This window comes from Salmo salar, chromosome 06 (assembly GCF_965601325.2).
Source record: "Salmo salar chromosome 06, fSalSal1, whole genome shotgun sequence".
Taxonomy (NCBI): domain Eukaryota; kingdom Metazoa; phylum Chordata; class Actinopteri; order Salmoniformes; family Salmonidae; genus Salmo; species Salmo salar.
Genome location: NC_138296.1, coordinates 70672161 through 70808661, shown reverse-complemented (window position 1 = coordinate 70808661; position 136501 = coordinate 70672161). Strand labels below are relative to the sequence as shown.

Here is a 136501-nt window from a genome sequence, read left to right as displayed (position 1 = left end):
CCCTTGTTTGACCTTTTCCTCCAGTTTGCAACAATAGGGAAAATATGCCAAATGTGCATTTTAACTGCGAATCCTGTACGCTACTGACCACAGTCACACATACTCGAAGATGAAATAGTACAATTGCATAGTTTAAAAAAAATTACTCTAAAACAGGTTAAAAACCATGTTTGTGTTGATCTTCCATCGTAGAGGATGGAGGCCCACCACGCGTGACGTCAGCAGCGGCAGAGTCAGAGAGCTTCCACCTACTGTTTTAGTCTCCCGGTTCATCATTGCCATATCGCGGAGGATAGAATACCATCCAGGGTTTGCGCAGCCGAACCGAGTCCCTGCACCAGTCATGGCGGCGCCGTTAGCCCACTTCGACGAAGACTGGCAGGATTTCAATGAATTCAAGGCGGCCTCCGGGTCGCCGAACCGACTGGACCAGCTGAACTCGAACATGGCTGATACGGGACTGGTGGATGATTTCTCAGACCTCGACAGCTTCTCGGGGGATATATGCAGCTTCACATCAATGGAGGACCTTGTCCACGACTTCGATGAGAAGCTGACAGTTTGCTTTCGAAATTACAACACCAAGACTGAAAACATAGCCCCTATTAAACCCATCACAGAAGATAATTTCCTCAAAGACGACGAGTGAGTGTGACTTTTGTAGCTACTACTTTATCAGTTAAGCATTTATAGTTTAACGTCTACAATCTCAAGCTAGTTAGTTAGCATACCATTGCTAATGTGAACCTGCTGCTAGCTAGCCATTTTACAAAAGGGTTGTTAATGTTAGGTAGCTAGCCAATGTTATTTGGAATGCATGTAAACCCGTAAAGATAACTTAGAAAACCAGGACTTCAAGAGAAGAGCCTTCAAGATAAGCTTAAGTGTTTTGTTGTTTCTTAGCAGGTAACGTTAGTTTAAATACATTAGCTGAGCAGTGTTTTCAAAGTAGCAAGCTAAGTTAGCTAGCACCTAGCTACCCAATTTAAGTTAGTAAATAACTTGATAGTTAGTTTCACATGTCACATGCACAAGTACAGTGACATTACTTTCTTGCAAACTCAAAACCCAACAATACAATCATTAATAACAATGTAATACTAGAAAAAACACACGAGAAATATGAAGAACTCAATAAGTAAGTAAGTAAAGCATACTAACGTTATATACATACCCCAGTTCCAATACCATATTTACAATGTTAGCGATACTAGAGTGATGGAGGTGGATATGTTATAGGTGTAAAGTGACTGGAAAACAGGATATAAAATAAACAGAGTAGCAGCAGCTTCTATGTGCGTGTGTTTAGACTAATGTGCATATTGTGTGTGAGTGAGTGTGTAGGGCCCTGGTGAGTGTGCATAGAGACAGTGCAAAATTAAAACATCAATAAAGATATAAAGTTAACTCCGATTGTTTGTGTAGCTATTTTGTTAGCTATTTAGCAGTCTTGTTGATTGGGGATGAAAGCTGTTCAAGAGCCATACCACCTGATATAGATGTCCTGGATTAGAGGTTGACCGATTATGATTTTTCACCCGATACCGATTATTGGAGGACCAAAAAAAGACGATACCAAATTATCGTCCGATTTTTATTAACTTTATTTAACTTAATATAATACATAAATAAAATCTATTTAGTCTCAAATCAATAATGAAACGTGCTCAATTTGGTTTAAATAATGCAAAAACACAGTGTTGGAGAAGAAAGTAAAAGTGCAATATGTGCCTTGTAAAAAAGCTAACGTTTAAGTTCCTTGCTCAGAAAATATGAAAGCTGGTGGTTCAGTATTCCCAGTTCTTCAATGTTCACAGTTAAGAAGTTTTAGGTTGTAGTTTATTATAGGAATTATGACGCGTCAACTATTTCTCTATACTATTTGTATTTCATATACCTTTGACTATTGGATGTTCTAGTAGGCACTTTAGTATTGCCAGCCTAATCTCAGGAGTTGATAGGCTTGAAGTCATAAACAGCAATGCTTGAAGCACAGCACTAAGAGCTGCTGGCAAACGCAGTAAAGTTTGAATGAATGCTTACGAGCCTGCTGCTGCCTACCACCGCTGTCAGACTGCTCTATCAAATATCAAATCATAGACTTAATTATAATATAATAAACACAGAAATACGAGCCTTTGGTCATTAATATGGTCAAATCCGGAAACTATCATTTCAAAAACAAAACTTTTTTTTTTTCAGTGAAATACGGAACCGTTCCGTATTTTATCGAACGGGTGGAAAACCCTAAGTCTAAATATTGCTGTTACATTGCACAACCTTCAATGTTATGTCATAATTACGTAAAATTCTTGCAAATTGTTCGCAACGAGCCAGGTGGCCCAAGCTGTTGCATTATACCCTGACTCTGCGTGCAATGAACGCAAGAGAAGTGACACAATTTCCCAAGTTAATATTGCCTGCTAACATGAATTTCTTTTAACTAAAATATACTTCTGTGTATTGATTTTAAGAAAGGCATTGATGTTTATGGTTTGGTACATTCGTGCAATGTTTGTGCTTTTGTTAAATCATCACCTGTTTGGCGAAGTATGCTTTGATTTTGATGATAAATTAACGGGCACCGCATTGATTATATGCAACGCAGGACAAGCTAGTTAACTACACATGGTTTATGATATTACTAGGTTAACTAGTGATTGTGAAGATTGATTGTTTTTTATAAGATAAGTTTAATGCTTGCTAGCAACTTACCTTGGCTCCTTGCTGCACTCGCGTAACAGGTGGTCAGCCTGCCACGCAGTTCCTCGTGGAATGCAATGTAATCGGCCATAATCGGCGTCCAAAAATGCCGATTACCGATTGTTATGAAAACTTGAAATTGACCCTAATTGGCCAATTAATCAGTCGACCTCTATCCTGGATGGCAGGGAGCTCGGCCCCAGTGATCTACTGTCCACGCCTTGCGATCGAGGGCGGTACTATTACCATACCAGGCAGTGATGCAGCCAGTCAAGATGTGCTCAATGGTACAGCTGCATAGCTTTTTGAGGATTTGAGGACCCATGGCTAACTTTTTCAACCTCCTGAGGGGGAAGAGGCGCTTTCACGCCTCCTTCACAACTGTGTGTGTGTGTGTTTGGACCATTTTAAGTCTTTAGTGATTTGGACATAGAAGAACTTGAAGCTCTCGACCTGCTCCACTGCAGTCCCGTTGGCGTGCTCGCCCCCTTGTTTCCTGTAGTTCACGATCAGATCCTTGGTCTTGCTGACGTTGAAGGAGAGGTTGTTGGCACCACACTGTCAAGTCACTGACCTCCCTGTAGGCTGACTCATCGTCGCCGGTGATCAAGCCTACCACCGTTGTGTCGTCAGCAAACTTGATGGTGTTTTGAGTCATGCGTGGCCACGCAGTCGTGGGTGAACAGAGAGTACAGGAAGGGACTAAGCACAAACCCCTGTGGGACCCCGGTGTTGAGGGTCAGCGTGGCGGAGGTGATGTTGCCTACCCTCACCACCTGGGGTCGGCTAGTCAGGAAGTCCAGTTGCAGAGGGAGGTGTTCAGACCCAGAGTCCTAAGCTTGGTGACGAGCTTGGAGGGGATGGTGGTGTTGAACGCTGAGCTGTAGTCAATGAACAGCATTCTCACATGGGTATTCCTCTTATCTAGGTGGGTGAGGGCAATGTGGAGAACAATTGAGATTGTGTCATTTATGGATCTGTTGGAGCAGTATGCAAATTAGAGTGGGCCTAGGGTGGCTGGGATGGTGGAGTTAAGGTGTGCCATAACCAGCCTCTCGAAGCATAACCGGTCTCTCTTGATTACAGAAGTGAGTGCTACAGGGCGGTAGTTATTGTGGTATGAAACCTTCAAGTTCTTAGAGACAGTAATGATGGTGGTCATTGGGACAAGGAGAGGTTGAAAATTACTGTGATATCTGCATTGCATGATTTTGTAAACAGTCCCTCCTTTCACATTAGTGACTTCAAAATATTAGCTAGGCTACCATTTTCTCATGCATTAGCTATGCACAGCAATTCAATTTCCCAATTCTGGCACTGTAGCTAGTTATTGTATTGATTACTGACTTTGATCTGCATAAATTGACAGTACAGAACAGATAAGGAGTCTGGGCAGTTGTCCATTGACTCACTGTTGATGAACCAGATCTTCATTTATTTACTGTGACATTTAAACAAATTCACACACACACACACACAGGGTTTCATACACAGAGGTAAATCTTCGTAATTGTTTTTGAAAGGGCACGCTTCAGCTTAGTCTGATTTAATCTGGCAGTAATACACAATTAATGGGTATATACAGCCTGAAACGAATCCCTGCAAAATCGTGTAAATGTACCTTACAAGCCAGAATTTTGAATAGAATTACATTTAAACTTTACTGGTTGAGACAGAAAATCTCCAGGAAAGTATTGTTTACCTGACTGTTTAGATCGATGCTGGGTATATGGTGCTTCAATCTGGTCTCAGAGCATTTCTTATTATTCTGTATGTAAATCTGAGACACTCCATTTAGTTGGTGGATGTCCATCATCCATTTCGTATAATATGTTACGAATTACAATTCTTATGTTACGAATTTGCAAAACCTACAATCTGTTACAAATGTGCAAAACTTATATTTTACAAATTACAATTTGTTGTTACTAATGTTAGTTAGGTGGCTAAGTGGGTAATGCTAACGTTAGCTAGATGGCTAATGTTAGCGGGCTTAGGGGAAGGGTTAGCGAAAAGGGTTAAGGTTAGGGAAAGGTTAGCTAACATGCTAAAGAAAATGCTAAAGTGGTCCGTGATGATATTTGAAAAACGCAACCGTTGGGTTGCTAGACATTCGTGTTATACGTCCACCCATCCACCTCGACCAATCGTCCTCCTTTCCTTTTTGCCTTAAATAACCTTCTATCTTATATAACCAAACATAACATATACTAAATTAAGTGTCCCGGATTTACGTGTACTATGTTACATCTAACCTATGAGACCAAGCTTGGTGGTTCGGCAGCAAGGTAAAATTTGTTTTATATTGGATATTCAGTTTTCTCTAGTTAATAGCTATTGAACCAAGCATGCCATCACAATGAACATTTAATATTCTGAATCCAAATAAAATACTTTTTTTTCCGTTGTCATGGCATGCTTGGTTCAATAGCTATTGAAGAGACAGAACTGAATATCTAATATAAAACTAACATTAACATATACAGTGCCTTCAGAAATGATTCATACCCCTTGACCATAGATTCCACATTTTGTTACTATAGCCTGAATTCAAAATGGATTAAAAAAAAATTAAAAATCTTACCAATCTACACACAATACTCCATAATAACAAATTGAAACCCATGTTTTTAGAAATTGTAGCACGTTTATTGAAAATGAAATACAGAAATCTCATTTACACAAGTATTCACACCCCTGAGTCAGTACTTTGTAGAAGCACCTTTGGCAGCAATTACAGCTAAACGTCTTTCTGGGTAAGTCTTTAAAAGCTTTTCACACCATAATTCTTCAAGCTCTTTCAAATTGGTTGTTGATCATTGCTTGTCAACCATTTACAAGTGTTGCCGTAGATTTTCAAGTAGATTGAAGTCAAAGCTGTAAATTGGCCACTTGGGAACATTCACTGTCTTCTTGGTAAGCAACCCCAGTGTAGTTTTGGCCTTGTTTTAGGTTATTGTCCTGCTGAAAGGTGAATTAATCTCCCACTGTCTGATGGAAAGCAGACTGAACCAGGTTTCCCTCTAGGATTTTGCCTGTACTTAGCTCTATTGCATTAATTTTTTTATCCTGAAAAACTCCCCAGTCCTTAATGATTACAAGCGTACGCATAGCATGATGCACCCACCACTATGCTTGAAAATATGGAGAGTGGTACTCTGTATTGTGTTGTATTGGATTTGCCTCAAACATAACACTTTGTATTAAGGGCAAAGGTAATTGCTTTGCCACATTTTTTTCAGGAAGGTTAAAATCTCACTTTTCTGGTAAAAAATAGTTATAAATGGCTGAGGTGTACTGACTTTTGAGGACACAAGCTCAAGTACACAGTACAAATATGATACAAATAAGAAAATGACATTTTATATTATGTATTTCCTATTCAACAAAACTATATCGATAAGGCTTGAAATTACTTATATGCTTTCTAAATATAGTATATTCAAATTATAAACACGACTAACTATAAGATTTCACCTTCCTTAAAATACATAAATGTGCATATTTTCTGAAGGTCTCGCTTGATCAAAACGTCTGCCCCCATCGCTGTGAACGTCTGAGCTCTATCTTGGCTTCCTGAACTTGTTAGGAACTCTCCTTTCATCTCATATTAATCTTGTCCGTCTATGACAGTGTTTTTTAAATTTAGAATCTATTAATTATTTTAGATGAATTGCTGTGAATCGACCTCAATGTGCTACCGTGATGAAACCACTCTCCTGCTGTGCTACGATGTAACAACTACAGGCATGTGCTTTGTCAGTGGCTGTGATGTAGGGTTCCGCCAGGAGTTGGACAGTCGGAAGAGCGAATGAAACGGTAGGAGGAACATCCCAGCTTCAAGTGGCAAACAATACATTCCTGTGGATATTTTCTCTCACATTTCGAGCAGCTGAAGAACAAACCGCACAAACAACTTAAAAAATGTGAAGCGTTGCTTAATCGCTCAGCGCTAACACACACACACACACACACACACACACCACACACACACACACACACACACACAGTCAGATGCACACACAAAGATTGTGTCAGTTGAACTGGACAGTCTTCGATGTTGCTTCAGTTGCTCTTGAGTCACATACAAATAATCTTGGGGAAACACTGCACTCTTTTACAGTAAGATGAGCTCCTATATGTAAGCCTTAACTGAACAATCCCTGTTATCTTAGAATGGGGTTCTTTTTTTATAATAGTAACACATGTTATAACAAGGGTAGCTAGGCTATCAATATCCTTTTGACTCATCAACAGCATGGTCTGACTTCAGCATAGTCAGTGTCACCTTCCTAAAATGGCCTCCTAGGCTGTCACACTCAATAAAGATACAGCAGTGACATTGTCAGCTCCGTTTTGGTCAAAAATATACATTTCCTTGAAAGAAGAGTTAAATTCCCACACAGACACGCACACGTACACACAGAGGGCTCATATACACACAGCGACTAGGGTGAGGAGGATGTGTTGGTGAGGGAAACAGAGGATGGTGAGAGGAAGGTGGAGGGGTAGTTTGGATAGAAGCCTTTGCAGGGCTGAAAGAGCAGTGCACCGAGGGCAGCGGAGTCCTTTCATGAGTGACTGCCCTTTTTGGAGGACGTGCCTTGCCTACTAACAAGCTCTACTGTAGCTGGCTAATGACCTAGCTCCAAGCAGAGATGCACAGTGAGGATGACATGGAGACAGGAAGGACTGTGCGTGTGTGTTCATATATCGATGTGCTTTAGGGAAAAGTTTCATGATCAACTTTCCTTGGCGTAGGACTACCCATGGAGATACACAGAGAGCCACTGGCCACATAGAGGCTTTTGTGTGCTTGTCCTCGTTTATGCAGGGCTTGCATGTGTGCGTACGTGTGTGTTGTTGACGGCCTAAAAATATAGAATGCCAGAATCACAGGGTGACAGCCTCAGGGCCAAAGCATTTCCTGCCACCATTGCCCCATTTAGAGAACCTATCCTTGAACTGTGTGTTGTTGATGATAATGATGCTTTGTTAGTAAGAGAGGGATGGAGAGACTGGGGTTATATGAAGAACACGTGAGTGTGTGTGTGTGTGTGTGTGTGTGTGTGTGTGTGTGTGTGTGTGTGTGTGTGTGTGGGCAAACTCTGATGCAAAACCTTTCTGACACATGGGTTCACAGTGCCCATCCTCGCATCGCTCGCAGCAGTCCTGGTCAGACACACACACTCATCCTCACATTACACATGTTCACTCCCATTGTGTAGCGGGATCTATGTACAAAATGTATTCTGTATTTCCTGTAGTATAGCACAAAGCAAAGCCCTTTTGAGAAAAGACTTGGACAATACATTTGGCATAAAAAAATGAGAAATGCTCGATTCCTGCTCTCTTATCAGGCAGAGACGAGCTGTGTGTGTGTGTGTGTGGGTGGTGAGGAAAGAGGATGACACGCTACTGCCAACTAATGCTGTGTCACTGGGGAAATGTTTCATGTGCAGTGTAACATTATCTGTCTTCCTCGTTTTTCTCTCCTTCCTCTCATCCCCTTTCTCTTCATTCCCCTCACCATTTCTCTTCCACGTACTTTTCTCGCTCTCCCCCTCAGGGTGTGGAATGCTCTGACCGATAACTATGGCAACGTGATGCCAGTGGACTGGAAGACATCTCACATTCGCTCCCTGCATCTCCCCACACTCAACCTCTGCAAGCAGGGGGTAAGACACACACACCCACAGGCTAACGCCCACACCCATAGGCAAACACTTACACACATGGTCTGCACCTCCCCACTCTCTGTACACATTCCCCCGCTCAGCACACCTGTTCGTTAGCTCAGCCAAGCTGACTCTCATCTCCATTTTTGCTCTGACTCTCCCTATTTATCCATCTTCTTGCCCTCTTCTCTCTCTCTTCCTCTGATGGACAGAAGCTGGACAACATGCCTCTGGACCTGTCTGATGATGAGGAGCTGAGGGAACAGATGGACATGCACTCCATCATTGTGTCCTGCATCAACGATGAACCGCTCTTCACTGCCGAACAGGTACACACACACACAAACACACTTGACAGACAACATACACACTCATTCTCTTTCTATCACATCTCAAATTCACCACACTCTACTACTTACAAAGCCACACTCTTAACACAAGCTATGCGTGTGTGTGTTGCAGGTGATCGAGGAGATTGAGGAGATGATGCAGGAGTCTCCAGACCCAGAGGATGATGAGAGCCCGTCCCAGTCAGACCTGTCCATGCTCTCGCAAGACCTCAGCAACCTCAAACGCTCCAGCTCCAACACCAGCTATGAGGACCGTGAGTTACTCCTAACTCTCATCAAATCACTAACAGCTCAAGTATAAACAGCTCCCTGCAGCTGTATGACACAACCCCATACATATATACTGAGTATACCAAACGTTAAGTTCCAAAAGGGATGCTTTCCCATGTTGACTCCAATGCTTCCCACAGTTGTCAAGTTGGCTGGATGTCTTTTGGGTGGTGGGCCGTTATTGATACACACAGGAAACTGTTGAGCATGAAAAACCCAGCAGCGTTGCAGTTCTTGACACAAACCGGTGTGACTGGCACATACCACCATACCCCGTTCAAAGGCACTTAAGTCTTTTGTCTTACCCATTCACCCTATGAAAGGCACACATACACAATCCATGTCTCAATTGTCTCAAGGCTTAAATATCCTTCTTTAACCAGTCTCCTCCCATTAATTTACACTGATTGAAGTGGATTTAACAGGTGACATCAATAAGGGATCATAGCTTCTCCTGGATTCACCTGGTCAGTCTGTCAGGGAAAGAGCAGGTGTTCTTAATGTTTTGTATATTTAGTGTATATACAACTGGACTGCAGATACAGGCTCACAGTGCCATTGTTACATAATAGACACTAGATACAACTGGACAGCAATTACTGCATACTTGTTATGTAACTTTAAATGCAAAACATATCAAGATGTAATGCAAACGTTTGGGACTGACCATGTTAGTATGTGATGTGTTATCCTGCCATGTGTTAATGGGATTTGTCAAGCCCTATATAAGTATGTGTTATCCTGCCATGTGTTAATGGGGTTTGTCAAGCCCTATATAAGTATGTGTTAGGATCAAATCAAATCAAATTTATTTTTATATAGCCCTTCGTACATCAGCTGATATTCTCAAAGTGCTGTACAGAAACCCAGCCTAAAACCCCAAACAGCAAGCAAAGCATGTGAAAGAAGCACGGTGGCTAGGAAAAACTCCCTAGGAAAAACTCCCTAGAAAGGCCAAAAACCTAGGAAGAAACCTAGAGAGGAACCAGGCTATGAGGGGTGGCCAGTCCTCTTCTGGCTGTGCAGGGTGGATATTATAACAGAACATGGTCAAAATGTTAAAATGTTCATAAATGACCAGCATGGTCAAATAATAATAATCATAGTAGTTGTCGAGGGTGCAACAAGCACGTCCGGTGAACAGGTCAGGGTTCCATAGCCGCAGGCAGAACAGTTGAAACTGGAGCAGCAGCACGGCCAGGTGGACTGGGGACAGCAAGGAGTCATCATACCAGGTAGTCCTGAGGCATGGTCCTAGGGCTCAGGTCCTCCGAGAGAAAGACAGAAAGAGAGAAAGAGAGAATTAGAGAGAGCATATTTAAATACACACAGGACACCGGATAAGACAAGAGAAATACTCCAGATGTAACAGACTGACCCTAGCCCCCCGACACATAAACTACTGCAGCATAAATACTGGAGGCTGAGACAGGAGGGATCAGAAGACACTGTGGCCCCATCCGATGATACCCCCGGACAGGGCCAAACAGGCAGGATATAACCCCACCCACTTTGCCAAAGCACAGCCCCCACACCACTAGAGGGATGTCTCCAACCACCAACTTACCGTCCTAAGACAAGGCCGAGTATAGCCCACAACGATCTCCGCCATGGCACAACCCAAGGGGGGGGGGGCAACCCAGACAGGAAGACCACGTCAGTGACTCAACCCACTCAAGTGACGCACCCCTCCCATGGACGGCATGGAAGAACACCAGTAGGCCAGTGACTCAGCCTCTGTAAAAGGGTTAGAGGCAGAGAATCCCAGTGGAAAGAGGGGAACCGGCAAGGCAGAGACAGCAAGGGCGGTTCGTTGCTCCAGCCTTTCCGTTCACCTTCACACTCCTGGGCCAGACTATACTTAATCATAGGACCTACTGAAGAGATAAGTCTTCAGTAAAGACTTAAAGGTTGAGACTGAGTCTGCGTCTCTCACATTGGTAGGCAGACCATTCCATAAAAATGGAGCTCTATAGGAGAAAGCCCTACCTCCAGCCGTTTGCTTAGAAATTCTAGGGACAATTAGGAGGCCTGCGTCTTGTGACCGTAGCGTACGTGTAGGTATGTACGGCAGGACCAAATCGGAAAGATAGGTAGGAGCAAGCCCATGTAATGCTTTGTATGTTAGCAGTAAAACCTTGAAATCAGCCCTTGCCTTAACAGGAAGCCAGTGTAGGGAGGCTAACACTGGAGTAATATGATCAAATTTTTTGGTTCTAGTCAGGATTCTAGCAGCCGTATTTAGCACTAACTGAAGTTTATTTAGTGCTTTATCCGGGTAGCCGGAAAGTAGAGCATTGCAGTAGTCCAGCCTAGAAGTAACAAAAGCATGGATTAATTTTTCTGCGTCATTTTTGGACAGAAAATTTCTGATTTTTGCAATGTTACGTAGATGGAAAAAAGCTGTCCTTGAAACAGTCTTGATATGTTCTTCAAAAGAGAGATCAGGGTCCAGAGTAACGCCGAGGTCCTTCACAGTTTTATTTGAGACGACTGTACAACCATCCAGATTAATTGTCAGATTCAACAGAAGATCTCTTTGTTTCTTGGGACCTAGAACAAGCATCTCTGTTTTGTCCGAGTTTAAAAGTAGAAAGTTTGCAGCCATCCACTTCTTTATGTCTGAAACACAGGCTTCTAGCGAGGGCAATTTTGGGGCTTCACCATGTTTCATTGAAATGTACAGCTGTGTGTTGTCTGCATAGCAGTGAAATTTAACATTATGTTTTCGAATGACATCCCCAAGAGGTAAAATATATAGTGAAAACAATAGTGGTCCTAAAACGGAACCTTGAGGAACACCGAAATTTACAATTGATTTGTCAGAGGACAAACCATTCACAGAGACAAACTGATATCTTTCCGACAGATAAGATCTAAACCAGGCCAGAACTTGTCCATGTAGACCAATTTGGGTTTCCAATCTCTCCAAAAGAATGTGGTGATCGATGGTATCAAAAGCGGCACTAAGATCTAGGAGCACGAGGACAGATGCAGAGCCTCGGTCTGACGTCATTAAAAGGTCATTTACCACCTTCACAAGTGCAGTCTCAGTGCTATGATGGGGTCTAAAACCAGACTGAAGCGTTTCGTATACATTGTTTGTCTTCAGGAAGGCAGTCAGTTGCTGTGCAACAGCTTTTTCTAAAATTTTGGAGAGGAATGGAAGATTCGATATAGGCCGATAGTTTTTTATAATTTCTGGATCAAGATTCGGCTTTTTCAAGAGAGGCTTTATTACTGCCACTTTTAGTGAGCTTGGTACACATCCGGTGGATAGAGAGCCGTTTATTATGTTCAACATAGGAGGGCCAAGCACAGGAAGCAGCTCTTTCAGTAGTTTAGTTGGAATAGGGTCCAGTATGCAGCTTGAGGGTTTGGAGGCCATGATTATTTTCATCATTGCGTCAAGAGATATAGTACTAAAACACTTTAGTATCTCCCTTGATCCTAGGTCCTGGCAGAGTTGTGCAGACTCAGGACAATGGAGCTTTGGAGGAATACCCAGATTTAAAGAGGAGTCTGTAATTTGCTTTCTAATGATCATGATCTTTTCCTCAAAGAAGTTCATAAATTTATTACTGCTGAAGTGAAAGCCATCCTCCATTTGCGAAGGCTGCTTTTTAGTTAGCTTTGCGACAGTATCAAAAAGAAATTTCGGATTGTTCTTATTTTCCTCAATTAAGTTGGAAAAATAGGATGATCGAGCAGCAGTAAGGGCTCTTCGATACTGCACGGTACTGTCTTTCCAAGCTAGTCGGAAGACTTCCAGTTTGGTGTGGCGCCATTTCCGTTCCAATTTTCTGGAAGCTTGCTTCAGAGCTCGTGTATTTTCTGTATACCAGGGAGCTAGTTTCTTATGACAGATGTTTTTAGTTTTTAGGGGTGCAACTGCATCTAGGGTATTGCGCAAGGTTAAATTGAGTTCCTCGGTTAGGTGGTTAACTGATTTTTGTCCTCTGACGTCCTTGGGTAGGCAGAGGCAGTCTGGAAGGGCATCAAGGAATCTTTGGGTTGTCTGAGAATTTATAGCACAACTTTTAATGCTCCTTGGTTGGGGTCTGAGCAGATTATTTGTTGCAATTGCAAACGTAATAAAATGGTGGTCCGATAGTCCAGGATTATGAGGAAAAACATTTAGATCCACAACATTTATTCCATGGGACAAAACTAGGTCCAGAGTATGACTGTGGCAGTGAGTAGGTCCAGAGACATGTTGGACAAAACCCACTGAGTCGATGATGGCTCCGAAAGCCTTTTGGAGTGGGTCTGTGGACTTTTCCATGTGAATGTTAAAGTCACCAAAAATTAGAATATTATCTGCTATGACTACAAGATCCGATAGGAATTCAGGGAACTCAGTGAGGAACACTGCATATGGCCCAGGAGGCCTATAAACAGTAGCTATAAAAAGTGAGTGAGTAGGCTGCATAGATTTCATGACTAGAAGCTCAAAAGACGAAAACGTCATTGTTGTTTGTTTTTTTGTAAATTGAAATTTGCTATCGTAAATGTTAGCAACACCTCCGCCTTTGCCGGATGCACGGGGGGTATGGTCACTAATGTAACCTGGGGGTGAGGCCTCATTTAACACAGTAAATTCATCAGGCTTAAGCCATGTTTCAGTCAGGCCAATCATATCAAGATTATTATCAGTGATTAGTTCATTGACTATAACTGCCTTGGAAGTGAGGGATCTAACATTAAGTAACCCAATTTTGAGATGTGAGGTATCACAATCTCTTTCAATAATGGCAGGAATGGAGGAGGTCTTTATACTAGTGAGATTGCTAAAGCGAACACCGCCATTTTTAATTTTGCCCAACCTAGATCGAGGCACAGACACGGTCTCAATGGGGAAAGCTGAGCTGACTACACTGACTGTGCTAGTGGCAGACTCCACTAAGCTGGCAGGCTGGCTAACAGCCTGCTGCCTGGCCTGCACCCTATTTCATTGTGGAGCTAGAGGAGTTAGAGCCCTGTCTATGTTCGTAGATAAGATGAGAGCACCCCTCCAGCTAGGATGGAGTCCGTCACTCCTCAACAGGCCAGGCTTGGTCCTGTTTGTGGGTGAGTCCCAGAAAGAGGGCCAATTATCTACAAATTCTATCTTTTGGGAGGGGCAGAAAACAGTTTTCAACCAGCGATTGAGTTGTGAGACTCTGCTGTAGAGCTCATCACTCCCCCTAACTGGGAGGGGGCCAGAGACAATTAATCGATGCCGACACATCTTTCTAGCTGATTTACACGCTGAAGCTATGTTGCGCTTGGTGACCTCTGACTGTTTCATCCTAACATCGTTGGTGCCGACGTGGATAACAATATCTCTATACTCTCTACACTCGCCAGTTTTAGCTTTAGCCAGCACCGTCTTTAGATTAGCCTTAACGTCGGTAGCCCTGCCCCCTGGTAAACAGTGTATGATCGCTGGATGATTAGTTTTAAGTCTAATACTGCGGGTAATGGAGTCGCCAATGACTAGGGTTTTCAATTTGTCAGAGCTAATGGTGGGAGCCGTCGGCGTCTCAGACCCCACAACGGGAGGAGTAGAGACCAGAGAAGTCTCGGCCTCCGACTCCGACTCCGACTCGCTTAATGGGGAGAACCGGTTGAAAGTTTCTGTCGGCTGAATAAGCGACACCGGTTGAGCATTCCTACAGCGTTTCCCTCCAGAAGCCATGAGAAAGATGTCCGGCTGCGGGGACCGTGCGAGGGGGTTTATACTAACGTTACTATCTGTACTTACTGGTGGCACAGACGCTGTTTCATCCTTTCCTACACTGAAATTACCCTTGCCTAACGATCGCGTCTGAAGCTGGGCTTGCAGCACAGCTATCCTTGCCGTAAGGCGATCGTTCTCCTGTATATTATAAGTACAACGACTGCAATTAGAAGGCATCATGTTAATGTTACTTAGCTTCGGCTGTTTGAAGTCCTGACGAACCATGTCCAGATAAAACCTCCGGGGTGAAAAAGTTGAATGAAAAAAGTTGAGTGAGGGAAAAAGTAAAAATATACGGTAATGAAAAAGTAAAAAACCGTCAGGTATCAAAGTAAGATCGGCAACAAAAACGCACAGCAGCGTAAACAAGTCAGCAAGTTGTGACCGGAAACCGGATGGGATGTGTTATCCTGCCATGTGTTAATGGGGTTTGTCAAGCCCTATATAAGTATGTGTTAGGATGGGATGTGTTATCCTGCCATGTGTTAATGGGGTTTGTCAAGCCCTATATAAGTATGTGTTAGTATATTTATGTTCTAATCCCTACCTCCTCCCAGGCTTGCGTCGTCTTTCGGTCTCAGAGCTGAGCGAGGCCTTGGAGGAGGTGGAGACTGCCATCAGGCGCTACAGTGAGGAGCTGATCCAGGCCCTGGCCCTGAGGGACGAGCTGGACTTTGAGAAGGAGGTGAAGAACAGCTTCATCTCGCTGCTCATCGACGTGCAGAATCGGCAGAAGGAGCACCGCGAGCTGCTCCGCAAGAAGAAGAAGATCAGGCCCACAGGCAGCGCTCAGAGGGCAGACAGGACACATGTCCCTGGGACGGTGAGCGAGATGGGCACCGATAGACACAGATTCGTACACATAGCATTGTATGAATTGAAATGCATATAATACACGTTGTGATGCACATATGTGCATAGATACAGTGGGGTCTGAAGTTATTGACACCCTTAATAAAGATGAGCAGTACTGACTGTATAAAGTAAATAATGCAACTACTGAGCTATATTGTATGCCCAAATAATTTCCCAATTTATTATTTTATACTAATACAATTGCTCAGAGAAATAGATTTTGTTAAACAAGTCATAGTTTAACTCAAATGTAGTGGTCAAAATGATTGACCCCCCCAAAGACTAAATTAAGTAGTCACAAGTTTAGTATTTGGTCCCATATTTCTATCACACAATGACTACATCAATATTTGTATTTTTTTGTTGTGCCCAATATATTTTTCTTTTATTTAACTAAGCAAGTCAGTTAAGAACAAATTCTTATTTTCAATGACGGCCTAGGAACAGTGCCCTGTTCAGGGGCAGAACGACAGATTTTTACCTTGTCAGCTCGGGGATTCGATCTTGCAACCTTTCGGTTAGTAGTCCAACGCTCTAACCACCTGCCACCCCTAAATGAATGGTAAATAATGTATTGTGTCATTTTGGAGTCAATTGTATTGTAAATAAGAATAGTATATGTTTCTACATTAATGTGGATGCTACCATGATTACGCATAATCCTGAATGAATCGTGAATAATGATGAGGGGGAGGTTGGCATGTCTATTTACCATTCATTTCTATTGGGCACAAAATAATCAGAAAAAAATAAACCCAAAAACAAACTGCAAATGCATCCAACAAGTTTGTAGAGTCACAAGCTTGATGTAGTCATTGTTTGCTAGGAATATGGAACCAAATACTAAACTTTTGACTACTTTATCAGAATCTTTGGGTGGTCAATCATTTTAACCCCTACCTTTTTCAAGAAAAAAAATGTACTTGCTAAACAAAATCTCTTTCTCTGGGCAATTGTATTAGTATAAAATAACATAATTTCCCACATTTTTTTTGAGCATACAATATAGTTCAGTACTTGAATTATTTATTTTATGTGGTCATTAATGCTCATCTTTATCAAGGGTGTCAATCATTTTGTACCCCACTGTTAGTGTATTGTGCACACGCCCTCATTCATACAGGCACACACCAAGGGAAGATGCATGCACTGGAAACAGAAGAAATGCATGAGAGACATGCATGGAAGTGCAAAACAACACCCTGCAGTAGTTCTTTACTAACTTCTGCCACTCACCCTACAGACCCTGTTGGGTCTCTCTTTCTGTCTCTCTCCTTCTGCTTTGTTCTACAGTCAGCTTTTAGCCTACTATTTACTGTTTACATGGTGAAAATGTATTTATTTACATCATTACATTGTCATTATTGGGCTTTGTTATATGCCATTTTGACATGTCTTTGTAAATACCAGCTGAAAACAGGACAGTAAAATAAAGCACCTTGTAGGTCTGAATTCACCTTGCCATTGTTTTTGTCCAATCTGAACTGTTGGACTTCCGTGTGGATAATTTGTCCTTTTCGGAATCAGAAACGATGGCAGGTTGAATCCAGTTCTATACCCCTCTTCTTATTCTCCTGCTCTCTAGAGGTCTCATGTCTTTTTGGAGGGTTTCTCATTCTTTCTCTGGTAGTTTTATCTCTCTTGCATTCTCTCCCTCCTCTCCCTTCCTCTAGCTCTTCACTATGGAAGGGCTGTCCACTGTCATTCAGAACGGCCTCCGTCAAACTTTCGGCATCACAGGAGGGGACAAACAGGTGCCCCTCTCTCTCTCTCTAGCTATCCTCTCATCTTTTTTGACGTTTTTCTTGACAGTTCTTTTCTCTACAGCTTTTGCCGCTGCTGTGTTCTCCACATGTCCTCTTTATTTTACATTTCATTTTCAGTTTAACTCAAGCCCTCCTTTCTGCTCTCTCATCCTCTGGCTCATTCTCTCTGTCCATCAAACACAAATTAAGCAGCTCTCCTTCTCAGCTTTCATATCCTTCTCTTTTTATGACTTGTTTTTTTTCTTCCCTTATCCTTTTCCTGTCTTGTTGACTGAGCATTTAGCCTTGAGATTGGCTGTAACTGGATGCTGAATCATCCAGTAGTGTGCACTCCTTATTTCCTGCAAACAAGCATCCTCCTATTACTAATGCTCAGTTGTCTCCCACCAAGCTAAAACCAACCAATGGCCTTAACCCAATCGCTCACCTACAGCCACACGCCAACCAATCACAACTTACTTTCACTCATTATTGGCTCAGAGTCGACCAATGACTCTCTCACTCTCAAATAATCAGTTTCTTGACTTCAACAATTCATACAAATGGTGATGGTAAGGTTTTGGGTTGTGACAGTCATGGAATTTTGGATGACTATAAATGGCCAGCGAAATGACGAGGTCTCTTTTAATAACCGTTTGAATAGCACATTTTCTCCCCCCCTTTGCGCCTGATTGCATGTGCTGCCATGTAAATAGAATGAATAGAACGGGCCTCCGCATTCATGTCAATGATGGCATAATGGGTGGACTGGCGGCCATTGCAAGTGTACCCATAGGAGCAAAGCAGGAAGTTTACCCATCAATATGTGCTGTCATTTTTTGATTCAACTCAACTGACATTACTTGAGCACTTCATTAAAAGGGGATCAATGGCAAATTTAGGGAATTTGTCTAACTGCCTAAACTTCTATGAATTAGTGTTGGACTATATCAAAGTGCCCCTCCCCTGAGGAATACAGCAAATCTACTGACAGAAATTACATTCCGTCAGCGAACATACACTGAACAGAGATATACATGTAAAGTGCTGAGATGCTACAGTTGACATATTTTCATTAACTTTTTATTTTGATGAATTTATTCATACTATTTCATCCTTCCACAAGATATAGTCCCGACACAAATCTAGGGTTGCTACACAAGCCGGCAGGTTGTTCGTTCTATCGGTTCGGTTTCCAGAGACGCGACCCAGTCGTTAAGTCTTTTTGTTCTGTATATATGGACGCGTGCGACCCAGTCGTTGCTTCTAAATGTTATCCCTTGCTTGCTAGCTAGCTAGCTAGCCAACTACGAGTAACTTCCAGTCACGTCAAACATTGCATCCAAAATAACAACAGTAGCTGCATTTGTTTGAGGTGCTTTCCAGTGACATTTATTTGGATACATCCATAACATTGAGCTAATGAGGCGTGATTTCGCCTGGCATAGAAAATGTACTCTCTCATCAGGAAACTGTTGTTCAGAGGAGCTAGCCAACAACACAGCTAACACAGTCACTTCAAACTGAAGCTGGAAAGACTGCAAACTAGCTGCACTTCGTTTCGTTTGACCTTTTTTCAATTTACATTTCTTTGTATATATCCATACAAATTATGCCAGCTGATTCATGATTCCGACTGGCTGAGAAAAGCTGCCTGTCTGTCTCGTCCCTGCACGTTCATTACTATATTGAGTAATTTAAACTGAAACAGCGCATCCCGAATGGCTGGAGGCAATAAACAATGTCCCAGGCCAGCTGTGACTTACAACATGAGAGCAATTGTACTACCAAGAAAAATATTGGTGAATTATATTATTCATGTATTGATATGCATCCATCTATTCTGCATCCATATACATTGCCTTACTCTGTCATAGAATTCTGAGTCAAATATAACCTATTTTTTAAAATCTCTTAATTTAGTTTTGTTTCGTAAACTGGGAATTGTATATTTTTTATGGATATTATGATTGTCTGCAAAGTAGTTAAAATGCTGTTTGTTCCAATTGAAAGTTAAGATTCACCCATTTTGAATGTTATATAATTTTTGTGCATCACTGAGTGACGTTCTATTGATTCCCGGGGTCGTTTCATGTTTTGATGTGCATCTGAGCTATTTGTCGTTCAAGCAGGCAGAACTACAGATGAGTTTTGAATCATATACAAAATTCTTAACTTTCTCTTTTATCATGGTGCAGTTTTTCTTTTTCTTTCTGTTCAACCTTTTTGTCATTTTTTTTATCCCCCCTCCATCCTTTGCCTTCCCTCTCTCCTGTGTCTTGTTCTCTCTCCTCTCATTCTGTGGTTGTGACGTGTGTTTCTCGCTCTCAGTATCTAACCACAGTTATCCCCTATGAGAAGAACGCTGGCTCCCCCTCTGTGGAAGACCTTCAGATCCTCACCAAGAGTGAGTACTGACATGTTCCTGTTTATTACAACGTTGTATTATTTATTTTACAAACCACACTTTGTCTGTCAACTTTTTAAATCACCGTAGGCCAACTTATGAAAGCTGTAATGTGAAGACCGAAATGTCCTATTATGACCATGAAAGTAACTCATCCCAAATCTGTGTTTGTTTTTTTTGCTCTTCCCTCCATGCAGTTCTGCATGCCATGCGGGAGGACAGTGAGAAGGTACCCAGCCTCCTAACAGACTACATTCTCAAAGGTACTCCCTCCGTACCAGTTACAAAACTCTTACTCCCGTTCAACACACCACACATTACCGCACATTCTCCAAGGTACTCAATTAATTTGAGAAAACATTGCTCCCATTCAAAACAGAGCTTTTGTCTAGATTGACAGTCTCACTATGACCTTGTGCCTGAGAAAGATGCTGTAGGACACAAGGGTTCAGTTAGGGCACATGTTATTAGGAGGGTCTACTTCCAATGTGTTCTTTGTTCACTGAAGGCCTGCAGGGTTTTTCGGAGCCTTTCATCTTGACCTTTACCCTCCTTGTCTCTCGCCTCTGCTGCGCTCCTCTGTCGCTAGTTCTAGTATGAGAGCAGTGGACGTGGAGGTTTGTGAGCCACACACACAATCACATGCATACAAGAAACGTGCGCACACACACAATGTGTGGAGAGCCCACTGTCACACACCTCTGAGACAGCCCCCTTCACTGGCTCTGTGCTGTATTGTACCTGTGCTGTGATTGTGATTATGGTGTACACTTACTTTACTTACCCTCTATCTTACACACACTCCCTCCTCCTACTCACACACACACTCCCCCCCCCATCCGTTCTTAATTGCTCTCCTCCATGTGGTAGATCATTTTAGGTTGACAGCTGTTTTCTGGGTGTTCTTCTTGTCCCTACAGTGCTGTGTCCCACATAGACCCAGTGGAGGAGCCACCTGTTCTACAACACTCTGAACACTCAAGGCATAAGCACTTTTCAAAAGTTTTTAGGAACTCAACTTACTGTCCCTGACCTCCAGGGGGCCCTCATTGATTCTGTTAGTCACTCTCACTCAGATATCAATAACATGGCATAAGTCATGGTAAAATGTCTTGAATTGTAGGAAATGATTCACCCCATGGTAAAATGGGTAGAAATGCAATAATGCCTCTCTGCCCCATGGCAAAAGTAGAATTGCATGAATTTTTCTTTGAAAATTGGTAAATGTTCTCTCTGCCCCATGGCAAAATGTGTAGAACTGCAGGAAATTATCTTTAAAACATGCATTTTTCTGACCGTCGTCAAGAGGGGTCCTATGAAACAAATTTGCCGCTCTTAGAGCCCCCAAAAGGCTAAAGCTGGCCCTGCACTCAGGAGCTGCAGAGTTATTGAACATACCAATGGAAGGAGAGTCACCCACCCCCCTAATAAGGTGGACTCTTCCTGATGGAGTATTTATTTTCTCCACGACAACTTTTCCCGCAGCCTTTTGAGATTCACATTTTAATGCCTGTTTTACCTTATAATTTTCTCACCTTTTACGTGTAATCTTAAATGTTCTTTAATGTTGTAATCTCACAATAGTTTTAATGTCTTCTCTGCATGTTAGCGGTATTACTCTCCATTGTCTAAAGTGACTTGCTGTATTCATCTCCTATCCTCCGTTTGCACTGATGTGAAGGAACTGGAGATGGAAAACAAATTCCTCTACATTCACCTGCCTGCCTTTTCACATCAGTAAAGATTAGGGTGAGGAGACAAGGAGAAGAAGTCACTTGACCATTGGGATGCAGCTTTTCTCTGTTAAACTGGCCAATGCCCTCTGTGTGTATATATAGGAGGGATGGGGAAATAAGGCTTCTTGAACCAGTCTAACTACGGCGGGATCAGTCCAATGGGAGCTCGCCACTTTATCAGAGAGCTATTGGTTCAGAGCAATTAATGTTTGACAGACCATGGGATTAGTGGGGTTCAGAAGCCTTGTTTTCACCATCTCTTAGGTTTTATGTTTCATAAACCCCCTGAAGGGTTGTGTTCGTCTTTGCATGCTGCTACATAGGATTAGGGAGCTACATCGGTCAAATGTTATAAAGCATTGTTTGAATACTACAATGTGAAATTGCACAGATGGAAAACATTTTTTTTAAGTGATAACTTCTCGAAAAAGGGAAAAATAATGAGAAGTTAGTAAGAAGGTAACAAAGAACAAACTTGTACAGCTTTTTATTTTTCTGTAGTTGTAGAGAGATGAGGGACTTTTTACTGCCAGCAGTGTGTGGCCACTTAATATGTCATCACCATTGTTATGTAAACACTAGCCGCCAACCTCTGACCCCTCCTAGGGATGTCACATCATGACATCACCCTGTATACTTGCCTCATACCTCCTCTATAACGTACAGTAAGTTAAGGGTTACAGCAATAATATTAGAATGTAAAATAATGGTTAAATTGCTGTGAGTTTATCCTGCCATGTTGTGTTTAGAACTAATAACTCTTTGATGTTGTGTAAAGGTTGGGGATCTAGTGATGACATGTTATGTTATCTTGTCTTGTCTAGTGGACGTAGCAACAGTAGTAGATCACCAAATCGTTGCATGTACTTATGTAGACAATTTAAAGGATGTAGGGAGGTTTCTGTACGAAAGCAGGAGAGATTCTTCAAACATAAATATTTCAAAAACCCATTGTCTACATCCACAACCACTAACCTTCAGCACTGTCTATAATATCACCTCTGTACAATCCTGTCAAATCATCAGCAGTAACTAAGCTCAGTGCACAATAAGTACAATAACACACAAGCCCATCAGGTCTGGTCTATCACTACTCTCAGGTACACCCAGAGCATCGGTTCTACAGCAGCCAGCCTGTCCACAGAAGTACAGCATTATGGATCGTGTTAGGAAGTACCTAGCTAGTACCTAGCTAAGTGGTCGTGTGTAGCATCAGCTTGCAATAGCTCTGTACCAAGGGCAGCCTGACACCTATAGACAGCAACTAGATATCCCAGGTGGGCTGCTGTAAGTCAATGGTAGTGCCAGTCCTCACTAGTAGAAGTCCGGTGTAGTTGGCGAGAATCATCGAGTCTAACGGAAGCTCTCTTTTCCCTGTATCAAAGTGTATGTTATGAAGAGATGTTGGGTTTTAGTTGAGGGTCTCAGAAGGCATCTTTCTTTAGTATGGGAAGCCAGCAAAGCCAGTAGACCTCTACGTACTGTACAGAATCATATGTAACTATCTTTCAACTGTAGCAAGCATCAGAAGCATTCAGAACCCCAAGCATGTGCTGCATGCACTTTATTTACTTTTACTTCAAGTAAATAAAATGAATGATAAGGATTAAGGTCACACTAAAGGGATCCTTAGCATTGAACCACATTGTAATAATAAAGTTAAGCCGAACTGAAATGTATACTAGCTTGGGTGGGGTTTGGACTCTTTGAAACTGGAGTTGAGTTGAGAACTAGTATTATTCTGGTTGTTTTGGAGTGGCATGGGGTTGTCACGGAGATCAGAGAAGGTTATTGACTCAGGCTGAAGCTCCACCCCTCGTTGCATGGTCCCTCTATTTTAGCAGACATATCAGCGTATATCCACTCTTTATCTAGAGATTTATATTTATATAGACACAAGCAACAAATAAGGCTGCCTTTGTAAATGCCAGAACTTTTGTATAATAGAATCTACTCATTTATTTTTAATGCAATATACTTCTTCCCCCATTTGGGGTTTTATGTTTACTTGTCTTGTTGTCATGAGGTACTAAAGTACATTAATTTATTCAGTAAATGTTTGTTTTCTAACTATATCGACTGTAGTGGTACAAACTTTTTGTGCCAGAATTACATTGGAACTCATTTCAAATAAAATAATGTTTACTTTGGTGTCATGCTATTGGTTTGTAAGTGCATCCATGATGATCAATAATTGGTATTAAATCACCTTTTTACTCTACTTGAAGTTACTATCAAAATACATTGGTCCACACTTTTAATAGATGTAAACAGAAAATGTGCAGAAACTTATCAAAAGGCATTCTTACATGCAGAGCAACAGCAAGTCAATGTTCAAATATGTTTTATATAAATGACAAATGGCATACTCTTCTCTTTCTATGTTAGGTCAGTGTAGCTATAAGAACAAATCTGAATTGAAATGGATGCCTTAATACTGTTAACTGAAACAAGGACATTTTATTCTCTCGGTGTAACAGGCAGCTCTTCTATCAGCCCTCTACCTCCTCGGGAGTCTTCTCCTATTTCATGGAAGCGCTCATTCATCTGTCCCAGAATTATGTCAGTCTGGCTCCCAAGAAAAGTCATTTTCTTAGATAATCTGAAGTGAGTCATTTATTTGGTTGATGTGAAGAAGCAGTAAAACCAAACTGCACAACGTTGCAGTCATAGCCAAATAGGAATAGTTCTAAGCAGTGGCGACCTGTCATTCAGGGCAGGTGGGGCAGAGCTTAAAAATATATATGTATGACAATTTGTTTTGCATGTTTTTCATGTTTTGGTATTAATTCATGTCACATATCAGTTTGCAAACAATGTAAAAAAAAAAAAATAGATAATATTTATTGAATGAGTAAAGCTGCATACAAACATGATCTCTTTCTTAAGGCAGCTCCAAAATGCAGGTGTTTCAGCCTAGCTCAGTGCTTTCTGTGGTGGAGGGGCGGGGGGAATACGTTTTCAACGGTCATCCAACTCTGAATTCCAAGTCGGCAACTCAGACTTCTTTCTAGAGCTCCGACCTGAAGATCGCTGACATCATGATTAAACCTAGGTTTTTTTTTAGTTCCCAGTTGTCTTGAAAGCACCATAAATCCAGAGAATGCCAGACTGATGACAAAGTTTGCCCACAAGAAGGACCTTTCGCACCACCTTCCTGTTCAAGTGAGCACAGCACAACAATGGTCCAAACATATGTCTTGGGGTCAATGTAAATAGTCCGGGTTGCCATTTGATTAATTGTTCAGCAGTCTTATGGCTTGGGGGTTGAGCCTTTTGGACCTAGACTTGGCTCTACAAAACCGCTTGCAGTGCAGTAGCAGAGAGAACAGTCTATGACTTGGGTGACTGGTGTCTTTGACAATTTTTGGGGCCTTCCTCTGGCACCGCCTAGTATATACAGATGAAGTCGGAAGTTTACATACAGTTAGTTAGGTTGAAGTCATTAAAACTCGTTTTTCAACCACTCCACAAATTTCTTGATAACAAACTATAGTTTTGGCAAGTTGGTTAGGACATTTACTTTGTGCATGACACAAGTAATTTTTCCAACAATTGTTTAGAGACAGATTGTTTCACTTATAATTCACTGTATCACAATTCCAGTGGGTCAGAAGTTTACATACACTAAGTTGACTGTGCCCTTAACCAGCTTGGAAAATTCCAGAAAATGATGTCATGGCTTTAGATGCTTCTGATAGGCTAATTGACATCGTTTGAGTCAATTGGAGGTGTACCTGTGGATGTATTTCAAGGCCTACCTTCAAACTCAGTGCCTCTTTGCTTGACATCATGGGAAAATCTAAAGAAATCAGCCAAGACCTCAGAAAAAGCATTGTAGACCTCCACAAGTCTGGTTCATCCTGGGAGCAATTTCGCCTGAAGGTACCACGTTCATCTGTACAAAGAATAGTACGCAAGTATAAACACCACGGGACCACATAGCCATCATACTGCTCAGGAAGGAGACGCGTTCTGTCTCCTGGAGATGAACATACTTTGGTGCGAAAAGTGCAAATCAATCCCTAAACAACAGCAAAGGACCTTCTGAAGATGCTGGAGGAAACTGGTACAAAAGTATCTATATCCACAGTAAACAGTCCTGTAGCGTAGTGTCCGCGTCATCTGACCACTAACGTATTGAGCAAGTCACTGGTACTTCCTGCTTTAGTTTTTGCTTGTAAGCACGAATCAGGACAATAGAATTATGGTCAGCTTTGCCAAATGGAGGGCAAGGGAGAGCTTTGTATACGTCTGTGTGTGGAATAAAGTTGCTCTAGAGTTTTTTTTTTTTTTTCTTCTTCTTCTGGTTGCACATGTGACATGCTGGTAGAAATTAGGCTACCACAGATTTAAGTTTCCCTGCATTAAAGTTCCCGTCCACTAGGAGCACCGCTTCTGGATGATCATTTTCTTGTTTGCTTATGGCCTTATACAGCTTGTTGAGTGTGCTCCTGAGTGTGCTCAAATTCTCACAAGGCACCCTGATCTCCGCCCCCTGTATTTCTGTTTTTTCTTCATGCGAATGACAGGGATTTGGGCCTGGTCTTGGAGAAGCCTTTTTCCTTCGCGTCGGACTCATTAAAGAAAAAAATCTTCGTCCAGTTTGAGGTGAGTAATCGCTGTTCTGATATCCAGAAGCTCTTTTCAGTCAAAAGAGATGGTAGCAGCAACATTGTGTACAAATAAGTTACAAACAATGCAAAAAAACACACAAAATAGCACAGCAGCTATCCCCTCCAGCGCCATTTTCCGTTCCGCTCTCTGGATGATTCCGACTGTGTATCTCTCTTAGTTGGCCAGGATATCAACCCTGATTACTGTGTCTTTAACCCATTAGATATTAATGAAACAAACCATAAATATAATGATTGTGTTGATTCAAATTCACCTGAAATTTACCAAAGATGAGTCTCACTTGTGATAACCATGTTAAGCAATTTAACAACCTGTATAATTCAAAGACAAGCTTATTTCCTACCCTAAATTTGAACGTTCGCAGTCTTCCTAAAAATCATGACCATTTTGTAAATTATCTGTCTTCTCTCAGTCAAAAATGTTCCATTGTTGCCCTTTCAGAAACATGGTTGACTGAAGAGACAACCATGCTTTATGACATGTCTCCTTATAATGCTGTTCACCACTGTAGAACATCAAGAGTGGGAGGAGTGTCCATTTTTGTTCATAAACGTTTTCAATTATTTGTAAGAGAGAACCTTGTACTTACATCTGAATCTCTTTTCATAGAAATTCCCTCCTGTTCATTTATTTGGTGGTAAAAAAAAATGTAATTGGATGCATCTATCGGCCACCCGATTCTGACATTGGTAGTTTCATTGATATCCTTGCATCAACCTTGGATTTGATTAATAATGAAGATACAATGTGTTTTCTATTGGGTGATTACAACATAAACGTATTTAAAATTGAGAACCTATCACGTTTAAGATAAGACCCAGATGCAGACAGTGTCGAAGTAACAAAAGTATTTTATTCGAACAGGGGCAGGCAAAAGGACAGGTCAAGGGCAACAGAGGTCAGTAATCCAGATAGGTGGGGAAAAGGTACAGGATGGCAGGCAGGGTCAGGGCAGGCAGGAATGGTCAAAACCGGGAAACTAGAAAACAGGAACTATAGCAAAGACAGGAGCAAGGGAAAAAACACTGGTAGACTTGACGAACAAAACTATAAATAGACAAACAGAGAACACAGATATAAATACATGGGAAAATAGGGAAGATGGGTGACACATGGATGGGGTGGAGACATTCATAAAGACAGGTGAAACAGATCAGCGTGTGACAGAACCACTGACATCTGACTTTTTGAAAACTTTATAGTCCAGCTATCTGTATCCCCTCATCTAGAAGCCCACAGGAGTGACCAGTTCATCTGACACACTTATTGATAATATTTTTTTTTACAAATTCTTTGAATAATGTGTCTAATACAGGTATACTTTATACTGACATTTCTGACCACTTTCCAATTTTCCACTTCTCTTTGGCAGCTGGAAATGAACAGATGGGAATGATTAGTAGCATTAAATGTAGAATATTTAACAGATGGGAATGATTAGTAGCATTAAATGTAGAATATTTAACAGATGGGAATGATTAGTAACATTAAATGTAGAATATTTAACAAAAGTAGTTGTGAGCACTTTAAGATGCTGATTGATGATATTTCATGGGAAAATGTTTAAAATCAGGCCGATGTGGAGTTTGCTTACCAGACTTTTCTCACATCTTTCAATTCTGTATTTCACCACTGCTTTCCCTTTGTTAAACCACATAAAAGAACAGCAGAAGGGTTCTGGAAACCTTGGTTTACAACCGGTAAAAAAATGTCTCACAAATCCCTTTCCCCTGAATTCTGCAAATTACAAAAAGTGTAAGAACAAATTTACTCAACTACTTCGGATATCCCCCCAAATATATTTTACTAAGAAATTCCAAGAAAAAATTAAATAATATAAAGTCAACTTGGAAAATCATCAATGAGCTTAACTTCCAGCGCCGACAGAGATGCCTGCCTCGCTTCGCGTTCCTAGGAAACTATGCAGTAGTTTTTAATGTGTTATTTCTTACAATGTTACCCCAGGAAATCTTAGGTTTTATTACGTACGGTCGGGAGGAGCTATTGGATATAAGAGCAACGTCAACTCACCAACATTACGACCAGGAATACGACTTTCCCGAAGCGGATCCTCTGTTTGGCCCACCACCCAGGACAATGGATTGATCCTAGCCGGCGACCCAAAACAATGGCGCCGTAGAAGGGGCAGATGAAGCAGTCTTCTGGTCAGGCTCCGTAGATGGGCACATAGCGCACCGCTCCCGAGCATACTACTCGCCAATGTCCAGTCTCTTGACAAGGTAGACGAAATCCGAGCAAGGGTAACCTTCCAGAGAGACATCAGAGACTGTAACGTTCTTTGTTTCATGGAAACATGGCTCACTTGAGACACGCTATCGGAGTCGGTACAGCCACCTGGTTTCTTCACGCATCGCGCCGACAGAAACAAGCATCTCTCTGGTAAGAAGAAGGGCGGGTGTGTATGCCTTATGATTAACGAGACGTGGTGTGATCATAACAACATACAGGAGCTCAAGTAATTTTGTTCATCTGACTTAGAATTCCTCACAATCAAATGCCAACCGCATTATCTACCAAGAGAATTCTCTTCGATCATAATCACTGTCGTGTATATTCCCCCCCAAGCAGACACATCGACGGCCCTGAAAGAACTTCATTCGACTCTATGTAAACTGGAAACCACATATCCTGAGGCTGCATTTATTGTAGCTGGGGATTTTAACAAGGCTAATCTGAAAACAAGGCTCCCTAAATTCTATCAGCATATCGATTGCGCAACCCGGGCTAGCAAAACCCTGGATCATTGTTATTCTAACTTCCGCGATGCATATAAGGCTCTCCCCCGCCCTCCTTTTGGAAAAGCTGACCACGACATCATTTTGTTGCTCCCAGCCTATAGACAGAGACTAAAACAGGAAGCACCCACGCCTAGGTCTGTTCAACGCTGGTCCGACCAATCGGATTCCACGCTTAAAGATTGCTTCGATCACGTGGACTGGGATATGTTCTGCATAACGTTGAACAACAACATTGAATACACTGATTCGGTAAGCGAGTTTATTAGCAAGTGCATCGGTGATGTTGTACCCACAGCGTCTATTAAAACATTCCCCAACCAGAAACCGTGGATTGATGGCAGCATTCGCGCAAAACTGAAAGTGCGAACCACTGCTTTTAATCAGGGCAAGGTGACCGGAAACATGACCGAATACAAACAGTGTAGCTATTCCCTCCGCAAGGCAATCAAACAAGCTAAGCGTCAGTATAGAGACAAAGTGGAGTCGCAATTCAACGGCTCAGACACGAGAGGTATGTGGCAGGGTCTACAGTAAATCACAGACTACAAAAGAAAAACCAGCCCCGTTGCGGACCACGATGTCTTGCTCCCAGACAAACTAAACAACTTCTTTGCTCGCTTTGAGGACAATACAGTGCCACTGACACGGCCCGCTACCAAAACCGGCGGGCTCTCCTTCACTGCAGCCAATGTGAGTAAAACATTTAAACGTGTTAACCCTCGCAAGGCTGCAGGCCCAGACGGCATCCCCGGCCGCGTCCTCAGAGCATGCGCAGACCAGCTGGCTGGTGTGTTTACGGACATATTCAATCAATCCCTATCACAGTCTGTTGTTCCCACATGCTTCAAGAGGGCCACCATTGTTCCTGTTCCCAAGAAAGCAAATTGAGCTAAATGACTACCGCCCTGTAGCACTCACTTCCGTCATCATGAAGTGCTTTGAGAGACTAGTCAAGGACCATATCACCTCCACCCTACCTGATACCCTAGACCCACTCCAATTTGCTTACCGCCCCAAAAGGTCCACAGACGACGCAATCGCCATCACACTACACACTGCCCTAACCCATCTGGACTAGAGGAATACCTATGTAAGAATGCTGTTCATCGATTTCAGCTCCGCATTTAACACCATAGTACCCTCCAAACTCGTCATTAAGCTCGAGACCCCGGGTCTCGACTGCGCCCTGTGCAACTGGGCCCTGGACTTCCTGACGGGCCGCCCCCAGGTGGTGAGGGTAGGTAACAACATCTCCACCCCGCTGATCCTCAACACTGGGTCCCCACAAGGGTGCGTTCTCAGCCCTCTTCTGTACTCCCTGTTCACCCACGACTGCGTGGCCATGCACACCTCCAACTCAATCATCAAGTTTGCAGACAACACTACAGTGGTAGGCTTGATTACCAACAACGACGAGACGGCCTACAGGGAGGTGGTGAGGGCCCTCAGAGTGTGGTGTCAGGAAAATAACCTCACACTCAATGTCAACAAAACAAAGTAGATGATCGTGGACTTCAGGAAACAGCAGAGGGAGCAGCCCCCTATCTACATTGACGGGACAGTAGCGGAGAGGGTGGAAAGGTTTAAGTTCCTCGGCGTACACATCACTGACAAACTGAAAAGGTCCACCCACACAGACAGCGTGGTGAAGAAGGCGCAGCAGCGCCTCTTCAACCTCAGGAGGCTGAAGAAATTCGGCTTGTCACCAAAAAAACTCACAAACTTTTACAGATGCACAATCGAGAGCATCCTGTCGGGCTGTATCACCGCCTGGTACGGCAGCTGCTCCGCCCATAACCGTAAGGCTCTCCAGAGGGTAGTGAGGTCTGCACAACGCATCACCGGGTGCAAACTACCTGCCCTCCAGGACACCTACACCACCCGATGTCACAGGAAGGCCAAAAAGATCATCAAGGACAACAACCACTCGAGCCACTGCATGTTCACCCCGCTATCATCTAGAAGGCGAAATCAGTACAGGTGCATCAAAGCGGGGACCGAGAGACTGAAAAACAGCTTCTATCTCAAGGCCATCAGACTGTTAAACAGCCATCACTAACATTGAGTGGCTGCTGCCAACATACTGACTCAACGCTAGCCACTTTAATAATGGAACAATTGATGTAATAAATGTATCACTAGCCACTTTAAACAATGCCACTTTATATCATGTTTACATACCCTACATTACTCATCTCATATGTATATACTGTACGCTATAGCATCTACTGTATCTTGCCATCTTGATGTAATTAAATGTATCACTAACCACTTTACACAATGTCACTTTATATGTTTTCATACCCTACATTACTCATCTCATATGTACACTGCTCAAAAAAATAAAGGGAACACTTAAACAACACAATGTAACTCCAAGTCAATCACACTTCTGTGAAATCAAACTGTCCACTTAGGAAGCAACACTGATTGACAATACATTTCACATGCTGTTGTGCAAATGGAATAGACAACAGGTGGAAATTATAGGCAATTATCAAGACACCCCCAATAAAGGAGTGGTTCTGCAGGTGGTGACACAGACCACTTCTCAGTTCCTATGCTTCCTGGCTGATGTTTTGGTCACTTTTGAATGCTGGCGGTGCTTTCACTCTAGTGGTAGCATGAGACGGAGTCTACAACCCACACAAGTGGCTCAGGTAGTGCAGCTCATCCAGGATGGCACATCAATGCGAGCTGTGGCAAGAAGGTTTGCTGTGTCTGTCAGCGTAGTGTCCAGAGCATGGAGGCGCTACCAGGAGACAGGCCAGTACATCAGGAGACGTGGAGGAGGCCGTAGGAGGGCAACAACCCAGCAGCAGGACAGCTACCTCCGCCTTTGTGCAAGAAGGAGCAGGAGAAGCACTGCCAGAGCCCTGCAAAATGACCTCCAGCAGGCCACAAATGTCAGAAACAGACTCCATGAGGGTGGTATGAGGGCCCGACGTCCACAGGTGGGAGTTGTGCTTACAGCCTAACACCATGCAGGACGTTTGGCATTTTCCAGAGAACACCAAGATTGGCAAATTCGCCACTGGCGCCCTGTGCTCTTCACAGATGAAAGCAGGTTCACACTGAGCACGTGACAGACATGACAGAGTCTGGAGACGCTGTGGGGAACGTTCTGCTGCCTGCAACATCCTCCAGCATGACCGGTTTGGCGGTGGGTCAGTCATGGTGTGGGGTGGCATTTCTTTGGTAGGCCGCACAGCCCTCCATGTGCTCGCCAGAGGTAGCCTGACTGCCATTAGGTACCGAGATGAGATCCTCAGACCCCTTGTGAGACCATATGCTGGTGCGGTTGGCCCTGGGTTCCTCCTAATGCAAGACAATGCTAGACCTCATGTGGCTGGAGTGTGTCAGCAGTTCCTGCAAGAGGAAGGCATTGATGCTATGGACTGGCCCGCCCGTTCCCCAGACCTGAATCCAATTGAGCACATCTGGGACATCATGTCTCGCTCCATCCACCAACGCCACGTTGCACCACAGACTGTCCAGGAGTTGGCGGATGCTTTAGTCCAGGTCTGGGAGGAGATCCCTCAGGAGACCATCCGCCACCTCCTCAGGAGCATGCCCAGGCGTTGTAGGGAGGTCATACAGGCACGTGGAGTCCACACACACTAGTGAGCCTCATTTTGACTTGTTTTAAGGACATTACATCAAAGTTGGATCAGCCTGTAGTGTGGTTTTCCACTTTAATTTTGTGTGACTCCAAATCCAGACCTCCATGGGTTGATAAATTGGATTTCCATTGATTATTTTTGTGTGATTTTGTTGTCAGCACATTCAACTATGTAAAGAAAAAAGTATTTAATAAGATTATTCCTTTCATTCAGATCTAGGATGTGTTGTTTAAGTGTTCCCTTTATTTTTTTGAGCAGTATATATACTGTACTCTATACCATCTACTGCATCTTGCCTATGCCGTTCAGCCATCACTCATTCATATATTTTTATGTACATATTCGTATTCATTCCTTTACACTTGTGTGTGTATAAGGTAGTTGTTGAGAAATTGTTAGGTTAGATTACTTGTTAGATATTACTGCATGGTCGGATCTAGAAGCACAAGCATTTCGCTACACTCGCATTAACATCTGCTAACCATGTGTACGTGACAAATAACATTTGATTTGAATAAGAAAAAGGCATTTACAACTATCCCATCTCAATGTATTGTTGGAAATAAGACCTATAGTGATCCTGATGTTATTTCATTTTAATTTAATAACTTTTTGGTGAATTTGGATTCCTCTCTGTCAAAGAAAATAGAGTATAGCCTGATGGAAACCAGTATGAAAAGAGGGAAAGATGGATGGAAGGAGAGAACGAGAATAAGAGCAGGCTGACTGGCCAGTCCGGAGCATCACCAGTGCTGGTGTCCGTGGTGTGGTGAATGGCAGGGGCATAGACACCACCCTATGCCCCTGCCATTCACCACATGAGGGCAAGGACTGACCAGCGGTAAGGGATCACACCTGTTGCCCCGTCACTATTTCACACCACTGCTTACCCTGGCCAATATATTTTTCAAACCTTCATCAGATTTTGTTTGAACATTTCCTCTCATCTGTGGGGTGTTGCAGAGGATGTAAATCCTCTGTTGTCTTGCCCACCTTCCTCCCCTGCAGTGTGGTCCAGTGGTGTGGTCAGTGAAAAAGAGAGCAAGGCAAAACGAAAGCAAAATAGAGATGGAACTCCTGAGTGCTGTAAAGGAAGCCTCACCCCAGAGATCTCCCTTCAACCTCTGCTTCCCCCCCAGCAGCGTCATGGCCAGGGGCGGAAATCCCGGGGGGGACAGGGGGGACACGACCCCCCCCCATCCTGGGAAAAATATGATTTGTCCCCCCCAATATATCACTGAAACATAACTATGTAATTTAAATAATATTAATAATACGCAATGAAAGCAATTGTGCTGATTATAGACACTTAATAGCTTGTTTTTAAGTTTCAAAAGATTGCGACCCCCCCACCCTTTGCCTCACAATGGTTTGATCCACTGCCAGTTCCTTAGCTTGCGAGGTAACGTAGAGGTCGTATCTACTGTCTGAAAGGCACTCAATGCACGTAACTGACGTGAGGTTAATCCAGTCAATCGCGCACACACACTAGCTGAATATGCAGAGCTAGCGTGCAAATATTAACTATTAAGCTAGCTAGTACCTATTCCATTTATGTGGCGTCGTCAAAGATGGAATCTTTGCTATCGTCAATTTATTCCAAGATCAGCATGCATGTAAGTTAGTGCTTCAAAGTCCCTGTGATAAGGTTAGCGATAAACTGAACAGAACTACACTCTCTTCTACCATTGTTTTAAATATATTTAATGGTCTCGTTGCAAAAGCTAAATTGTCGCAAGGGAACTTTTATTTATATATTTTATTTCACCTTTATTTAACCCGGGTAGCAAAGATTATAGCAAACACCACTGAATTGGTGCTCGCTAGCTTTGCAAATTCAGCTATTGTTAGAAGCCAGCCAATATGAAACAAACGATTAAAATTACAAAAGGTTGCAGCATATGTTGTGTAAATGGTGAACTCGTACAGCTGTCAACTCTTGTCACTGCAATCCATTTCACATTTGCTAGCTACCTTTTAGATCGAAGCCCATATAGAATGATAGAAGATAAGATGATAGAAGCCCATCTCCTACTGTAAATAACCTATATACTGTGTGTGTGTGTGTAGCCAACCAGGTAGAAAAATGGCAGAAAAATGGCAGAAAAAAGACGGACATCAGAGTATTTTTCAGTACACCAAAACGCAAAGTAAGAACCCTAGTAGCCTAATATCTCAAAGACTAGTTGATAAAATGTTCATAAGAAAGAAATGAAATTCTAATGGAAATGTTTCACAATGATGTCATTAGGCAGAGCAGGCAACAGATTGCACACAGACAGCAGAGTTGGGGACAGATATGCAGGGACAGACTGGCAGAGACAGGGAGTCTCAGGTAAGTTTGTTGAGTCTTTGTTTGGCAACATTATGAAAGGTTCTCAATGTTTTTGACTTGTAAAATAGGAACATAATTGGAAAATGCCATGGATACCCCCACTCTCAACTTAAACTGGTGACTGAACTAAGATTTGTTAAAGCCAATGGTATTGCTGTTGTGATTAGTTGTGTAGTTTTGGGTACCGGTAGTTAGGAGTACGGCAAACACCTTATTTCTTTGGTTCCTCAATATACATTTACCATATTACAATGTAGGCTATGTGTTACAGCACTACTTTTGGTGTCCCCCTCAGGAATTGCTCTTGAGAAAATGTAATGTAATTGTCCCCTCCAAAGTTGATATCAGATTTTCGCCCCTCGTCATGGCAACAGCCAGGTGTCAGGTATCAGCTTACCTGGGGAGGAACAGTGGCGGCCAGTCAGACAAGCTACCATGCCTCTCACATCAACACATATAACAGTAACTACCTAGCCCTAGATCTAATTCCACTTCACTGGCTGCCGGTAGTAGGCTAGTGGAAGGCCGAAATGGCCGTGACCGAATACCCATACTAGCGTAGGTCAGTTAACATGACCTTTAGTGGCCTCCCGAGTGGCACAGCGGTCTAAGGCATCACTACAGACCCGGGTTCGATCCCAGGCTGTGTCGCAGCCAGCCGCAACCGGGAGACCCATGAGGCGCCGCACAATTAGCCCAGCTTCGTCCGGGTTAGGGGAGGGTTTGGCCGGCCGGGATGTCCTTGTCCCATCGCGCTCTAGCGACTCCTTGTGATGGGCCGGACGCATGCACGCTGACTTTGGTCACCAGTTGTACAGTGTTTCGTCCGACACATTGGTGCGGATGGCTTCCGGGTTAAGCGAACAGTGTGTCAAGAAGCAGTACAGCTTGGCAGGGTCCTGTTTCAGAGGAAGCATGGTTCTCAACCTTCGCATCTCCCGTACGGGAGTTGCAGAGATGGGACAAGACTGTAACTGCCAATTGGGGACAAAATGGTTAGAAAGTACCTAGAAAAATAAATGACCTTTATGAATTATGAAGCCTTTGTGTTTTTTATTATTACATAAATTCTTCAAAATTCACAAAAAGAGACGTTAGCTGGTGAAGATTATCTCATAGAACAAAACGTATAAGATTTCCTAAGCCACAGACCTTATTTTCTGTGTTTATTCCAAAACTCTATTCTTTCCCCATTCCTTCTAAATAGTATGCAAAAAAAATAAAGTTTTATAGTATGTGAAATTTCGAAAATTGTACTCTGAATGAGTAATCTAATGCCCGATTGCGTTGACTGCCGCCATTCATTCATTCTTCTTCTTCTTTGGGATTTGGTTGGCGGATCGCATCCAATTTTTAGGTGAATACACCGCCACCTACTGTCAAGGCCTACCTATATTAAACTCTCTTCATTCGTCCTGTTCTTCTAAGAATGTGAAATATTGCCCTAGACACCACCACCTTCACTCATTAAAACCCCGCTACCCTATTCCACTACTTTGACCCTATCTACTCCTGCACCATGCCAACGGCCTGGGAGGATGGGATACCCCCCCTCAACACACCCTGGAACTCTTCTGAAGTCAAATCTTGTATACCCAAATATTTCTCTGCAGCTACCACCACAACATAAATTCTCTGTGATTTACGTTCCAATTCCTGCGGTACAGTTAATAGCCATTGCTATGAACACTAAGAATCCAACCGTACTGATGCATAACTCATTCGTTGCCCTATCCCTCTGTGCTGGCACAAATCTACTACTCACTGGCATCTTCTAAGGATCCCTTTCTTCACTGCCTCAGCATACGACACCCTTTGCGGTACTCTGACTTTGGCCACTTCAACCTGCCTCTCTCGCACTGGACCCCTTCCAATCCCCAGCAACATGAGCACCCCTACAGTTGACACACATAGCTTTATCCACCAAAACGACAGAATCCTGCACACTTCCCACATCTTGGAATCTCCCTGCTGCAACATGACCATCTGGCACCTGAAACCTCACAATGGATTCTGATAACTGATATCCTAACATGACTTTGTCTGGTAGAGACTCAAAACTCAAAAGGATTGACAATGACTCCTCTGTTTCACCACGCTCCCCACCTGTTCTACGTTGCACCAAACAGCAGGCGTCACAAACACCAGGAATTTTCCATTTCAATTGCTCCACCTCCGCACTTAACTCTACCCTAGAATTCACTCCTTTCAATGGTGCCCTGTTCCTAAGAGCAAAGCAAGAAACAGATATTGACCCAAGTTGGCTGACACTGAGCGCCTGAGCCCACTGGTCAGAAGAAACACAAACAAATATCACAAGTCCACTACAGATTACCTTTACTGAATCAGCTGACCCCAACTCCTTTCTCACCCACCATGAAACCACAAATGGATCAGCCAAAAGGCAAGGCTCCACTTTCTCCAAAAATGTCACTCCACTTCTAATTTATTTGTAAAGCCCTTTTTACATCAGCAGATGTCACAAAGTGCTTACACAGAAACCCACCCTAAAACCCAAACAGCAAGCAATGCAGATGTAGAAGCACGGTGGCTATGAAAAACTCCCAACAAAGGCAGGAACCTAAGAAGAAACCTAGAGAGGAAGCAGGCTCTGAGGGGTGGCCAGCCCTCTTCGGGCTGTGCCGGGTGGAGATTATAAGAGTACGTGGCCATTAAGGCCAGATTGTTCTTCAAGATGTTCAAATGTTCACAGATGACCAGAAGGGTAGAAAAATAATCACAGTAGTTGTAGAGGGTACAACAGAACACTACCTCAGGAGTAAATGTCAGTTGGCCTTTCATAGCCGAGCATTCAGAGGTTGAGACAGCAGGTGCGGGAGAGAGAGAGAGGGAGAGTCAAAAACAGCAGGTCCTGGACAAGGTAGCACGTCTAGTGAACAGGTCAGGGTTCCATAGAACAGTTGAAACTGGAGCAACAGCACAACCAGGTGGACCGTAGACAGCCAGGAGTCATCAGGCCGGGTAGTCCTGAGACATGGTCCTAGGGCTAATGTCCTCCGGGACAGGAGGGAGAGAGCTTCTTCTTTGTCATGTCTGACACCATTCTTCCTCAACATACATCTTCCTACTCAGCTCTTCTTCTTCCTCGCTCTCTATAATCACATTTATCCGTTCACCACTCTCAAGCTGCACCTTCATCCTCTGTATTGCTTGCAGAGCACGCACTGATGCCGTTTCTCCAAAACCCAACTTCTGTTCCTTAGCCCATTTTACAAGTCTGGCTATCTCTGACCTCTCCATGCTTCCTTCCTCTTCCAAATCCATTTGTTCATTTTGGTACAGTGTGTCAATTTATCTGATTATCAGCTGTTGTCAAACACCTGACTCGGAAAAGATGAGTGAATTCTACTCATAGAGAATGATAGAGGCCAAAATGACGTTTTAGCATGAGCAGCGCAATAAGAGAAGTAGTAATGGTGTCTTTTTATAGTCACTAACTCCGCCATGGATCGTTGGACAAAGCCTATGGGGAAAAATAATAGCATTTTTGTAGGGTTTTTGGATAAACACTGAAAATAATGTCAGTGGTAAGCGTTTGTCATGCAGCGAGAGTCGAGTGATGACGGAACAGACTCGGTTCAGTCCAGTCAGTCATCCTGATGAACCCTTCCCAGCTAGCTAGTTTATGCTCTTGGCTAGAAACTTCAGCGAGAATTTAAACTTGTCTGCCTAAGTTGGGAGTGTTCAGAATCATTCCATTTTTATCTGATTATTTAATTTTCTTTAGTATTTTAGACATTAATGTAGTTGTACATTTTCTGTGAAAATCACTACAATAAATGTGGTTTAGCACCCTGGCCTGATAGATATTGGCTACACTATCAACTTCCCTCTCCTTACAGCAAGTGAGATTGAAGGACACTGTGCCCATGTTGTTGTGTTGTCGGCAGTGTAGTGTAGACTGTATCACGGTGTAGTGTAGACTGTATCACGGTGACATCCAGATGGTTACTACCAATATTACAAGTTATTTATTGTACAGAAATAACTGTCCTACTCTCATTAAAATCAAGCGGGTTGGAACAAATTGGAGATGGTGACCAATACTAAAAGTTATTTCTCCCTCGCCCATCAAGATAAACATTTTACAAGTTATAACTAGCGTCATGCTGCTGCTGTTGCCAGCATAAACTAGCTGGGAAGGGCTTATCAGGATGATGACTGAACCGAATCTCTACTCAAAGCTGTGCGACATATGTCATTCATTTGTCCACCAATCATGTCTGTATAGCCTCTCAAGATTCCAATGGGTTGTAGCCTCAATGGCGCTGCCCATGCTGTCAAAGACACTATAATAGCACAGATATAAAGATGAGTCCTCTATCTATCTCTATGATTCTACTAGATCGAATGCCGAAATTAGTATGCAGTTTAAGTATGTAGTATGCTACTATGGGTATTCGGACACCGCCACTGTCTTTATGATTTGCAGGAGTTGGAATGTTCTGGTGAAGTTCACTTTCACTTTGAAGGTCACTTTCAAAATGTCTACCCTGTTCTGTATGGATTTCGAGGTGTGCTCCGAAATGAGAAATATAGGAGTGGTAGTAAACACACAATAGGCCTTGGCAGGCAGGCATAGCGCAACAGATCCAAGTCAAAGGGACATGAATGCAGTGATGTGTGTAATGAGTTGTTTTGCCACATGGTGGCGCTGAGTAACAACTCAATATTACATCATGGCCTGTTACTGTGCAGTATGTGCTCTGAGTCTAGTATTATGTGTTCTATTATGGCATGTGGAACATTGTGGAACACATCGCCTTGTAAGCTAAATGAAAAGAAGCCTCCTAATAGTAGTGCACTGTACATCAGCGTGTGCGAGAGAAAGCTACCCCATGAATTTATTTTGAGAAAGCAAAGCACTTACGCAGATGCATGTGATACAAGTCTAAAAAGCATTGTTTGCTGTTGGTAAAGGCTGAGACATCACTGTGCAGGTGTTGTTTTGTATTGACTTCCTCCTGATGTCTCTGGTAATTGCTGGATCATGGTCTGACTAGCGAGAAGAGGCCCTTGTATCCAACCACAGCTCGTCTGATGTATTTAGATGGGAGGGAGCGCCGCTCATCCCTATAATACCCTAATCAGCATTCACACCTCGCCGGGATGATTCGAGACAATGGCTTTTTATTGTGGAAGTGATCTCATTGCAGAGTGGCAGAATCAGCCTTTTACAGCCCATCTCCTCCAGGCCTCATCCATCACCGGGTGTCCAGGAGACAGAGGTGGCGGACACACACTAACTCACTTAGAGAAAATGACATATAGGGATGTCACTCACACACTAACTCACTTTGGGAAGGTGACATATTGGGATGTCACACGCCATTACTAACTCACTTAGACTCAGCCAATGTAGCTAATTTTTGGGGGGCTGCCCGACTCCCATGATGCCCCATTTCAGCTTGAATGACTGGTAAGTTAACTGATGGATGCTTTTCTGGGAGATGTCGGCTACACTCGTTCTTTCATCCATCCGTCCATCCATCTTGAGTATGCTCTGTGCAATTAGTCTCACAGCTGACACTGACCTGGGCCGTCCTCTCCTCCTCCCCTTTTCTCTTGTCCCCTCTCCTCTCATCCCCTCTTGTCCTCTCTACTCTCCTCTTGAAAATGGGTTTTCTTAACTTTTGTTATAATGAAGAGAGTACTTGACAATTACAATGCACAATTCTGTAGTCACCGTGTCTGAATCCTATTTGTAGATGTAATGAGCACTCACTGCATTTGTAATAACCAGTAATGATATATTGATATTTAAAGCCATGCAACCGTAGCTAATGCTTCCATTATTGACTCTGAACACAATAGTTGAGCGTGTAATGCAATAGAAAGGTTTGCTCCATCCTTCTGTACTCTGAAAATGAAAGACACAATGGATCATCATGATTTTAATTCTCCAATTACTTTTTTTCTGTAATGAACGTCTACACTCATCCTTTTGAGTGATGATTTGTAATTCATTTAGTTACATTGTGCTGGATGAAATCATTAACGCGTAGTGAGAACGGTTTCACTTGGATTGAATTCGTTTTCCTTTGAAGGAATATAATGTAATAGTGTGACTTGCAACTCAGTCCTAGCATTACATGTAGGTGTCTATCAACAGACCCACATTCCCATAGGGGTTATTTATAAAAAATCTAATTTATCTCCACCATATAGCAGATATACCCCTCTATACCCATGTTAATGGAAATCATTCAATCTTATGTTTTGGTACTGAAGCAATTATAAACCAGGTTGATATTTCAATAATTATTTTCTTATTTGTGCCAAGTTTTCCCTGTTAGGTTTGTGCTGTAACATGCAGTCGTTGATTGTCTCTGCGACTGTGTCATAAAAGGCAATAATCCTGGCAGGCTGTCACAATCTTTGACTGAGAGGAAGTCAGGTGCCTGCGTTCATTCATTTGCTTCCTGAAAAACCTTGACACACTGTTCCCTGGGGTGGATTTTAGACTTCATTAAAACAACGTGGTTAATTATGGATCCTCTATGATGGGACACTTCCTACTCACCTGTCCAATTGACACGCTTCAATCCAACAATCATGGCCACCTTTGGGACAGGAGGCGCTGCCATAGACAATGGTTCAAAGTGACAGCAGCCTGTTGTCTGACATGTCACTCCGGTAGCCTCTGGGTGTCTATAATTTATACTAAGGTCCCACAGAGTGCCTCCATCTTTCTCTACTCCACCTCTTCTCACTGATCACCTCCATTTCTACCCCTCTCCATTCCTTCACTATATCCCTCTTCTCTTCCCTCCTTTCATTTCCCCTCTCTTTATCAGTAGCCCTGTTTATACCTGTTGCTAACATGGGTCCTTTGTCACGATCTTGTCTACATTCTGATTGTACCCATATTTCCGGAAATGTGTCTGTTATCCGTCCAATGTGTCTGCATTTTGACCACATTTCCTGGCCCCTTCCTTTATGCAAATTATTTCAAAGCTATTCTTTCAATATTTTTTATTTATTGTAAGACACATTGATGTAATCAGTCAATGGTTTCTCTGTCCAGATCTGTCTATACTTGTAAGATGTCCAGACAATGCATGTCTGACTACCTCCAGAGGTGGGCAGGTTGATCTGATCACAATGTGTCTTTTGATGGTCTACACCTGTCTAAAAATGTGGCACAATCAGAATGTGGACAAGATCAGGACAAAGGACGCAAGTTAGAACCAGGTTTAAACAAGGCTTGTGAGAATCTCCCATCTCCCCCTCCCAAGAGTCTGACAGGGAATTATGATTGTGTCATAAACCTAGAATAGGATGAAGACTCTTTCAAACTTGAAGCATCTTTATTGCCCTAGAATCCTGAGAATGGTAGTAGTAGTAGTAGTGTACATCTCATCTGAACATGGGTTATATCTCTGTTGGCGCTGGACTTTATATAGGCCTACAGAATACATACATTTACATCCCCTCCACACAGTATTGCTGGATCACACTTTATAATATACTTTGTCACAAAAATATACAGATTATTCCATTACAGTGCACAGATGGAGCAAATAATGGACTTCTGAGATAAATGCATGACAGTTGTCAGTAGTAACATTCCTACCAATTTAGTTTCCCTTCATTTGAACATTTATGATTTTCAGACATTTCTAGTTTCTGAAACAGAAACACACAGACACATTTGAAATACCACCACCAGATCTTCATCATAAGAAAGAAAAGCAGTGTTTTGCACAATTTTGTAATCTACAACTCAATGCAAAAAAATACAATGTTTCAATGCACTGTACATTATTATATTGCCTTAGATGCTGTGTTATAGTACAGATATCAGTGCCATGAGTTTAGTTGTGAAGCTAGTACAAAATGTTTTATTTACTTATTAAAACAAAAGTACTTAAAAATCTTACGAAAATGATCTATATTTGTTCCTCTTATTTTCCATTAATGCCACACTGGTAAATAAAAAACTAAAACTAAATAATCAAGCCAACAATAAATACATCTTATTTTCAATTTCTCCCCTCACCTTCATAATCTGTGGGTCAAATTTACTTCATGTCTTTCCCTGAAAATATTTCAGAAAATTCAAGTGACCCTAACTTCTGCTAGTTATGTGTCTTACGGGACACCATACTTTATTGTGACCATTTTCCACATTGTTTAACTGTGTATCCCACACCATTCTTTGGCACGACTGTCCACAGTTCTTTTTTATTTTAAAAAGAAAAGTTATTAAAGCACTACAATGCAAGATGAACAGGCTTAGAGCTGGTTTCACACAAATAATAATCCTAGAGGATCTTCAAGTTGTGTGTCTTTCTTCCTTTTCACTAGCAATGTTTACGTACATATCAACAACTACCATCAAAATCCCTTGTAAGGTAGTTATCCCTGTCACTGAGGTGATGTCAGTCCTTCCTCCTCTCCTTTCTTCTCTTCTCTCCTCTCCTCCTGAGTTTGTAATGTGAGCAGGGCTGTGTTAGCCTTGTCAAGTATCACTTCCTGCATTAATTTTGACCTTTATGACATCACTACCCTATCCTTCCTTTATGTGATCCTAGTCCCACATGGCTGGTCAGGCCTTGGCTTCCAGCAGTTCCAGGAACAGCTTGTGCATGGGCACACGGCCTTCTTGCTTGATGCTGCAGAAGTGCTGGACGGCCCTGGCAGCCGTCTGCCGGAGCAGGGGCAGGGTCATGATGATCTTGCCTGCCCGCCGAGGGTCCTCTGTGTGCTGGGCACTCTCATAGTCCTGCAGGGCCCCATGGAGCACATCCTGGAGCCTCTGGACTGCCTCCACGTCCTCTATCTGCATGGAGTCTGTGGAAAGAGGGTGAGAGGGAAGACAGATGGAAAGGGAGAGGAAGGGAAACATTGTAAGATGTTGTTGGCATATACTGTATGCAGAGATTGAACGCAAGAAAAGCCAAATAGTCATTAGAAAAGACATGCCTAACACAACGTAAATTATACCAACATCAACAGTGAAATTCCATACCTGAGTTAGCCAGCGCAATGGCCTTGACAATAACAAATTCCTCTTTTTCTATCCTCATGGCTTTGTATTTCTTCACCAGCTGCAGTATGGCGTTGTTTAGGTCCAGTACACCTGCCAGTTTGGACTGCTCCTCATCCATGATGTAGTCCTCAGCATACACCAGCTTATCCTCCAAGGCCAGCGAGCGAAACACCACACGCAGGATCAGAATCTCCATCCAACCGCTCTGCAGTAGACTCATCTGGTCTGCCAGTGAGAGTGAGGGAAAACCTGTAGAAAGAGGAATGGAGAAAAGGGAGAAATTGAGAGGTTAGAGCTAGCTAGGTCAAATTAGGGATAAAGAGAGAAAGGGAAATAAAGACATATCTTCATTGAAAAGATACAAATGAAAAATACATAAAGGTTTCAAAAACATCCACTCAAATGTAATTGTGATGGTTTCAGTCAGAATGGCTGGACCTATTGGAGATATTAGACCAAGGTCACCCGAAAGGTTACTGGCCGAGGGGTCAGTTGGGGTAGAGGCAAGAGGTGTAGAGCAGTTTAATAGTGAAAGTCCTAAGTTGTCCATCCAATAAAGACACCGCCTTTGAACGACAAATACACCCCCATGTGAGCATGATCAGATCCACACACGCTGTAGTCTCCTCACACACACCCACACAGCATCATTAAAAAAACAGATTGATTACTTTACAGAATGAAGGAGGGGGAGGCTTTTATTTTTGACACCATCAGTGACTCTTATCAGGGTCCGGGCACTTTTACAATCGCCACGGGGATGCCTGTGGCTCCCGCCCCTCTCTTATCTCACCCAGATTGATTGGAACGCCGTCTGTGGACTCATTCATTGGTCGATAGGGATCTGCTTTCCAGTATGGAACGATTGATCAGTAGAGGAAGGAGAAGCATTGTGTAAACCTGTGTCTTTGTCTTTGAGGAACCTCTATATGGTCACACACAATGGGACACACACTGTAAAGGAGCATCAGCAACGTCTTCTGTCCCACAGAGACAAGACAATGAGACAAAGAGGTCCTCTGTTTAACCATGGGATGGTTAAAAAGCTGTAGTAAGGGTTGCGGGTATGTGGAGATCTTGGGACAATGATATGTTCACAGGCTTCGATTTGAGAGGGTTATCTGGGCTTGAAGGGCTCAGCTGAGCCCCTACAGACACGCAGACATACTTACCTCACAGCCAACTTACGGCAGGCTAAAAAAGGCCAAAGCGTGGGGTGAGAGAGGGTCTTAAGCCAGCTCATCTTCTCCCAGCCTGGCCCTCAGACAGAATCAATGTCAGTCTTCATGACAGGACCAGACAGGGGAGGGGGGGGGGACTCACCTCCCCCTGGGCAGTAGCAAATACAGCCTGGGCCCCTCTGCCAGGACACTGGTTCCTCCAGCCATGGGCTGTAGCCTGCCACTCACACAGAGCTGATGTGACACCACCATTACGGTGCTACAATTGGTGTAGAGCTGAGAGTACTTTCCCTCTGTCCCTCCTCTCTTTGTCCTTTTCTACTGTTTCTCTCTCTCCCCCTCTCACAACATCTATCTATCTGACTATCTCTATCGCAATCTCTCTCTCAATCACTATCATCCCACTCTCTCTCAGTTTCTCTTTCAGTCTCTCTCTTTCTCCCCCTGAGGTGGGTCCCTGGTGTGTCTGTGCTCTGGTTGTTTCTCATGACTGCTCCACTCCCCCAGACAGACAAACACTCCACTGGCAAAGGGCTACAAATACATACAAACATATGACTGACTGTGGTTGACTCCCACTCTGACAGTAAACACTGGTGACAAGCAGAGAAGAAGAGTTCCAAGGCAGCCAGTAGGGGAACGCTTTGTTGCTCTTCCTCCTTTCTTTGAGAACAATGAAAGTGCTGATCAGGAAAGTCTGCATACACACACCTGCTTAGGTAGCTTGTTGTGTAAGCATTACTGGACAAAAATCAACAAAAACACAGGTGTTTCCCTAGTGATGTTTTGGGTGTGAACAGGACATTAACTGCTGATAGATGAACGTCTCTCTCCTCTGAGTGAGAGAGAGAAAAAGCTTGGGGAAAGAGAGGTGAAAAAGATACTGGATATATGGTCATATCTACCTTCACTGCTATCTACTTGGCTGCCATCTTTTTGTGGAAAGCCATTAGATTTCTTAAAGTTTGTGTACCCTGACAAATTATGTAACAGCACTTGCTTGTCCTATGTTACTCTGTGTGTGCTCACTGTTCAATGATTGTCTATATTGTAATTGTTTTTAATAATCTGCCCAGGGACTGCGGTTGAAAATTAGCCGGCTGGCTAAAACCGGCACTTTTACTGAAACGTTGATTAATGTGCACTGTCCCTGTAAAAATAAAATAAACTCAAACAAACTTATGTAAGGAAATTCAACAGGAAATATAAAATACAGTTAAAGTTTATTAAACTAAATCTCACGTTGTTTGGTTAAACGAGGCAGGACAATTATACAGTTAGACAGATATCTAATCCTGTCTGTCACAATGGGTGAAGTTGTGGGAGGGACTAGTTTTCCCAGTTAGCCCAGATCAACACAGCTGGCCCACACCCAAGGGCCTTTCCAAAACAAAGACTTCCCAGAGAGAGAGAGAGAGACAGGGCTGTCACAAGTTGAACCATGTATCCACAACAGGTTGGAATGCAAACTCAACAGAGGGGGCGAAGAAAGATGGCGTCTTCCTCTTTATCGCCACCATTAGCGTGTGTCCGATGATCCATATGTGTTGTCACTACACAACTAAACCCTGGCTTGCTTAAACAGGCTTAAACAGCTTATTTAGCCTCCTATGCCCTCTATCCAGGAGAGCACTAATTAGGAGGAGTTCTCCCTACACACATTTAGAGTACTAATACTTTCAGGTGGTACTAGGCTCTGGCACATGGTCAAGTGACCAATGACGTAGAAAATACCTCCGCTTCAACCCCCCCCCGCAAAATAAAAACAATATTATTATATTGTCGGGCTCCCCAGATAGCATATGAACTCGTCATTACACTGAACAAAAATATAAATGCAACAATTTCAAATATTTGACTGTGTTACAGTTCATATCAGTCCATTGAAATAAATGTATTAGGCCCTAATCTACGGATTCCACATGACTGGGAATACAGATATGCATCCGTTTGTCACAGATACCTTGTATCAGACAATCAGTCAGTATCTGGTGTGACCACCACTTGCCTCACGCAGCACGACACATCTCCTTTGTATAGAGTTGATCAGGCTGTTGATTGTGGCCTGTGGAATGTTGTCCCACTCCTCTTCAATGGCTATGCGAAGTTGCTGGATATTGGTGGGAACTGGAAGACGCTGTACACATCGATCCAGAGCATCCCAAACATGCTCAATGGGTGACATGTCTGATGAGGCCATGGAAGAACTGGGACATTTTTGGCTTCCAGAAATTGTGTAGAGATCCTTGCGACATGGGGCCATACATTATCATGCTGAAACATGAGGTGATAGCAGTGGATGAATGGCATCTCTGTGCATGCAAATTGCCATCGATAAAATGCAATTGTGTTTGTGGTCCGTAGCTTATGCCTGCCCATACCATAACCTCACCATGGGGCACTCTGTTCACAACGTTGACATCAGCAAACCGCTCGCCCACACGACGGTACAGTTGAAACCGGGATTCATCCGTGAAGAGCACACTTCTCCAGCATGCCAGTGGCCATCGAAGGTGAGCATTTGCCCACTGAAGTTGGTTATGACGCCGAACTGCAGTCAGGTGAAGACCCTGGTGAGGCCAACGAGCACGCAGATGAGCTTCCTTGAGACAGTTTCTGACAGTTTGTGCAGAAATTCTTCACCTGTCCGGGTGTGGAGGTCCTGGGCTGACATGTGAAGCCGGATGTGGAGGTCCTGGGCTGGCATGGTTGCACGTGGTCTGCGATTGTGAAATGACGTTGGAGGCGGCTTATGGTAGAGACATTGAATTCTCTGACAACAGCTCTGGTTGACATTCCTGCAGTCAGCATGCCAATTGCAAGCTCCCTCAAAACTTGAGACATCTGTGGCATTGTGTTGTGGACAAAACTGCACATTTTAGTGGACTTTTATTGTCCCCAGCACAAGGTGCACCTGTGTAATGATCATGCAGTTTAAACAGCTTCTTGATATGCCACACCTGTCAGGTGGATGGATTATCTTGGCGAAGGAGAATTGCTCACTAACAGGGATGTAAACACATTTGTGCATAACATTTAAGGGAAATACGCTTTTTGTGCACATAGAACATTTCTGGGATCTTTTATTTCAACTTATGTTGTGTTATATTTTTGTTTCTCTCAGCCTAATGGTAAAGTGTGTAGAATAGCAGGACATTAGCTCAGGGATTATTTGAGTTTAACATTTAGAGGAAATTTATAAGGGAAAGAGTTATATTGTTAATTTCCATGTGAGCTCTATGCCTGGAAATGCCATTGTCCAGAGCAAAGGATGCCAATTTCAAATTCTCCAATAAAGGGTTTACAATTTAACTGAATGTATGTAGTTTCTTTCTGTGACTTTAAATAATATTTATTTTAAAACTTTGATTCCTAAAATATCTGTACAGAGATGTGGTCAACTCCATCAGATTTGTCTAAAATCCTAAATGAATCAGGAATGAGCAGGGTCAGCTATACCATAAGGACCCCTTATTCATGCCCTCATTACATGTAGTGCAACAGGACCACTCATGGTCTAAAGTTCTCTACTTTTGATAGATTTAAACAAACAATATTTGAATCACCATGGTCACAACTATAAACAGTCAACTCCATCTGCCTGAAAGATTAAAATAGAATAGGAATTTTGGTTCAAATATGTTCAATTTAATTAAGTTTTAGAGTTATAAAGCAACTGAGGAAAAACTCAATTGCTGCTCTATATACCACTTGAATGAAAAATAAAAATGATATTTTTGTCAACACCATAACACATGAACTCCGTCAGATTTTTGTCTAACATCAACTTCAGAGTGCTGAAAGTTCTGATAGAATGGTTATTTTTGCATTGGGGATTTTCAAATTAATAATTTTCCATATTTTACAAATGTTTGTATTGAACTTAGACAGAAATAAGACAGAATAAGTCTGTTTTGAGTATCTGTTGTCAACTCTTGTCACTGATGGCTAACCCCCTTTTTGTCAATATTCTGAAAAAATATGGAAATCACTGTTCTGCAACATATGCTTAAACAAATTAAGTATTTGTGGTTCTAGACCTAAGGGATAATGGGGCCCCACGGAACTGCGCCACGCCACTGCAAGTGACACATCCTTACCTTGGTTTAGCAGAGCACAGACACATACATACACACAAATTCACACTGTTTTCTGTGTCTGGACTAAAGTCTTAATCCAACTGAGGGGGCAACAATCTCCACTCTGAGCTGATAAGAGTTTTATTGACTATGATGTGTGTGACTATGATGTGTGTTTATGCCCCTGTGTGCACTTGTGCGTGCGTGCGCGTGTTTGTGTGTATGCACAGTATACCCATGTATTCCTGTATCTGTATGTTTTCCTACCAGGGATGTGTTTGGCCCAGCCGATGTTGACCACCAGTTCGCGGTCGGCAAGGTCACACAGTATGGTCAGAGCTTTGATGTCACTGTCGGGGACGGTGGGGTCCGGCATGGCAAAGATACTCTCTGGTTCAGCCACCAGCAGGAGAGAGACCACCTTATTCTCTACCAGACCACCAAGAGGAACTGAGAGAGAGACAGAGAGAGAGAGAACGAGAGATGTTCATTTAAAATAGCCTTTAATAATATCTAAATGCACAAATGTGAGCCTGTCGTGAGAGAGAGAAAGACAGATAGAGAGAAAAAGAAGGAGTGTTTTTTTGTATTCTTACATGTTCTCTTCTGTGGCAGGCCGTGTTGAGGGTTGAGGTAGGGGCTGTTCTCAGAGTCTATCCTTCTCTTGTACTTCTGTCTGCCCCCACGCACCCGGTCCAGACGCACACCTGGGACACACACACGCACTCAACTTTAGGTACATTAAACACAGCATGTGTACACAAAAACACTGTATTCCTGTTTAACACACTACCACAATTTCAAAACCAGGAGAGTGATGCACTCTTCAAATTCATTTGATTGACATGTGTGACATCTTTAAGATTATAGGGAGCCTTAGAGATGTCACAACCCTGTAACACAATAAGCAACAACACATAGGCACACGATGACAACTGCTCATTTTAACAAGCTCAGCGGTAACCATCAACATGGAGATAAGGAGCTCACAGCAAGATTAGGGGGGTAAAAAGGGGCACGTGGTGGGGGTAGAATTTGGGTTGATATTTCACAGCCACAGCACACAAACGGACATGCGCGCACGCACATTGGCACACTCCACCATCCAGTGACACCCTATCCCCCTCCAAAGAGAATGCATCTGTCATACTAATGTGACCTAGAGAGCTTTTATTAGAGGTCAGAACAAAGGCTGCTGCCGAAACAAGTCGGTTTGTTCTGACCTCTGCTGCTGGAAAAAAATACATGGCAATTTAAAGGCAATTTCAGTGAGTGCAAGTTTTTTTTCCTTTCTTGAAATATATGCCTTTTGAACCCAACACCCGAAGACCTTTCTTTCGTCACTACAAAATTTGAGCTGAGCGTGCCAATTTCTCTTTATATGATCTGCTTAACTCCCTGATGACACATCAATAGTCCCTGAATAGTAAGATAAGAGCTGTGTAGACTCCCCTCACATGACTGAAGTCCAAAATTTTAATGACTTGAGGCTCAATTTGATAGAAAATAAAATAGCTTGAGACTTGACTTGGACTTGTAACCTCAAGACTGGGGACTAGACTTTGACTTGAGACTGATGCCTTGAAATGATCTGGACAGGTTTTGTAAAGTTTTGTCACTCATTTTGTGGCACAGAGTCTCCATGGATTACGCTTCACGCAGCCAGAGACAGTAGTCGCAGCATCGCACTTGCAAAAAAACGTGCAACAGATTGGCTAGTGAAACACAGCCCTCTGATTGGACCAGCAAACTGTCAATCAATGCAAGTCGGGTGAACTAGCTAACAGATTGTTGATTTGCTGTACAGGCTATAGGATCGGGTGCAGCGCAAACTTCAAATTGTAGGAGAGGATTGCCATAATTAATAAATATGCAGCTCCAAAAATTATTAGGTGACCAAGAATATTAACTGTTTACTTTGCAAGCTCACCAGCAACGGAGCATCAAGCAACAATTACTAACACAGAGCTACTTGTCTTTTGGTGTGTCAAAATGGTTTGAAATTTACTTATGAAGCTTGCATTTGGATTAAAAAAGAAAAAATTATTATTACATAACCAAATATGTTGCAGACAAAATAATCAAAAGGGCTATCTGGTAGCCTCAATAAATAGACAAAGATTTGTATTTAAATAAGTAATTGCATGTTTCGATTTTTTTTTTTTACTTGACTTGAGACTCCACTCGATTTGACTTGGTTTTAGAATACACGACTTGGACTTGACACGAGACTCTACCCGTTCTACTTGGGACTCGACTTGAGACTTACTTTTGACTTGAATAATAGTGACTTGGTCCCCCCTCTGACATGAGGAGATGAGAGGGGTATTAAGGAGTCAACAGGCGGGTAAGCTAGGACCCCTGGAGCTTTAGTGATGTTGGTCCTTCCGCTGTGGTTGGAAACACGGTCTGGATTAGTCTAGTGGTTGGCAGGTGCTACAGTTTGAAGTTTGGGACGGGTGATGATGAGGGATGAGGATGTGTGTACTGGGAGGGATTTCACTGTGTTGACACACACACTATTGCCCCTTTGCTTTCACATAATCCAGTGTATGTGTCAACACAGTGAAATCCCTCCCTACACACACATCCTCATCCCTCATCACCCATCCCAAACCTCAAACTGTAGAAACTGCCAACTGCTAGACTAATCCAGACCATATTTCCGACCACAGTGGAAGGACTGACATTGCAGGTTGACGTTTATTATAATGAATTTTGCCCTGAAGGCAGAACTGAGCGATTTCCACTAGATGGGCCACCTGCAAAGTCAAAATTGGCTAGCTATATTGGACAAATTAGTGAAAACAACAATTCGATTTTTGGTCTTAATTTAAGGCTAGGGTTAGGCATTAGGATTAGCAGTGTGGTTAAGGTTAGGGTTAGGTTCAAAATCAGATTGTATGACTTTGTGGCAGTGCTGCCTCCAGAACAAGATTCATTATGAAAAATGCTTACCTGCATTAGAGGTGGTGAGGTTTGGTGTGAACATGTAATCTGATTACAAAAAAACTGTAACCGTAATCAGTTACGTTACCAGCAAAGATATTGTAATCAGATTACAGATAGTTTTGAAAAACCTGATTACTTATAAATTCAGAAATTACTTTTAAATGACTTTATGTATTATGACACCTTTATGTTTTCTCAACGGCATTCCATTCAGCATTGAAAAAAGGCACAAGTTTTAGTTCGTTCCACCTGAGCGAGTCTGACCACAAGTCAGAGACCACTATGATGACACACCAAATGCTTTGATGGATCGTTTTTGTCTTCTAATGCCTCTTAAGTTGAAAGTAATCAAAAAGTAACTGAAAGTAATCAAGATTACGTTAATGAATTTGGGTAACCCAAAAGTTACGTTACTGATTACAATTTTGGACAGGTAACTACTAGCCCAGTGGGTAGTAGTTACCTGCCCTCCAGGACATCTACACCACCCGATGTCACAGGAAGGCCAAAAAGATCATCAAGCACAACAACCACCCGAGCCACTGCCTGTTCACCCCACTATCATCCAGAAGGCGAGGTCAGTACAGGTGCATCAAAGCTGGGATCGAGAGACTGAAAAACAGCTTCCATCTCAAGGCCATCAGACTGTTAAACAGCCATCACTAACATTGAGTGGCTTCTGCCAACATACAGACCCAATCTCTAGCCACTTTAATAATTAATAATTGGATGTAATAAATGTATCACTAGTCACTTAAACAATGCCACTTTATATAATGTTTACATACCCTACAGTACTCATCTTATATGTATATACTGTACTCTATACCATCTACTACATCTTGCCTATGCCGTTTGGCCATCGCTCATCCATATATTTATATGTACCTATTCTTAATCATTCCTTATGCTTGTGTGTATAAGGTAGTTGTTGTGAAATTGTTAGATTACTTGTTAGATATTACTGCACGGTCAGAACTAGAAGCACAAGCATTTCACTACACTCGCATTAACATCTGCTAACCATGTGTATGCGACCAATAAAATCTGATTTGATTTGATTTAGTAACTGTAATGGATTACATTTAAAAAGTAACCTACCCAACCCTTTGTGTGTGTGTGTGTGTGTGTGTGTGTGTGTGTGTGTGTGTGTGTGTGTGTGTGTGTGTGTGTGTGTGTGTGTGTGTGTGTGTGTGTGTGTGTGTGTGTGTGTGTGTGTGTGTGTGTGTGTGGGCGAGGCAATTAGAAATCAGTGCTGGAAGGTGTCTTTCACCTCTGCTAGGCAATTAGTACTTTGTACTTCAGTTTCCCCTGTTTCTTCAGTGGCAGCTGTAAGCAGTGGTATTATCAAGTGGCGGTATTATCAAGCGGCAGTATTGTCGCCGAAACAATGACTATCTGCCGAGTTGTTTTGAGGAAGGAAAGAGAGGAAGGCTCCACACCACTCTCTCACTTGAGTTATCTTACCTAGTTCTTTTCTAATGATCTAATTTTGGGTGCAACCCTTCTAATTTAGTTTACACTGCGCGCACAACACGTGAAATTCCTAGTCTTGTCAGCATTTGGAACTGCTTGATCTGCGGTCAATAGATATTGCCCTTCAGTTCCTACATTTTTGGCCCTGACAGAGACATTGATGTCATCTAACACCAACCAGTTGCCCTTGGAGATTTCCTCAATGAGCTTGACACCTTGATAAGCTCATTTCCTGACAATGGCTCACCACTCATTGTTTTGGGCGACTTTAACCTCCCGACGCATGACTTCAATTCTTTGCACCTCTTCCTTTCCACTCCTTTCTTCTTTTGACCTCACCCTTTCCCATTCACCTCCCATATTCACTAGAGTCTGTTTGCCTACTAATCTCACTGAAACCCCCCTCCATGTTTCACTACTTTGTTTCATTTTCTCTCCATCTCTCCTCCAACCCTACCCCTCCAACCCTGCCTGGAAGCCTAGTGTTTAGAGCGTTGGGCCAGTAACCGAACGGTTGCTGGATCAAATCCCAGAGCTGACAAGGTAAAAATCTGTCGTTCTGTCCCTGAGCAAGGCAGTTAACCCACTGTTCCCCGGGCGTCGAAGACATGGATGTCGATTATGGCAGCCCCCCACACCTCTCTGATTGCGGAAGACACATTTCAGTTGAATGCATTCAGTTGTACAACTGACAAGGTATCCCCCTTTCCCTACCCAGATGGTCATGCCTCGCAGCAATCTTCACTTTCTCTCTCAAACTACTCTCTCCTCTATCATCTCCCTTCTGCTAAATCCTTCTCCCTCCTGACTCTGCCTCTTCGACCCTACTCTCCTCCCTTTCCGCATCCTTTGACTCTCACTGTCTACCTTTCCTCCCGGACGGCTTGACCTTCCCCTTCCGCTCCGTGGCTGAGTGACTCACTGCGTGCTGACAGAACAGAGCTGCGGGCAGCTGAGCGGAAACGGAAGAAAACTAAACTTCCGGAGGATCTATCATCCTTCCACCCCGTTCTCTCTATCTTCTCTTCCTCTGTATCCACTGCTAAAGCTGCTTTCTATCACTCTACGTTTCAAGCTTCTGCCTTCAGCCCTGGGAAACTCTTCTCCACTTTCTCCTCCTTCCATAGTCCTCTACCTCCTCCCCCTACTCTGTGGACGACTTTGTCAACCACTTTGAAAAAAAAGTTAACAACATCCGCTCCTCATTCATTCAGCCTACTAAGCCCACTGATCCCACTTACACAGAATTGCCCTATGCCTTGACCTCTTTCTCCCCTCTCTCTCCAGATGAAATCCTGCGACTAGTGATGTCCGGCCGCCCAACAACCTGCCAGCCTAACCCCATCCCCTTCTCCAGACCATCTCTGGAGACCTCCCATTCCTCACTTCCCTCACCAACTCATCCCTGACCACTGGCTGCGTCCCCTCTGACTTCAAGATGGCCAGAGCTCCCCTCCTAAAGAAACCAACACTCGACCCCTCTGACGTCAAAAACTACCGAGCAGTATCCCTTCTTTCTTTTCTTTCCAAAACACTTGAGTTTGCGGTCTCTGACCAACTCTCTCGTTATCTCTCTCAGAATATTATTTTTTACCCTAACCAGTCAGGCTTCAAGGCAACTCACTCAACTGAGACCACTGTCCTCTGTGTCAGAGACGCTCTCTGCTCTGAGGAAGCTGACTCTCCTCGGTTCTTATCCTCCTAGATCTATCTGCTGCCTTCGACACAGTGAACCATCAGATCCTCCTCTCCACCCTCTCAAGATTGGCCATCTCAGGCACTGCATAATCGGTTCTAGGCCCTCTCCTCTTTTCTCTTTACACCAAGTCACTCGGCTCTGTCATATTCTCACATGGTCTCTCCTATCACTGCTATGTGGATGACAATCAACTACTCTTCTCCTTAACCCCGTCTGACATCCAGGTGGCAACACACATCTCTGCGTGCCTGGCAGACATTTCAGCTTGGATGTCGGCCCACCACCTCAAGCTCAACCTCGTCAGAACGGAGCTGCTCTTCCTCCTGGGGAAGGCATGCCCACTCCAAGACCATCACGGTTGACAATTCCACAGATTCCCCATGGACCTGTCATTCTCTGCAAACATTAAAGCAGTGACTTGCTCCTGCAGGTTCATGCTCTACAATCCTCAAACTCAACTCTGGACCACGAAGCCAGTTCCACTGCATTTTTTCCTTGTTCCCCTCTAATCAGGGACTGATTTAGACCTGTGACACCAGGCGTGTTCAAGTCATTATCAGGTAAAACAGAAAACCCGCAGGCTCCGGACCTTGTAGTGTAAGAGTTGAATCCCCCGGCTCTACAACAACTCTTGAGTACGACCTTTCCTCACACAGGAAGTGGTGCAGGTCCTAATCCAGGCACTTGTCTTCTCCCGTCTAGACTACTGCAGCCCTCTGTTGGCTGGGCTCCCAGCTTGTGCCATCATCGTAAGTTATCCAGAATACCGCAACCCGCCTGGTGTTCAACCTTCCTAAGTTCTCCCATGTCACCCCACTCCTCCATACACTCCACTGGCTTTCAGTCGAAGCTCGCATCATCTTCAAGATCCTGGTGCTTGTCTACAGAGCAGCAAGAGGAACCAGGCGCAGATTGGACATCTGGCAATTTTGGCAAATGCCAGATGGGCTCGACCATTCTTTTATTGGGAGGGCTGGTCAAAATTGACACCCTCAAATGTATATAAAAATAAAACAATGAAAAAGGTGACATGGCTGGCATCCCATGGGCCTCTTAAGAATCTGAGCTGAGGTCACGCAAACTCTGTCATCAGTTAGACAGCCAAGATCATGGATCGTAAAAAAAATGGAAAGGGTGCCTATAAACGTAGAAAAAGCACATTCTACGTTGTCATCTCACTCAAAACTTCCTATTTTTGGGGAGGCTAAAACCATGATTCTTTTCAAACAGTAAAGTGAATTATCTTCATGATTCCTGTAATGAATGGATAAAATGCCAGGGCCAAATGATTGTCCCAGTCCACCCGTGAGGGAAACTGACCCTCCTTACCTTCAGGCTATGCTCAAACCCTATATCCCAAGCCAAGCATTCGGTTCACCACCTCTGGTCTCTTGGCCCTCCCTACCTCTTTGAAGAGTATCTTAAATAACTCTCACGGTGCACCCACAAAACAAAAACATCTGTCTTTTCTTACTAGCACTGAGTTTGCTGATAAATACTTTGTTGAGGGAAAATGTAATTAATACGATTGTGATGTGTTGTTGTCTCACCTAGTTAAGATGAATGCACTAATTATAAGTCACTCTGGATAAAAGTGCCTGCTAAATGACTCGAATGTCAAATGTAATGTAAATGTGTGTGTGTGCTCTGTTATCCTGATTATCCTCCAGTTATTTTTGTCCCTTTCGTTGTCAGCACATTCCGCTCTGAAGAGTTACACTTAGCTCTGATGTGTATGAGTAACTCTCAGACCATCCTCTTAGACACACACACACATTCTACACTGTTGGATTGATCTGAGGGGTCCGATAAGGAGGCGGTTGTTGGGTCACTGCCCCTCCCCTCTGCTCTCACCCCTGTTTGATGTCTCCCTGCACCCCTCGAAGGGGGTGGGATCAAGAACACAGATATCCACTGAGCAGGAAACGGACCAGGGCAACATTCTACATGGCATCATGCTGTGCGATCTGGAATTTTAATTCGGGAGCACCACTGCAATTTCTTTTAACAAATAATACTGCTTTCCGAGTGCCCTAGAGAAAAAAGTTAGCCCATACTACAGAGAAAACGGCTTGTTTCTAGCCTAAACAGTTCAAAACGCAACGTTTTTCTTAAAGAGACAGTGTACAATTTTCAACGCAATGCATCTCAATGGTAAAATAGTGTTTTTACACAACCTAATATTCCAGAAATTACTTTTTAATTTCAATGGCAGGTATTTGTATAAACATTTAGCTTTTAGATTAAACAAAATGTATTTACAGGGTTACATATTAGTTTCTAGGGCACAACATGTTTAAGTTTGGAGCACCAATGAAACATTTGCAGTCAGCATGTACACTACCGGTCAAACGTTTTAGAACACCTACTCATTCAAGTGTTTTTCTTTATTTTTACTATTTTCTACATTGTAGAATAATAGCGAAGACATCAAAACTATGAAAAAAAAGCATATGAAAAGTAACCAAAAAAAGTGTTCAAATAGCCACCCTTTGCCTTGATGACAGCTTTGCAAACTCTTGGCATTATCTTAACCAGCGTCATGAGGTAGTCACCTGGAATGCATTTCAATTAACAGATGTGCCTTCTTAAAAGTTAACTTGTGGAATTTCTTTCCTTCTTAATGCATTTGAGCCAATCAGTTGTGACAAGGTGGGGGTGGGGATTCAGAAGATAGCCCTATTTGGTAAAAGAGCAAGTCTATATTATGGCAAGAACAGCTCAAATAAGCAAAGAGAAATGACAGTCCATCATTACTTTAAGACATGAAGGTCAGTCAGTACGGAAAATTTCAAGAACTTTCAAGTGCAGTCGCAAAAACCATCAAGCGCTATGATGAAACTGGCTCTCATGAGGACCGCCACAGGAATGGAAGACCCAGAGTTACCTCTGCTGCAGAGGATAAGTTCATTAGAGTTACCAGCTTCAGAAATTACAGCCCAAATAAATGCTTCACGGAGTTCAAGTAACAGACACATCTAAACATCAACTGTTCAGAGGAGGCTGTGTGAATCAGGCCTTCATGGTGGAATTGCTGCAAAGAATCCACTACTAAAGGACACCAATAAGAAGGGTGAACGGATGATCTCCACATGTGTATTTCCCACCGTAAAGCATGGAGGAAGAGGTGTTATGCCGTGAAGGTGCTTTGCTGGTGCCACTGTCTGTGACTTATTTAACCAGCATGGCTACCACAGCATTCTGCAGCGATACGCCATCCCATCTGGTTTGGGCTTAGTGGAACTATCATTTGTTTTTCAACAGGACAATGACCCAACACATCTCCAGGATGTGTAAGGGCTATTTTACCAAGAAGGAGAGCAATGGAGTGCTGCATCTGATGACCTGGCCTCCACAATCCCCCAACCTCAACCAAAATGAGATGGTTTGGGATGAGTCGGACCGCAGAGTGAAGGAAAAGCAGCCAACAAGTTCTCAGCATATGTGGGAACTCCTTCAAGACTGTTGGAAAAGCATTCCAGGTGAAGCTGATTGAGAGGATGCCAAGAGTGTGCAAAGCTGTCATCAAGGCAAAGGGTGGCTATTTGAAGAATCTCAAATAGAAAATATATTTGGATTTGTTAAACACTTTTTTGGTTACTACATGATTCCATATGTGTTATTTCATAGTTTTGATGTCTTCACTATTATTCTACAATGTAGAAAATAGTAAAAATAAAGAAAAACCCTTGAATGAGTAGGTGTTAGAAAACTTTTGACCGGTAGTATATGTGTAGTAGCAAAGCCACTGAGGGAGGAACTATGTAAAGCTGCCTGGATAATGATCTGATGTCAACAAATACCCTTCCTTATTAGCTTACTGCACATCTGTCAAACTCATTTCACGGAGGGCCGAGAGTATTACGGGTTTTTGCTCCTCCCTTGTACTTGATTGATGAATTAAGGTCACTAATTAGTAAAGAATTCCCCTCACCTGGGTGTCTAGGTCTTAATAGAAAGGAAAAAACAAACATCCGCAGACACTAGGCCCTCCATGGAATGAGTCAGACACCCCTGGCCTACTGGAAGCTAGTTAGTCATGCACTGGGTCATGAAAGGATGTGAAAAATTCTGATTCTTTGAAGAGATAAACAAATTAAGGAATAGAGCTATTATTATGTATATAATATGGCCAAGCCTTAGCCATATAATTCAAATTCTACTCATTCTATTTCAACTGTGTGCCCAGAATTTAAATTTAAAAAGTCCCCCATGTGATTAGAGCTATGTGATATGATTTACTGTCATATCCTCGACACACAAGGACAAACCTGATAGATAAACAATGCTCAGGGGAGAGAGAATGCATAAAGCCCTTCTTCTGGTTTAACCTTATGAGGTAAGACCAGTGTTCCAAGTAGTGGAACAATTACAATGTTTGTTAGTCCACTGCCCTATTGAATTCTAAAATCGAACAGTGGTTCCATGCTTAATCAATTTGTAATCAGGTCTCTATTCTAGACCGAGGATCTCTATCCTCTTGTGTTTACATGGACCTCTCTCGCCTGTTAAAAGGCACACCCCCCTGTCTCTACCTTTACTGCTGCCCCCCAGAGGAAGAGGGGCATTACGTGGCACAATGGGGTGCGTTACAAGGACCACTACCAGGGTGTTTACGATGGGAGTTACGAGGGGCGGTTCACATTTCATGGAGGTCCAGGAATCCCACAAGGCATCTGGAGGAATTTACGAGGGGGGGGGGGGGGGGGGGGGGGGCAAGGCTATAGGAGCCAGAGCTGGGTGCGGGAGATGCCCTTCCCCTATTAAAAGGAGCTGATTAAAAAAGGAGACGCACACACTCATGCTCGCACACAAACACACAGGATGACAGAAAACAGATGCTGAATCCTTCTCACCCTGGTTGACGGATGATTAAATCAAAGCTGATGAGCTGAAGGGGGAGGGAGCAGGTGGCAGTAAACTCTCTCTCTCTATTAACAGCTGTCGATTACTCACATGCAGCTTTCAATAAGTGGCTCATACAGTGACGCTTTGCCTTTTTGGGTCACTTCTTTATCTAGCCAACAATATGTCACCAGTCACACACTCCAGTCCTGACCGCAAGACCATGAGAGCACTGCCCCAGACACTCACTGTAAAACTCTGAGTGTTTGGGGGCCATGTAGAATGTAAGATATGTGTGTTGTTCTGGATAATCTATTTCTATTCTGTGTGTGAGAGTAGTGAGTCAGAAGGAATAGAGATCCACTGTATGTGGCAGACAGCCATGGTCTATTTTGGAGGTACAGTAGCATCCTATAAAGATACACCATACATGAACACTGAGCACTGAGCAGGCACACTAGCAAGCACCAAGGGGCGGGACCTGTTTAACAGGTAAAGGAATTACATTTCACACTGAAATCAATACACATCTATTAGTTGAGAGGAAGTTTATATCCACAAAAATATCCAAGATCTTGATTTGTATATTTTTTCTATTCATTGTATTATAACACTGTTGTAAGACTTAATGGATAAAGTTATATTGGGATACAGAAAAGTATATATTGGCATATATGGAGGAGTATATATATTTCAAGGTAAATAAAGGAGTACGTGTATTTGGCATTGAGGAGTAGAGAAGTTCCTTCCTCACCTTCTCTCATCATGCCGACGTTGAGACACTTCATGAAGCGACAGGCCTGACACGACTTCCTCCTCCGCTTGGTGATCTCACACTCACTGGTGGCAGGGCAGCTGTACTCGATGTTACCTGAGGGTTGGAGAGAAAGGAGAGGGGGTGTAGATAGAGAGAAAGATGTAAAGACAGAGAGGAGAGAGGGAGAGAGAGGGGAGGACAGATGTAGAGACAAAAAGCCAGTCAATGAAAGGGAGCAATTTTCTCGATCACTTACAAAACCTTTCCTTCAACCACTACAAAACAAACAACATGCTGAAAAGAGACAGGGAACTCTAAGAAACAATGACGAAAAACCAGGATAATGTTCTGGAAGTCAGTCAATCAGCAGCACTCTAAGCTGCCACGCCCTATTACATCCAGGAAACATCTGATCACCTGATCTACTGTCAGCATTTCATCTGACAGCCATCCAGGTATGAACCATGACCCTTGTCATGCCCATCTGTGTGCGGTGGCCGCTAAACTAGCCTAAAGCGGGTCTTAGCCTACGAGGGCCATGACCCATTCACAGACAATCACATTAAAACAACACAACAACATGCTGCAAACATATGGATGAGTCACGCCCACAAACACACACAGGTCCAGCACATTCCCACACTTTCCTCTTGTGTAAACAGTCCTCAGCTTCAACAACAGATGCTGTGGGGCAGGTTAAAACACTGTTGGCAACACATGCTGTCATGATCACCACCGTGTAAGCATATACACAGTGTACCATATGTGTATATACACATGCACTTTTACACTCATCATATGCTGCTGCTACTCTGTTCTTTATTTTACCCTTATTATCATCTATCCTGATGCCTAGTCACTAACACATTTTATTCCTCGTGTTACTCTTTTTTTTGATACTCCGCATCATTGGGAAGGGCAAGTAAGCAAGCATTTCATGGTAAAGAAAACACCCGTTGTATTCGGCGCATTTGATTTGGACACAACCACTTAGGCCTTTACTGTATAGGCGGAGAAGGCATGGGAACCTGTAAGCTTGCATCCTTAGAGTTGATCAGGTGTTGATACTAAAACAGGCTGTAGGAACTCATCGGCATACTGCAGGTTTATATGTATAAAGCCATACACCTCTGCCCTTTGACCATATACTTTTTACACACGTGGGCACCTCAGTTGAGCTCTTAACCTCAATGCTTATGTGAGTTGGCCTTACCCTGAATGGTCCTCTTGAAGAAGGCCTTGCAGGCCTCACAGGAGGCCACTCCGTAGTGGTACCCAGACCCCACGTCTCCACACACCAGACACAGCCTCTTAGCCACAGAACCCAGCATGAACTCACACTTCACTTGGCCATCCTCACCACACAACCGCCTGGAGAGAGAGAGAAAGGTTACACTCACATATATGGTACATGCACCCAAGCATAAACCCATACATACACAAATGGGTACATACACACAGAGACAGACAAAAAGACACACAAACACCCGCCTGTTGGCTGTGCCGTTGTTCCCCATGCCCGCTTTGTGTCCATAGAGCCCTGGTGAGTCCAAGCCGTTGGTGCGGTTGTGGCCCTTGCCCAGGGGGCCGTAGCTGGAGTTGGTGTCCGAGGAGGATCCCCCGGGACTGGGTTGGGCTGGGCTGTCCCCCTGGGAGCTGGGGCTGGAGGGCTCATGCTTTATGGAAGGGGGACAGGGAGGGTCCAAGCCCCTCACTGACATCCTGCCAAGGAGTCTGGGGGGGGGGGGGGGGGGGTACAGTAGGATACATTTATGGTAACATCTGGTAACATGGCATAATGGATTTAACGTGCCGTTTCTGTCTAGATCTATCAGTCAGTTGCAACACTTGCCCTCAATGTAGACCTACACAAATACACCCAACCATGCATTCCCATACAACCTCATACCTGTCCTGACCACGTACACACTGACCAACCATCTTCCAGCACCCGTTTTCACTAAACTTCCTTTATCCTTTCCCTTACTCCATCTATCACAAGGACAAACAGAAAAAGGGTAGGAACCGTCTCCCCCTCTCTCCATTCCCTGTCACTCTCTTTCCCTATTCCTCTGTGCCTCGTACCCCTATCCCTCTCTCCTGATCCCTTTATCTCTCTCTGTCTATCTAACCATCTCCATGCGCACCCACCCAGCCGTTTGCAATTTCCCACATATGCAAAGCTGAGGTCCATTAGACACACAGGAGATTGCTTAACATATGGAAATCCAAACAAAGATCCTGGACCAGATCGTTTTTTTCTTCCAGACCTCTTGGGGAAGGTATGCTGTAGTCAGGGGCACAACTTTCACTGGGGATGGGGGGATATGTGCCCCCCCACATTCTGAAATTGCATTTTTGTCCCCCCCAGTTTTATCTTTGGAATGTGATACAAAACGAGCAAACGGTGTGCTAATAATAAATAAATATAAATATATATATATATATTTATATTTATTTATTTATTTATTATTACGTCCCCCCCACTTCTAAAACCAAGTTACGCCCCTGGCTGTAGTAGATATTACCAGTTGTGTTCAATTACCTAAACAAAGTCTATAGATTTGATTTTTAACTCTGTCTAGTTGAGCATTGTAGAGGTATTCATTTTGGGAATGTGTTGTGTTTCTATGCTAGTACAAATGGTGTGTTTTCACATTCTACTGTATGGAGGTATGTTCATCCCCCTACAGTGGGCTACAATGCACATGACAGTATTCTAAAATAATGCTCACACACACACACACACACACACACACACACACACACACCCACACACACACACGCACACTCACACGCACACGCTGACCCATGTGACCATAGGCTCCTACCACCTACACATACTGTACACACTTCACGCTTCATTCACTCTTCATTCTCAGACATGCTTTCAAATGTGGTCACGTGTCATCGTAAACACTTGAACAAAAATACACACATGCTTGCATGCCATCGTGTGTCGCCATACCCCCTCTCAGCTCATGGCAGGAACCCAAGCTCTGTTCCTGCCATGTAAATCCACACAGTCATGACCACCACTCATTTGACAGGCAAACTATCTGGCTGCCCTAAACACCACCAGAGTCAACCATGACCACGCTCTATCACCCCTCGAAATCCACAGAGAGAGAGAGAGAGAGAGAGATTGAAAGAGCGAGAGAGAGAGGGGGATAGAGACTCAGAGAGAGAGAGAGAGAGAGAGAGAGAGAGAGAGAGAGAGAGAGAGAGAGAGAGAGAGAGAGAGGGACAGAGGGGGGAGAGAGAGAGAGAGTCATTCAAACTTCAACCTCATTCTACTTCAGTTTTATATTAAAATAGATAAACTGATATATTGTTCACTCCGAAGTGGTCCAATAAAGCTGGCAGAGGACAAGGGAGTGCGAGGAGACCATTTTGTTCTCGCATCAGCTATCCATCACAAAGGTAGATATTGCTGTGTCAGCTCCACCTAGACCTGAATTGAGGCATTCTCCCATTACTTAGTGGCAGTAGATTTTTCTTTCATAATGCAATAGCATTAGAGTGGAATGGTAAGACGTGGTGTGATATCTAACCTGACAGATCTATAATCTACAGCTCTTCATAAAAGCTAATCAAAGCCCTGTCAGTGCAGTTCCCATAGACGCAGGGTGTAAATCACAGACTCAGAGGTACATTATCAAACAACTGTGTGTGTGTGTGTGCGTGTGTGTGTGTGTGTGTGTGTGTGTGTGTGTGTGTGTGTGTGTGTGTGTGTACAACACTCTCTGTCTGCCCATATCCAAAAGAACTCTGACAGAGAGAGAGAGGGGGATAAACATGGAAGCTGAGAGGGAGGAGACAGAAAGGGGTCTATCGCTGGACCATTAACCCGGGGTGTGTAGGAAGAAAGGAGAGAAGGCAACACTCACTCTCAAATGAGCTGTCACAATACAGCCAACGACCAACCAAACAAGAACCGGACCCGCACGCGCAGCGAAGCAAAACGAGAGGGAGAGAGGGAATGTCTCAAATGGATTATTTGGGTTTATTTTGTTTTAGTTTAATAGTCCATTCTGAAAAAATATTTTACACACAAAATGTATCTAAGATGTTAGGTATAGGTTCATGTGGATGTAGGTTACTCTAGCTATGCACCCTTTTTTAGGCCCTATTCCCACTATGAGATATGATGGAGAGTCTGAGGAGCGGGATGATGAAAGACAATTCTACTTTTCAATTCACATTACAACCCGTCTTACCTTTCGTTGTGGCTGGCAACTCGACATTTTTGGTCCGCATCTCAAATTGACCGTAAATATCACAGTAGCCACTAGCGAGTAAGAACAAACTATTCATCAATGACAAACTTTTCTTTTAAAACATATTACACTATTGAATAATAATTATTAACCCTCTCATTTGATAATACAAGTACAGCAGTTCTACCGTACAACATGACAACAAACCAGGCTTCATTTTTATCAATATCATGCAAATCACGGTAAAAGCAAATTGCGATTGAAAATGTGGGTATAAGTGAATTCACCACAACGAGCTGTTTTATATGGAAACCCACCAATAAAATAAAATAAAATGCCTCATGATTTGTCAACGTGCACAATTAGTCTGTGCTTCAGTTTGATCAACTATAGCCTACTGATAACAACCACAGCTAGCCTAGAGAAGCCTATGAGATCGCGTCTGGGCCTGGCCAGGGGAAATGTAACGTCTTGTTTTTATAGCTTAAAATAGGCACATTTAATTGTGTTCAGATTTTTTTTTTAATGGGATGAAATGTAGGCCTTTTTTAATCCAAAATGATTGACTGGAATTAATGACTCAATCAACAGAATAGCGATGTCATACCGTGTGAGTAACTTTTTAATTACAGATGCAAAGACACAAATGATACAATCCTACAGACAGCGAGCTCAGCCCTGTTACTTTTTGTCCAATCACAGTTATTTTCACTTTGTTGTCTCACCACACAATATTACACTTTTTTTTTTTTAAACATATCCTATTAGTATGATCTACATTGTACATGCTTTTGGTGGTGGGAATGGGCTCCCATCGTTTTACGTGACTCAGTGTAGCAGGCAGCTACTGTGAAAATGTACGAATGTAACAGGCTGTTACATCAATAAAACAAGTCTCAAATATTGCCTAAGCATTTCAGCTATTTCAAAAACATTTCTCTGCTATTACCATTTATACTGCTAGAGCGTTGGCTGTTCACACTACCCTGCTTCAAGGGGGTCAACTGTTGGGCGAGTGTCATGCGCTACCGTAGTGGTTGAGACGTAGCAACTACGCAAGTTTACATTGGAGTAATATGTGTAGCCGATGGTATTTTTACAAAACGTGTAGTAAGTGTGAAGAGGCTCTAAGAGACACATATTACTCAAACTTAAATTACTTCATCAATTACCCCCTAACCCCAATCCATAACCCCCTGGTCAGTGATTTGGGTCAGAGGGGATTCGTGCACAGTGATTCCTAATGGGCCAATAGGAGATGAGGAGGCATCAGTCCTGAGCTGAAAAACCAGCACCACTGATAAGAGTCTTAGTTTAAGTGTCTCAATGGGCTTGGGTCAAACCAGTTTGATAGGTCTCTCTTTATCTCTTTTGCTCTCACCCTATCTTTGTTTCCCTCACTTCCTGTCTCCCCCCTCTACCCCATCTTTCTCTATCCCTCTCCATTTCTCACTTGCTGTTAAATTCAATTAAATTTCGATTCAAAAAGCTTTATTGGCATGACAAAGCAATTCATTTTTTTTTTAAGTATCTGACGCTAATGTAATAACAGGTGAAAATAATCGCTCTTCATATTTTTGCTACCAAACATGGTAAGACTTTTCTTATAACTGTATATTAACACTGTAATTACACTAACAGCAACATACAGTTACACAAAAACATGCTCTGTCTCCACATCCTCTACTCCCCCCTCTCTATCGGTCAGTCACTCTCCCGCTCTGTCTCATCTCCTGCTATCCTCTGGTTAGGGTCTTATCTGAGCTGTTGTCTAATATTACCACAGGGTTAAAACCTCTTAGATGTTAAGTCCCCTATTTACTTTGAGAGGTTCTGAAGCAGTTCCGACTGATATTTTGGTGTACAGAGATCTCTGTGAATGTCGCAGGGTCCAGTGCCTTATAGTGCCAGAAAGCCTCATCTGTCTGTTTTTCTGCTTCCACTCTATGTCAGGTTTCACACCCCACATTTGCATAGGTAGTAACATATCACATTTTCTGGCCTATCCAGACAAAGTATTAATTTCCTCTGTTTCTGAGCGACGTAGCCCAGCTTGGGAGATGGCCTATTAAACGGGACAGTCTAGCGAATCCAGCAGTGGATTCATCTCACTGTGATATTCTCAGCCAGATTTAAAGCTCACATCATGAAAAAAAATTGGAAATAATTTTGGAGAATTGAAACACGACCACTTTCTCTTGGTCACAGCTGAAGTTGTAACGACACTGCAACACTTTCGAATGGTGTCTCTGCATCACTCAGAGGACGCTTGGCTGAAAAGTATGTTGTCAGTTACATGAAATGGTGCCAATATGGTTCAATTTGTGTCCTCAAAAGTGAGTACACCTCAGCAATTAATATCTATTTTGACCAGAAAGGTGAGTTCCAGACCAATCTAGAACTATGCAGCATTACTAGTTAATGGCCATCTCATGTATTTTTAGGAGCAAATTTACATTTTGACGTTGTGTTCAAGACAGGGTTTGCTTTGCAGTGGTGCAACAAATAGCTAAAAACACCAACAAATAGCTAATAACACCAACAAAGAGCTAATAACACCAGTGACCTACAGAAGCTCACCTCTCTCTAAAGTATTGTTTTTCTCTCTCACTCTCCCAACTCTACCTTTCATTCCCTCACATTTTCACTCTCTCTACCTCCCCTCCCTCACTTTCAGACCTACTCCCTTAGCTCTGCATACACAATGCAGGTGTGGGTCTCATCAGTCAAAGTCCTCATCCTCCCATTCAGACACTCTCTTTTTCAGTAAAACTCCAAGAGGTACACTTGCTCCCACTACCTCTGTGTAAAACAGAGGTGCTTATGCTGACATAGAAGCCGCCATCACACCAAATAGCAAATAAAAACTCCAAAACTATGATCTTAGTTTGAGAACGAGACTGCAAATAGTAGTGCACTGCACATGTACATAGTTCAATGTTTACCATTGCCTAGATAACATTACTGTGCCATTACACTTTCTTTACACTCTACAGACAGTTTATATACATACAGAAGATGGATCAGAATAGTGCATGTACTTACTCAGTGTCAGAGTGATAGGTGAAACACTCAGGGAGGTACAGCTCTACTAAATCCATGTGCTCTTTGCCACCATACTCTGAGGAGAAAACCTGCACACTAGCAAAGATCCCTTTGAGCTTTCTCTCTTTCTTTAGTGTCTCTGTCTCCTTTTCTTTTTCAGTCTCTGTTTTCCTCTCTGACACACTTTCACTGGAGCAACAGTGTCTCCCTCTCTCTAGCTCTCCCTGTCACTCTCTGAGTGTCTGTCTTTGTTTCTGTGTGTCTCGGTCTCTATCTGTGTGTCTCTCTCATGCTCTTGCTCTAGCAGCAGTGTTGAGACTCCAGCCAGTGAGGTCTTAACTGTTGTGGCTCAGTCTATGATAGAGCACTCAAAGCTACAGCTGGTCCTCATGAATATCCAGGAATCATTTTACATGCCCCTCCCTCTGGACCACAATGCCAGCATTTGACTGGCCACCGTCTACTCCAATGAGAGAGAGACGGCCAATAACTGTGGGTACATAGAGACAGGACAGGTGGCAGTAGTGAGATGAAAAAAAAGTAGAGGGAGAGAGTGATAGTATAAGAGAAGGATGAATGAACAAGAAAGAATGTGGTTGTGGGGTAAGGGGCAGTGCCGTTTCTAGACATAAGCGACATAAGCTTATACTTTTATAATTATGAGTGGGAAGTCAGCCGGGGTCTCAACTATCTAGGACAGTAGAATACACAACGTGCAATTTCGGAATTTGGTTCTGCATCAGCAGTTTTCCTCTTGTTATGTCAGTCACTGAAAGTCACTTAATTAGCCCATGTCAGCTAACATTATATAGATTGCTAGGTAAGTTAGTCTATCCAACTATTTTGTTAGTCACTCGCACTCAGATATCATATCAATATGGCATAAGTCATGGCAAAATTTGTATAATTGCAGGAATTATCTTTAAAACTGCAACATTTTATCTACACCCCATGTAGGGTGACCACATTAAAATACCCAAATGTCGGACAACAGGATGATTTCGCGGGACAGTGCAAAATGTTGCCAGCATCACATGCCAATCATTTGATCTCAATCAGTTTCATGGGAATATGCATTTAGAATTTCTTAAATTACTTTTTTGTTAGTAAATTAGAGCAGATGGTGTTCAAACTATTAGCCTCCCTGTATTTTGTTTCAATCCAAGCAAATTCTGACTAGTGGCGCGCGCTGTTGAGTTTTGGCCGCATGATCATTATTTTTGGACCATTCAACTAACCATGCTAAAATCTCATAAGAAATGGCTAAGTGTTTTTGGTATAACAGTAACATTATACTATGCTATTATATTTAGTTCTGTTATGTAGAATATCAATTAATCATGTGATCTTCCAAGACATTGATTCAGCTTTGATCTAACTTTACTAAAAGAGCACCATTGTGGGGAGCGAGAAATGGTGGACTGACGCTCTGGTGTGCTCTGGCAGCACAGCATCCCTGCTCCCACTTCACCAAACAAGCTAATTGAAGCAACTTAAAGCCTACTCTTCTGCGTCATGGAAAATGTAGTGACCCATGAAACGAAAGACCACATGTGTGGCTGTTTTATGAAAATCTGGGAATATTTGGCAAAGGAAACATTTTCTGCTTGGTCTCAGGGAATGTCAAACAATCCAGTATTAAACAGGATTGAGTGAAGTTGCAGCGAATAAGTTGAATGAGCCACTAATGAACATGGAGCGCCTCACAAGTGACAATATCACCTTATATCTTTTCAGTCTAATATGACTATTTACTTACTTTTGTAGCTCTTCATCAGAAGCAGCTTTTTGGAAGTAGTTACACCAAACTGTCCTCTCCAAGTTGAGCTGGAATTTAGTCCGAAATATCAAAATATCAGATCACAACAAGGATTTGAGAAGTGTTTAACATCACCAGTACAACATCCTTATGATGTATAGATTTTCAGAAGCACAACGTGACTGCAAGAGACAGGTTGGAATGTCTGACTGAAATACGGGACAAATCAACCTTTTTTTTCTCAAAATTAGTGGTGTTTCAACTTCATGATAAAATCCAGGACATGATTGTTTGGTTGCAGAACAAAACGCCAAAATGCAGGACTGTCCAACACAATCCGAGACATTTGGTCACCCTAACCCCATGGAAAAATGTGTAGAATTGAAGGACAAGCTGCACATTCTTTACTTTCCTCCGCCAAGAGGGACGCCACTAAAATGTTTTGACCGCGAGTTGGGTGATGCTGGGGCCGCCAACCAAATCTTGCTTAGGGCCCCCAAAACGCTAGAAATGGCACTGGCAAGGGGCATAGGTTAACAGTGAAAGCAGTCACCTTTCTAAATCAGAGCATATTCATCGAAATCTGACTTTTCTAGTAAGAATAGCTCTCGTTGTCCTAATAAAAACATTCTCCCCTAATAAATTGCAGCTAGGGAGGCTGACAATTTAAAGTAGTTGTTGCATTTGAATATAGTTGCTGTGTGGGTGTATTTACAGTTGAAGTCGGAAGTTTACACACACTTAGGTTGGAGTCATTAAAATCCATTTTTCAACCACTCCACAAATTTCTTGTTAACAAACTATAGTTTTGGCAAGTCGGTTAGGACATCTACTTTGTGCATGACACAAGTCATTTTTCCAACAATTGTTTACAGACTTTACAGATTATTTCACTTATAATTCACTGTAGCACAATTCCAGTGGGTCAGAAGTTTACATACACTAAGTTGACTGTGCCTTTAAACAGCTTGGAAAATCCCAGAAAATTATGCCATGGCTTTAGAAGCTTCTGATAGGCTAATTGACATCATTTGAGTCAATTGGAGATGTACATGTGGATGTATTTCAAGGTCTACCTTCAAACTCAGTGTCTCTTTGCTTGACATCATGGGGAAATGAAAAGAAATCAGCCAAGACCTCAGAAAAAAATTGTAGACCTCCACAAGTCTGGTTCATCCTTGGGAGCAATTTCCAAACGCCTGAAGGTACCACGTTCATCTGTACAAACAATAGTATGCAAGTATAAACACCATGGGACCACGCAGCAGACTCAGGAAGGACACACGTTCTGTCTCCTAGAGATGAACGTACTTTGGCGCAAAAAGTGCAAATCAATCCCTGAACAACAGCAAAGGACCTTGTGAAGATGCTGGAGGAAACGGGTACAAAATTATCTATATCCACAGTAAAACAAGTCCTATATCGACAACCTGAAAGGCCGCTCAACAAGGAAGAAGCCACTGCTCCAAAACCGCCATAAAAAAGCCAGACTACGGTTTGCAACTGCACATGGGGACAAAGATCGTACTTTTTGGAGAAATGTCCTCTGGTCTGATGAAACAAAAATATAACTGTTTGGCCATAATGACCATCGTTATGTTTGGAGGAAAAATGGGGATGCTTACAAGCCGAAGAACACCATCCCAACCGTGAAGCACGGGGGTGGCAGCATCATGTTGTGGGGGTGCTTTGCTGCAGTTCACAAAATAGATGGCATCATGAGGCAGGAAAATTATGTGGAAATATTGAAGCAACATCTCAAGACATCAGTCAAGAAGTTAAAGCTTGGTCGCAAATGGGTCTTCCAAATGGACAATGACCCCAAGCATACTTCCAAAGTTGTGGCAAAATGGCTTAAGGACAACAAAGTCAAGGTATTGGAATGGCCATCACAAAGTCCTGACTTCAATCCTATAGAAGATTTGTGGGCAGAACTGAAAAAGCGTGTGTGAACAAGGAGGCCTACAAACCTGACTCAATTACACCAGCTGTGTTAGGAGGAATGGACCAAAATTCACCCAACTTATTGTGGGAAGCTTGTGGAAGGCTACCCGAAACCTTTGACCCAAGTTAAACAATTTAAAGGCAATGCTACCAAATACTAATTGAGTGTATGTAAACTTCTGACCCACTGGGAATGTGATGAAAGAAATAAAAGCTGAAATAAATCATTCTCTCTACTATTATTCTGATATTTCACATTCTTAAAATAAAGTGGTGATCCTAACTGGCCTAAGACAGGGAATTTTTACTTGGATTAAATGTCAGGAATTGTGAAAAACTGAGTATAAATGTATTTGGCTAAGGTGTATGTAAACTTCCGACTTCAACTGTATATGTGTGTATATGTGTGTGCGTGTGTGTTTGTGGTAAGAGGGCAGTGGGTTCTGAAGGCTTTTGTCCTACTCTGATGATACATGATCCTAAAGGACATACATACCTCTAGGTTGTGTGTATATTTTGTGTGGAGTGTGTGTGTGCATGCATGTGTGTGTCACTAAGTGTCCGTGTCCTATTGTACAACAGGTGCTACAGCACTCCCCTAACCCCCCCCCCAAATTATTATTACATAAACACGCATACACATACACGCACTCGTCGACTTCCTTAATTTAAAGCCCTGACTAACGTAAGTTTAGTAACTCAGTGATGCAAGCCTCTCTAGTTATTTAACTCAAAGATACCCTGGCAGTTAACCTGGATCTGATCATCTGTCAGTAACATGTCCCTAATGTGACGCTCTGACCTCTCCCTGACTGACGCACGCACGCACACACAGTGACTCTGGGCAACTTGCCACGCCTGGCACACGAGCAGGTAACACATTTACTTCAGAGTCACTTGTTTTCAACTGTATAGTTATGACCAAGGAAAGTTTCTCAAAGAGGAGCAACAATACATAAAAGCTGAGAGACTACTATGTAAAGGGGGTGTTAGAATTGGAGCACATTAACTTGATATGAAATATAAGACCCTCATCAACACATTTCTATGCCTGCATGCTTACACCATACTTCAAAGATACTCCACTAGTGTCTTCTCTACAAGGCATGCAACTTCCTTTTCTTACTTTAGAACTCAGTACCATCCTCAGCCCACAGCAACAGTTCCAGGCTGAGTCTTACATACAGTAATCTCTGATCACTGGATGGTGATCCACTTAACGGATTCTGCCTGCGATCAGTCAGTGGCTCACCCCACAAAGCCACTCAACTGGATTCATGTATCAGGCAAGCCAAGAGGTAAGAACTCACCCCACAAAGCCACTCAACTGGATTCATGTATTAGGCAAGCCAAGAGGTAAGAGTAAATAGAGGTAAACAAAAACAAAAATACAAACAAGCATGTGCACGTGCACAGACAGACACACAGCCAGAAACACAGAAAGAGAGAGAAGGTAAGAGAGAAAGAAAGGAAAGAGAAAAAGTAATAAAACATTACCCACTAGTGATGTTCCCTCTTATTTTGTCATACATGGTGATCAATGTGGGAGTAAAGGAACACTGAGGAGGTTGTTTCATCCCATGCCTGTTTGCCTGAGGCTGATGATAGGTGCTTGTACGAGTGTACACATGCATATATACAAACTCGCATTCAAAACACACACGTGCACACACGTGCACACACACGTGCACACACACGGACACACACACACACACACCTGGAGGGAAGCAAAAGTAATTACGCTACTAAAGAATAGTAAAGCCCCCTTTACTGGCTCAAATTGTGTTTGACCAGATACAATGCTATTTTACTGTAAACAAATTGACAAAACTTTCAGCACGCTTGTAGGGGAGGACATTCAACAAGCACAGCACTTACACAAATGACTGATGATTGACTGAGAGAAATGGATGATAAAAAGATTTTGGGAGCTGTTTTGTTTGACTTCAATGCGGCTTTTGACATTATCGATCATAGTCTGCTGATGGCAAGACATATGCGTTATGGTTTTACACCCCCTGCTATACTGTGGATAAAGAGTTATCTGTCTAACAGAACACAGAGGGTGTTCTTTAATGGACGCCTCTCCAACATAATCCAGGTAGAATCAGGAATTCCCCAGGGCAGCTGTCTAGGCCCCTTACTTTTTTCAATCTTTACTAATGACATGCCACTGGCTAAAAAGTCAGTGTGGCTATGTATGCGGATGACTCAACAATATACACGTCAGCTACTACAGCGAGTGAAATCACTGCAAAACTTAACTTAAAGAGCTGCAGTTAGTTTCAGAAAGGGTGGCAAGGAATAAATTAGTCCTAAATATTAAAAAAACTAAGAGCATTGTATTTGGGACAAATCATTCACTAAACCCTAAACCTCAACTGAATCTTATAATAAAAAATGTGAAAATTGAGCAAGTTGAGGTGACTAAACTGCTTGGAGTAACCCTGGGTTGCAAACTGTCATGGTCAAAACATGTTGATGCAACAGTAGCTAAGCTGGGGAGAAGTCTGTCCATAATAAAGTGATGCTATGCCTTTTTAACAACACTATCAACAAGGCAGGTCCTACAGGCTCTAGTTTTGTCGCTCCTGGACAGCAGTGTGGTCACTTGCCACAAAGAGGGACCTCAGAAAATTACAATTTAGTTATTTATTTTTTTATTTCACCTTTATTTAACCAGGTAGGCAAGTTGAGAACAAGTTCTCATTTACAATTGCGACCTGGCCAAGATAAAGCAAAGCAGTTCGACAACATACAACAACACAGAGTTACACATGGAGTAAAACAACATACAATCAATGATACAGTAGAAAAAATAAGACTATATACAATGTGAGCAAATGATGTGAGAAGGGAGGTAAAGGCAAAAAAGGCCATGGTGGCAGAGTAAATAAAGTATAGCAAGTAAAACACTGGAATGGTAGATTTGTTATTTGAAGAAAGTTCAAAGTTAAAATATAAATAATATGGTGCAAAGGAGCAAAATAAATTAAATAAATAAATAAAGTAGGGGAAGAGGTAGTAGTTTGGGCTAAATTATAGATGGGCTATGTGCAGGTGCAGTGATCTGGGAGCTGTTCTGATAGCTGGTGCTTAAAGCTAGTGAGGGAGATAAGTGTTTCCAGTTTCAGAGATTTTTGTAGTTCGTTCCAGTCATTGGCAGCAGAGAACTGGAAGGAGAGACGACCAAAGGAGGAGTTGGCTTTAGGGGTGACCAGAGAGATATACCTGCTGGAGCGCGTGCTACAGGTGGGTGCTGCTATGGTGACCAGTGAGCGGAGATAAGGTGGGACTTTACCTAGCAGGGTCTTGTAGATGACCTGGAGCCAATGTGTTTGGCGACGATTATGAAGCGAAGGCCAGCCAACGAGAGCGTACAGGTCGCAGTGGTGGGTAGTATATGGGGCTTTGGTGACAAAACGGATGGCACTGTGATAGACTGCATCCAGCTTGTTGAGTAGGGTATTGGAGGCTATTTTGTAAATGACATCGCCGAAGTCGAGGATTGGTAGGATGGTCAGTTTTACGAGGGTAAGTTTGGCAGCATGAGTGAAGGATGGTTTGTTGCGAAATAGGAAGCCAATTCTAGACTTAACTTTGGATTGGAGATGATTGATGTGAGTCTGGAAGGAGAGTTTACAGTCTAACCAGACACCTAGGTATTTGTAGTTGTCCACAAATTCTAAGTCAGAACCGTCCAGAGAAGTGATGCTGGACAGGCGGGCAGGTGCAGGCAGCGATCGGTTGAAGAGCATGCATTTAGTTTTACTTGTATTTAGGAGCAGTTGGAGACCATGGAAGGAGAGTTGTATGGCATTGAAGCTCGTCTGGAGGGTTGTTAACACAGTGTCCAAAGAAGGGCCAGAAGTATACAGAATGGTGTTGTCTGCGTAGAGGTGGATCAGCGATTCACCAGCAGCAAGAGCGACATCATTGATGTATACAGAGAAAAGAGTTGGCCCAAGAATTGAACCCTGTGGTACCCCCATGGAGACTGCCAGAGGTCCAGACAGCAGGCCCTCCGATTTGACACACTGAACTCTATCAGAGAAGTAGTTGGTGAACCAGGCGACACAATCGTTTGAGAAACCAAGGCTACTGAGTCTGCCGATGAGGATGTGGTGATTAACAGAGTCAAAAGCTTTGGCCAGGTCAATGAATACGGCAGCACAGTATTGTTTCTTATCGATGGCGGTTACGATGACGTTTAGGACCTTGAGCGTGGCTGAGGTGCACCCATGACCAGCTCTGAAACCAGATTGCATAGCGGAGAGGGTACGGTGGGATTCGAAATGGTCGGTAATCTGTTTGTTGACTTGGCTTTCGAAGACTTTAGAAAGGCAGGGAAGGATGGATATAGGTCTATAGCAATTTGGGTCAAGAGTGTCACCTCCTTTGAAGAGGGGGATGACAGGAGCTGCTTTTCAATCTATGGGAATCTCAGACGACACGAAAGAGAGGTTGAACAGGCTAGTAATAGGGGTTGCAATAATTTCGGCAGATAATTTTAGAAAGAAAGGGTCCAGATTGTCAAGCCCAGCTGATTTGTAGGGGTCCAGATTTTGCAGCTCTTTCAGAACATCAGCTGAATGGATTTGGGAGAAGGAGAAATGGGGGAGGTTTGGGCGAGTAGCTGTGGGGGGTGCAGTGCTGTTGAATGCAGTAGGGGTAGTTAGGTGGAAAGCATGGCCAGCCGTAGAAAAATGCTTATTGAAATTCTCAATTATAGTGGGCTTATCGGTGGTGACAGAGTTTCCTATCCTCAGTGCAGTGGGCAGTTGGGAGGAGGTGTTCTTATTCTCCATGGACTTTACAATGTCCCAGAACCTTTTAGAGTTTGAGTTGCAGGAAGCAAATTTCTGTTTGAAAAAGCTAGCCTTGGCGTTTCTAACTGCCTGTGTGTATTGGTTTCTAACTTCCCTGAAAAGTTGCATATCGCGGGGGCAGTTCGATGCTAATGCAGAACGCCACAGGATATTTTTGTGTTGGTTAAGGGCAGTCAGGTCTGGGGAGAACCAAGGGTTCTATATCTATATCTGTTCCTGGTTCTAAATTTCTTGAAAGGGGCATGCTTATTTAAGATGGTGAGGAAGGCATTTAAAAAAAATAACCAGGCATCCTCTACTGACGGGATGAGGTCAATATCCTTCCAGGATACCAGGGCCAGGTCGATTAGAAAGGCTTGCTCGTTGAAATGTTTCAGGGAGCGTTTGACAGTGATGAGTGGAGGTCGTTTGACCGCTGACCCATTACGGGTGCAGGCAATGAGGCAGTGATCGCTGAGATCTTGGTTGAAAACAGCAGAGGTGTATTTAGAGGGCACGTTGGTTAGGATGATATCTATGAGGGTGCCAGTGTTTGCGGCTTTGGGGTTGTACCTGGTGGGTTCATTAATAATTTGTGTGAGATTGAGGGCATCAAGCTTGGATTGTAGGATGGCTGGGGTGTTAAGCATGTCCCAGTTTAGGTCACCTAGTAGCACGAGCTCTGAAGATAGATGGGGGGCAATCAGTTCACATATGGTGTCCAGAGCACAGCTAGGGGCCGGGGTCTATAGCAGGGGGCAACGGTGAGAGACTTGTTTTTAGAGAGGTGGATTTTTAAAAGTAGAAGTTAAAATAGTTTGGGTACAGACCTGGATAGCAGGACAGAACTCTGCAGGCTATCTCGGCAGTAGATTTCAACACCGCCCCCTTTGGTTGTTCTATCTTGTCTGAAAACGTTGTAGTTAGGGATGAAGATTTCAGAGTTTTGGTGGACTTCCTAAGCCAAGATTCAGACACAGCTAGGACATCCAGGTTGGCACAGTGTGCTAAAGCAGTGAATAAAACAAACTTAGGGAGGAGGCTTCTAATGTTAACATGCATGAAACCAAGGCTATTACGGTTACAGAAGTCATCAAAAGAGAGCGCCTGGGGAGTAGGAGTGGAGCCAGGCACTGCAGGGCCTGGATTCACCTCTATATCCCCAGAGGAGCAGAGAAGAATGAGTATGAGGGTACGGCTAAAAGCTATAAGAATTGGTCGTCTGTGACATCCAGAATAGAGAGAAAAAGGAGCAGGTTTCTGGGGGCGATAAAATAGCTTCAAGGTATAATGTACAGACAAAGGTATGGTGGGATGTGAATACAGAGGAGGTAAACCTAGGCATTTAGTGATGATGAGAGAGATATTGTCTCTAGAAACATCATTGAAACCAAAAGATGTCATAGCATGTGTGGGTGGAGGAACTGAGAGGTTGGATAAGGTATAATGAGCAGGGCTAGAAGCTCTACAGTGAAATAAGCCAATAAACACTAACCAGAACAGCAATGGACAAGGCATATTGACATTAAGGAGAGGCATGCTTAGCCGAGTGATCAAAGGGTCCAGTGAGATTCAGACAGCTAGCCGGGCCATAGGTAGCAAGCTGGTGGAAGATGGAGGGAGGTCTGTTTTTAGCCACCTCGTGCGTTTCCGTCTGTGGATTAGTGGGGTTCCGTGTGGAAGGGGGGACTAGTCCAAGTTGGCAAAATAGTTAGTTATAGTGGCCCAAGAAAAGTGTCCGATAGACCTATTCAGATCGCAGCCGATAAGACAGCTAACGATTAGCGGGCGATCAGATGGGCGATCAGGTTACGTCGCGACGGAGGGGCCAGTTGGATAACTCCCTCGGGCAGATAACATCGGTGGTCCAGTCGTGAAGGTCCGATGGGGCTCCGCATCGGCAGTAAAACGGGTCCGGGTAGGTGATTGTAGCCCAGGAGACACTTCAGCTGGCTAGCTCAGGAATAGCCCAGGAGTGGCTGACGGATCTCTTCAGCTGGCTAGCTCCGGAATAATGTGTGTTAATTCCGGGACCGACGTTGCCAATAGTCACTCAGGTAGCAGCTAGTTAGCTGCAAGATCCAGGTGTAAATGTCCAGAGCCTGCGGTAGAAATCCGGGGAAAGGAGAGAGAAAGGTCCGGTATGCGCTGGTCTGAGTCACGCTGTACAAAGACTGGCGATAGCTTTTCGAGCTAATGGATATCTGAGGACCGCTAACCGTGGCTAGCTGAACTCCAACGTTAGACAGTGAAAATGGCTAACCTCTGGCTAGTTTCTGTTGTGGATTTCAGATTTGAGGTAAATAATACTTTCTTTTTTAAATTGGTGAGGCGGGTTGCAGGAGAGTGCTTTGAGGTTGCGTTTTTAGAAGAAAAAAATGTAAAAAGATATGCGAAGAAAAATATGTAAATATATATATACACGGGACACGACAAGAGGAGGGTAAAGGACGTCTGAACTGCTACGCCATCTTGGAATCTTGGAATTGGCTCAGAACAGGGCAGCACGGCTGGCCCTTAAATGTTCACGGAGAGCTAACATTAATAATATGCATGTAAGTCTCTCATGGCTCAAAGTGGAGGAGAGATTGACTTCATCACTACTTGTTTTTGTAAGAAGTGTTGACAAGCTGAATGCACCGAGGTGTCTGTTTAGACTACTAGCACACAGCTCGGACATGCATGCATACCGCACAAGACATGCCACCAAAGGTCTCTTGACAATCTCCAAGTCAAGAACAGACTATGGGAGGCACACAGTACTACATAGAGCCATGTCTACATGGAACTCTATTCCACATCAGGTAACTGATGCAAGCACATAATAAGACACGCAGTCTACACACACGTACACACGGATGTTGTATTGTAAATATGTGATATTGGAGTAGAGGCCTGAGGGAACACATTAAATGTATTGGGTAAAAGTGTTATGAAATGTAATGTCATGTAATATTTTAAACTGTATATAACTGTCTTCATTTTGCTGGACCCCAGGAAGAATATGGGGATCCATAATAAATACAAATTCAAATGTAAATGGTCTCTGATGGTTGAGGGGCAGCTCTCAGGGAACTGTGGGGGGGGTCTTGGACGGTTGTTGGCCTGGCAGTTGGGAGCTTGGGCCGGTGGACGATAGGTCGCTGGTTAGGGTCCCCGTTTTGACTTGGTGGGAGATCTGTCGACGTGCCCTTGGGCAGGGCGTTGACCCTGGTTGCATCTGTGGGTCGCTCTGGATGGGAGTCTGTTAGATGACTGAATGTAATGTAAATGTTGAGTGGCTTCACCGCACGTAGATTGTATGTTTTAATATTCAATAATAAAAAACACTAAAATTGCTGGGGATGTCCACATACTCCTTACTTTTTTGACGTCTAGATTAGAATAACTGTACCCAATTATATTTTCTAATTTCATTAGCTGGTCTTCTAACACAAAGGAAGGTGATGCAGGGGTGAACAACACAATACGTGTGTCTGTCTGTGGTTTAGCTATCAAAGCGGTGGAAATGGACACTTCAGATTCAAATCTAAGTAGTGTTCAGTGTTCTGAAGCAAACCCTCACCCCCTCTGTCACTGTCTTTCATACGCACAACACACACTATCATGTTTTGAAGCGACCCCTGCCAAACCAAACTGTAGCATGGAGAAAATCGCTTTGCTAATCTGCTGTTTGATAAGCCCTAGACACAAGACTCCATGGAGTGGTTCTTATCACACGGGTAATGTGCCGCACGCGCATAACATTAAACACCTCACACACACATACAGTATGAGGAATAAAACACCTCACTCACACACACATATCGTACGAGGCCTAAAACACCTCACTCACACACACATCGTACGAGGCCTAAAACACCTCACTCACACACACACACATATCGTGTGAGGCATAAAAACACCTCACGAACACACACACATATTTGCACATACTGTATATATGCACACACATATGCAAACAATATACAGCACATATGCACAGGCACACACATACACACACGAAACAGGCCACACCGGGCCACCACTATAACCATTAAAGGGCCCAGTCTTCCGCAGGAGAGATAAACAGCTATCGTAAAATAACAGAAAGGCAAAGGCTCTGCATTTGTATTCAGTGCTGCTATCCTATACAATCATAACCAAATCGCAACCTAATCACAAACGTAAATGTAACACATGAAAATAATCTTCACAGGGAAATTATCTTAAATAAACCATTTAGGAAGAATAATGTTTACATTGGAAGAAGTTTTCCTTGGCTATCGCCCCAACGGCTTAGCAATTGCTGTTATTATCAATGAATTCTTTATACCCTGAGCCAAGTTATTGTGCTGTTTTGTTCGGTCGTAGACATTGGCTACTTCAAGTACAAAGCCATAAGCAATTGTAATAAGGAGGGGAGAGCTAAGATTAATTATTTTATCAGTTGAGTCGTTGTTTGAGCTAGATTGACATTTTCCCTGGCACAAAGCAGTCGTCTTGGGATGGAATACAACAATAGTTAGACACACAAGAGCAGGGCCACAGTGGCGTCTAGCTAGCCACTTGAGTTTAAGATCACAAGAAATGACTTTGTTCGCTTGCTCTAATGATAATAGCCTACCTACACAACTATACCTGACTGTTCCATTTTACTTAGTGATATCAAGTTGCCCATGCATGTATTTTCAATTAATTTCTGAATGAAAACATGAAACAAACCTGGCTACTGTTTTGTATTTGGTGCCCTAAGTTTCATGTATTTTTCAGAGATCTTCACGAAAATGCATGTCAAGCATATTGAATACCTTGGCTTTTTCGAGGAAGATGAACTTAAAATAAAGATCAAATTTTCTCATGCTCGATAAGCTCTCTACTCAGTGGTCAACAGTGGTAGCCTACATTCCCAAAGCTTTGAACAATCTCAAGTGATACTGGATACTGAAATTCTACATCTTTTCACAAAGGACAGACCTGTAACACAAAACAAAGCAGTCAGTGTTGACCACGGTATGGATTACTTCTGTTTTTCTCAAATGTGAGTGTGGGGGATGCAACCCCCAGACCCCACCCCAGCCACCAAGCACCCCATACCACTCCCCCTCCATAGGCACAGCTGTCAGACTGAGTTTCAAACCAAAAGCGTCACTCTCTGGTGTCCCCAACCCCCTACTGTCTCTCCTGACATCATCACTGCGAGACGCACTGAGCATAATCAACTCAGCTATCGTCTAACTCGGTGCAATCCATCAATTACAGAGACACATTGTGGGCAAACACTATTCTCACTGCACATATATTGTACAGACCATCTGACACAAGTTGTTTAAAGATGTTGAGATGGAGGGAGAGAACGAAGAGGTGTGGAGGAAGGGAGGAAGAGTAGGAGAAGAGAGCTGGAGGGAGAAACTATATGGATGTGTCTTTGGATAGATAGACTGATAGATGAATGTCTGGCTGAGCAGATTGCTCAAAATATTGATTAGTCACACATTGAATATTGATCAGGAAACAGGATGTATCAGCTATCAGAGCCTTGTTGCCGGTGGCTGATCCTTCACTGTGTGGGAAACTGTAGTAGAACCTGACCATAGAACCTCCACTTAGTGTACTGGGTCAACCAACTATTCAATGGTTTTAAACGGTTTCCACTGCTCACATGACCATGTATGGTCTCGTTAAGAATACAGAAGGAAAAAACACTGTTGGGTGGCTGCTGGAGCATAGCCAGCCCATTGCAGCTGTCCCTAAATATACTGAACAAAAATATAAACGCAACATGTAAAGTGTTGGTCCAATGTTTCATGAGCTAAAATAAAAGATCCCAAAATTGTTCCATACTCACAAAAAGCTTATTTCTCTCAAATGTTGTGCACGAATTTGTTTACATCTCTGTTAGTGAGCATTTCTCCTTTGCTAAGATAATCCATCCACCTGACAGGTGTGGCATATCTAGAAGCTGATTAAACAGCATGATCATTACACAAGTGCACCTTGTGCTGGGGACAATAAATGGCCACTAAAATGTGCAGTTTTGTCACATAACACAATGCCACAGATGTCTCAAGTTTTGAGGGAGCATGCAATTGGCATGCTGACTGCAGGAATGTCCACCAGAGCTGTTGCCAGAAAATGTAATGTTAATTTCTCTACCATAAACCACCTCCAACGTCGTTTTAGAGAATTTGGCAGTACGTCCAACCCGCCTCACAACCGCGGACCACGTGTAACCACGCCAGCCCAGGACCTCCACATCCGGTTTCTTCACCTGCGGAATCATCTGAGACCAGCCACCTGGACAGCTGAAGAATTTCTGCACAAACTGTCAGAAACTGTCTCAGGGAAGCTCATCTATGTGCTCGTTGTCCTCACCAGGGTCTTGACCTGACTGCAATTCGGCATTGCAACCAAATTCAGTGGGCAAATGCACACCGTCGATGGCCACTGGCATGCTGGAGAAGTGTGCTCTTCACGGATGAATCCCGGTTTCAACTGAACCGGCCAAATGGTATGGCGTCATGTGGGCGAGCAGTTTGTCCCATGGTGGCAGTGGGGTTATGGTATGGGCAGGCATAAGCTACGGACAACAAACACAATTGCATTTTATCGATGGAAATTTGAATGCTGATAGATACCATGATGAGATCCTGAGGCCCATTGTCATGCCATTCATCCACCGCCATCACCTCATGTTTCAGCATGATAATGCACGGCCCCATGTCGCAAGGATCTGTACACAATTCCTGGAAGCTGAAAAGGTCCCAGTTCTTACATGGCCTGCATACTCACCAGACATGTCACTCATTGAGCATGTTTGGGATGCTCTGGATTGACGTGTACAACAGCGCGTTCCAGTTCCCGCCAATATCCAGCAACTTCGCACAGCCATTGAAGAGGAGTGGGACAACATTCCAAATGCCACAATCAACAGCCCGATCAACTCTATGCAAAGGAGATGTGTCGCGCTGCATGAGGTAAATGGGGGTCACACCAGATACTGACTGGTTTTCTGATTTTTAAAAGGTATCTGTGATCAACAGGATGCATAACTGTATTCCTAGTCATGTGAAATCCATAGATTTGGGCTTAATTTACTGATTTCCTTATATGAACTGTAACTCAGTAAAATCTTTGAAATTGTTGCATGTTGTGTTGTTTATATTTTTGTTCAGTGTATTTTTGGCTTGATTGCCCCCTAGTGGAGTCCTAAAAAGCCATCTTAAATACTTTGTTGCTCCTTTCATTGGAGTAATCACTGATCTGAAGCTTTCACCTCTCTCTCTCTTCCTCCCTCTCCTTCCCTCTGTCAGTGTGTTTGGCAGGTAAGTCACCGACCTGTATTTTCCGGTGGTTATGTAACCAGACTTTAACCACTGGAGAAGATTAAAGAAACAATGTCCTCTTAGCAAGGAGTTTAGGACTGACAAGTTCACTTCTCGCTCTTTATCTCTGTCTGCCTTTCTCTCACTCCTTTCTGTCTCTCTCCTTCCTGATTCTTCCCTTTCTCTCTCTCTGTTTTGTTCTGCTCACCTCTCTACTCAAAAATAATAAACAGAGATATAGAGAAAAAAAAGAGGGAGGGAGAAGATTCCCAAGGTTCCCACAGCTCCCCACACCTTATCTCGCTTTTCTTCCTTCTCTCATCCTCTTCTCTGGCATACACACTTGTTTCCCAAGCCTATCACAGGGCCCATCTCAGGTGTGAAGCTGCCAGGGCAGTGCTTACACAGGTGGAATACTTTTAGTCAGCACCTGACCCTCTCAGCATGATGTCTCAGATTCAGGCACCTGGTGACAACAGGAACCTTTCTTCCAACTCACACACACAGGCAGGCAGACATAGACAGACACACACAGTGATGTAGTGGTACACAAGAAGTTAGGTAAACTGTTGAGCCAAAAGTGGGTAAACTCTGTTTACTTGCGTTTACCCTCCACTACACCACTGTATGTGCACGCGCACACACACTAAAGGTCAGATTACCTGACCTATCACCCCACAGTTAAGGTCTCTCTCCACAAGTGGTAAAGCTAACTGTCTGGCTGGTGTAATACTGGTGTATAGGAGCCAATTTCCTAATACTTCCTCCCACCTCGCTTCTGTTCCTCCGCTCTCTCTAGCTGCTACCCACTCTCCTTTTTCCACTTTCTTTCCCTCATTCTCTTTATCCCATGTTCTCTCTCTGCCTCCTTCTCGCTCTCTAATAACTCTCCATCTGTCTCTTTTATCTCCCCTCTCCTGTCCCTCCTCCCTCTCACATACCTGTCCCTCTCCATCTCTATGACCTCTACCTCTCCCTCCCCCTCCCTACCTCCCCCCTCTCATATAAAGGTGGATAGATTGAGCAGAAGCCAGTTAGCCAGGCTAACACAGACCAGTGAGTCTCAGCTACGCCAGGAACACCAATCCAAATGTAATTTTCTGCAAGATTACACACGATAATGACTGGCTTTGGAGGACCGCCATAACTGATGGCTTCCAATTATAGATGTATAACTATCGATCTGTCAACACTAGAGAGGGGGAGGGAGTAGAGGGAGGGAGGGAGTAGAGAGGGAGGGAGGGAGGGAGGGAGGGAGGGAGGGAGGGAGGGAGGGAGGGAGGGAGGGAGGGAGGGAGGGAGTAAAGCTCTGTAAAGAAATGTTTACTTTGCGAGATGGGAAAAATTATAAAAATGTATTGGAAAAATTATATCACTGACAAACTTGACCTTAGAATGCAGGCGGAAGATTGAGGACTGTTCTAATAGCTATTCTCAAAACGAAATGTGTGTAGCGACACACTGTTTTGAGAGAGGAGAGCAGAAAGCTGATTAAAAAAACAGAGTACGGTGGGCATACCGGAGTACAGGACAGATCTCTACCACCTGGACAAAGGTAACACACACACACACACATTTATATCGAGCCCAAATGCCCTCTAGCCAACTGCCTTAGTCAAAATACCCCACTGTAAATACACACATCCAAATACCCTCTAAATGCCCCACAACAACCCCCCATGTCCTAACAACCCATCCAGCCCCTGCACCTGCTCAGTACTTACTCACTGGTTCCTCCAGAGTCCTGCAGCCAGCTGCAGTCAGTCAGTCTCAAGGACAAATGCCTCAGCTCTACCCAGCTCTCTTCCTTCCTCTCCTCTCTGTGGCTCAGCGATGCAGCAGCAGCACAGACCTTTCTCTCCTCTACTCCGGACCAGGCAGCACCGAGTTCACTTACCCCACTCACAGGGGAGTCCTGAGTGTGTGTGATAGGGGGAGAGGATAGAGAGGAAGTAGAGGACACAGCTCTCCTGCATTCCCATAGATACAGAAATTGCTATAGCAGCGTTGCAGAGAGGGGGAGAGAGGGAGGGAAAGAGAGAGGCAATGGCATCACGTTTCAGTGAGGTTCTGTGTCAGCATGTGTTTGATGCAAGTGTAGATGTCAATAGAGATATGCAATTTATGGAAGCGTGTTTTTGGGAAACTGGTATTTTTTTTTTTAGCTTGAGGTGTGTGTAAACCATATAAACAATACCAAACTTGAATATTACTTCTAAACAGTGTTTATTGTTTCAGAGTATCACCACATTTACTTTGGTCCTTCCTGATTGAACTGACATGTAAAACAGTTTTGCACAGTTCTGCTGACAATTGTTAAAGATCAGACCGTGGTAAGAGAAATTGATCTCACATCTGCTCATAATACAATGGGATTATTTCACACATTACATTGGCAATGGTAACACTTTACTTTACAACCCTATTTCAGTTGGTATTTACCAGGTAAATGGAAGAGACTGTAAAATAACTACAGGACTGTAAAGTGCCTTTCGCTTTATAAAACGTCATTGCCTGTGTCCGAATACCTGTAATCGTTCAAAATGGTAGGCATTTTGGGTATGCGAAAAAATAAAGTTTTATAGTGTGTGATTTGGTATTTATTTAGTATGCTTTAAATGCCAGGATGTCATACTCATTTCGTCTTTTCATCTAGTAGAATTTGCTGCACATGAGGAAGAGAATCGTCTTGCTAGACAACAGCTGATAATCAGCTGAGGACACGCTGTACTAAAATGAACAAACGGAGGGAATCAACGTAATTGCGCATTAGATGGTACAATCTCAGTAGAATGAGACTAGCACAGCTGATATGTTGCTTACTGCATTCGTTTTTAATAAACAGTACGTTCTAAATACTATGTAGTAAAGTGGTATTTAAACTTTTTCAGCGGGGATACCATTATTTTCTCTAGAATTTCTCCCACCCCAAATCTAATGAAACAACCTTAAAACCTGTACATTTCGATGTTTACATCAACAACCTTCAACTCATTACATTTCCATCTTTCTCATCAAAATGAATTGGAACCAATAAATACATTTACTCAAAAACATTATATATTGTCCCATACAATCATTTTTTGTTCCTTCTCCCCAAAGAAAATCTGGCGACTCCATTGCATTGGGGTCACGGACCCCGACTTGGAATACCAGATGTAGTACGATTAGTACACAATATGCAATTTAACTAAGTATTGGGCAAGCCAGATTTTGGACACGACCACTGGGAATCATTATTGGAAAGGAGGCATTTCCATGTGATGATTGCTATACATGCAAACCAAGCAAGTACAGTGTGATTACTTTTGACTTTTGTTTGGCTTCTTTTTAATAAAATAGGCACTATTCTGGAATGTTCGGGCATTGAACATTCTTCATTACAACCATACCATGATCAATTTATGTACGAAAAAAAAAAAACATGTATGAAATGTATGCATTCACTACTGTAAGTCGCTCTGGATAAGAGCGTCTGCTAAATGACTAAAATGTAAATGTAAAATGTAATTTCCTGAATCATTTACCACACTCTTCCCTCAGGCATACCATCTACACATTCTAACATAACTGACCAATATTCCAAAGAAAGCATATGATATATTACATTTAAACTATATATTTTTACATTTGCCAGTTACATTACATTAGTGTTATACTAGAATAACTACAAGTAGTATACATTTTATTACCTTTACCGTATGCACTACTTAGCTACCACTTCTGCCATCACCTTTTTGTACTAACCACAGTAAGTACTAGCTACATAGGTTAAACCATTATAGTTACCTTGGAATAATGCCAATGTAATGTGGCATTGCAAAAAATATTTAATAGCAAATATACAGTGGGGGGAAAAAAGTATTTGATCCCCTGCTGATTTTGTACGTTTGCCCACTTACAAAGAAATTATCAGTCTATCATTTTAATGGTAGGTTTATTTGAACAGTGAGAGATAGGATAACAACAAAAAAATCCTGAAAAACACATGTAAAAAATGTTATAAAATGATTTGCATTTTAATGAGGGACATAAGTATTTGACCCCTCTGCAAAACATGACTTAGTACTTGGTGGCAAAACCCTTGTTGGCAATCACAGAGGTCAGACATTTCTTGTAGTTGGCCACCAGGTTTGCACACATCTCAGGAGGGATTTTGTCCCATTCCTCTTTGCAGATCTTCTCCAAGTCATTAAGGTTTCGAGGCTGACGTTTGACAACTTGAACCTTCAGCTCCCTCCACATTTTTTCTATGGGATTAAGGTCTGGAGACTGGCTAGGCCACTCCAGGACCTTAATGTGCTTCTTCTTGAGCCACTCCTTTGTTGCCTTGGCCGTGTGTTTTGGGTCATTGTCATGCTGGAATACCCATCCACGACCCATTTTTAATGCCCTGGCTGAGGGAAGGATGTTCTCACCCAAGATTTGACGGTACATGGCCCCGTCCATCGTCCCTTTGATGCGGCGAAGTTGTCCTGTCCCCTTAGCAGAAAAACACCCCCAAAGCATAATGTTTCCACCTCCATGTTTGACGGTGGGGATGGTGTTCTTGGGGTCATAGGCAGCATTCCTCCTCCAAACACGGCGAGTTGAGTTGATGCCAAAGAGCTCCATTTTGGTCTCATCTGACCACAACACTTTCAACCAGTTGTCCTCTGAATCATTCAGATGTTCACTGGCAAACTTCAGACGGGCATGTATATGTATTCTTGAGCAGGGGGACCTTGCGGGCGCTGCAGGATTTCAGTCCTTTACGGCGTAGTGTGTTACCAATTGTTTTCTTGGTGACTATGGACCCAGCTGCCTTGAGATCATTGACAAGATGCTCCCGTGTAGTTCTGGGCTGATTCTTCACCATTCTCATGATCTTTGCAACCCCACGAGGTGAGATCTTGCATGGAGCCCCAGGCCGAGGGATATTGACAGTTCTTTTGTGTTTCTTCCATTTGCGAATAATCGCACCAAATGTTGTCACCTCACCAAGCTGCTTGGCGATGGTCTTGTAGCCCATTCCAGCCTTGTATAGGTCTACAATCTTGTCCCTGACATCCTTGGAGAGCTCTTTGGTCTTGGCCATGGTGGAGAGTTTGGAATCTGATTGATTGATTGCTTCTGTGGACAGGTGTCTTTTTTACAGGTAACAAGCTGCGGTTAGGAGCACTCCCTTTAAGAGTGTGCTCCTAATCTCAAGCTCCTAACCTGTATAAAAGACACCTGGGAGCCAGAAATCTTTCTGATTGAGAGGGGGTCAAATACTTATTTCCCTTATTAAAATGCAAATCAATTTATTACGTTTTTGACATGCATTTTTCTGGATATTTTTGTTGTTATTCTGTCTCTCACTGTTCAAATAAACCTACCATTAAAATTATAGACTGATCCTTTCTTTATCAGTGGGCAAACGTACAAAATCAGCAGGGGATCAAATACTTTTTTCCCCCACTGTAACTTCAACCACTTGAACACCCAAGAGTGATTTTGATACTTACAATTATTTTAACCTGAAATATATATTTTTGTCATCCTGTACAATATCACACAACCATTTGGCTCTGCCATACTTAGAGAAAATGGACCATTGATTGAAGAGAAATTGTATTCTTGTGAAACTGAGCCTTTTAGTGTGTAGTACACACAGTCCAACTATATAGCCTGGCTAGTAGCACACAATCAAACCCAACTACAATGCCTGGTTGTCTTCTCTTCATTCCTTCTCCTTTCACTGGTATGTTGTACATCTCAAGTACAAATCTGATTAAAAAAAAATACACTTATTTTATTTAACCTTAAATTTAACTAGGCAAGTCGGTTAAGAACAAATTCTTATTTACAATGACGGCCTACCTCGACCAAACCCGGATGACGCTGGGCCAATTGTGCGCCGCCCTATGGGACTCCCAATCACGGCCGGATGTGATACAGCCTGGATTCGAACCAGGGACTGTAGTGACGCCTCTTGCACTGAGATGCAGTGCCTTAGACCGCTGCGCCACTCGGGAGCCCTGGTGGGAACCCTAACGCTCCATGCACTTCCTCTCTAACCAGGGTTGTGACTTTCCCTATCATAGGATGTTCGTCCTCCTTTAAGTAAAACAGGAAGTGTTGACCACCGTCCTCCCTGCTCTCAGTAGGGTCCATCTCCATCGAGGCCTACTGGCCTGGCCTGTTCAGTTTGGGGCCTAAAGCGTGGGGCTCAGTTAAAACCCAGGCCCGCTCCCTTGGGTCTCTGTGTGGCCCGAACAGGCTCAGTGATGCCCCTGCCCTCCGGACCCAGGCCCATGCCAGGGCTCCAGCCCATACTCTGCAGCATCCGGTTCCCCATGTTGGTCTCTGGAATGGGCCCCACACTCTCACCTACCACCCCTAGAGAAGGAGAGATAAAAGAACAGGAACACCGAGTTACAACAGCGAAGAGAAGATGGAGACATAAAAGGAGAGAGCATGTTAGAGGTGGAGGGAGACATAAGTGGAGACGTATTACACTTTAGACAGACAGACTTTATGGACTTTATAGATCACATACAGTGCCTTCAGAAAGTGTTCATACCCCTTGACTTATTCCACATTTTGTTGTGTTTCAGCCTGAATCCAAAATGGGTTAAATTCATTTTTTTTTCTCTCACCCATCTACACACAATTCCCGATAATGACAAAGTGAAAACATGTTTTTATACATTATTGAAAGTGTATTGAAAATGAAATACAAAAATATCTCAATACTTTGTAGAACCTCCTTTGGCAGAGATTACAGCTGTGAGTCTTCCTGGGTAAGTCTCTATGAGCTTTCCACACCTGGATTGTGCAACATTTGCCCATTATTCTTTTAAAAATTCTTCAAGCGCTGTCAACTTGGTTGTTGATCATTGCTACACAACCATTTTCAGGTTGTGTCATATATATTTTCAAGTAGATTTAAGTTAAAACTAACTCAGCCATGGGCTTCTTAGTAAGCAACTCCAGTGTAGATTTGGCCTTCTGTCTCAGGTTATTCCTCTCCCTGTGTCTGGGGGAAAGCAGACTGAAGTAGGTTTTCCTCTAGGATTTTGCCTGTGCTTAACGATTACAAGCATACCCATAACATGATGCAGCCACCACTATGCTTGAAAATATGGAGAGTGGTACTCAGTAATGTGTTGTATTGGATTTGCCCCAAACATAACACTTTGTATTCAGGGAAATTACTTTAGTGCCTTGTTGCAAACAGGATGCATGTTTTGGAATATTTTATTCTGTACAGGTTTCCTTCTTTTTACTCTGTCAGTTAGGTTAGTATTGTGGAACAACTACAATGTTGTTGATTAAACCATGTAACTGTTTCAAAGTCACTCTTGGCCTCATGTTGAAATCCCTGAGCGGTTTCCTTCCTCTTCGACAACTGAGGATGCCTGTATCTTTGTAGTGACTGGGTGTATCGATACACGTCTGCTCTCTCTCTCTCTCTCTCTCTCTCTCTCTCTCTCTCTCTCTCTCTCTCTCCCCCCACCATAGGTGCCCTTCTTAGTGAGGCATTGGAAAACCTCCCTGGTGGTTGAATCTGTGTTTGAAATTCACTGCTCGACTGAGGAACCATACAGATAATTGTACGTGCGGGGTACAGAGATGAGGTAGTCATTCAAAAAAATCATGTTAAACACTTGTTGCAGAGTGAGTCCATAACGAAGGGGTTGAATACTTATTCACTCTAGATATTTCAGCTTTTCATTTGTAATTAGTTTGTAAAAATTTAGGAAACCACAATTCCACATTATGGAGTATTTATTGTGTGTAAGCCAGTGACAACAAATCTCAATTGAATCCTTTTTCAATTTAGGCTGTAACACAACAAAATTAGGAAAAAGTCAAGGGGTTTCTGAAGGCACTGTTTATTGTTTGTAAAAAATTATAATAAAATGAGGCAATGTTTTAAGGAACCCAATTCATACAGTCCCATTTTTACCACATTGCCGGAATAAGCCTTTTATACCGCCCGTGCACATGCTGGCAAGTTAAGGAGTGGGAGTAGGCATGGGCCGATGTGGGTGGACGTCTATTTTAATAAATCAATTGCACATACAGTGCATTCGCAAAGTATTCAGACCCCTTGACTTTTCCCACATTGCTATGTTACAGCCTTATTCTAAAAGGGATTAAATCATTTTCCCCCCTCACCAATCCACACACACACACACACACAGTCATTTTTGTACATTTATAAAAAGTGTAAAACTGAAAAATCAACTTTACATAAGTATTCAGTACTTTGTTGAAGCACCTTTGGCCATGATTACAGCCTCAAGTCTTTTTGGGTATGACGCTACAAGCTTTGCACACCTGTATTTGGGGAGTTTCTCAGTCTTCTCTGCAGATCCTCTCAAGCTCTGTCAGGTTGGATGGGGAGAGTCGCTGCACAGCTATGTTCAGGTCTCTCCAAAGATGTTCGATCGGGTTCAAGTCCGGGCTCTGGCTGGGCCACTCAAGGACATAGAGTGGCTTCGGGAGAAATCTCAATCTTGGCTTTGTGCTTGGGGTCGTTGTCCTGTTGGAAGGTGAACCTTCGCCCCAGTCTGAGGTCCTGAGTGCTCTGGGGCAGGTTTTCATCAAGGATCTCTCTGTACTTTGCTCTGCTCATATTCCCCCTCGATCCTGACTAGTCTCCCAGTCCCTGTCTTTCAAAAACATCCCACAGAATGATGCTGCCACCACCATGCTTCACCGTAGGGATGATGCCAGGTTTCCTCCAGACGTGACGCTCGGCATTCAGGCCAAAGAGTTCAATCTTGATTTCATCAGACCAGAGAATCATGTTTCTCATGGTCTGAGAGTCCTTTAGGTGCCTTTTGGCAAACTCCAAGCGGGCTGTCATGTGCCTTTTACTGGACAGTGGCTTCCGTCTGGCCACACTACCATAAAAGGCCTGATTGGTGGAGTGCTGCAGAGATTGTTGTCCTTCTGTAAGGTTCTTCCATCTCCGCAGAGGAACTCTGGAGCTCTGTCAGAGTGACCTTCGGGTTCTTGGTCAACTCCCAGACCAAGGCCCTTCTCCCCCAACTGCTCAGTTTGGCCGGGCGGCCAGCTCTAGGAAGAGTCTTGGTGGTTCCAGACATCTTCCATTTAAGAATGATGGAGGTCACTGTGTTCTTGGGGACCTTCAATGCTGCAGAAAAGTTTTGCTACCCTTCCCCAGATCTGTGCCTCGATACAATCCTGTCTCAGAGCCCTACGGACAATTCCTTCAACCTCATGGCTTGGTTTTTTCTCTGACATGCACTGCCACCTGTGTGCCTTTCCAAATCATGTCCAATCAATTGAATTTACCACAGGTGGACTCCAATCCAGTTGTTGAAACATCTCAAGGATGATCAATGGAAACAGGATGCACCTGAGCTCAATTTAAAGTCTCATAGCAAAGGGTCTGAATACTTCTGAAAAATAAAGTATTTTTGTTTAATAAATGTGCAAACATTTCTAAAAACCCGTTTTAGCTTTGCCATTTTGGGGTATTGTGTGTAGATCGAGGAAAAAAAAAGAATTAAATCAATTTCATAATATGACTAACTAACAAAATGTGGAAAAAGGGAAGAGGTCTGAATACTTTCCAAATGCACTGTACAACATCACAAAGAAATCCATAATTGATTTACTTAGGCAAGTCCTAAGAAACATTATATGACTAATAACATTTAATTATGTTACTGCTCTGTGCAGCCTATAGGCTACATGGCTGTGCCATTAAAACATAAAGGACACACTTACCCTGATTCCAGTCAACACGCATAGGCTATATTTTAAACTAGAATATAACAACAAAATACAAATAATATTTTTCCCACACAAATTGCGCCAAGGGAATGCGTGGAAGCACGGCCATAAAAAACGTGATATTTTGAAACAGAGCCCAAGCCCATGCTTTTTTTTTTAAATCCACGTTTCATCACTTTCCTACCCTCACTTCGCTTCGTTAGGGAACAGGTGTAGGGTCTTACATTGAGAGTATATTCAACACGATAAAAAATAATAGCATATCTATATATTTTTAAGAATGCGAGTCTTGTGTACATATTTCACAACCTCCACTGGCTTTTGGAGTTGCCTTTTGGCAATTAAACCAAATAATAGACCTACATTTGATTTAGGCTACATTATTGCATGCTAAATGTTTTCTGATAAATGATAGATGAGCAAACGAATAGACGAGCTGCCACCTCCACTTATTTGCCCAGCCAGTGAATAAACCAAATATACAGACAGAGATTCACTGAAACAAAAATCACATTGATCAATTAAGACAAGTCACCGGCTTTTGGTCAGGAGTATATGGGATCAATATCATGCCAAATGTATTCAAAGGTAAATCACCAATCCACAAATGTAAATAACTTTCCATAAATCTAAATCCCCAATCCACAAATGTAAATCCCTGTAAAATTCTGTATTTATTTTCTTCCTGATATGGATAGGGGGCAGTATTTTCACGGCCAGATGAAAAAACTTACCCGATTTAAACTGGTTACTACTCTTGCCCAGAAACGAGAATATGCTTATTATTAGTAGATTTGGATAGAAAACACTCTGAAGTTTCTAAAACTGTTTGAATGGTGTATGTGAGTATAACAGAACTCATATGGCAGGCAAAAACCTGAGAAAAAGTCAACTGGGAAGTGCAGGATCTGAGAAAAGTAGTTCTTCTTTCTAGTCCCTTACGAAACGACAGTATCTGTGCTGTTACGTTGCACTTTCTAAGGTTTCCATTGGCTGTCTAAAGCCTTCAGAAAGTGGATTGAGCCTTCTCCTGTCTCTGGGCAGAGTATAGTAGCTCAGTTTCTGAGTGGACTGCCTGGGGACAAAGAGATTGGATATGCGCGGTTCCGCGAGCACGCTGTTTTTTCTTTTCCTCCTTGAATGAATACACTATTGTCCGGTTGGAATATAAAAATTGATTTTAAACAGCGTTTGACATGCTTCTAAGTACGGTAATGGAACATTTTGTGTCTCGAATTGCGCTCGCGCGTTATCTTTTGGATAATGACCTGAACGCACAAACAAAACGGAGGTATTTAGACATAACTATGGATTATTTCAAACAAAAACATTTCTTGCAGAAGTAGCAGTCCTGGGAGTGCATTCTGACAAAGATCAGCAAAGGTAATACAATATTTCTAATACTAATTCTGAGTTTAGGTTGCCCTGAACTTGGCGGGTGTGTGAATAGCTCGCCGTGATGGCGAGCTATGTACACAGAATATTGAAAAATGTGCTTTCGCCGAAAAGCTATTTTAAAATCTGACACAGCGATTGCATAAAGGAGTTCTGTATCTATAATTCTTAAAATAATTGTTATGTATTTTGTCAACGTTTATGATGAGTATTTCTGTAAATTCACCGGAAGTTTTTGGTGGGAATACATTTTCTGAACATCACGCGCCAATGTAAAAAGCTGTTTTTGGATATAAATATGAACTTGATTGAACAAAACATACATGTATTGTATAACAATGTCCTAGGAGTGTCATCTGATGAAGCTCAAAGGTTAGTGCTTCATTTAGCTGTGTTTTGGGTTTTATTGACATATATGCTTGCTTGGAAAATGGCTGTGTGGTTATTTTGGTCTACAGTGGGGGAAAAAAGTATTTGATCCCCTGCTGATTTTGTACGTTTGCCCAGTGACAAAGAAATGATCAGTCTATAATTTTAATGGTAGGTTTATCTGAACAGTGAGAGACAGAATAACAACAACAAAAAATCCAGAGAAACGCATGTCAAAAATGTTATAAAATTATTTGCATTTTAATGAGGGAAATAAATATTTGCCCCCCTCTCAATCAGAAGGATTTCTGGCTCCCAGGTGTCTTTTATATAGGTAACGAGCTGAGATTAGGAGCACACTCTTAAAGAGAGTGCTCCTAATCTCAGCTTGTTACCTGTATAAAAGACACCTGTCCACAAAAGCAATCAATCAATCAGATTCCACACTCTCCACCATGGAAAAGACCAAAGAGCTCTCCCAAGGATGTCAGGGACAAGATTGTAGTGCGAAATGGTGCTGAAATAGTTGACCAAACGCAGGTAGGCTATTATAACAACAGGATGACTTTGGGAGTTTCAGCAAGCAGCAATACTTTGCCTTCAAATACATTAGCCTACTTTATTCAATATTCCATCCAGTTGTGGTTAAGAAAACAGTGCTAAGGGCTATGTGAAGAGATGGGTGAAGTGACATGCCTCACAATGTTTAGAACTGCCAGAAGGATGGTAATAGCCTAGTAGTAACTGACTCTGCCTAGCAGCCATCAAGAGCTTAAGAGCGTAGTGCGTGCCAATGCCGGCTCAGCATTACGTCTACATTTCATACTAAGCCGTGGGCAGAACTTCACCGTAATCATGACTAGATCGGTTCGTGGGAATAAACATTTTAGGCTTTGGCCGGATGCTAAAGTATGTTAGAGGGATACATAAGAGGAGAGGGAAAGAGAGAACAGGAAGGAGACCGGAAGAGCGAGAGAAGAGTAGAGCAGATGATCTTGATGAAGGCTTATTGATTAGGCTCAATGGGCTGAAAAAGCTACAGTATTTAACCCCTGAACTCTACCTCTAAACCAATGAGTCAGCTGAGGCCTGCTCTACAATGATTGGGTCACAAAATACATCTTGTCTCTTCTTTTTCCTTGAATCTTATACACAGTGCCTTCAGAAAGTACTAATTCCACATTTTGTTGTGTTATAGCCTGAATTCAAATAGGATTAAATAAATAAAACATCTCACCATCTACACACAATACCCCATAATGACAAAGTGAAAACAAGTTTTAAGAAATGTTTGCTAATTTATTGAAAATGAAATACATAAATATCTCATTAACACAAATATTCACACCCCTTTGCGATGACACTCCAAATTGAGTTCAGGTGCATCCAATTTCCTTTGATAATCCTTGAGATGTCACTGCAACTTGATTGGAGTCCACCTGTGGCCAATTCAATTGTTTGGACATGATTTAGAAAGAAACACACCTGTCTATATAAGGTTCCACAGTTGACAGTGCATGTCAGAGGGAATTGTGGAGACGAAGATGGCAGAAGAATTGGATGCCGAGTTGTAATTAAGCAGCGTGTCGAGTAAATCTGGCGAAGAAGAATGTTCTGAATGGACAACAGTAGTATTGAAAACTGGAACAAAAAGGAAATTGTCTGAAATTGGAGTTGAGGATACGTGTGTAAATGAATCGCTTCTTGTTGGGATGCGTTTGTTGAGTAAGGATGCGTATGTGGGAAACCCGATTGAGGTGTCAAATGGTGACTATGTCAGAGTGACCAGGAGTGGTCTTATTTTGATGAATAATTTTTCTGAAGAGCAGAAGAAGATTGCAGTGGGCTTCAAAAGAATCCGGAGAACAGAAGTTGTGTTTTGAACTTCGGAGTAGAGCACCAGTCAAAGGAGTCATCTCAGGGGTGACGACAGATGTTCAAGTTGAATACCTGAAGAGAATTCCTGGTGTGTTTGGTGCCCAGCGTCTGACCCGCTGGGTGAATGGAGAAAAAAAAGAGTCTGTAGGCCCTGTTGTTTTTTGATAAAGAGCAAATACCTACGCATTTGAAGCTTGGTTATTGAAGCTATGCCGTAAGAGCTTTCGTCGCCAAACCACTGTAGTGTAAGAATTGTAAAGAATTTGGCAATTTTTCAACATTTTTTTTTTTTTACATTTTTTTAGTCATTTAGCAGACGCTCTTATCCAGAGCGACTTACAGTAGTGAATGCATACATAATTTTTTTCTTTGTACTGGTCCCCCGTGGGAATCGAACCCACAACCCTGGTGTTGCAAACACCATGCTCTACCAACTGAGCCACACGTGAAGCATGGTGGTGGCAGCATCATGCTATGGGGATACTTTTCAGTGGTAGGGACTGGGAGACTGGTAAGGACAGAGGGAACAATGAATGCAGCCAAATACAGGCAAATCCTTTGAGAATCTGATTCAGAATGCAAATGACCTTAGACTGGGGCGAAGATTTATGTTTCGACAGGACCATGACCCCAAGCATACAGCCAAAGCAACGCTGGAATGGCTTCAGAACAAGAATGTGAAAGTCGTTGAGTGGCTCAGTCAAAGCCCAGAGTTGAATCCCATTGAAACTCTGTGGAAAGACTTAAAGATTGCTGTTCACTGCCGCCCCCCATCTAACTTAACCTGTCTGGGCTAGGGGCAGTATTTTCACGGCCGGATGAAAAAACATACCCGATTTAAACTGGTTACTACTCTTTCCCAGAAACGAGAATATGCATATTTGGATAGAAAACACTATGAACGCTCTAAAACTGTTTGAATGGTGTCTGTGAGTATAACAGAAGTCATATGGCAGGCAAAAACCTGAGAAAATTCCAAGCAGGAAGTGGCCTGTCTGACAATTTGTAGTTCTTTCTAGTCCCTTTCGAAACTACAGTATCTCTGGGGTTACGTTGCACTTTCTAAGGCTTCCATTGGCTCTCTAAAGCCTTCAGAAAGCGGATTGAGGCGTCTCCTGTCTCTGGGCAGAGTATGGTAGCTCAGTTTGTCAGTGGTCTGCCTGGTGACTAAGAGACTGGGTATGCGCGGTCCCGCGACCATGCTGTTTTTTTCTTTTCCTCTTTGAATGAATACACTATTGTCCGGTTGGAATATTATCGCTATTTTACGAGAAAAATACCATAAAAATGTATTTTAAACAGCGTTTGACATGCTTCTAAGTACGGTAATGGAACATTTAGGATTTGTCTCTCGAAATGCGCTCGCGCGTTACCCTTTGGATAGTGACCTGAACACACGAACAAGAGAGGTATTTGGACATAACTATGGATTATTTGGAACAAAAACAACATTTCTTGTGGAAGTAGCAGTCCTGGGAGTGCATTCTGACGAAGATCAGCAAAGGTAATACAATTTTTCTAATAGTAATTCTGAGTTTAGTGAGCCCCGAAGTTGGCGGGTGTCAAAATAGCTAGCCGTGATGGCTGAGCTATGGACTCAGAATATTGCAAAATGTGCTTTCGCCGAAAAGCTATTTTAAAATCTCACATAGCGATTGCATAAAGGAGTTCTGTATCTATAATTCTTAAAATAATTGTTATGTATTTTGTCAACGTTTATGGTGAGTAATTTAGTAAATTCACCGGACGTTTTGGGTGGGAATGCATGTTCTGAACATCACATGCCAATGTAAAAAGCTGTTTTTGGATAAATATGAAGTTGATTGAACAAAACATGCATGTATTGTATAACATAATGTCCTAGGAGTGTCATCTGATGAAGATCAAAGGTTAGTGCTTCATTTAGCTGTGTTTTGGGTTTATGTGACATATATGCTTGCTTGGAAAATGGCTGTGTGATTATTTGTGGCTATGTACTCTCCTAACATAATCCAATGTTTTGCTTTCGCTGTAAAGCCTTTTTGAAATCGGACAATGTGGTTAGATTAAGAAGAGTCTTGTCTTTAAAATGGTGTAAAATAGTCTTATGTTTGAAAAATTGAAATTATTGCAATTTGAGGTTTTGTATTTCGCGTCACGCTCTTCCACTGGCTGTTGAATAGAGTGGGACGGTGACGTGCCACCTAGCCCATAGAAGTTAACAGAGCTTGAGAAAATCTGTAAGGAAGAATGAGAGAAAATCCCCAAATCCAGATGTCCGAAGCTGATACAGACATACCCAAGACGACTCGAAGCTGCAATCACCGCCAAATGTGCTTCTACAAAGTATCGACTCAGGGGTGTGAATAGTTATGTAAATGAGATTTCTGTATTTCATTTTCAATAAATTAGCAACATTTTCTAAAAACATGTTTTCACTTTGTCATTATGGGGTATTGTGTGTAGATTGGTGAGGGAAAAAAAAATCTATAATCCATTTTGAATTCCGGCTGTAACGCAACAAATGTGGAATAAGTCCAGGGGTATGAATACTTTCTGAAGGCACTGTAACAAAGAGGTGTGGGCAATAGAGCAGACTCCTGTTGCATGACTTCATGTTGTAGCCATTGGTATACACTCCTTTATATCCTCTTCCTAGAACCAAGATGGGCACCTTACCAAGACGTATTAACCCTTTATATCCCCAGTCTCATTCCCCTTCCTGGTATTAACATTTTCCACTCCCCTAAAACACACTAACAGAGGTAGAAAGAGGTGAAGGGGAGCAGGAGCGTTCTGTGATACACAGCCGTGATTGGCTTAGGGTTAATCTGGTATCTCTCTGACTGCAGAGCCTGCCAGCTGACTGCTGTCCAACCCAGGTTAGGGAGGAAGGGTGAAGGGGTCAAGAGCTAAAGCTGGTTAATGACCGGGGATGGAGGGGTGTGTGTAAGTGAGTGCAGTAGTGTGTGTCAGAAAGAGTTTACCTGTCGGTGGAGGTAAGCCAAGGGGTGCTGCTTTGCGTCGCCTCTTGACTTCCCCCATACACAGAGACCCCAGGTGACCACTCGTCTGTCTGTAGAACCACAACCAGAAAATAAGAATCATTCATTAGCATCCATGTGTTGGCAACATCCTAGAAACAATGTACCGTTGTGGATGGAACTGTATAATTTGTTTGTGAGAGAATTTGTTGATTGGATCATTCCTAATGTACCTGCTGGCTGTTTTCACCGAGCAGCTCCTCCGATGCCCTCTGTCTGCCCGTGAGTCCCAGTGCATCTAGAGAGACAGAAAGAATATACTAACAGCTATTAGCAAATGTAAAATACCTCTATCTGGGCATTATCAGCCACAACTGCACTTTCAAACAGTCGGTACTGTTTGAAAGTGCAGCTAGGCGGTGAACTAACAGAGACATGTCTTACTTGTCCGTGTTCTCGTCTAGACCCCGGACTAAACCACGGGCTGTGGACGACACATAGGTATGTTTAGTTTATTTGCACAGTCAAGTCAAATATAGAAGCATACAGAATAAGGGAAAAAAGAAACAAAGTGTAGGCAAGTATTGTACAAGTCAGGTGACTGTGAGGGTTGTAAGGTAGACTGACTCGTGTGAGTGGGCGTGTGAGTGTGGGGGGTCCTGGTGGTGTCGTCCCAGCCGCTCGTTGAAGGCCTGTCCTGGGATGCCCTGGGAATCGTGGCCCTGGGGCCCACCATGCAGCCAGCTCAGCCTGGCCTGGAACCCTGCCACAGCAGAGACAGCACAGTGCACACATCAGACTGGAATAGGAGAAACACTATGGCAGCTGTAGAGGCTACAAGACAAACCCTTTGCAGTAGCTGCCCCCTACTGGCCAAATGACAGGTCACAATAGACTTTGAGTAACTCGTTCTACTATCGTGCAAAGAAAAACAGAGACAAGTGGGGGATCAGTAATCAAAATGGTACTGGGCTCAGAGATACAAACAAACAAACCGACAGGTCTGGGTCCAGCTACCTCTCTGTGCCCCAGGGCTCATGATGGGGAAGGATCCGGTGAGGATGCTGTTGAAGACCGGGTCAGCCAGGTCCAGTTCCTCCCCTGCCTCCCTCTCCCACCAGGGAATCACCCCCGCCACCCCACACGCTCCCCCCGGGTCCCCCTCATAGAACCAGTCACTCTGCTCATCATCAGCTGGGAGATGGGAAGAGGTTACAAGTTAACGGTCAGGGTTTAGAAAATAGTTTTCATACAAAACATTTACTCATTTAGATTTTGGACCAATCTTTTTCAAGACACACTTTTTTTTTAATCTTTGTTGATAACACTGCTATAAATGACATGTGACGGCAGATGTTGGATATTTTGTTAAAGCCTAATTTAGATATGTTTCCGCTTATAATTTCTGACATTTGGAAGGCGATTTGTTAGTCAACTTGTATATAATTAGATACATGCAGCTTCTCTTATGGCATAACTTGTTGGTCTAGAAGAATCGGTACTCACAAGAATAAATGTCATAAATTATAGAATTAATGCATTAATAATCTAGTTGACACATCCATTTCTGATTCTCTCACAGACCAAGATGTTTAGGGATCAGGGAGAAAAGCTCTAACACAAGGTAATGATTCTTCCCGTGCAAAATTTTCAAAGGACAGGTTAGAATTAAGGCTGTGAAAATTATCCGGATGTTTCGGAAAAGATTTCAGTTTGTCTTGGATGCATAATTTTATGTGATTTAAATACTGTCTGCATTCATGAAAGTGTCAATCACAAAAGATTGCACATTTGCACGCGGCCTCTACCCATCCCACCTGCCTTCGCTCAAGAGATTCTGAAAGAAAATACAAATATTTCTCCATTCCTGAGACAAAATGTATGTTTGGTTTATCATTGCACTGCAAAAAATACTTCTTCACAAGTACATTTTATATTAGGCTACATGTGACGGGTTAAATTCATGCCTATAACCCATCTCAAGTTCAAAGGTGCGGTAAACTAGGTGGTGTCTTTAGATCGTCGAAAAGTTCTACAGCTGCACCACTGAGAGCATCTTGACTGGCTGCATCACGCTTTAGTATGGAAACTGCAAGGCACCCGACCGCAAGGTGCTACAGAGGGTGATGAGTATGGCCCCCTTTTCTATTTCTATCTTTAACTCTGCATAGTTAGAAAGAGACACGTAAGTAAGCATTTAACTGTTAGTCTACACCTGTTATTTACAAAGCATGTGACCAATAAAATGTTATTTGATCCAGTTCCTCTATATCAGGCGGTATCAGAGAACAAAGACTCCAGCCACCCAGGCCAAAGATTGTTCTCTCTGCTACCACACGGCAAGCGGTACCAGTCTACCAAGTCTGGAACCAACAGGACCCTGAACAGCGTCTACCCCTGATACATAAGACTGCTAAACAAGGCTGGTAAATAGCTAATCAAATGGCTACCCGGACTACCTACATTGAACCTTGTTTGCACTAACTCTATGCACACACTGGATACTACCCACACTGACCCCCCCAGCACACAATACATACACCCACACACATAACACGCATGCATACTACATACTGAGGCCACACTCACCACATATACTGCTGCTATTGTCATTTATGTGTCCTTTTGTCTAGTTACTTTATCCCTACCTATATGTACATAGCTACCTCAATTACCTCGTACCACTGCACATTGACTCGGTACTGCCGGTATATAGGCATGTCATTTTTACTCATTATTGTTATTTGTTACTCACTGTGTAATTATTCCTTGTGTCACTATTTATATTTTTATCTTTAACTCTGCATTGTTGAAAAAGGACCCGTAAGCGTTTCACTTTTAGTCAACACCTGTTTTTTTTACGAAGCGTGTAACAATAAAAAAATGGTACTCCGCCATTCCTGTAAATAACAAGATTTGGTGGCCAGCAAAATAGATGGTTACCTTGCCTCCCCTCGTCATTGGTGTACAGTCCACCATCACTACTGTTGCTGACACTGCTGGTCTCACTAACAGAGAGAGAGATAGAGGAGAAAATATGGGGTGTGAGGAGAGGTGATAGGAAAAGAAGAGAACAATCTGAAATCAATTTCCATTGCCCATCATACAAGGAAAACTCTCAGGAAGATGATGCTATGGGGAGAATAACCGAGCAAACAAGTCTCCTAAATACTGCTTTCCAACCAGGTGAGCATACCTGTGAACGTATAGGCCTACACCAAGGAGCAGGGAAACACAGCAGACAAGAGAAACACTAACCACCTGTCACTCATGTCCTCGTCTGAGCCCTTCTGCTCCTCAAACTCCATCTTGTCCTTGGGCCCCACCTGCCCCATAATGGCGTCCTCACTCTCCACCACCACCCCTTCATCAGTCGCCTCCAGCCCCAGCCTGTGGGCAGCCAGTTTCCTCTTCTTTACCCTGCTTTTCCCTCTTCCAACCCCACCACCAACGAGCTCCATCCCCGCCCTGCACTCAGCCACGCTCACCCCAGGGATCCTGCACCCTGCGTGGGGCTTGGGGACGGGTGGGGGCCCTAGCATGGGGGTGTTGCTACTGGAGGTCACCGGCTCCAGAGGGGGGTCCACGGCCATGCGTTTGACCTTGCGCCGTCGCCTCAAACTACGGGACCCCTCTGCACCGGGCACTCCTCCTAGGTCCTCCTGCCAGATGGGGCGCTTGCCACGCCCTGTGTCGGGGTTCAGGGGGGTACGGCGCTTGGGCCCCAGCTGCTCATCAGAGTCGCTGTTGTCACGGGCGTGGCTGTTGCTGCTGGCAATTCCGCCTGTGGTGGTGCGGTAGTCCTGAGAGGAAATGAGCGAGGAAGAGAAGGAGAGCAAGAGGAAAGACAAAAACCGTTACCCAAAGAGACGTTCAGAAATTCTTTTTTTTTTTTTTTACATACACTCTTATCCAGAACGACTTACAGGAGACATTAGGGTTAAGTGCCTTGCTCAAGGGCACATCAACAGATTATTTTCAATTAGTTGGCTCGGGATTTGAACCAGCAACCTTTCATTTACTGGCCCAATGCTCTTAACCACTAGGCTACCTAGATTAGACAGTAAAACTGACAGTATCTGTTATCTTAAGGAATCTGCTTACTGTACTTTCCTGAAAAAGAAAAGCAGTTACCAAAGGAACTATTCCTTTACAATAACAACAAGACTCATTCATGAAGGGCCTAACCGAGACCCCTTCCCCACCTTGTGTTCGTCCAGGCTGGACTCAGATCCCTCACTGAGGTGGCCAGTCTCCCAGGGTGGGTGGGGGTTGTCAGAGCGTCTCTTCCTCCCACGACGTTTCCGGGCCTGTCTCTTCAGCAGGCAGCCTACGGCCAGCGCGTGGTCCCCCCCATCCCCGAAGCCCCCCCGTGCCGCCTGCTCCGAGCTCTCCTCCAGCGCCGACACCAGGTCATGGACCAGCTCGTCCATCGTCCGGCTAAAGTGCCTGGGGAAGGAGAGAAAAGAGGTGTGAGTGTGTAACAAACAGTGAAGATTTTTATTTTATTTGTGTGTGTGTTGTGAAGGCTCATGTCCTCATCCATAACCTCTTGCCACGCCCTTCCCACGCTCCACCACAACTGTCTCCACTCTGCTCATTAGCACCGGTGTCTATTTAAGAAATAGTGTTCCCTCCAAACTTGCTTATTCCTGGTGGTGAATGTATGAGGTGGCCATCCTATATTTTTTATTTCCATGGTGTGTGTGGCTGTACTTTCCATTATTGGCGCACATTTGTAAATGTTAAGATTAAGATCCTTGGAGTTTGTCAATGCTGCTGCCATATTTAGTACAATTTCCTGCCAGTCCAGTATGTAAGATCCTCAGTTTGTTTGATACACTTCGGTTTATTCTGCTTTTTGCACTTGTCTGTCATGCTTGTATGTTAACGTTACCTCCCTCTTGTATTTCCCTAGTAAACTACATTATCCTTCAACCTTTCCCCACGTGCTCCTGCCTGTGTTCAATACAACCCTACTATCTGGATTCTTGCTTAATCTGCATTAAGTTGTCGATGTGGCATTCTGAACTCTAAACCAGTCAACCTCCTTAAACAATCCACTTTTTGTGTATAGCCTAGTGTGTATCCTATTAAGTGTCAATGTGAAACTGTCCCATGAGACCAGTGCTGTATTAATTACGCTGATTCTGCTGCACAATCTTTCGTAACGAAAACCAGTTTATATTGGGTAAATTCATGTTGGTGCCTCGTTCCGTTTGCTCTGATTCTTAACTTTAGTTACAAGGCGTAATTAATACACCCCTGGCATCTTATGGTCTGCAATGGAAGGTGTTCCCGTGTGTATGTGCCAGCTAGGTATTAACTGCAATAAAATGTTGGCTGAACTTGCATGCAAGACTTGCGCTAGACGGCCCAGGCACAATCCATGGAGATCTGGCCTCATTTTAAAAGCTAACGCGTTAGCTAGTATAGTTGGCTAAGTCGCAAAAGAAAAGCTAGTTAACTTTGATTAGCTAAATCTAGACCGACAACGCAGTTTGGGCAGTCAGACGTTAGTGATCCATTTAGCTGACAATGTCAACATCTGATTGTTAGCTAGGTACCGTTAACCGATTAACGTTGGCGCTGTCGTTTCACCAAAATACGTTAGGCAGGGGTGCTATGCTAGCCATGAATTGACATTACTTACCAGCTGGTTCCCGCTTTACCGATGGTCTTTAAATTAGCTTCACGGAACATTAAAGCCCCTCAAAGCCGGTTACTTTTAACCAAAAACAAAGGGGACCCTTCTAAAGCTAGCTAATATTGCTTGCTAGTACATATGCGAAAGCAGTCAACACCTTTCATTGTGTGGTTGGCTAACAAGTACTAACGTTAATTGCGCATTACTGCCACCTACTGTACTGGTGCCACTAACTTTGTGGTAGATTATATGATTCCGAAAATAAACCGCAGTGGGTCAATTTCCGCAACTGAACGCGTGGAAACTCGAGGCTCAACTTCTCTGTTTTGGTGCCCTGGCTACCGTGACGAGAACCCATGCGCGATGGTGCACAGATTTCGAAGTGTTGCATTTTGCTCATCTAAATTGGTGCGTTTTGAGTGGTAAGGCTGACGCAACCGACTGCGGACGAGTCTGAGGTGCATCTGCGGACACTAATGTGGTTTTCTAACAGGAAAGCTCAGATCAACATGGCAGTGTTGCCATTGTTTATAAATATCAAAATAATGTCTCCAACTCCCAAATCACACTCGAACTGAAATTATGCGTCTACATTGTACGATCAGTGAGAGCCTCAAACATCACGTTCATTTGTATATACCCGCTGTAGACATGAATCACGTCAAACTTGGTTTCAGTGATGTCTTTAACACTAGCGTGAGAAGAAAAAAAAGTGGTTGATTATAGAGCCACAATGCAGGTGATGGCTGTAGGATGAAGTTGGTAAAGAGCAAGTGCAGAAACTTGCCGTCTTCAATGACCTTTGATCACAGTTTTTGAAGTTCATGTAGGCACAAGTTGGAAAATGTTCATCCCCGTAATGCAACACACTTTGGAAGGTGGTGACCAACGACAGTCACCAACTTGACAAAAGTGATCTGCTTGAACATGCCCATTATCGCCCGTGCTGCTCCTGACAAGTAATTTTACTAAGTTTACTTTTAAGAGCACTTTATTCATCAATTGTACACAAGACACGATTGAAATTCGACTTCCGCTTTTACCCAACCCCTCCGAAAAACACACATACATACACAGGTTGGAGCAGGGGGCTGCCACTGGGCACTAGTGCCTTGCTCAAGGGAACAACAGCAGGCAACGGCATCTAGGATTTGATACCAACAACCTTCCGGTTGCCAGTTCACTTACCACCTGATATATCCCGTCAGACCCAGGATTCGAACTGGCAACCCTCCGGCTGCTGGCTCACCTCTAACTGTTAGGCTACCTGTCACCCCATGCTTTGTACACCTGAGGCAATATTAGGCTATCAATTCATAACATTATTGACAAAATTGGTACATTTCTGTTTGGTTGGGAATCATTGGACAGCTATTGTCAAATACAGTAGCAGAGATTGAGACTTGTCGGACTGGCCCAAGACATCTGTAAGCCACCGTGTGATGTGATGCCCATGACCCAAGAAGGGCAGGCATGGTTTTATGGGTAGGCATAGTTTAGTTTGATGGAACAGTTCTGTTACAATGCCTCCCATCAGAACAAGAATAATCTAAGATTTGACCTTTTGTTCCCAAGTCCTTCCCAAAGTGTAGGTCCAACCCACAATGCTAGTCTTGGAAATCCCAGACCAATAGCACTGTTGCATTCACTTTAAGCTGGAACATTAGACAAGTTGCCTCCCAAAATGGACCGTCTACTATCAATGTGATGTAGTGTACTAGTGTTATTGTTCTGTATGTCATCAACTTTTTGTTGAATATAACATCTGGAATAAAATACATTTATGACTGAAATCAGTTTATTACAAATTATATGATGGTACAAATCAATGTTCATGATGATGAACAAACTGGTCCATGACATCTATAAATATATTCAGTACAACAAAAATAATTAAATAAATCTGGAAGAACATAACCGTTTAATTTAGAAACAACATTGTAGCCTTCAGTCTGACCATAACCTCAGTCATAGAAAAAAAAACTTTTGACATATACCCAACAGATATTCACATAAAGTTTGGTTTACACTTTGCAGTAATTTTTTAAAGTTTTTAATACAGCTTATACTTGAGTTGCATGCATTGTAACAAAATGTACATTTAGAAGCAAGGAGCTCAATGCTGACATCACCCTTAGCAGCAGAAGTGACAATCAGCACGATAGTCAGATGTCTGTTCTGGGTAGATGACAAATCCATACATTCTCAATGGCTTCAAGGTCAGTGAACACCATGGCACTAATGATTGTTAAAAAAAAGCTTTGCTTTTAGCATAGATATGGTCTGTTGTAGGCTTAAGTACTTGACAGAAATCAAACGGATAAGCACTACCCTAAAACAGCCTGCCCTTGAAAGTTAAAACATTGCGAAATCAAAATTTCAGCCACAAGTATATATATTAATCGGCTTTTACACAGCATCATGTTCATACGGAAGATCTACGCTGCCGTCAAAATCGACTGAGTTTGTTTTTGCTGCTGTTTTTACTGCTTAATTAAAGGTACTGCTTTATTTTCAGTTCCACCCATGGGTTATGAGGTGTATCTCAATGAAAAAGTGCACATTTGGTGAACTAGCCTAAACCCAACTAAACTACATAATTATGGTACACATGCACTTTCACAAAATATTTTTTTTAAATATTTTTTTTGTCAGTTCTTATTCTTTAACTTACATCTATACAGCATTCCTCGCACACATTCCCACCTATCCCAGCTGCCTTGGCAGACGGCGGGAATAAACTGTGACATTGGCTCAGCACACAACAGATACAGAACTCACAAGAGCTCTTAGTGCACACACACCAGTGGAGGCTGCTGAGGGGAGGACGGCTGATGATAACGGAACGGAGCAAATGGAATACCATTCCACTGATTCTGCTCCAGCCATTACCACGAGCCCGTCCTCCCCAATTAAGGTGCCACCAACCTCCTGTGATATACACACATACAGGGGACAATAAAGAACTGCTCCATTCTACCTTTTACAAAGCTAGCACACTACGATACAGTCAATTTGGGACAATTTACTCATTTGAAGCATCTAGGTTAATTAATCGCTTCACTCTTGAATCCTCAAGCGTTCTATCCTTCAGACACACCAGAAGAAGCTACATCAGTACCATACTATCGACTACCCTGACAGAAATATAGTGCCACTGCCAATAACATGAAATCACAACCATAAAGCTTCATCATTGATACAGTGTCATCCAAAGCTTGGTAGAGAATGATCAAATGGAGGACTTAAATAATACCTCATAGTTGTTTGACCTAAATTAACAAATTCATTCATTCAAAATGACAGCATATGAAAATGTTTTGCCAAGTATGTTTTTCCCCTCCCTCTGATGCTGTTTATTGTATACTGTATTTATTTGGAATCTCAAACATTCTGATACACTATCCTAACATTCTGTACACACAACATTCATATAGAACACATCTTAAGAATTTTCACTATCAGACAATCAATTTGAAAAAAAGGAAGAGTGGTGTTCCGTTCATTCAGCAGTAGCTTTTTGTCAAGCAGTAAAATGTCCCAGTCACTCAGGAACATTTCATTAATCATATTTTACAAGACAAGCACAACACCACTAACAGCCTCTCTAATTCTGTCATACTATTGAAGCAGTCCAGCACATGTTCTCATGGACACCTAGTAGTGTTTTTAATATGATTATCATCACTATGGTAACAAAGAATGGGCAAGGATGTAGCCTGTCTTATCTTGGTCATCTTGCCACATCTAGCCTGGTTGCTGTCTGTTCAGCTATTACATTCCACTCCTTGCCACTCCTGTCATTTGGCAAATGACAGGAGTGGCTAAGAGCGGCATGTTAGCTGAAAAGACTGTTACCCAGACTAGGCCAAACCTACAGTACTGGGCAACCACACATCGCACATAGTAGAGGACAAGTAGACAAGGCATATGGACATTATTTTGTCCACAATCCACTTATTAAAGCAAGCAACAAGTTACCACTTCTTTTACCCAGCTTTGCCTACTTTTAGTTGAGCTTGTGCAATGTGGAAGAAGCAATTCTAAACAGCGGTACTCAGTTACACCTTTACCAGTCAAAACCCATGTACAGTATACTGTGTCATGATGGTTTTATATTATAACCATCAGGAAATGCTACAGAACCCTGGGATCACTGATCAGGCCACAACGTTTGCCCCTTTGTGTCCTCGAGTGGACCTCTTGGTGCTTTCGTTGGTGTTGTGTTTGGAGGTGGTGGGGCTGGTAGAGGGGCTGGCACCACGCTGTCTGTCCCCAGGCCCAGTGGGCTTACTTGGGGCTTTCTTCTGCCGTAAGGGGGACCTGGTGGCCTGTCCTGCAGAAGTAGCAGCAGCCACCGCTGCCACCTTAGGTTTCCCAATGCCAGTTCCACCGGGTTCCACAATGCTGTTGATCACTACAGAACCAAAGTAACATTCAGTGTTCTATTCAATTTTATTGGCCAACTGGATCATATGCTTTCAGCTTTATTTAGATGTTCTGTAATGCAGATATGAGGCCGTTCAGGACATGCAATTCAACATTACACTCCCAATCCATTTTTAGGAAGATTATAACAAAACAAAAAACGAGCCATGTGTAACTCTTACTTTCTAGTTGCTTCTGTACTCTTCTCAGCTCGTTCAGGATGGAGGAGATTTCCTGTGAGAGTAAAATTAAAACGATGACAATTAAACATTTTCCCATATATGATGACCTCAGTTTTACACCAAAATGTCTACCAATGTAAGATGTGTGGCTGGCTACAAATGTTGTACCTTATTTGATGTTTTCAGGATGGGTACTTCGTTTTCAGCATTGATCTTCGCTTCAATCTCCTCCCAGGCCTCAGTCTTGTTGTGGAATAAAACCCTGACAGAAAAAATACTAAGTATAATCTAACTGAGCCAAGCAGAGATGAAATAATGGATTAGCTCTTTTCTATTTAACAGAAACACAAGGTAAGAGCTCTGAGGTACATCAAGTTCCCTTACTTCATTTTCTCAGCCAGCTGTTCTGTGTTCTCCCGAATGGCCTGAGAGAGCTGAGAAACAGGGTTCAACATCAGATTGTCCAAAATCACCTGGAGGGAGAAAATGGCGGACGTCAAACCCTCAAGTATTCCCAAAGTAGTTTCACCCGCCTAAATATACTTTAGTCTAATTCCCAGCAGACCAAAACTAACTGCAACAGATCCTTTTGTGTAGCCTGAGTGCCAGTTTGTTTATGCATGAGCCAGCTTCGTTATAATTGTTATATTCCTAGGTTTCCAAATCATTGATAGGTAGTGAAAGTACTATTCTAAAAGGGACAAACAAGTGTTAACAGGAAAGTGACCTCTTCACGGTTCCACCGTGGCTTAGAGCTTGGGTCTTGGTCATTCATGTTAGGATCCAGGTCCATGACAGCGGTAGAACCTGGCGATAGTAGAACCTTCTGGTAGTTTAAGCTGGCTTCAGGGATATGTTGGACCAGCTGGAAAGAGAATAGAATCAGTGCATGGTCCGCACTTTCTGAACAACTGACATGACTATGACTACTGAGGGAGTCAGTGCCTCAAGGCCTTCTACTGTACTTCAAGGGCACAGCGAGAATAAGAAGTAAGAATATCTTTGTTTTACTGTCCTAGAGAAAAATCAACCAGTGTGACTAGTGCTTTGTGATCACATGCTCCACGGCAGCATGCAGGGGTGAGAGCAGTTGAACTGTGAGCAGTGAATTTTAGTTTTGCTGGGATACAAGCCGGAACAAAGTTACATTAGTGAAACGTGAAAATGGGCCTGTTACAGTGAGAGTTGCAGTGAAAGTCTGTAGTGAGACAGTGGCAGGCAGGTTTTATGGTCCTGAAAAGCTGTCACCATAAAAGGTCCTTAGAAACATAGAACATCCCAGTGTCATAAAATATAAGAATCTGTAGCTTGACAATCCAACAAAATACCAGTGTTTGGATTAGTGATGATAGCATGACTTGTGTGGGAGCAGGGAGGTGAAGGGATAGAAATCGAAACCGTTGCAGGACAATGAGAGACAGAGAGAGAGACTGTCTAATGTATCTGAGGTATGCACCTGAGATGGGAGGACCCCTCGCAAAGATGTATATGGCCTCTGTACAGTAGAGAACAGAGACATGCTCATGAGAATCTAAGACATGATAAGGGATCCTTTGCACTTGTCACTGAGCCTGTACAGAATAATCCCACAGGCTGCAGTGCCATTGTATTATGCATTGGAACATTACAACAGGATGGAAATAATGTGAGGTGCAAGCCAGAAGGGCATATTTGAAGTGCATTATGGGTAGTGGGCGGGCACACCTCTTCCCGGCTAGAGATGGGGATGGTGGAGGCGGGCCCGGGTGTGTTGGGTGCAGAGCTGGGGGAGGGGTTTGTGCCCATTCCAGAGGAACTCTGGGAGTCCCCGTCCCCCGCCACTTCATGGATCTCACGGGCCAGAATGGCAAGGTCCTTGGCCAAGTCCTGACTGAGCCTGGGAAGACACAAACACAAGTCACGACCATTTTAAAAATACATACGTACAGAACGCATGTTCCACAGCTTTCAATCATGAGGCTCAGTAGGTGGTTTCAGGTGATACACAGTCAACCCATAGTTAGTGCCATTATGTCAACCTACTTTGCTATCTCGGCACTGTGTGTGGTCCAGTTCTGGTAGTGGTCAGTCTCATTCTGGACTTCGTCCTCCTCAGTCTCCAGTGAGCCGGACTTGGACCGAGCGACTGCTGCTACTGCAGCCTTCTCCTTCTGAGCCCGGGGGGTCTGTGTGGCAGCAGACGTGTGGGAGGAGCGTTTGTGTTTGGGGGTTCCAGAGCTGGCCTCATATTCCTCCTCAGATGTGGAGGTGTAGTCTGAACCTTTCTGCCTTCGACGGGAACCTGCCAGAAAACAGCACGGTTCATTTGACCAACCTCATTAAATTACAGGATTATTCCTCCCAGAAATAATCCTAAAAACATAGTACACTCTAAATAAATTCTCAGATAGGAAGATCCTAACAGTAGACTAGTCATTCACATTAACAACATTATTCATTGCCAGACCTTTGGGATTACTCCACAATATTGATACTGATGTAATACACCATCTACAGTGCATTCGAAAAGTATTCAGACCCTTTACTCAGTACTTTGTTGAAGCACCTTTGGCAGTGATTACAACCTTGAGTCTTCTTGGGTATGACGCTACAAGCTTGGCACACCTGTATTTGGGGAGTTTCTACCATTTCTTCTCTGTAGATCCTCTCAAGCTCTGTCAGGTTGGATGGGGAGCGTCACTGCACAGCTATTTTCAGATCACTCCAGAGATGTTCGATTGGGTTCAAGTCCGGGCTCTGGCTGGGCCACTCAAGGACAATCAGAGACTTGTCCTGAAGCCACTCCTTTGTTGTCTTGGCTGTGCGCTTAGGGTCGTTGTCCTGTTGGAAGGTGAACCTTCACCCCAGTCTGAGGACCTGAGTGCTCTGGAGCAGGTTTTCATCCAGGATCTCTCTGTACTTTGCTCTGCTCATTTTTCCCTCGATCCTGACTAGTCTCCCAGTCCCTGCCACTGAAAAACATCCCCACAGCATGATGCTGCCACCACCATGCTTCAACGTAGGGATGATGCCAGGTTTCCTCCATATGTGAAGCTTGGCATTCTGGCCAAAGAGTTCAATGTTGTTTTCATCAGACCAGAGAATCTTGTTTCTCATGGTGTCAGAGTCCTTTAGGTGCCTTTGGGCAAACTCCAAGCGGGCTGTCGTGCCTTTTACTGAGGAGTGGCTTCTGTCTGGCCGCTATGCCATAAGAGCCTGATTGGTGGAGTGCTGCAGAGATGGTTGTCCTTCTGGAAGGTTCTACCATCTCCACAGAGGAACTCTGGAGCTCTGTCAGAGTGACCTTCGGGTTCTTGGTCACCTCCCTGACCAAGGCCCTTATCCTCCGATTGCCCAGTTTGGCCGGGCGGCCAATTATAGGAAGAGTCTTGGTGGTTCCAAACTTCTTCCATTTAAGAATGATGGAGGCCACTGTGTTCTTGGGGACCTTCAATGCTGCAGAAAAGTTTTGCTACCCTTCCCCAGATCTGTGCCCGACACAATCCTGTCTCAGAGCTACCACCCGGTTACTCAACACTGCACCTTAGAGGGTGCTGCCCTATATACATAGACATGGAATCACTAGTCACTTTAATAATGTTTACATACTGCTTTACTCATTTCATATGTACTGTATTCTATTCTACTGTATTTTAGTCAATGCCACTCCGACATTGCTCGTCGTCCTAATATTTATATATATATATATATATATTAATTATTTATATATTTCTTAGGACATTCATACTTATGTGAATAAGGTATTTCTGTTTTCTATTTTTAGTAAATGGCATTATGAGGTATTGTGTGTAGAATGAGGAAAAAAACAATTGAATCCATTTTAGGATAAGGCTATAAGTAACAAAATGTGGAAAAATTGAAGGGGTCTGAATACTTTCAGAATGCACTGTATGCATAATATGGGTCCAAATCTGTTTAACAATAATTTACATGCACATCAAAAAATAGCTGTGTGATGATGTACGGTCAGGAGCGGTGTTTCTATGGAAACGGCAGCAGGCAGCAGAGGGCATCATCACACTGATTCGTAGCGACTACACTGAGCTCCTACAGGACAAGGCACAATACAGCATACCTGCATGCATCTCACCAAGGACACTGAGTCACATTCATTATGAAGGGTGGAAAAGGTCACTTCAACTCAGTGTCAGGCTCTGTTTCAATAATCTGATGATAGAGTATATTACCTTTAAATCATGATTTACAGTTCAGGATAAAAAAATGTGTTCTCGGCAGTGCTTTGAGCAAGTTACTTGATGGTAACTGTGACAATAATACTCACTGGTTGTGCTGGAGTATTTAGCCCCGCTGGAGCGTGTGCGGGTGAGGAGCTGCTTCACGGGGGCTCCGGCCCCTCTTGTGGCCCCCTGCTTGGCCCCTGTTTCACCCACTGATGTTTTCCTGATAGGCCCAGTTGATTCTGCACTCCGGTTGGAGAAGCCAGGCCGGGTTGTAGGGGTCGTGGTGGAGGACTCGTTGTCACTAGGCGTAGTGAAGGAGCCTGTTCGCTTCCTGGGCATGGCCAAGATGTCCAGTCTGGAGAGGAGCTTCTTCCCATCAGCAGACACCTTGCTGGAGGCACCAATGTGGTCTGAGTTCTGGGACCCCCGGTCTGTCTCAGTTCCCTCGTTGTCAGAAGTCTCTCCCAGACGTGCCCTGCGCAGCATGGATGCCCGGGTGGGCCTTGGTGCTGACAGGCTGTTGGAGCGGATCAGTGCCTGCTGTGCTGCACTCTTGGCGGTCTTCCCATTGTCCTCTTTCTGTAGGGGAGCTATAAGCTTCTTGTTACGGCTGGTGGGGCGGGGACCGGTGTCATGGTCAGAGGCAGTGTCAGGCCAGTGCTGACCAGAACCCTGCTGGCCCTCTGATAGGTCCAGGGAGCCGCGGTTCCCCGCGCTACGCCGCATCTGGAAGCGCTTGGCCTGCTCGGCCTTGCTGCTGGAGTTATCACTGGCTGCCGCGTGGCTGCGGCGTTTCTCTGACAGACGCTCGCGGGCCGTGGGCTGGCGGTGGCCCTTCCCCTGGACAGATTGACCGGAGGAAGATCTCTCCTTCTGGAAGCCACTGACGGTCATCCTCTTCTTAGGGCCTGTGGTAACAGGGGTGTTCTTGTTGCTGACCAGGCTGACGGTGCTGGCTGTATCCACATCTGATTCCCCAGACAGAGAGTCGTCCATGTGACTGGAGGAGCCTCCTCTCTTAGAGCTGCGTCCGGAGCCTGAGGAAGGGAACGTGACCTCCAGAGAGGAGAGAACGGCGTCTGCTTCTTCCCTGAGGAAGGGCTGTGGGTCCTGGGCCGTCTCTCTCTGCTCCATGTCCCTCAAGGTGGGGTGACTGGAGATGTGTGGGAGCCTCTTGATCTGGACATCATCACTGGGTCGCTCCTTGGTGAAACTCTCCTGCCTGACGAACGAGGAGGACCCCAGGATGTCTTTACTGGGGTCTTTAGAGTCTTTGTCCTGCTGGGAGTGGAGGTTGGGGGCTGAGTTGTTAGGCTTTACGCCCGACCTCCGGGGCTCGTGGCTGCTCAGGTGCCTGATGAGGACGGTGGTGGGGGAGGTTTTGGCAGGAGTGTCTCGCCCCCTCTCAGGCCCCTGAGAAAGAATAGGGCTTCGGGCCAGGTCCAGCTTGCCTGAGCTGCCATCCTCAGACCCAATGTAAAAGGAGGTGGACTTGGTAGACTGAGTCGGAGACAGCTTATCTTGACCCTTATACTGAGGTCCAGTGTCCCCGGGCGAGGTAGCTCCACTCTTCCTCCCCTGGCTCTTCCTGGTCCTCTCCAGCACAGAGCCATCGTCAGAGCGGCTGGCGTCACTCAGGCTGTCTGGGTCTACATCGTCCTGGACACAAAGACTCTGGGTGTTGTCCTGATGCCGGGGCGTACCACTACTCCTCTCCAGGGTGGGTTCTGGGCCGGGGTAGATCAGGATGCTGGGGGTGAGGCTCTCTGGCTTGTCTCTGTCTGCAGGTGGAACCTGGGGAAGCAGCCTCCTGGTCCTACAACTCTGGCTACCCTCTAACTCAGAGTTATCCACGCTGTGGCTCGGTATCAACTGCACATCTAGGAAAGAGAAACATTTTAATTCTGTTTTTTTTCTGTTTTGTCACATAAGTTCTGAGCAGAGAGGTCAGTGGTTGCAGATATCTCACCTCCCTCTGCAAATTCCCCTTGAGGTGGAGTAGAGCCCGGTTCTGCATAGCTGTCTGCCAGACTGGCCCAGCGAGAAACCCACTTAGGCCCCTCCTCCTGTGCTGCATTGTTAGCAGACTGCACCTGAAACAGTGGAGGAAACTATAAGGGGTTGCATACAACTATACAGAGCACAACGTTGAAGGATAACTATAATTTCAATCTCCTTCCAACGACAATCCTTACATTGTAATGAGAGGCACTGTAGAAGCCAAAGGGAGTATCAAGGAAGGACAAATAATAAACGTGCATAGGTTTGGGGTGGAACATGCAAATGTATTAGATCCCTTATTTCTCCAGTAGCGTAGGACGGTGATGTTACCTGGATGGGGCCTGATGGGGCCCCACTGAGGGTGGCTGGGTTAAAGCCATGCATAGAAACTGCTGCCATTTGATCCACACTGCTATCGTCACTAGGCCGAAGCATTGCCAGCTCGTCCTTGCCATCATTAATGATGGGTCTATACACTCCGGCACCACTGTACTCTGGTGAGTCGAGGACCCCAAACACCTGTCAGGGAGGGACAGAGCATGCATGAAGTAGGTAGGAGAAGAGATTGGACAATGGGGCTTTGCAAGGGGAAGAAGGAAGGCTGGGTTGGGAGGGGGTACTGGGTAGGGGAAGGATGTTCGAAGCATGCGTCCGTCAAGGTATTGTCATCAAGGCATTATATGGTTTATTGTAGAATTATACCACTTGTTAGAATCGTAGCATTTAACGTCAGAATCCAAACAGTTGAAAAGCGAAATGTGAAAAGGTCCACCATCAACCAAAAAAAAGTAATGGTGGTGGCAGAGACTTTAAAAATGGAGAATGAGTAACATCTGGCTACTACAATCTCACCTGGTCGATCATGTTGCGTGCCTCCTCCACCTCTTTGTCCTGGGACTCTGTTTCGATAGTGTATGTGCCGGCATCACTCAGACTGTCCTCTTCCTCGTTTCTCACCACCCTGGAGGCTTTAGGGTCCACCCCACGCACCCCCAGACCCAGGGGCATCGGAGGGGGCAAGGAGTGGGCTGGGGAGGCAGTCTGGACAGGGCTGAGGGAGGGGGGGTGGGAGATGGCTAGGACTGGGGAATGAGAGGCAGGAGTTGGAGAGTAGGAACGTGGCGCAGTGGGTTGCAAGGGGGTGGAGGGATAGGAGACGGAGGAAGGGGGGTCTAAGGGGGGCGGAATGCGGGTGCGAGAGGGTGACATCACCATCACCGGGGGAGCGGACATGGGAGGAGGAGACGTCTTATCCCTGGTGGGAGACAAGGCTCTGTGGACTGTATCTTTCATCAGGAACTCTGCTGCAAACTCCTGGGCTAGCTTGGTCTTCTTCCCCACACTGCCAAATGGCTTGATGGTGATGCCAGAGGAGGTGCGAGAGGAAGGCCCAGAACCGGAGGAAGAGGAGGCACTGCCTCCACTCAGGGGCTCCTCCGTTTTCTCCCTCTTCAGGGAGCTAGACCTCTGGGACCCGCCGTGGCCCTTCAGAGGAACAGTCACCTGCTGGGTGGGAGGGATGTGGCCGTGCATGGAGTTTGGCCTCTCCCCACCCTTCCTCCGCTCCAGCTTGGCCTTGAGGGCGGAGTAAGAGTCTGCGTGGGCAGGATTGGCCGTGAAGGATTGCGAGCGTTTCTTGCGCGGGTTGTCGTCGAAGAACTCTATGATGAATGCTTGCTGGGTAAGGGGCTCCTGGGGGCCGGGCTTAGAGGGACCCATGGTGGGGGAGCGAGCCTCAGGCGGGCTTTGAGACAGGGGCCTCTCAGGGGCCACAGGAGAAACTGGGGTCAGTTTGGGAGGCGAAAACTGAGGCTGAGGCTGAAGTAACCTTTGTGACGAAACTGACTGCTGCAACGGAACTGACAGGACTGTCTGGTGTGACTGGACTGACATAACTGACTGCTCGGACTGGATCAATTGGTGTGACTGGACTGTCTGCTGTGTCTGTTGTGACTTGACTAATTGGTATGACAGCAGTGTCTGTTGTGACGGTTCTGACAGCTCAGACAGGGAAAGCTTTGACTGAATCGAATGTTGCGACTGGACCCGGTGGTGTGACTTGCTTCGCTTCCCTTTCCCTAAGACCGGGTCCTCAGAATCACTCTGGGTCCCATCGTCATGGTGGTGTCCTAGAAACAGAACCATTCAAACAGCAAATAAGGGACAGGAAACAAATAAACAACCCCTTACAGATTTCTATAAAAGATTTATCTAAAAGTACCCCTCTGACCTTTGAGGCTCTTGATGTTGACGGCCTGGTCACTCTTGACACTGTAAACATCCTCACACGTGGGACGTCTCCTCATCATTCTGACATCACTGTGCACCAACCAATCTACCACCTTGCACTCAGCTGACATCACCTCAGTGGGTGTGGTGGCCAGAGTTTTCCCGGACGCCTGCTGCTGCTGCTTCCTCTGGCGCGAGGAGAACTTGGTCACGTGGTCCTTGATCTTGATCTTGCCTGGCGTGCAGTCATCAAACTCTATGGTGAAGGAGGCGTGGCTCTGCACCACAGGGGGACTGGGTGTGGTGGGGGTGGGAGGGGCTTGGGCAGAGGGCGTGTCTGTGTCCTTGGTGGGGATCTCATGGAGCTCTGCCCCCAGGGACTTGGGATGCAGCTGGAACTCTTTGGTAGGGATCTCAAAGTAGCTAGGCTCCCGGTGGTAGGAGAAGATGGACTTGCCCTGATTGTCTCTGTACTCTAACAGGGAGCCATTCACCTCTGGATCTAAGCCTGAACCTTCTTTTGGAATCTCTGGAAACGGATAAAGAACCAATTAGCACCAACAAGCAAATTAAAGGACAACCACAAACCATGTTTTGTTAATCTCTATTCCCTAAAAAGGAACTGGAAACATTTTCACTTGAAATTGACAAAGTTTTAAGAGTATTTGAGAGAAAGGACCTCTAGTAACGTGGGACTGACCTGGGTGACCCTCCTCTGGCCTGTGTCCCTCACTGTGCTGTCCTTTGCTGGCTGCATCCTCCTCCCCCCACCACGAGGGCTGGCCATACAATGGGGTGGGTCGGGAGGTTGGAGCCTCTGAACATGCACGGAATCACACAAACACGCACGCACACACGTACGTATGCAAGCACACACATTACACACACACATTACACACACACACACACACACACACACACACACACACACACACACACACACACACACACACACACACACACACACACACACACACACACACACACACACACACACACACACACCACACACACACACACACACAGCCAAATGAGAGAGGAGTAATTATTTCGGAACTGCAGCAGTCATCCATCTACTATTGGTCCACTGGGAGTTTAGAGGAAGAATATTCAAGGTTTGTCTTTACCCCACTAGAATACATCAAATCACCAGACTGCAGGAAAATGATAGAATCCATCTCTAAGCTAGATACTATGGGAGCACTGGTAGCAAACCCAAATGAAGATAAAGTATGTTAGATATCACAACCTATGGACCCATTCTTTCTTCAGTATCAGATTTATTTAGCATTCTTTCTTCAGTATCAGATTTATTTCACATAACCTATCATCATTCAACCCATGTTTCCACTCAGGGTTTCTTTTTATACCTTTTGATGCTAATCAAGACAAGTGCTAACATCAGACAAGCATAAGGCGTGTTATTTATGACACAGTATTTCAACCAGTGTGTCCAACCCATCCAGTGGAAGTCCTTTAGGCAGTGTTTATTCAGGGTTTTATCTGAGCACAGAGGCTGCAGTAAACAAGGAGATTAACTCTGCGTTGATTTGAGTGTGGATTCAGCTGTATTCCAGTGATTTATATGTATGTCATCACAGCATCGCAGGGCAAGCAAACTGTTTTTCAGGGACAACACATCAGCAGGAGAGGGCACAACGCAGCCTATCCTGATAAAGCTGTTGAATCAGCGTCCATTAGTCAATAGGTAATGTTTATGGCTTCTTGGATGAAATGACCCTCTGGCAGAGAGCTTGACAGGGGTATACCAGTGTGAATAACATAGAGTAACATAGAGCAAAAATCAAACAGGCCGTAAGTGCTGAACTGTGACTACGGGTGCTGCAGCTGTCACCATGGAGACGTTATGTGACCAAATGCAGCCGCCAGAGGGTGAGAGGGTGGCAGAGAGCGGGATGGAGGGCGAGTGAGGGAGGGGTGACAAAGAGGGGGAGGGGAACATGTTCTGACTGAAAGAGGTTGAGCTGATGCTGACATCATAGTCAAAGGACAGGGATGTTTTTCTTTTCTTTAGAGGAGCAAAGCAGGGCTAAAATACTCAAGATCCTCACACACCATACCATTCCAGGTATTATTGAGTCACAATTGATAAGCAGAATGATCAAACCTATTCAATCTAGGATATTCTGCCAAGTTAAACAGCTGTGTCATTAAGCAGTGGCATGATGAAGAGAAAGCAAGCAAGGTCATGTTTAACGTAGCATGATGTCCTAATTCCCAGAGTTGTCATGAGCTCAAAGATAATATCAAAGCATGTAGCTATCCAAACAGGTATATCAATATGAGCACTACATGTATCTAGACCCCCACCCCAGTACGCGATGAGCTTTGTTGAGAGAAAAAAATATACTGAGGGAATATATGGTGGAATAGCATTTAAACAGGTTTGAAGCCTTCACTATCACTTACCTTGAGACTGAGATTTCCTTTCTGTCTTCTCTAGCTTGGACTTGTCATCCAGGTGCTCAGCCATCTTCCCTTCTGAGGCCTTCAGACCCATCTGCAGCTGGCTGGTGTATTTCTCGTGCTGAAACAGTAGGAGGCACAACACAACTCACAAAAAAGAACACACTAAAGATGCCAAAGAGAGTAAAGTGAATTGATGGTAGACTAGAACTGTCTGAAAAGCTAGTCCAGGTTAGGGTTTAGTGTTTTATTATAGTTGATGTTAGCATTAGCATAGAAAGCTGACCTTGAGTGCCTCCTCTGGGACTTTGTGTTGGCTCCTTTCCAGGATGTACACATGGGAATGTAAATACTAGGTTAAGGCAATAGCCAATCACATCACAGACAAACACTTCAATGAAATGCCAACGCTGATGTTTATATGGGTTATTATGCATACACGGCACAAGAATTATGCATTTATGACATGAGTGAGAAAAAGGATATCATATCCGAAGCGAATGACATCAGACAGTTTGAGGGTGATGTAGGTTTGGTCTGGGATCCTCAGGTCATTCACAAAGGTCTAGAGGGGAACACAACATAGTTGGTTACTGTAAACTGGAGATATTGAATGAAGACAACAGTCTCCATGAGGTACCTGGATAGACACTGTGCACCACTCATCCACCTTCAACAATCAACACACGAGCAAGAATGTCAGTGGTATTTCAGTCCAGTACAGAAGAGTGACTGTTTGGTTAAGGCCAGGGCAACCTAGTGGCAAAGCCCACTGGACCACATAGAAAGAGAAAACAACTGGAGATGTAATGATGCACAACATACAGGCCCTGAACTAAAAAATGCTAGATCTTTTTTATTGTCACATACACCAGATGGGTGCAGTGAAATAGGTTGTTTTACAGGGTCAGTCATAGTAGTACAGCACCCCTGGAGCAAATTCGGGGGAAGTGCCTTGCTCAAGGTCACATCAACACATTTTTCACCTTGTTGGCTCGGGTATTCAAACCAGCAACCTTTCGGTTACGGGCCCAACGCTCGAACCACTAGGCTACCTGCCGCCCCAGGTAGTTACAGACAATTAGATACAGGCCCTTAGCCTAACTGTAGCGCAGTGTTAGTTTGACATGATCGATCAGTGGAAGCTACTTGGAATGTTTCCGCCTACTACGGAGGGAAGTCTGCATCAGCAGCAAAACAAACGGCTCTCTGAAATATCTAACAGCTAGCCTCCTGCTCCGAACCAAATATTTCCCATCTCACAGCACTAATCTCGAGGCCTTTACCATTTTAAAGGAAGATATTTTCTTGACTGTTCAGTAAAATGGCCTCAGCAGCACTTTTGGACCGCAGTTGTCATGTTGCATGTATGTAATCATAACAAGTAAAGACACAGCATTGACATTATTACTGCACAGTAGCCTACGTTTCAGCGGACAGCAAAACAGAAACTATCTTCATAGGACAGAGCTTAACCCTGCTTCTTTTAGCTAGCATTAACTTACATACGTAGAAGAGATAAGTGCCATTAAGTGCTTGCTTAAGCTGGTTATCTATGATGCCAGGCTTAGAACTACTTAATAGAATACTGAAACATCTAGGGCCTGTTTGATATAATTCTGTCTTTGTGTATAGTCTTTGTACCAAAGACAGAAAGTAAAACGACTTAAACGTTTCCCTGCCCCTCCCTCCCGTGGGTACTCACTCCATTGAGGCTGCCCAGGTCTTTGACCAGGTGCTCGTTTGTAGCAGGGTTGTAGTTGATGACGGCATGCTGCTTGTCCACACTTCGAGACTGAAAGAGAAAAGAGAGAACCATGGATGGTTACTTAAAGAGTAGGTTTACTTCACCTGTGCCCTACAATTATAATCTATTTTCAAATAATGCAAAACTACATGAATAAGTACCATTATTACATATATAGGACCGTGACTGGAATTCCTCACATTTACTTCTGCAGTGATACAATTTGCAAGACTATTTTTACTACTCAGCAGTATCTCCATTACTCATATGGAGTAAGCAACATGTCAATACTGTGTATGATACTCAATACTCTCATGCTTGGAAGTTTATGGGAACAGGTGCATATGTACAATACTTATTCTGCACTTGATTCAGTCCCTATTGGAACCAGTGGAACTGAACCAAGTGCAAACTTGGGCCAAGAAGCTATGTAGCTCAACTACATGTGAGGGAAAGACTTCATTCAATACAGTTCACCATAACACGCCTCATCAAACTAAGCCACGTGGCATCCATTTCACCACACGTGTTTTATTTTGTTTGTGAGACTTGACTATGCAGAGTTAGAGTACTCTCGCAACCATATCCCCATTTAAAGATAAATAATTCAATTATAGCGTACTATCTAAAAGCCTTGTCGCGTTCTGTGTCTTTGTCTCAAGAATGTGAGAGATGCATGGCCAATAGGCCTCTACAGAGGTAAGTCAACTGGAGGATGACTCACTAGACATGGCTGGTTCTGATTATTTCTTCATTTCTTTTTTGTATTTGTATTTTTGTAATAGTATTGCACTGTTAGACACATTAGCATTTCGCTGCACCCGCTTTAACATCAGCTAATCTGTGTACCCGACAAATAAACGATGATTTGATTTACATGTAGATAATGAATGGTATCTCGTGGCGTTTGGTGAATTGTATGAATGATGAGCAAAATATACTCTACATTCACATCCTCCTACTAACTATTATGCCTGAACAGAACGTCCTCATAATGAAAACCGGTGATTACCAGCGACTGAGCTCTCTCTCTCCTATTTACCTACTCCAGCATGACACTTCAAACAGGGCCAGCCATACAGCGATCTCTCTCATCACAGGACTTTCTGTTGAAATGCATGTCTTTATTCATCCCTCCCTCCATCCCTCCATTATACGGACTCACACGCCAACTGAATGTGAACAACAAAGGTCAGACCCTAGGAGGTGCCGGGCTGTGCAGTGTGCACTAATGCAATGGCAAGCTTTGTCTTGATGGTCAATCATAAAGAGCAGTGTTTGTCAATACATTTCCCACCAACAAACCAAGTTCATGAGTACAGTACTAAACAGTGGGCCATGTCAGTTGAAAAAGATATCCCTACTATGATGCGTGATAAGCCTAGACAGTGGAAGGAAAAGGGAAATGCTACAATGGGGTCTCTTCCAGGAAGTGAAATGGGTCAGCGACAAACTCAACCACCTCATGACAGGAGTCATCCTCCAGACAAGTATCCAGAGAGCTTCGGACTGTGACCTGAAGCATTCTGCCTAGCCAAGTTGCTGGGTTAGTTGCAAAAATCACTGTTAAACACATAGTGATGAAAGACTTAGTGACACTGAAGCCTGATACAATAGACAATGGATGGTAGTCATGATCCACCTCAGATGGGGGCCCCATAAGACTGAACTAAATACTATATGGCAGTCATGGCACTAAAATGGCTAAGGGTCCACAATAGCAGTCTCTTAAAACTGTATCACAACCGCCCGTGATTGGTAGTCCCATAGGGTGGCGCACAATTGGCCCAGCGTCGTCTGGGTTTGGCCGGTGTAGGCCGTCATTGTAAATAAGAATTTGTTCTTAACTGACTTGCTTAGTTAAATAAAATAAAAATTAAATAAAACAGTACCTTTTTCAACAAACATTGTATCTGATTTGAATGATTTATAAAATCATGACAAATAATCCAGTTAAATAAAATGGTGTAGCTGCACCAGTGTGTCATATATACAAAACAGTGTTTTGAGCTACACAATTCCATCCTTGTTGCCAGATGTATGAGGTAGCTTTCACCTCTAAACAAAAAGGGGGATGATGAATAGTGCTGGCCTCAGTCACAGACACTGCTGTGCCTCGGTAGGTAGGACAAAGGCCTATTATCTGTGGCCAACAATATGGAGGGGGTGTAAATTACACACAACATAGGGAAGAGAAGGCCTTTCTCCGCTACAGAGGGGTCCAGGAGGATGAGGAGACTTTAAGTGCAATTTTTCACAATACAAACTGGGTTTAGATACAAAGAGCAGGTGAGGAAGCATTAGTTCTATAACACAATGTTATACTGGGATAGCAACAGGCCCACCATTCGCCGTGTGAGGAAAAAGTCCACCTCAGCTGTTGCTATAGGCAACGGCTGGCCAGATCAGAGGAAGCTGCAGGGCTGACAGCTCTGCATCGTCGGGATCTCCAAACTGGTGCCACGGCAACTGCCAGGGACTATATATATATATATACTGTGCTCTAATGGCCTCTTTTTCACTGCAGTTCTGGTTCAAGACTTTTGTTGACAACTGGATGACTGGTTAATCTTTCTAAAGGTGTCTTCCTCTAGTAGCAAACCAGAGTGTATCTTTTGTATTGAAATCCAGGGGTTGATTTTTGGAAAATCCAGGGCTGAGGCTTTGACTGACAAAAAGCCTGACACATATAATAGAAAAGCCAATAAGAAAAGCGTCTATTTCAAAGTCCAGTCGTGTCTTTCACAGTACAGTTGTCTGAGCTATGCAGTGAAATGGAACATCAATCTGGCTATAAATAGCAGTATGTAAATCACACTGTTACTGTTCCACCCACATATCAATAAGGTAGTGATCCCCAGCCGACAGACAGAGCACTAGCCCTAACCGGACTACAACCAATTTCGACATACAGTACACCATCTCATTAAACATCCCAATATCCCTTTGTTGAGAGGCATCTGCTTCCTGATTTCTGTGACGCTTGATGCCCATTTCCCCTTCTTGCTGCCCCTTCCTACAGTATGGTAGTCAATCAGATTGTTCTAAAAAAGGTTTTACCATAACACAGCCCATGCACCCATCATTTTAGAGGGCCTTCAGAAAGTATTCACACCCCTTTTCTTTTTCAAAATTGTGTTTGGTTACAGCCTGAATTTAAAATGGATTAAATTGAGTTTTTTTTTTATCACTGGCCTACACACAATACCCCATAATGTCAAAGTGGAATTGTGGTTTTTGAAATGTATTAACATTTATTCAAAATGAAAAGCTGAAATGTCTTGAGTCAATAAGTATTCAACCCCTTTGTTATGGCAATTTTGAAATATGTTCAGGAGGTAAAATTAGCTTAAGGCTGCAATATGTAACTTTTTGGGCGACCCTACCAAATTCACATAGACGTGAGTTATAGATTTGTCAGTCTCATTGAAAGCAAGTTTAAGAAGCTGTAGATCTGTTCTATTTGCTATTTCTATGCTTCCTATTCTTAAGTTTTGTTTTTCCATCTTTTACTTTCGGTTTTGTACACCAGCTTAAAAAACAGCTGAAAATACAATATTTTAGGTTATTGAAAGGATTTTTTTACAGTGGTTTAGATGGTACAATGATTCTCTACACTGTATTCTACATTGTTTGTTTAGTCACATAAACTGAAATTAGGCGAACTAATAGAATTTTAGCAGGAAATGGCAGAGAGAGTTCTGCATATTGCAGTTTTAACAAGTCACATAAGTTGCATGGACCCACACATACAATTAACGGTAAGGTCCCTTAGTCGAGCAGTGAATTTCAAAAAATAGATTCAGCCACAAAGACAAGGGAGGTTTTCCAATGCCTCGCAAGAATGGCACCTCAAATCAAATCAAATTTATTTGTCACATACACATGGTTAGCAGGTGTTAATGCAAGTGTAGCGAAATTCTTGTGCTTCTAGTTCCGACCATGCAGTAATATCTAACAAGTAATAGAACCTAACAATTTCACAACAACAACCTTATACACACAAGTGTAAAGGAATGAATAAGAATATGTACATAAAAATATATAAATGAGTGATGGCCGAACGGCATAGGCAAGATGCAGTAGATGGTATAGAGTACAGTATATACATATGAGATGAGTAATGTAGGGTATGAAAACATTATATGAAGTGGCATTGTTTAAAGTGGCTAGTGATACATTACATCAAGATGGCAAGATGCAGTAGATGGAATGGCGTACAGTATATACATATGAGATGAGTAATGTAGGGTATGAAAACCTATTGGTAGATACATTTTTTTTTAAAGCAGACATTGAATATCTCTTTGAGCATGGTGAAGTGATTAATTAGACTTTGGATGCTGTATCAATAAACCCAGTCACAACAAAGATACAGGCGTCCATCCTAACTCAGTCGCCGAAGAGGAAGGAAAGCAACCGTTCAGGGATTTCACCATGAGGCCAATGGTGACTTTAAAATAGTTACAGAGTTTAATGGCTGTGATAGTTTTCTCCTATCATTGTAGTTACTCCACAATACTGTACAGAATAAAAATATTCCAAAACATATATCTAAAGTAATACTGAATAAAATGTGGCTAAGAAATTCGTTTTTTGTCTTGAATAAAAAGTGTTATGTTTGGGGCAAATCCAATACAACACATTACTGAGCACCACTCTTCATATTTTCACGCATAGCGGTGGCAGCATCATGTTATGGGTATGCTTGTAATCGTTAAGGACTGGGGAGTTTTTCAGGATAAAAAAGAAATGGAATGGAGCTAAGAAAAATTCTAGAGGAATCATCACTGGGAGATTAATGCACCTTTCACCAGGACAATAACTTGAAACACAAGGTCAAATCTACACTGGAAATGCTTACCAAGAAGACAGTGGCCGAGTTACAGTTTTGACTTAAATCTACTTGAAATACTATGGCAAGGCCTACAAATGGTTGTCTAGCGATGATCAACAAACAATTTGACAGAGCTTGAAGAATTTTGAAAAGAATAATGGGCAAATGTTGCATAATCCAGGTGTGGAAAGCTCTTAGAAACTTTCCGAGAAAGAGCTGTAATCGCTGCCAAAGTTGTTTCTACAAAGTATTGACTCAGGGATGTAAATACAGTTGAAGTCGGAAGTTTACATACACTTAGGTTGGAGTCATTAAAACTTGTTTTTCAACCATTCCACAAATTTCTTGTTAACAAACTATAGTTTCGGCAAGCCGGTTAGGACATCTACTTCGTTCATGACACAAGTCATTTTTCCAACAATTGTTTACAGACAGATTATTTCACTTATAATTCACTGTATCACAATTCCAGTGGGTCAGAAGTTTACATACACTAAGTTGACTGTGCCTTTAAACAGCTTGGAAAATTCCAGAAAATGATGTCATGGCTTTAGATGCTTCTGATAGGCTAATTGACATCATTTGAGTCAATTGGAGGTGTACCTGTGGATGTATTTCAAGGCCTACCTTCAAACTCAGTGCCTCTTTGCTTGACATCATGGGAAAATCAAAAGAAATCAGCTAAGACTAAGCTAAAAAATTGTAGACCTCCACAAGTCTGGTTCCTCCTTGGGAGCAATTTTCAAACGCCTGGAGGTACCACGTTCATCTGTACAAACAATAGTACGCAAGTATATACACCCTGGGACCACGCAGCCGTCATACCACTCAGGAAGGAGACGCGTTCTGTCTCCTAGTGATGAACGTACTTTGGCGCAAAAAGTGCAAATCAATCCCAGAACAACAGCAAAGGACCTTGTGAAGATGCTGGAGGAAACAGGTACAAAAGTATCTATATCCACAGTAAAACGAGTCCTATATCGACATAACCTGAAAGGCTGCTCAGCAAGGAAGAAGCCACTGCTCCAAAACCGCCATAAAAAAGCCAGACTACGGTTTGTAACTGCACATGGGGACAAAGATCATATTTTTTGGAGAAATGTCCGCTGGTCTGATGAAACAAAAATAGAACTGTTTGGCCATAATGACCATCGTTATGTTTGGAGGAAAACGGGGGATGCTTGCAAGCTGAAGAACACCATCCCAACCCTGAAGCACGGGGTGGCAGCATCATGTTGTGGGGTGCTTTGCTGCAGGAGGGACTGGTGCACTTCACAAAATAGATGGCATCATGAGGCAGGAAAATTGTGTGGATACATTGAAGCAAAATCTCAAGACATCAGTCAGGAAGTTAAAGCTTGCTCGCAAATGGGTCTTCCAAATGGACAATGACCCCAAGCATACTTCCAAAGTTGTGGCAAGATGGCTTAAGGACAACAAAGTCAAGGTATTGGAGAGGCCATCACAACGCCCTGACCTCAATCCCATTGAACATTTGTGGGCAGAACTGAAAAAGCGTGTGCGACCAAGGAGGCCTACAAACCTGACTCAGTTACAACAGCTCTGTCAGGAGGAATGGGACAAAATTCACCCAACTTATTGTGGGAAGCGTGTGGAAGGCTACCCGAAATGTTTGACCCAAGTTAAACAATTTAAAGGTAATGCTACCAAATACTAATTGAGTGTATGTAAACTTCCGACCCACTGGGAATGTGATGAAAGAAATAAAAACTGAAATAAGTCACTCTACTATTATTGACATTTAACATTCTTAAAATAAAGTGGTGATCCTAACTGACCTAAGATAGGGATTTTTTACTAGAAATAAATGTCAGGAATTGTGAAAAACGGAGTTTAAATGTATTTGGCTAAGGTGTATGTAAACTTCGGACTTCAACTGTACAGATGTCAAGGGTGTGTACGGGAGGCGAAGTCAGGTGCAGGAGAGCAGAGTCTAGTGAACAGGCGCACTTTAATTCCGTTCCAATAATGACAGCACATAAAAACAATAACGTGCCAAAAACACGGAACATAGCAAAAGTAAAGCGCCTGACAATATCCACAATACAAAACAAACAATTACACACAAAGACATGGAGGGGAACAGAGGACTAAATACATGCGGTAATTATGGAATGAAAATCAGGTGCGTAATGGAACAAGACAAAACCAATAGAATATGAGAAATGGAGCGGCGATGGCTAGAATGTCACGGTAGTCGAAGGGATTAGACCAAGACGCAGCGGGTTGCGTGCTCATCATCATTTTATTTATAGGTGAACATGAAAAACAATAAACAAAGAACAACAGTTTCGCAGGCTATACACAGCAGCACACAGCAAAAACAATCTCCCACAAAGGGACAGGTGGAAAACAGGCTCCCTAAGTATGACTCTCAATCAGAAACAACGATGTACAGCTGTTCCTGATTGAGAGCCACACCAGGCCAACAAAGAAATACACAACATAGAAACCCTAGAATACAAAACAAGAACATAAACCAAAAACCCCGGTGCACATAAATCCAACACCCCTCTACATACACACACACCCCGAACCATATAAAACAAATACCCCTCTACCTAAATACATAGCCCAAACCACATGAAACAAACACCCCCTGCCACGTCCTGACCAAACTATAATAACAAATAACCCCTATTACTGGTCAGGACGTGAAATAGAAAGCCGATGACTTCGATCGCCGAACTCCACCCGAACAAGGAGAGGAGCCGACTTCGATGGAAGTCGTGACAACATATGTAAATGAGATATTTCCGTATTTCATTTTCAATACATTTGCTAAAATTTCTAAAGACATGATTTCACTTTGTCATTATGGGGTATTGTGAGTAGATGGGTGAGATCAAAATAAATGTAATCCATTTTTAATTCAGGCTATAACACAACAACATGTTGAATAAATCATGGGGTATGAATCCTGGGTGAATTTGGAGAATTAAATTTTTTTTCAAGAACTTTAAACAGCTTTTTTCTGCAATCTACTGAGATAATCATTATGCCGAATTCTATGTAAAAAATATATATATATATACATTTTCTGCCTAGGTTCGTTAAGCATACCTCGTTGCCTGTTTACATTTCATTTTAATGAGGGTGTCAATCTGAGTTTTGTAAATCCCACATCTCAATATTTTACACTAACATGACTAGGATATTACATCCAAATTACAACACAGTGCATGTGATCATAACACACATCATCAATACAGACACATATCATAGCATCATAATTAATACACAAATAACATATTATCATAAGGTGCCTGATTACATTTAAATCAAGTCTTTTTCTGCATATCTAAGCATACCTCTTGATCAGTCTGTATCCACCTGACTGGTGGTTGTTTTTTTAAAGAAACTAAATATGCTTCTCTGCTAAAATCGTGTTCAAAGATTGAAATGAATGTGAGTCTTATTTAGTACATTTAGTAATTACTTCCTTTTCTAAAGTCTAGCAACCTTGCCAGATAGTTAGACAAGCTACTTGTCAAGCTACAGCCTGAAATGGCTTGGTAGCTAATTATGAGGCTGGGAGATTGGGAACCTATCTATCTAGCTAGCTAAATCCATCTTCATAAAATTGCTAGATGGCTAGTATCTAGCAAACAAACATTTTTGTTTTATTTATTTATCAAGAAGGAATGAATAGACTACATAGCTTGATACAATTAATTTACAAACATACCCCCTGTGACTCCTGCCCATTACAGGCAGCTAAAATGTAAATCAAACGCTGTGTGTCACTCTACACTCTCTCTTCTCCTCCACTGACAATACTGCACGTACTAGAGTATCTAGCATCCTGCCTTACGAGGGAGAATAGGGGGGTAATCTTTGCCTGGTCCAGTCAGTGCCCCCTCCACAAAATACTGCTGACAGATCTTTTGATGAATAATTATGATAAAACATGGGCTTGCAAATGAAATGGATCGAGAAACACTGGTCTATGCTACTGCACTATACAAACACACGCACAGGTCAAAGACTGTTTTTCCTCCAGACAGCAAACTTTGACATGATGGGATAATAACTGAGCATGCATTCTGAGGGAGGATAGCTAGAGACATCTTCTGACTTTTGAGCAATTTGTTGTCTTTCATGCTACACAGAGGAAAGAGACAGTGGCTGAGGAGGGCTGAAGAGGGTTGTCTGACTGGGTGGACTACTCACTGTTCAATGGGCACAACTACCAGAAGCTTTATCTACTGCCCTGCTCTACTTCAGCCACAGACATCATCTCTGAATGATCTTAGTAGTCACCATGTTTTACACACAGAGCTCTCCTCTTCCTCATGAAGAAGAGGACTACAGAGAATACAATACCAGCAGACAATGTTCTCTCTAGTTATCAGTGCCTGAGGATAAAAGTATGCATTTGATTAGAGTAGCATAAACATCAAGCCTTTAAGGTCTTCAGTTTAGGGCAGGGTCACATCACCTACCTGCAGCATGAGTTCACAGTCCTCCCGGCCCACAAAGATCATCTCCCGTGGGAGGCGGTGGCGTGTGCCAGAGCTGCTGACCAGGAACCATGATGTCACGCTCATCTTTACAGGCCCCCTGGGAAACCCCTTTGCATCCTGGGACACACAGGGGACAAATACAGTAAGTCAGAGTAGGACACGTGGAATGTACAGTACGGTATACATTCAGGGAGGTGGCCATAACCATCGGTCCACAGACCAATTGTCCCTTAAAATATGTTTCAACTTTTTGCCATCATAAAAGGGATATATTGGACAGATCTCTCCATTACACAGACATTTTGTGGCACATATTGATTGTTTACATTTATTGTTCCATTGTTTTGGTGGTAACACACACAGTGCTGCACACTGCCAAGCCTTGTAGATACCGCTACATCAGCAAATACAGTTCAATGATGGCTAGAGCATTTCAGAGCACTTCATCCACTCAACCAACAAACAATAAATTGCTTATTTCAATGCTTTTTCTGTCAATATACATTGTACATCTATCAGCACACTGTAGGCCTAGCTAGCTATGTATTTATGAGGGAGCAGGACACCAATTGATTGACCTGTTATTTGACTTCACTGGCTCACAAAACATTCCCAAAATGCTATGCAGGATGCTGATTCACAGGAAATGACATGAGAAAGGGCGGTGGTATTGGTATCATTGAAAAATCAATGGCAGACATGCTTGGGTGGAAACATTACTATTTTTAAATGACACCATAATTAATAATTCGGTGAGCATGATCAATAACTACTGTCTGTGTGCCCTTTGCACTGGTTCAATGTCACCAACAGGAAACGGTACTGTAGCTAGGGCTGTGGTGAAGGTAAGCCCAAAGCCCCCTGGGTAGAAGTCAGATCTGATATGTCACAGGGCGCTTTGGTACTGGTGCCAAGGGATGTGAAACTGAGAGCGGCCAAGATGCTACATGTGGTATCAAAAACACTCGAACCACACCCTAGACCAGGGATGGCCAGCCCTCTCCTGGAGAGCTACTGGGTGTTCAGGCTTTTGTTCCAGCCCTGTTCTAACACACCTGATTCCACTCATCAGCTGCTCATGGGGACCTTGATTAGCTGAATCAGGTGTGTTAGATCAGGGGTGTTAATACTGCTAGGAGGAGATAGCAATACCGCACAGCCATTTCACTTTGGAATAAATGGGGCTTTGATAGCAGCAAACAGCATCAGATGCCTTGTAAACTTAATGAGAGCCTACAGTATGCCCAGCAATGGACAAATGTGGTGTTGCTCTGACACCAAAACAAAGATAATTTAGGCCCTAAAGACACCCAAAACCATATATACTGTGTATACAACCATATATACTGTATATATATACAACATAACAATGTAGGCCTATATGGTGATAAGTAAGCTATTATTAGTATGTTATAAGCCTTATCCTATTGACTAGCACATGTTAGGCCTATCTCAAATGGAAACAATAAAACATATTTGTAAATATATTATATTTAATATTTCATACTTACTTATTCATAAACACATTTTATTCATTATTCATACTGAGAATACGAATCCCATCAATTTCCACATTCCATTACAGGCCAGTGTCAGTAGGCTATAGGGTGCACGTGATTCAACATTTTCGTCTGTAGGCCCTACTTGAAACATACAGGCTAATTGAATCACCGTCCCTGTTACGTTCAAACTCAATCTAAATGTGTTCTTGAGGCGACCCGTTTATCCAATACGAAGGACAGTGAAAATTCAATCCAATGCATTTAATTTGAGAAATAACTCGATCAGATAGCGCAGCTGTGGTCCCGAATGCTCGCATCAGGGATCAGGGAGAAGCCGAGACGACTGGATGATAATGATGATGCTATGTCTGCCTTATATGCCTAGCCCTATTGCTATTTCACATAGGCTACTACGATACACTGTATTGATATTTACACATCCTAGATAGGGCGCTATAGCCTAATATAAACAGAGGGTTCCACTGTCGGAAATGCCATGGACAGAATGCTTGGATACAATGTAACATAAAAAATGCGTGTTGAGCGCCAATTCTAGTCTGTAGCAGGCTGCTGGCCCATTCATTGAAGCACGGACGAGCTAGATCTTTCTCCTTTTAATCCCAAATATATCCGCGCCGACCACACCAAAGATAGGCCTTGGCTACTGGCATCATAAACCAACGTCATTTTCTACTATAGAAATCCTCGCCCAGTCATGCGACCTACCTACAATATTCCAGATGCTGCTCCCCACCAGAAAGCAACAAACGATGTCACCACCAAATAGACAGCAACAGCCTTGGCGCAATCCCTTGATAGTTTGTGGTCAAATGTGGCTTGAAATCATTGTCGTTATGCGGGTCCATGTGTGAATAACATGCGAACTTCGGGTGGGGATATTGATGCTGTTGTAATGGCATTTCTGTCTGTGACGGAGAGTCGCCGACCGTGGACCAGCGCCGCCTCCAAGCTCTCGGCAGGTTGTTGACGCAACACGACCAGAGGCGAATATCAAACGCTGCTTTTTCCGGTGGTGCACCTGCTGTAATGTAGGCCAAATACAGGAATTTAGCTATGTCTATTTCAAATAAATATTATCAAGCGATGTCAAACGAATATTTGTTGAGGATTCCTGTGAAAATAGCATTGGATATTGAAAATAAGATTTTTTTTTCAATATTCAAGTGAGGGACATTGGTCACTTTATGTGATGTCGTCAAGTCTTTTGTTTCCTTTCTAATACATTAATATTGTGGTGTCGGCTAACAGCAAATTTGGAGATGCTGACATGATTTCAAATGTTGCACGTGTTATTATTACGGATATTGACTGCACGTAGGCCTAGAGGGTATGCTTTCTCATCCCATCCAAACGGTCAGGTTGGGCTAGGCTACATGTCTTTACCACGCCCTTTTGGGTGGCCTGTAAATCCACGCGCCCGTACTTTATGTAGTAGCCAGCAGTAGGCTATTCATTAGATGTGGTTGCTGAAAGTAAATCACAACTTTAGAAACTGTTCATAGTTATTATTATTCCGCTGGAACCTCAAGCGCCAAAATCCGTAAGAACTACCAACATCAAAACAACATTAATGTTTTGATGCTGCACGCATTAATGTTGTTTTGATGCTGCACGCATTAATGTTGTTTTAATGCTGCACGCATTAATGTTTTGATGTTGGTAGTTCTTACGGCACTGGTCAAGTTGCTTGAAAAAAAAAACACTTGATTATATTACTCATAGTTTTCACACTACAACCATCTTTACATACATCCCAATGCATTTCAGGGGCCATTGACTTGAATGGGAAAACAAATCTGGAATAAACTAGAAATACCATTCCATTTAATATAGAAACGCTAAAACGTGCAGACCGGTCTGGAATAGTGTCCTTGTATACAGATTTTTGATACTATTTAAATACTTTTTCAACTAGAATTGTTTTAAATATGAATAAAACTCCATAGGCTTGAATGAGAAGTATTTGAATTCACCACTTGAAACGTTAAAGCTACAAAGGATTGTTGCTATTTTAACTTTTTGAACTATAACCGTTTACATTTGCATAAAAGCACCATGGACTTTAAAGGCCAAATTTGGATTCACCACTGATCTTGATCTATTTCAGCAGACTGACTAAACTTTTCCTACTGTATAACCCATAAAGCTTGCTGTATCCCCTTTAATTTCAATGGCAGAATGCAGGCTTCAACATTCTGAACTGAAACCATTGAGAATGTTCAAACCAAAACATTTTTGAGAGCTTAAAAACACATATGGCTTATGATGATATAGTACTCACTCTTGCTTACTATACTAGTCCACTATAATAACTCCACACCTACAAACCACCCCAAAATAGGTCACTATAACACAGCCTATGAAAACCCTTTTACAGCCATGAATACTTAAAGACTAGCAAGCACACCACATTTACTTCAGTAAACCAGTATCCCTTCTTTCTTTTCTCTCCAAAACTCTTGAACGTGCCGTCCTTGGCCAGCTCTCCTGCTATCTCTCTCAGAATGACCTTCTTGATCCTAATCAGTCAGGTTTCAAGACTGGGCATTCAACTGAGACTGCT

At 43.2% G+C, this 136501-nt stretch overlaps 4 protein-coding genes across 9 annotated transcripts; 1 reads left to right on the top strand and 3 right to left on the bottom strand.

Moving 5' to 3' along the window:
- Nucleotides 1-244: 244 nt before the first annotated feature.
- Nucleotides 245-23627, top strand: LOC106607895 (fasciculation and elongation protein zeta-2). Of its 2 annotated transcripts, XM_014205372.3 has the most exons (9): nt 245-645; nt 8273-8381; nt 8594-8710; nt 8844-8985; nt 15281-15546; nt 17252-17332; nt 19655-19730; nt 19928-19993; nt 20651-23627. In XM_014205372.3, exons 1-9 carry the CDS (start codon nt 344-346, stop codon nt 20665-20667), a joined length of 1176 nt encoding a protein of 391 aa, XP_014060847.2. In that variant the 5' UTR covers nt 245-343; the 3' UTR covers nt 20668-23627. The 2 variants fall into 2 exon arrangements, with proteins under 2 accessions (XP_014060847.2, XP_014060848.2); XM_014205373.3 differs by lacking the exon at nt 17252-17332 and having other exon boundaries at nt 248-645.
- Nucleotides 23628-42133: 18506 nt separating this feature from the next.
- On the bottom strand, nt 42134-85874 carry LOC106607894 (estrogen-related receptor gamma). Of its 2 annotated transcripts, none has more exons than XM_014205370.3 (8): nt 85631-85874; nt 62318-62560; nt 62040-62197; nt 60824-60940; nt 49694-49804; nt 49365-49547; nt 43817-44086; nt 42134-43638 (listed from the first exon to the last, which is right to left on the bottom strand). In XM_014205370.3, exons 2-8 carry the CDS (start codon nt 62545-62547, stop codon nt 43394-43396), a joined length of 1314 nt encoding a protein of 437 aa, XP_014060845.1. In that variant the 5' UTR covers nt 62548-62560; nt 85631-85874; the 3' UTR covers nt 42134-43393. The 2 variants fall into 2 exon arrangements, with proteins under 2 accessions (XP_014060845.1, XP_014060844.1); XM_014205369.3 differs by lacking the exon at nt 85631-85874 and adding an exon at nt 68092-68441.
- Nucleotides 85875-86115: 241 nt separating this feature from the next.
- On the bottom strand, nt 86116-106105 carry LOC106607893 (G patch domain-containing protein 2). Of its 3 annotated transcripts, XR_014392725.1 has the most exons (11): nt 105903-106105; nt 104455-104698; nt 103508-104052; nt 103193-103257; nt 101267-101443; nt 100877-101012; nt 100694-100733; nt 100483-100547; nt 100253-100341; nt 89751-90269; nt 86116-89657 (listed from the first exon to the last, which is right to left on the bottom strand). XR_014392725.1 is itself a non-coding variant. In XM_014205367.3 (10 exons), exons 1-10 carry the CDS (start codon nt 105950-105952, stop codon nt 90100-90102), a joined length of 1581 nt encoding a protein of 526 aa, XP_014060842.3. In that variant the 5' UTR covers nt 105953-106105; the 3' UTR covers nt 86116-90099. The 3 variants fall into 3 exon arrangements, 2 of the variants coding, with proteins under 2 accessions (XP_014060842.3, XP_082833059.1); XM_014205367.3 differs by having other exon boundaries at nt 86116-90269; XM_082976933.1 differs by having other exon boundaries at nt 86116-90269; nt 103511-104052; nt 105903-106103.
- A 1571-nt stretch (nt 106106-107676) lies between these two features.
- LOC106607891 (centrosomal protein of 170 kDa protein B) lies at nt 107677-135020 on the bottom strand. 2 transcript variants are annotated; one of them, XM_014205365.3, is made up of 19 exons: nt 134644-135020; nt 132395-132532; nt 123050-123139; nt 121831-121909; nt 121631-121689; nt 121348-121465; nt 119618-119734; nt 118919-119446; nt 117541-118817; nt 117019-117207; nt 116657-116780; nt 114789-116567; nt 112529-112787; nt 112211-112382; nt 111234-111371; nt 110891-110979; nt 110675-110768; nt 110507-110558; nt 107677-110313 (listed from the first exon to the last, which is right to left on the bottom strand). In XM_014205365.3, the coding sequence occupies exons 2-19, from the start codon at nt 132497-132499 to the stop codon at nt 110057-110059; spliced, it is 5526 nt and encodes a 1841-aa protein (XP_014060840.1). In that variant the 5' UTR covers nt 132500-132532; nt 134644-135020; the 3' UTR covers nt 107677-110056. The 2 variants fall into 2 exon arrangements, with proteins under 2 accessions (XP_014060840.1, XP_014060841.1); XM_014205366.3 differs by lacking the exon at nt 111234-111371.
- Between the last annotated feature and the right edge of the window lie 1481 nt (nt 135021-136501).

What these genes read in the sequence shown, in the direction of transcription:
- LOC106607895 (XM_014205372.3), top strand. Translation starts at nt 344, where the DNA reads ATGGCGGCGCCGTTAGCCCACTTCGACGAAGACTGGCAGGATTTCAAT. An exon ending in TCACAGGAGGGGACAAACAG is followed by an intron (nt 17,333 to 19,654) that starts GTGCCCCTCTCT and finishes TCTCGCTCTCAG; the next exon opens with TATCTAACCACAGTTATCCC. An exon ending in CCTTCAGATCCTCACCAAGA is followed by an intron (nt 19,731 to 19,927) that starts GTGAGTACTGAC and finishes CCCTCCATGCAG; the next exon opens with TTCTGCATGCCATGCGGGAG.
- LOC106607894 (XM_014205369.3), bottom strand. Translation starts at nt 68,147, where the DNA reads ATGGATTTAGTAGAGCTGTACCTCCCTGAGTGTTTCACCTATCACTCT. An exon ending in CCTGCCACAGAAGAGAACAT is followed by an intron (nt 49,548 to 49,693) that starts GTAAGAATACAA and finishes TCTCTCTCTCAG; the next exon opens with TTCCTCTTGGTGGTCTGGTA. An exon ending in CATTGCGCTGGCTAACTCAG is followed by an intron (nt 43,639 to 43,816) that starts GTATGGAATTTC and finishes CTCTTTCCACAG; the next exon opens with ACTCCATGCAGATAGAGGAC.
- LOC106607893 (XM_014205367.3), bottom strand. Translation starts at nt 105,952, where the DNA reads ATGTTCCGTGAAGCTAATTTAAAGACCATCGGTAAAGCGGGAACCAGC. An exon ending in GAGCCCTGGGGCACAGAGAG is followed by an intron (nt 101,013 to 101,266) that starts GTAGCTGGACCC and finishes CTGCTGTGGCAG; the next exon opens with GGTTCCAGGCCAGGCTGAGC. An exon ending in TCGGTGAAAACAGCCAGCAG is followed by an intron (nt 100,342 to 100,482) that starts GTACATTAGGAA and finishes GTGGTTCTACAG; the next exon opens with ACAGACGAGTGGTCACCTGG.
- LOC106607891 (XM_014205365.3), bottom strand. Translation starts at nt 132,499, where the DNA reads ATGAGCGTGACATCATGGTTCCTGGTCAGCAGCTCTGGCACACGCCAC. An exon ending in CACAGTGCCGAGATAGCAAA is followed by an intron (nt 112,383 to 112,528) that starts GTAGGTTGACAT and finishes GTGTCTTCCCAG; the next exon opens with GCTCAGTCAGGACTTGGCCA. An exon ending in CACGGTGGAACCGTGAAGAG is followed by an intron (nt 110,980 to 111,233) that starts GTCACTTTCCTG and finishes TTCTCCCTCCAG; the next exon opens with GTGATTTTGGACAATCTGAT.